Source organism: Carettochelys insculpta, chromosome 3, assembly GCF_033958435.1.
Source record: "Carettochelys insculpta isolate YL-2023 chromosome 3, ASM3395843v1, whole genome shotgun sequence".
NCBI classification, from domain to species: domain Eukaryota; kingdom Metazoa; phylum Chordata; order Testudines; family Carettochelyidae; genus Carettochelys; species Carettochelys insculpta.
The window spans coordinates 58,941,710-59,085,888 of record NC_134139.1 but is presented as its reverse complement, the minus strand read 5'-3'; the positions used below and the strand labels follow the sequence as shown (position 1 = coordinate 59,085,888).

The 144,179-nt window shown below is 42.9% G+C and overlaps 1 protein-coding gene across 2 annotated transcripts; it reads left to right on the top strand.

Annotated features, from left to right (window-relative positions):
• Positions 1 to 52,974: 52,974 nt before the first annotated feature.
• LYPLAL1 (lysophospholipase like 1) lies at positions 52,975 to 129,867 on the top strand. Of its 2 annotated transcripts, XR_012644759.1 has the most exons (6): positions 52,975 to 53,073; positions 58,143 to 58,242; positions 84,548 to 84,717; positions 102,696 to 102,811; positions 103,438 to 104,080; positions 129,851 to 129,867. XR_012644759.1 is itself a non-coding variant. In XM_074988610.1 (5 exons), the coding sequence occupies exons 1-5, from the start codon at positions 52,989 to 52,991 to the stop codon at positions 103,675 to 103,677; spliced, it is 711 nt and encodes a 236-aa protein (XP_074844711.1). In that variant the 5' UTR covers positions 52,975 to 52,988; the 3' UTR covers positions 103,678 to 104,085. The 2 variants fall into 2 exon arrangements, 1 of the variants encoding a protein (XP_074844711.1); XM_074988610.1 differs by lacking the exon at positions 129,851 to 129,867 and having other exon boundaries at positions 103,438 to 104,085.
• Positions 129,868 to 144,179: the final 14,312 nt, after the last annotated feature.

Here is a 144,179-nt window from a genome sequence, read left to right as displayed (position 1 = left end):
GAAGCCATTTAAATAGACTTCAAATGAGGATTCAGCACTGAAATCTTTTGCATCTCCAAACCATATGCCTGTCCCTAGGACTCAGGTCACAGAGATGCTCAGGCAGTGTGAGGAGCAGCACTACTTGCCAGAAATGGAGATGGCTCAGGGGAAAGCAATGTTCATCAAACATGCAAAGAAACTGGAACAGACAGTCAAGGCCAGATTTCTTGAGAAAGACTTGGTGAAAAGCTTACTTTACTTGGGCCCTGCAACTGAAAGCCATCACTCTCTGAAATTCAACAAGTTTCATCAAAATTTACAAAGCTCGTTGACTTCAGTGCAGATGATATGCAGTACACATTGTAAGGTGAGGATGACACGTTCAAGACCAGCAATGGGCAACTTTGGCTAGTGAGTGGGCTGCATGAGTGGGCCCTCTTCATCTCTGTGGGCTGCAAGATTATCATAATGAACCAATCTCCCGGATTAAGGTAGTTTTGTTAACTGCGCTTGCATACCAAGAATTTGCAGGATCTTGGATTGGATACAGAGGGAACACACAGCTCTCATGGTCAGCACCTCCCTTCACATGCCCTTGCTTTATGTGTGTGTCACTTTAGTAATACCAGTAAGAAAAAAAATACATGGAGAGAAACCAGTAGAAACTGGAAACCTGCACATGGGCAACAGTAAACAAAACATCCCATGGGCCACACGTAGAACCCCCAATGGTGCACCTGTGGCCCATGGGCCCCAGGTTGCTCATCACTGGTCAAGATACTTTTCAACTCAGACTCCTGTGGCAGTAATGTTATCAAATTGTGGGTTGTTGTTGTTGTCTTTTTTTAAATTCAAGTGAGAATGAACGCAGGCTTTCACTTCTTCTACTGCCACTGAACCCTGACACAAGTTGCTGCAAATGAGGCTTCAGCCACGTGAATTCAATCAAAACACTTTCAAGGCATCACCTTGAGAACTGTTCAGTAGATGTCTAGCTATGTTTTAAAACTTCAAAAACAAGCTCAAAAGACTTTGATGTAGATGTGGTGGTGAAGTACATGAAAGGACACTAAAATGAGTTGAATTTATTATTATATTATTTATTAGATAGATCAGTCGCTGGGTGTTTTTAGTTTGGAAGATTGTTTACTATTTTATGGGTTGAATGACTGTATGACTGAACACCCACTCTCCCAGCCACTGTCCATCCTCAAGTCTGGTAATTTCATCCAGTGTCCATCTAGTAACATGGTGGTGCCAACTCCTGGCTACAAATTTGGTATAGTACCAAGGTTAGTGATGACTGATTTGGCTAGACACCCATTTGGCTAAATACCTTATGTTTGGGTGCATATTTGCAAGAAGTCTGGAGTATTTTGCCATTTTGGGTGGAAAACTATTTGATTCCTGGTACTTCTTACTGGTAACTAAGCAGCAAAAGAAAAATCTAGAAACAGTAATGAAATTAAGGAGGAGATGTAGGCTGAATAGAAAGAGAAATGTCTTGGCAATGTGAGTTATTAATCTCTGAAATGTTCTAACTGGGAAATGATGGAAGCCCCACTGTCTCAAGCATTTAACACTAGACTGAGTACAAGATTAACACATGAGTGGATAATCAGGTCCTGAAAATGGACTGAACATGGATGACCTATAGAGCAATAGACGCACAATAGCTGCCAGGGTAATTTATGGGTGAGCCTCCAGGAAGGTGCCCTTCTGTAACATCTGACTTGTTATCTTTATATTTTAAGGGAACATCAAGATTCCCTTAGGAACTGAAGTTTGACTTGTTTGTGCATCATACATTACCAAATGTACGAGAGAGAATTTGGTGCTGTAGGACCCATCTATTGCTTAATTTCCTTCATCTTATAGTATGTGAAATGTGCCTCAGATGGCACATGACCAAGATTCATCACAGAAATTGGTCCGCTAGTTGGCCTATCCGGCCTTTGCCAGGTACTAATGTAGACAGCACCATAAAACTATCCATGCCCCTCAGCTCCTTTATGAAAACCACTTATTCCAGCTTTTGAAAACAGTGTAAACAATTACTGGAAAATCTTAGTAACACAACTTCCATGCAAAATATCTATCTATAGTTGCACATTAATGTATGCAGACAATGTCATATAAATAAATATGTATATGTTTAACGTTGCAATGGAAGTGAAACTAGGGGAAATTCAAAGCAGGCCATTTTTATTGGACCTCAGGAGGAAAAGAACAGCAAAATGTTAACAGAAAAGCCTGTTGCTTTGTGATGTCAACACCAGGTCCTTCAATGCAGAACAATCTTTTTAACTGTGCACTGGAGAGAAATGTAGAGTTATAGAAAGCATTTGGTAGCTTGGTGTAACCTAGTTTCTTCTACTCTGAAGTTTAACTGTTTATGGATAGCTGTCTGTCTGATTTGATAGCAACAGAAAGGTAGCTGTGTTAGTCTGTATTCTAACAAAACAAACCAGCAGTCACTTAGCACTTTAAAGATTAACAAAATAATTTATTAGGTGATGAGCTTTCGTGGGACAGATCAACTTCTTTAGATCAATAGCATTTCCAGAACAGACTGACAGTTATGTAGCACAGAAGTCCAAAAAAAATGAAATAAAAACTGGCAAATCAGATACATGGAACTGAAGGCGGGGATAAAGGGAGATACTAACTGTCTTGCCTGAGATCATTATGAATACTAGAGGAAGGAAAACAGTCCTTGTAATGCATGAGAACATTGCTATGCCTATTGAGACCAAGCATCAATGTATCAAATTTGAGCATGAATTCCTGTTCACACATCTCACTTTCTAATCTGCTGTTAAAGTCTCTTTGTTGTAGGACACATATTTTCAGGTCTTTAACAGAATGGCCCACTCCATTGACATGCTCACTGACAGGTTTATGTGTATTAAGATTTCTAATGTCTGCTCTGTGCCCATTCAGTCTTTCGTGAACTCTTTGCCCAGTTTGTCCAATGTACATAGCAGAGGGGCATTGCTGGTGCATGATGGCATATATAAGATTGGTTGAGTACAGGTACAGGAAATCGAGCCCCTGATCTTGTAATTAACGTGGTTAGGTCCAGTCACGGTATCTCCAGAATAAATATCTGCACAAAGTTGGTATGGGGTTGTTGCAAGCAAAAGTTTCAGGATTAGTGTTACTGTGGTATGGCCTATGGTTGCTAGTGAGAATTTTCATTTGGTTAGGAGGTTGTCTATAGGAGGTAACAGGCCTCTCATCTATGGCTTTCTGCAGTGTAGCATCATGTTCTAATATAGGTTGCATGCTTTTGATGATGCCACCCAGCCCATCAGAAGTACTGATTTCGAATGAAAAATAGCTGTGTAGCTGGGGTTCCTTCAAAAGGGTGCCTTGAGTTTGAAAGCACTCCTCTTCCCAAATTTTTTTGGAAATTTTTCATTGATTTCAGAAGATGAAGGATCAGGCCCAAAGGGAGCATTCCTAAGTACAGGAATTTCAACTGATGCTTGTGCAAGGTGCCAAGAGGAGAGAGGAGAGTGGAAGGTTCCTTCTAGCCTCTGACCCACATCTACAAACTCACACTAGGGCCAAGTATAATGTAGGCTACTTTGCATGCCTTGTGTAAAAAGTGAGAGGACATCTGGAGTATGGCATCCAGTTCTGGGCCCAGCAGTACAGAAAGGATGAGAATGCGCTGGAGAAGAACCAAGAGAGGGCAATGAAAATAACTTAAGAGGCAAAAGGCTGAGGGATCTGGGCTTATTTAGTTTGCAGAGAAGACTGAGGGCCAATTTCATAGCAGCCTTCATCTTCCTGAAGAGGGGGGTTCTTAAGAGGATGGAGAGAGGCTGTTCTCAGTAGTGACAGATGGCGGAAAAAGGAGCAATGGTCTCAAATCACAGAGGGAGAGGTGTAGGTTGGATATTAGGAAGAACTATTTCACCGGGAGGGTGGTGAAGCACTGAATGCATTACTTAGAGAGGTTGTGGAATTTCCATTCCTAGAGGTTTTTAAGTCCCAGCTTAACAAAATCCTGGCTGGGATGATTTAGTGTTAATCCTGCTTTGGGCAGGAGGCTGGACTAGATGACCTCCTGAGGTCCCTTCCAGCCCTAGGATTCTATGAGTCTAGGACAGTATAAATATTGTTGATCTGAAAATTGGCTTGCAGGCCTGACACAAAAAGTGTTAGGGAAAGTGAAGTGTTGAGAACAGGGATGGGTACTGGAGTGGTGTGTTGCAATGGTCAATAATAAGATCTGGTTTGGTTTACCACCCAGCCACTGTTTTTTTTTCTTCTTTCAAGGTAGGTGCTCCATCCCTTATACCCTGAGGCCCTGTGCCCATTCTGCCCGTTCTCCCAAGGTCCCACCCTTGCTCCATCTCTTGCCCGGGCTTTAATGATCATATGATCTGCAAAGTGGTAGCTTTAAAAAGAGTAAATGTAATTTAACGTGTGCATGTGTTTTCAGAGTAGGTGGGCATGCTGGAGACAGGGTGTTGGAACAATTCTTTTAGTGGGTATGCTGTGAAACATTGAACCAACCTGATGGAAACCAGTACACGCCAGCACTTCTTGTTCTAGCACTTAAGCCTGGAAAGTGACATCCTCTCTGTATGGAGCAGATGTGGAATAAGGCTATAGAACTGCAAGCTTTCCACACTGTTTTGCCAGTGTGCCTCAGTACACCCAAACATGGCAGATTGGATTATTCTGTCTTGGTTTCTATTTACTCCTAGGATTCTCTGCTGGAGCTGTCAGTAAGGGTTCCAAGGGGTGCCATCTACAATGGTCTTGTAATATGGGTTTCTCCACACGAGAATGGACTGAAACCATGAAACTAAAATATTCCATTTTATAGCCAGATCGACTGTAAAAAGTTTCTTGTGCTATTGATCTGGGCTTAATCCTGCAAGGTGTTCTCAATTCTCATTGACTTTCTAGAAGGCGTTCAGTCCCTGACAAGATGAGAATCTTGAGCTGGATTTTGGCCAATAATGTAAAGGGGAAAGGTTACCAGTGCTCTGAGTAGCTATTCCCTCAAGATGTGTATTATACACGTGGTTGGAAAAAAAAAAGCTAACAACAAAGAATGTGTCTTGAGTTGAAAGGAAAAGATTTGAAATAATTATACCTATTTCCATATTAAGTTGCATGACTTCATTTCAGTAAAAACTGCTCAAGATTATACTTGCAAACTCAGCATTTATATTCCATAACAAAGCAAGGGCTGAAAGAATCAGCTCCTGATATGACAGTTAAAAGTTAGTCATTCATCTAACATACAGTAAACTCTTTCATATCCAGCATTCTACCATCCAGAACTCTCAGATAACTGGCATTTTAACCATAAGTAAATTTTAGTTATGTTTTCAATAAGTACAGTATAATGGAAGTAAGTATAAATAAGTACAGCAAATACAGTATAAATTTACAGTGTATAATGCTATTGTTAGTGGCATATAAAGTATTTTGCATACATTTTAGTTTGTTTCTTAATATCTAATCTTATTTTTCTTTAGTGTTATGCATTGTTAGGTATACCTCCTATTACCCAGAATATTTGAATATCCAACAACCTCCCAGCCCAGGGGCTGCCAGATATGAAAGAGTTAACAGTATTCAGTTTAATACTAGCCAATTAGTAAGCAATTTCTTGGTCAAAGGCAGTTAATCAGCTCATGCCTCACAGGAGATTCATGTATGTTGTTCTCTTCTGACTAATCAACAGCGATACATTAACATGTATTAGGAATATTGGAGCTCGTCTCTAAAATAAAATGTTTCCCCCATTTTTTCAATGATGTAAAACTGATCAGAGGGGTTTTCATATCTGAAATGTTCCCAGTGCTACATCACCCCTGATTTACATCCTGAAGGAACAGATTTATACCAGCATTTCTGTATTTAATCCTCACTCATTTTAGAACATGAGGTGGAAGAAGATCATCCTGACTTCAGGTTTTCATATGTTTGGGAGAAACATTACCTCAAAGATTTCACATTGGGTTGGTGCTCTCCACATTTAATATGACTTCTTTTAAGGATGACTATCCCCCACTGTCTTCTTCTATGTAGGGATCCATCTTTCAAAAATTTCAGCTGGGTCCATAGAAAATATTTCCTAGTACTGGGTTTGCACACATAGGTGAGGAAATACTTTTCATGGTAGAGTGTCACACCCATATGAAGAATAACGTCAACTTCTGAGTCATCCATCTAATAATTTCTCTCAGAGGTCCTTGCAAAATGTTTCATGAATGGCTCTATGATGAGGCGTACCAGTCCCACACTGGGACCGCAAGGGGATAGCCCTGTTCACTTAGCAGTTAAGGCCCAGCCCCCTCACCTCTGCTGGCTATGCTCCAGTTGGAGGCCAGGTACAAAGGCCTGGAAAGCAGCTAAGTCTGGGCTAACTACTGAGGGAGAAGAACTGTCAGAACACCAGGAGACCAACACCAACCAGAGGGAAGCCAATGTGGACACCCCAGCCTGGTACACTGCCAAGAGGTGAGATCCAGAGAACACAGTGATAGATTGTTGGGTAGGAAATAGCCCATGGGAATTATGTAGAGAACAGTGGCTTTACCAAAAAGAGTTTGGCATGTTTCAGTAGGATCCTCACCAAGTCAGTGATGAGCAACTCCACCACTGACAGGGCCCTGGCTTAGGGCCCAGTGGAGAGGGTGGGACCAGGTCTTCTACCCCATCACCACCACCACCATTGCTGACCCCAAAGTGGTGAACCTGCACGCCATCGTTATTGACTCTGGCTACTAGGCCACACTGCCTTGTGGAAAGACGGCATTATTATTGATTCTGGCCACTAGTGTGGCCGTGGAAGAACAAGACCTTGGTATTAATTGAGGTTGCCCAGCCAGGTTTTCCGTGCAGCTAGAGCTGTAGGCTGGAGATCTGAACAAGTGAGTCATGGAGGGTTGAGCACATGACCCGCCTCTAGAGGAGGATGAGAGTGCTAACCCCATGACAAGCCCACATTGGGAAATATCTCCTGAAGAATGTGCCATCCCAGGAGAAATCCCAAATAATATCTCTCTAGACATCCCTGGAAAGAATATCTCATCTCTGATCATCTTACTTGGGTTCAATTTATGCCCACTGATATGCCCATTCATTTGATAGCCTCCTTTGCTTGGAGAATTACTGGGGAAATTCACCCTGGAAAGACAGGTGCCAAATGTCCATGGGGGCTTCCATTAGGGGAGGGCTGTTTAAATCTCCATAAAAAGCTCTTCAGGAGCACCATGGACGCACCTATCCACAGAACCAGAGCTGGACACTTGTAGGTTTCCTAAGGGCTCTCTGACAGAGGAGCATATCAAACACCTTGTCCTACAACAGATTTTTTTCCACCCCGGAAGCAGTTATTTGGCAGATGGCCCTACCCTATGGTGTGCGCCATTAGTACACAGAGAAGACCCTGGATGAAACTGCTTCCCTTGACTTCAAAAGGAGTACTTCATAATTCTTTATTCACCCCTCTGTACTGTCTCACAGCTTGTGCATAAGGTTGTGCAGGGCTGGACTCAAATATGTCATAAAAAACTAAATCCTGGACAGCTACACTGCCTCCCACATCACCTCCATAATGACAGCCTCCTTCTTATGTCATACAAAAATCTTCCATGTTGTTTGCAGGGTGCTGTGGAGAGGATGGGAGAGGTTTGCAGAAGACTCATGGTGCATGTGTACTGCAGGCCCTCTAACATTTTGTTCTAAGTTCTGTTCAAGGCCTGGTTGTGGTCCTTTTGACTGGGCGCATTGGGGTGAATATATGCGAACGTATTGTCTCTCAGTAGTTCTTTAGCATGGCTGTGGGAAAAACAATGCCTACACGGCTTATGTTATTGGTTATGCTACGTTGTTTTTATATGGAATAGCAATGACATTAAATTATATATGAGAACTTTTTCCAGTCAAAAGAGCCTACACCCGATTTTCACTATTGCCAATACCTTTGCTGCGTAGATATGTGGGGCCTGATTCTCATTACTGCTGCAGCCATTTTGTACTAGTTTATGCCAAGTAGTAATAGATTTGATGGATCCAGCCAATGACAACATTATGGCATGTTCAGAAAAATCCCCAAGGTACAAGGCTGCTGTGTGATGGCTATGATACCACACCCTGGCCAATCCCAGCATAGCAGGGCAAGCAGAGATGCTACACACCAGCAATCCTTAGTTATCTAAACAGTCTGAGATTGCTCCACTTAATCTTGGGAACCAGATCAGTGGCTGGACAATCCAAGACTGAGAAATGGTAGGATCACCTTAGATTCCTTGTTCCTGAACAGAATGAAGAGCAGCTCAGACACCGGTCCAGTGCATGGCCTGTGAATCTGCAAGCAATCTATTAAAGCTGTGCTGTGTGTCTTTGCTGGTTGAAATAAAGTGGTTTCTGCAGATGAGTTCCGATTTCAATCACAAATAGCCAGGGAGAAAATAACAAAGCTACATGTAGCATGGTTAACTAGAAGAAAAGATAAAGGGAGGGAAATGTATAAAGGTGTTCAGTTAGTAGAGTGAATCAGATCTCAGGTTTGTTGACCAGAAGAACTTCCTGTTGTTCATAGTTTTTCTCTATAGAGACTTCACTAGCATGTTACAGAATTAACATGTCGTGTTTTACAATGAGATGAAATTCTACTAGTTTTAACTAAACTTGCCTTGTGAAAAGAATAAGTGTTTGTCTTGTTAGAAGTAAGGGATTAACACTAAGTATGAATTTGACCTGCTGTGTTGTCAGGTGATTCCCTGAAGCTGTAAATTAGCCTCCTGAATTTTCTGTGTGCAAAGGAAGCAAAAATGAACTAATTCTCTGCCAAGCGATGAACTCTGGGATATTTATTCCATATTAGCAAACATTTGCAAGTCCAAGTTAATTAGGGTCCTGAACATGGCAAATGGATGAGAAGCTTCCCAAGGGAAAAACTAGTGAGCTCATAGTTCTAAACTGATGTAGTCAGTGTGCTTTAAAAAAAAAAGAAATCACACTTTCCACTATGATAAAACCAGAAGCAAGCACTAGCATAAGTAGTTCTTGACATCCATTGTACAGTGTCACTAGTGTTTTTCCCCTATATAGCAGAACAGTGGTTTATTCATAGCTCATGGGATTTTTAAAAAAATTGAAATCATTATAGGGCTTTTTTCCCTATATCAATCAGTGGCTTGTAAATATCCACAGAGATGAATAAGCCATACAAGCTGGCAAGTAGTTTTAGGGGAGTTTAAAACAACTCTGGTAGTTATAAACAGTAAACAAAACATAGTAACCAATTTAAACACAAGAAATTGTTGGATCACAGGAGCATAAATCATTAACTTAATCATTTCAGCAACAGTGACTCAAAAGCAAATTTAAGCCAACAGTTCCCCCTGTAGCAATAATGAAGTACTGTATTCCTAAACAGAAAATGCATAATTGCAATGCACAATTGCAGCTTGGAAGTCCCTGCAAGATAAAGCTGCAGGAGAGAGACCTGTAATTTGCTGTCATTCAAAGTGATTATGTAAACTATTGTGATTCCCTGCATGTATTCTTAAAAATTTGAGTGGTTTTACTGGTAGGGTATTTAGGGAAGGATTCTACATATAAATAAGTGATGAGAGCTCATTGTCAATACGGTGACAGCATTATATTTTGAGGTTGTCATGGGTTATGAGCTCAAGTTTCCTCAAGCAGTATAGCCATCAAATAGCACATAAGAGAAGACAAAACAGTGGCACAGTTTAAGACTGCAGGTCTCACTGAGTCTAACCTCCCTTTGAGAGAGGCCTACAGGAACAAATTCTAAGTATAATAGCTGGCCCTGTAGAAGGCAGTGAAGCAGCAGTGTGCATTTCACAAAACACCAAAACAACTTTCAGTTTTCTAGCCTCCTACGTCCTCTCCATCCTATCAAGGATTTGTACCATGAATGATGTGGAAAAAGTGAATAGGGAAGTGTTACTTATCTCTTCATACAGCACAGAACCAGGGGTCACCTACTGAAATTAATAGGTAGCAGGTTTTAAATGGATAAAAGGAAGAACTACTTTGCACAAGATACAGTCAACCTGTGCAACTCATTCCCAGGGAGGGTGTAAAGGCCAAAAGGATAAAAAGGTTCAAAAAAGAACTAGATAAGTTCGTAAAGGATAGGTACATCAGTGACTATTAGCAAGATGGTCTGGAAAGCAACCCCATACTCAAAATGTCCCTAAATCTTCAACTGAAGATGACGAGATTAAATACCCAGCGACAGATCACTTGAAATTGCCCTGTTGTATTCACTCTCTCTGAAGCATATGGTGTGGGCCATTAGTAGAGTTGGGATACTGAGCTTGATGGATCATCGGTCAGTCTTTGTATGTCCATTCTTATGTCCTAAGGAGCATAGGTGGCAAGTTATATAGGCCCATGGAGCTCCAGAACTAGGAATATTCCTGGCCTCAGACTAGACTCCATCAAAACTCATCACTCCCTGCCCCCCCAGCATTCATTGCCCCCCTGCAGAGTGCAGGTTCTAGGCTGTCTGGGCACCACCAAAATTTTTGCAAAACTGCTGCCCTGACTAAGGAGAGTTACAGAGCTTGAATGCTGGGGAGCACAAACTAACCTTACCTGTGCTTGGCATATTGTGACATAATGTGCAGTAATGTATAGATGGTATGAAAACTGTTGCAGGAAGTGAGGCAGGACCATTCTATCTGACTTCCTTTTCATTCTGTACAATCCCTTACAGTTTTGCTTTCTTCAGTATTGCACAACCATGGAGAGAACAATTCACCCCACTATCAATTTATGCCTCGACTACTCCACACGAGAGATACATTTCCTGGACACTACAGTACAAATCAAGCATGGTCTGATCAGTACCACACTCTACCAGAAACCCACTGATCGCTATACTTACCTACATGCTTCTAGTTTCCATCCTGCACACACAACTAGATCCATTGTTTACAGTCAAGCCCTCAGGTACAATCGCATTTGCTCTGATCCTACTGACCAAAAACTACAAGATCTCTACCAAATATTCATTAACCTGAATTATCCACCAGGAGAAATAAAAAAAACAAATTGACAGGGCCAGACAAATACCCAGAGACCAGCTACTCCAAGATAGGCCCAAAAACAGCCAATAACAGAACACCACTGGTCATTACCTACAGCCCCCAACTTAAACCATCCATGCATTATTAAAGGCCTACAACCTATCCTTAATCAGGATGCCACACTCCAGAAGGCCCTAAGTGATAGGCCTGTTCTCTCCTACAGACAACCTCCCAACCTTATGAGGATTCTCACCAACAGCCACAGTCTATACCACAGGAATACCAATCCTGGAACTTTTCCTTGCAACAAGGCCTGTTGCCAACTTTGTCCACATATCTATTCTGGAGATACCATCACTGGACCTAACCAAGTTATTCACAGAATCACGAGCACATTCTCATGTTCCTCAACTAACATCATATATGCCATCATGTGCCAACAATGCCCAGATGCTTTGTATATTGGACAGACTTCAAACTCTCTTAGACAAAGAATTAATGGGCATAAAACAGACATAAAAACACTCCTGATTCACCAACCTGTCAGCCAGCACTTTAATGGAGTGGGCCATTAAAAACTGAAAGTCTGTGTTTTACTGAAAAGGAATTTTCACAGCTGTTTGGAAAGAGAGGCTGCTGAACTCTTTTATATTCAATTTTGACATATTAACATGTGGTTTGAACTGGGATGACAATTTTCTAGCTCATTATAGGGGCTCTTTTACATAGTTTGCTTTATCTAATTCTTGAATCTCCTCTCCTCCACACCCCCTGCCTGCTCTTCGACCCCTCTGCTCTCTGATTTGCTCACCTCGATAATAATTTTTCTGATTTGTCAACCTTGACTACTATTTTCAGTTCTCTGTGCCTTAAATATTGAGTCTGTTCTGGTATGTCTATGATCTGAAGAAGTGGGTCTGTCCCACAAGAGCTCAGCACCTAATAAATTATGTTGTTAGTCTTTAAAGTGCTGCTGGACTGCATTTTTGTTTTTGTAGTATATAGACTAGCATGGCTATCTCTCTGTTACTAATCATGAAGGATAATGCTAAAGACAGAGAGATTCTTCCTTTCCTCAAGTACCTTTCATCTGAGGATCTCAAAGTTATTGGTCCATCCATCATGGTTTGCTGCTATGATCATGTGCAAAATCTAAGCTGAGCCTTGGGATTTCAAACTAATCTCAGCCAGAACAGTCCTGGCCAATATCCCATACTGGAAAAAAGGGATATTTTAAGATGAATAAACCCAGGAGTCCAGAGTAGATTCTAGTCCTCTCTTGAAGCCACGGTTGTAGTAAGACATTTTCCTCTGCTCCTATCTTTAAAAACACAACATAATGATTATGGTTTTCTTCTGAAACATGTAAACTATTGATTAGAATAAAATGAGACAATAATGCGAGCAACAAGGAAAACAAGAGTTCTTATAGTCAGGTGGAAGTTCTAACCTCCCTACAATTTATTAATCTTATCGGCCATGCCTGTATGTCAATATAAAAGATATAGATGTCCCACAACATATTACATAGGTAAAAAAACTGATTTGTAAAAAATCACTCTGAGATTCCATCTATTAATCCTTATTTCTCCAACCAAGATATCTGTGGATGAAACCTGGCCTTTATTTGAATGCTTGTGATGAAGATAAACAGTATTTCACATAGCTATTGATGAACTGTTACAATAGATTCAATATATCAGTCTGATATTTTCATTAATGAAGTCCCAACCCCTCTCTGTCTGTCCCCATCTGTTGTCCCTCGTCTTATACTTAGCGCATAAGTGGTGACAAGCTGGAGTAAGAGTACCTTGTTCCCTGGCCGATATTGCAAAATGCTAAATCTGAACATATACATAAATAACAGGTCTTTTAATTGATGTAATTTATGTACCAACTGGTCATGGATTAGAGCCCCTTGGCTTCAATGAACCAAATCTTTGTTAAAATCAATGTTAGTTCAAATCAATGATGTTGCTCCTGATTTACATCTACAAATTGACATATGACCTACAGTTAGGGCTTCTGATTTTAGATTTGGACTGGTAAACATTGATAAAACACCAGTGATGCAAATAAATGAATCAGTATTTATTCAATAAACCCACCAGAAATGCTTATTTGTGTCTAAGGGCTTGTCTATGTGAGCAGTAATGCACACTCGGGGTATGATTTCTAAAGCACACTATTGGTTTGTGCATTAACTGGTCAATGTAAACCTTGTTGGTGCAGCCTAGTGACCAATTCAAAGCAATTGCCCATTATAGTATGTATCAGGGTAATGAGTAATGCATATGACATATATGTATCTGTTACATATATTTAATATTTACAGCAAATACAAAGAGCCTTCCCCAAACCCTGATTTAAACACATCTATGTAAAATTCAAGAATATCTAAATATAACTCCCCCCCAAAAAAAAAATTTAAATAAAAAAACCCCCAAAGTAGAAGCCCGGCCTACAGTACTGCACCATCCCCCTTTCGTCTGAACCTGGCCATGTACCTTTCATGTAGGATTGAGGAGATGCTAGGCTGAGAGGGATAAACCAATTCATGTGAAAGCAGAAAGTAAATTCTAAGAACAGTGCTTTGGATATAGATATTTTCTCCTTTCTAGTTTGCCTCAGTTTTTCTTGAAAAGCATTCAAGGGACAACAGAAGCCAAGAAAACCCTGACAACACCCAAGTATGGCTGAAGCCAAAATAACAATTAAAAACACATTTAACCAAAAGTAGAAGACAGACAATTATTTCAAAGCTTAAATATTTTTCAGGTAAAACACATGCTCATAGTACCAAAATGTTGTGGCCCTTTATATGGAAAAACAATAGCAATCATCCACCGGGAGCAAAATCTATTATGTAGAGGATTATGCAGAGTCTGCAGAAAGGTGAACTGTCAGTTTACCGTCTAGCATGTAGGGCAGCCCAGGGTCTAGGACCTAACCTCACACAGTTCAATGCATATTGGACTCAGGCTGCGTCTACACGTGCACGCTACTTCGAAGTAGCGGCAGTAACTTCGAAATAGCGCCCGTCACGTCTACACGTGTTGGGCGCTATTTCGAAGTTGAAATCGACGTTAGGCGGCGAGACGTCGAAGTCGCTAACCCCATGAGCGGATGGGAATAGCGCTCTACTTCGACGTTCAACATCGAAGTAGGGACGTGTAGACGATCCGCGTCCCGCAACATCGAAATAGCGGGGTCCTCCATGGCGGCCATCAGCTGGGGGGTTGAGAGATACTCTCTCTCCAGCCCTTGCGGGGCTCTGTGGTCACCGTGGGCAGCAGCCCTTAGCCCAGGGCTTCTGGCTGCTTCTGCGGCAGCTGGGGGTCCGTGCTGCATATACAGGGTCTGCAACTAGTTGTTGGCTCTGTGTATCTTGCACTGTTTAATGAAAGTGTGTCTGGGAGGGGCCCTTTAAGGGAGCGACTTGCTGTTGAGTCCGCCCCGTGACCCTGTCTGCAGCTGTGCCTGGCTCCCTTATTTCGATGTGTGCTACTTTGCCGTGTAGACGTTCCCTCGCTGTGCCTATTTCGATGTTGGGCTGAGCAACGTCGAAGTTGAACATCGACGTTGCCAGCCCTGGAGGACGTGTAGACGTTATTCATCGAAATAGCCTATTTCGATGTCACAACATCGAAATAAGCTATTTCGAAGTTGGGTGCACGTGTAGACGTAGCCTCATTGTGTCATCAGGGGCACTTGATGCCCCACAGAAGATGGGAGTAGTCAGAGCCTCACCTCTTAGCTTCCCTTCTGTAGCAGCTGGCATTCTGAGATGGGAAGAAGCGCACATTTATCCAGGAGTTGCCATTCCTTCATGTGGGTGTGTGCTCCACACGAGATTGGATCCTGTCCTCTTAGAATAAATGGGAGGTTTGCCACAGGCTCCAGAAGCAGAATCAACTTCAAAGTTTCTAGCAACTGCCATTGGTGTAGCCTCACTTCACTCATTCACAATCACTTTTTATACATCAGTGGCTTTTGCAGCAGAACAGAGTCCTTCAAATGTTATCTTTCTGTTTGAGAGTAGAATAAAGATTCCTCTTCAAAAAACAAGTCACTTAGGTGGGCAATGGAAAAGTAACAGAGCTTTGTTTAGTTGTAAACAGACATCTTCCCTGCCTAAAAGTGTTGGGGTGGTTGTGTCAACATATACCATATGTTATGAGTCGTGCATGTCTATGTGATGAAGAAATGCTGATCATCTGAGTTCACTTCTTAACTAGAGTTTCAGCCAAAGTGGCTACAAGTTCTTTAACGTGTGTGAACAACATAAACTGTAAACAAACCTACATGAGGAACTGTGGTCCCTGAACTACAGAAACCACCCTTGAGGTCCCAGAGATTACATCAGCAAGTTAGCCCTACCATTAGTCTCCCTTGAGTGATAGTGACCTATGGGGCTGAAGATCATGTAATAAGTAAGTGATGTGAATCAGTGTCTACTTGAGGTACTGCTGAGAGCTGTAAATGAATTCCATGCATAACAAGACAGAGTTGCTATGAGACGAGATTTCAGAGTTCCAGTTAACAAGCTGGGTGGTATGAGAGAAAGAAAACACTATTCTTCACCTTGTATAAAGCAATAGCAAGTGATTTGGCACAGGCTCTGTATATTCTGTTGAAATGTAACATGGAAGCTGGTTACTTGTTAGAGTTTTACCAGCCCTGGGAACAAGAGAAAATGAGACCATTATACATGCAGTACCAAATAGTTAGGATCAAGCTTCTTAATCATGTTCAGCCTTTGTGTTATATTTTTCATTTACAGAATGCTCTACAAACACTAAGCCCATAGATTATAATTAAGAGAGGTTGAACCTCCCTAGTTCAGTACCCTTTGGGACCTGAGTAGGCCCAGACCATGGATTTTGACTGGCCAGAGAAGGTCAGTGCCCTCAGGGCTCCCCTCCCAGCCAGCAGCCTGGGCCACTCCTTCAACACCCATGTCTCCCTGGTCTGGAACGCTGGCTTTCAGTTCCTGGCCCCAGCCTTTGGACCACAAGCTTCCTGGACCCTACTCCCCAGCCCCAGACATGGGACAGCCAGCATCCCAGCTCAGCCACGGTCACCGGCTTTCCAGCCCCAGATGTGGTTTCCTTGCCCTGGCTGCTTCCTCTCACCTGCCCACCCCTGGCTGCTCCCTGGTCCCACTGCTCCTCAGCCAGATTCCTACAGCTCACTACTCCCCAGCTGGCTTCCTGCTAGTTCCCCTGCTGCCTCCACCACTCCCCACTTGCTCCCCAACCAGGCTGCCTTCTTGGCCCATGCAGCTTACCAGCCCCACCACTCCCAGTCCAGTTTCTGTATGGCTCCCCCACTGGTTTCCCAGGCCCAAGATTGCCCATCCCCACAGCTTTCTGCATGGCTTCCCACTGGCTATTTGGCCTCATTCAGGGCCCTGCCACTTCTCCTCCTCAGCTTTCCACCAGCAGCTCTGCAGCAGTTGCTAGTCCCCCTGTGGCTGTGGCTGCCTGACCAGGCTAAGACTACCTGCTTCCACAATCCAAGCTGGCCCCAACTCCCAGTTGCCAAGGCTCTCTGGTCCAGCAACATCCATGGTCCTGCCATGTATGGATGCTGTCAGATCAGAAAGTCCCATATTTCAGAGATTTAACCTGTAGTTCCAAACTTTAGATGTGCCATCACATATAGTAACTATGTCATGCACAAGCTCCAGGAAAGACAATTATTTTGAATGAGCCTTCCTAGAGCTACACCCTCACCCTAAGTACTCTTACAAATGTTCGTGAATGATGGCATTTCATTGCAAAATAACCTCTACTGTTGTTTTTCCTAGTCATAACCCCCACCATCATTCCCTTTTCTCTTTGGAGAATCCAGAGTGCGCTTCATCCACAACAAGGAGTTCTGCTTTACAAATACGTCCACTGAGGAACTTCTTGTAAGAACCTTTGCAGAAACCTGTTCTTGTCTGATGAAAACATTGTTCAGAGCAGCTAGAAACACGGCTTACAATCAGGAAAAGATGAAAAAATCCAATTGTAAATAACATACAATCAGCATCTGAGTCCAATAAAGACATGAATAATCTGTTGCAATGTATGCTGCTTTTTTTCAGGCATACCACTGGTTATCCTGTAAACTTAATTGTATAGTCACTCGCTGTGGGTCCATAGACATCACTAAAACCTACCCAAATATAGGCAACTCTCAATAACAACTCCAGGTCAGAGGGAAGCAGATAAACCAATGGCAGGATACATAGATGGAAAGGACTCCATAATTAGATATCATGAAAAATGTCTACTGTCTGCTGCCAAAATACCCAAAGTACAAAGAATTGTTCATATTTTAGGTAAATACTATATAATGAACCATACAAACTCACATTTTAAAAACTGTCTCATCTCTTTTTTCAGTTTATGGTCAAAATTATGGAAAAGAGGTGCAGTTATAAGCACAGCAAACCACAGAGCTCCACCACCTATAATGTCTGAAATCTGTGAGTGTTCAGAGTCATGAAAACATCAAACAATATAGAAAGGACCAGTGTTGATAAAACTCTGCCCTTCCTATCAGACGAAAGTAATGATGGACTTCTCCCACTTTCATCTAACCAAGGGTGTCTGTCTCCTGCTTGATAATCCAGTGGAAAAAAATCTCAAGTCCCTTGTCAAAACGCTATGCAGCTATATATAACATGGTTGCTCCAACCCTTCAAGAAACCAGGAATCACAGTAGTTCAGGATCAAGCGGATTAATAAGTCTGGCAACCCTCCTGCTGCTGCTTTGGAAATGCCTGGCATGTGCAATAAAAATTAAACTGAAAATATGATTGGGACATCTACAGTCATTGTCTTAGCAGTCTAGCATTGTCTGAGAAAAATCCCTTTTCTGAATCCCATGTGCCATGTACCAGGTGTGAATTTCAGCGTTTTTGTTGACATTTTCATCAAATATTTTTAAATATGCAACCTAGATAATTTGTTGTCCAGTCATGATTATAATTACCTACTATTTGGTTCAAGGTAGTATCCAAGGCCTGCTTGTTTGGGGCACTATACAATGTAAGGGTGATATTTGGGCCACAGAGCTTACTAAAATAAGGTGCAATATCAGGGAGTTAACCTCTATGTTGGGTCTGAGTGTCACTGACACATTTTCAAGTCACTGAGGCTACGTCTACACGGCAGCTTAAACTTAGGGGCTACGTCTACACATGAAGCCTACATCGAAATAGCTTATTTCGATGTAGCAACATCGATGAATAACGTCTACACGTCCTCCAGGGCTGGCAACGTCGATGTTCAACTTCGACGTTGCGCGGCACCACATCGAAATAGGCGCCGCGAGGGAACGTCTACACGCCAAAGTAGCACACATCAAAATAAGGGTGCCAGGCACAGCTGCAGACAGGGTCACAGGGCAGACTCAACAGCAAGCCGCTCCCTTAAAGGGCCCCTCCCAGACACAGTTGCACTAAACAACACAAGATACACAGAGTTGACAACTGGTTGCAGACCCTGTGCCTGCAGCATGGATCCCCAGCTGCCGCAGCAGCAGCCAGAAGCCCTGGGCTAAGGGCTGCTGCCCACGGTGACCATAGAGCCCCACAGGGGCTGGAGAGAGAGCATCTCTCAACCCCCCAGCTGATGGCCGCCATGGAGGACCCAGCAATTTCGACGTTGCGGGACGCGGATCGTCTACACAGTCCCTACTTCGACGTTGAACGTCGAAGTAGGGCGCTATTCCTATCCCCTCATGAGGTTAGGGACTTCGACGTCTCGCCGCCTAACATCGAAGTTAACTTCGAAATAGCGCCCGACGCGTGTAGCCGCAACAGGCGCTATTTCGAAGTTAGTGCCGCTACTTCGAAGTAGCGTGCACGTGTAGACACAGCTAGGGTGACCCTTCATCCTGTATTGGGCAGAACGTTCCTGTATTGGTAACAACAAAAAGACATCCTGACTTATTTTTAAAAGGGACTCATTGTCCCGTATTTGGGCTCCCCCTCCCTCCTCACTTCCCTGAGCCTCAGGGTAGCAAGGGGACCGCGGGCAGCTGCTGCTTCCCCAGAGCTTGGGGAGCACCCGAGTCTGCTGCTTGCCCCATGCCTCCAGGGGATCGCCAGCGGCTGCTGCTGCTTTCCCAGGGCTCCTGGGAAGCACCAGCTGCTGCCACTTCCCCGGGGCTCCCAGGGAGCGCCAGCAACTGCCACCTCCTTCCCAGCTCCCCAGGGCTTGGAGAAGCTGCCCCTTCCCCGCATATCTCCATGTCCCGCATTTGGCGCAGGAAGACACAGTCGCCCTATATAAACTTGAAATAAGATACGCAATCTGCCCTACGCAAATTGTGTATCTTATTACAAGTTTATTTCAAAATAGGCTATTTTGGCATTTGGCACTTTTTAAACAGCACCAAATGTGGAAATAATGGACTATTTCGAAGCATCCCTTACTCCTCTTGCAAGGAGAACTACAGGGATTCTGAATTAGTGCACTCATTGTTTAAAAAAAATATTTTGAAGCGACAGGTGCGTTTCACAGACATGGAGTAGCTATTTCAGGTTACCGAGATATCCCAAAATAGATTTGCCATGTAGACATAGCCTAATAGTCCTACTTACAACAGTTTCATAAATAAATTAAGATGCAGCGCTTTACCGTTTATGTGGTGATTAGTAGCATTAGCTGGTCTTTTGTTAAGCCACAGGTGGCATGGCTTTGAGCAAGCCTCCAGCTACATGGGGGAGCTGAGCACTTGCCTCGTGTGCTGATGAAAATTGGCTCGCAAGCCACTCTTGGCACCTGTGGCAGAGGCTGCTGACCCCTGTGCTATATATATGTGACTATGAGACACGATGGCATGGGAAGGATGAGGATTCATCAATAAGAATATGGTCTATATAGGCTACAGACGTGCACAATTAGATGCTTGAACTTTCTGGTACTGCCAGGTGCCTACATGCCACGGTAAAGGGCATTTGATAGCTAGATAATGAGAAAAAGGACAGTAAAACACTATCCTCATTCCAGAACACTAATTTATTAACACCATATCCTGCCTTATGTTTGCTATGCACCAAAAATCCTCTCCGTGTTACATTCTGGATTGAAACTGCTCACACATCATTTATAGCAAAAGAGAGTTGGCATGATAATCATTTGAGATATTAGTCCTGTCAGGGATTTTTCATCCCTCGGGCATTATCGCCCTCGTGGGTCAGGGGAAACAAGCCTTTGGCCATTAAACATCATTACAGGTAGAATCTAAAATCATGTAGGCTGCCATTTAGCAGCCCCCTGTAACGGTCATTCTGAGTCAGTTGGTTTCCCCGGTAACCCTGAACTCATAAACAACTCGTGACCTGGGGTTTAAAATCCAAGCACCTGATTGGGTGCAGGTGGAAAGCTTCTAGAAGTTTCCACAGCCCAGAGGACCTGTTTGAAAGCAGGCCCTCAGAACGCTCGCATGTAAATAGCCTCATGAATCATGCATGAGATCACAGGATATAAGGCGGCGCAGCACAGCGCTTGCCGGCCCTTGGCGCGGATACGACTCCGCTACCTGTACAGGGAGGTGCTGGCCCTTGAGGCGTCCACCAGCCCCTAGGCTAGCTGCCTCACAAGCAGCAAAGACTTTGCGAAGAGCTCCAGCCTGAGAAGACTTTGCGAAGGGCTCCTGGGTCAACACCAGCATCACCCAGCAGGGCCGGCCTGCTGCGGTGACAGCTGGCAGTTTTACCTCAGCACTAAAAGAGCGACAAACAGCCCTGAGGTGAATCAGGCGAGCGGCGAACTGGCCTCATCATTAGGGTGAGGTACTGCGTGCTCGCCTGTTGAAACCCAGGGTCTGCCATCTAAACAGCAAGCAGGCTCCAAGGTGAATCAGCTGGGCAGCGAACTGGCCTCACCATTAGGGTGAGGTACTGCGTACCCAGCTGTTGAAGCCCAGAGCCTGCCATCAAAGCGGCACCCTCGCTCCCGCCGCCTGCCATCCTGCGGTGACGACACAACCTACCGGACACGACCCACCTGCCTGACGAGACTGCAATCACCTGGACACGTAAATCCACCACAAGCCTGAGGCCCAGCCCAGGCTACACAGACTTTCAGAGGCCTGAAGCCCAGTCTGGGCTACACAGACTATTATAGGCCTGAGGCCCAGCCCAGGCAATAAGAACTACCATAGGCCTGAGGCCCAGCCCAGGCCACATAGACTTTCACAGGCCCGACGCCCAGCCCGGGCAATACAAATTATATTACCATAATACTTTGGGCATTGGGTCCCCGCAACGGGGGGTTCGAAGTTGTGAATTAAACCGTGCCCCTCCTAGCCAAGAGGGGCCACACCCAGGGGCTCGACCCCAAGGCCGGGCCTAACAGCCCAGGTTTCCTCTACCATCTTAGAAACTGCACACTTGTGTTAATAGTTTCACAGTTATAGTTAATTAGTTAGTCATTTAGTTATAGTAAATGGTACTAGTAGCAATAATTAATTATCTAAGTGATTAGTCATAGACTGGTAACAATAACATTGACGTATTTATATACTTAAGGAGCAGGCGGGTCATCTTGGTAGAGGCTTGACCTCCCAGTTACCCTATAAACCCTGCATCCTACCTTACCCCACCTTACCTGTCCCTATTCTCCGAGCCCCAGCCGGGGAGGTTACACTTCCCCCTCACTCGGCTGGGACAAGGACCTTGGCAGGCAAAGCCTCAAGGCCTCCAATAGGCTGGCGTAGCGAACCAGCCAGGGCATTAAGGGGGAAAGCAAATTGGCTTTCCCCTGCCCGGAGCTATATTAATATAAAACTACCTATACCTCTCTCCTTGAATTTCCCTTTAACCTTCCTTTTTGCCTCCAACCTAATAAAAACCATCATACAGGTCGCTTCATGGACTCTTTAGTGTATAGCATTGTAAGTGTCTAAGAAATACTATTGTTGCAATTCAATGCATTATCAGTAATCACTAATATATATATGGTTACTTTATAACAAAATGTCTACTGTTACAAGTGTCATTACTCCTTTCCCTGTTGTTTGTTCTGTTAATAAACTTTGTAACTGTTTGCACCTTCACAAGCCTTCCTCTTCCGGTCTCACCCTTCTCCCTTAGAGCCAGCCTCCTGCCTGCCAGGGAAAAATATACCAGCCTTTCTAACGGCGGTACAGGGCCAGTGCACCACCCCCAGGGCCTCCTGCCGGAGGTGGGTGGGGGCGGCCTGCAGAAGGCCGGGTCTCCACCATCCCCTCCTTATCCTCGTCCCAGGCCTGTTGAGGATCCAAGCGGTATACTGGTGTGGGGTCAGTGTGGCCTTGGCCCACGACTTTGCCCACACTGTCAAGTCCTGTCCTTAGGTCGATGATTCAGTCTTTTACAAAGTATCTATTCCAAATCATTATGAATCCAAAGGGTTATTTGAGTCCATGTGTGTTATTATTAAGGTTTCTCAGACATCCTCAAAGGGTCCACTTTATTCTGTAGTTTCCTTCATTTATTCTATAGCTGTTTTTCATGTTAGTGTCACAATCTGTTGTGTTTCTAATGCAAGGCAATTGTCTTCCCACTGCCTTAATATGAGCTGTGACCTTTTCACACTTGAATTCTTAATTTGAAGAGGACTGAGGGGGACTATATGGTGAAAGGCACATAGGAACTTTCACCTCTAGGTAACTCCCTCATTCAAATCTAGTCCAGGTGTTTCCTGACTCGGAGCACTGACTATTCAGAGGGCAGGGTTCTACAGCGCTTAAAGAGGTGCAGTGTTCCCTTCAAGCTGTGTATTTGTGCAGCTGCTCAGGAGGGATTCAAATGCCACCCAACTGATTAGCAGAGCACCCACAGCTTTTTTGTTTGTTCGTTTGTTTCTACTGGATGTACACATTTGCACATGCCTTGGTGCACATAACATTTATTCTGCATGTGGATTAAAAAAAAAGAGTTTTGAAGTACCAGTCCCCTTTTCACTGGGGTAATCTTCCTTGGACTGGATACACAAAATTTCCAAGTGACTCCACTACTCCAAAGGATCATGATTTATGTAGCCAACCTGGCCTTTGGTTAAAATACAGGATGTAGTCTTGGGAACTGTCAGTCAGGTCTTCAACCCCAGCACCAAATTATTTAACAATAAGGTACACAACGCAAAAAGTAGGATCATAATGCAAAATTATTCATTTGTAATTCAAGAAAAGCTTCTGAAAGGAGATTATAATTTGCAGCCCGTCAGGGCCAAAAGCTGTTTAGACCTAAAAGACCAAATTAAACCAGAGGGGAATACAGTCTATGCTTTTTTAATGGGTTAAATTTTTTGTTCAGAAATTGCACATGTAACTCTTATTCAGGTATTTTTTTTAACCTGATAAACTCTGAAAGTTATGGGTCAGATCCTGTGTGTACAAGGCACCACTGAAAGTCAAGAGAGCTGCTTGGGTTTATGCCACCTGAGAATCTGTTTTATAGCCCCCGATTTCTAAAGTGCCATGCATTTGCCGTTCCAATTGAGACCTCTAGTGTATATAAAGTTTTCATTACTTTTAGGTTACTAAAGAGATCATTTTTCAAAATCATTCTCATGGCTGTCACAATCTATTCTCAAAATTTTAGGGCCAGCTTTTGAAAAGCATTCAATATCCAGCAGTGCCCTCTCTTCTCAAATGGAAGCTGTTCGCTTTTGAAAAGCCATCCATTTCACTCAGAAAATCCGTCTTTATTGTTTCAAATTGACATGTGGACTTAATATTTACACTTGTCAGATTTCTTTTGTCATCCCCCAGTCACAGAACAAAGGGTGTTTATTTTCCAGTTCAGGTGGTTTCATGCACGGGAAACTTAACTTTGAAGAAACAATATCTATAGAAGGAAGATAATCTTAAATCTACCGACTTTAAAGTGAAGAGGAAAAAAATTAAGTTCACATGATTAACTGTCATAAGCACAATACATACCATCAGAGGTGCCAAAGCCCAGCTTGAAGGGTTTGAAATGTTTCAAGCTGTGCAAGCATGCGTTTCTTCCAAGAGGCAGAACCGATTATGATGATCACAGGCAAAACCTTTGTCAAACAGAGGATGTACAATTTTTGTAAATCATTATGTGGCAATTACTAGCGATTGAAATAAATGGGTCTGAATGTTTATTAGCTTTAGAATTAGCTCTCCCTCCGTTTCCTTACAAGTGAAGAGAAAAAAAGAAAAAGAATGAATGCTGCAGGTGGAAGAGAGGAATTTAGTCTTCTATGAGAGATGGGCAATGGAGTTCAGATAAAATGTAGTAAACTCTTTCAGATCCAGCAGCCCTGGGGCCAGGAGGTTGCCAGATATTCAAATATTCTGGATAGTAGAAAGGTATGCCTAGCAATGCATAACATTAAAGAAAAACAAGATTAAATATTAAGAAACAAACAAAAATGTATGTAGAGTTCTTTATTTACTGACAACAGTAGTATTGTACACTGTAAACTTATACTGTATTTGCTGTATTTATTTGAATTTACTTTCACTATCCTGTACTTATGGAAAATATAACTAAAATTTACTTACTGTAAGACCTAATCCTAACTCAAGCTGGGCATTCCTCTGGCTTTAAAGCATTTGACACACGTGTGTTTTTCATTTCTGTGTAAGCTGTGCTACCTGATTTTAGTCAGGCACGAATTATCACATCAAAAGTTGTTCCCAAGGAATTGCCTGATCTATTATTCTTTAATATTTATATATTCTAATTGTATCTAGAATGGGTATCAGCTGCCCATTAGCTAGGTGTGGTACAAGCATATAGGAAGAGATCAAAGCAAGAACTATGGGAAATCCAAAAAGAAGGATGTTACATAGGCTTCATAACCTAGCTTTACTGGTTAAGCTCCAGCTCTGCAAAGATTTTCAGCTGCCTAGGTTTCATTGACATCAGTGGGACTTAAACAGGTAAATACTTTTAAAGATCAGGGCCTATGGTCTTGTCTTGCACTCAAAGCCTGCACTGTTTTCAGTAAAGGAATTTTAAAAAAAAAATCAAATTAATTAAATTGGTGAACAGTCCAGTGTTGACACTCTTAAATCTATTTAACCTTGGTAAAACTACATCACCGTAGTGAAAGTTTAAATCAAGCTAAGAATAGCCATAGAGGGTTTTGCACTAAGCTAATTATGTCAGCTTCAAAACACATCTTTAGTTAAAACAAAGTGACTTTAAACAGACTCTGATGGTGCAATTTGTTCCATGCAGGCAGAGTTTGATGCCATAGAGTTCCCTGCTGATTTATTTTGGAATGCACCATACAGTCTGCCTGTATGGATCAGACTGTGTTTACTTTATGTATAAAAGTTTGGAAGTTTATCTGAATTTTAACTCTCCATACAAGAAATTATCACCACATCATGTTTTGAGGTGAGTATGGCAACACACACATGATGAACATTATTGTCAGGGTTCTCAAAAATTATCTTATTTGATGCTCCAACTTTTGACTGCCTAACTTGAACCACTTTAAAGATGACTGATTTCCACCGTGAGCTTTAAAAACCTGTCCCTGTTAAAAAGCTGTCATACTGGACACCCCAAACTTCAGGATCCCAAAACTACAAGACAGTTTGCAAAATCTTGGCCTGATTTTATTTAGGCAAGAGACACCAGATTGCCATCTAGAATAAAAAGAGGCAGATTGTCAGCTGAGGTAGATGGGCATCCCTCCACTGAAGTCAATGAAGCTGTACCAGTTTGCTCCAGCCAAGGACCTGGCCCAAAGTCTTATTTTACAAAGTAACTAGCTTTCACAGCTTTGAAATCACATTGTGCCATAATGGTGTATGAAAAGCCGCCATCCTTGTGGTTACTGTTAAATACTTGAAAGAAAAAGTAACTCATATGCTGAGGTGGAATGTCACAAACGTAAATAGCTAAATTCTGTCAGTTACTACAAGTCACACTCATTCCTTACCAAAATCTTCAGACTTCAGCCAGTATTAAAATAACTTTGCTGCATGCTCCTTCAAAGAAAAATGATTGAATTGCTGCCAAAGAGCATCTTCAGAAGCCATCCATTCAGGCAGAACCCAGCAGAGCTGCTCTGTTGCTCATGTAACAGGCAGCAATAACTTTGCTTTATTACATATACATTTAATAAAGTGTTCTGAGCAAACATCAGCATACAGTACTTGATGTAATGAAATATTATTTTAAATCTATGTAGTGGCTTACTTGATTTGAACACTTGTACTCCAAGTGTAGCATAGGCCATCTATAAGTCTTCTCCATTTCACTCTGTCTCAAGTCAAAACTTCTACCTGGCTCCAGGAGTACCCTAGTTGTTGTCTTTGGATCTCAGTAGATCTTCTCCACGTTGTCTGAGGTCTTCCTCTTTTGCATTTTCCTTGAGGGTTCCATGTAAGAGCTTTACGGACTATACTGGATGATGGTTTTCTTAGAGTGTGGCCCAGCCATCCACTTTCTTCTCTTGATTTGAAAGTGAAGTGGTTCTCGCCTTGCTCTGTGCCAAAGCTCCTCATTTGTGACAAAGTCTTGATATTTGATGTGCAGGATGTACCTCAGGCAACAGTTTATGAATGTCTGTAGCTTGTGATTTGAAAACTTTTTAGTATGCCAGATCTCACATTCATTCAAGAGCACACTCTTCACATTTGTGTTGAAGATCTGCAGTTTCATCTTTGCAGATATTATTTGTGAACTCCATATGGGATGGAGAGTTCTGAATGCAGCTGTTGCTTTCTCTGTCCTGGCATTGATATCCTTATCTGTTCCTTCGTCTCTGCCCGTACTATTCCCCAAGTAAGTGAACTGCTCCACTCTTCCAGGTCAACCCCACCTGTGTGATGGTGTTGTTCTTGGCTTGGTTGATCCTCATTGTCTTGGTCTTTCCCTTGTTAATGCTCAGTCCCATTACTGAGGCAGTTTTGTCTAGTATTGCATTCTTTTCTTCCATACTTTCATGTTGGTATGAAAGGAGGGTGACATAGCAAAATCAATGTCTTCTAGCTGTTTGAAAATGACCACTGAATGCCCCATTGATGGCCATCTGTTGTCCTGATCATAATCCATGTAATCCAGAAATCTATGTACTGTTTTCTATCTAATGATCACAAAGTAGCATTTGGGTCCTGGTTAAGGAAAAATTTCTTAATGGGATAACATAAACATACGCTTAATTTTAAGCTCTTATGTAAGGATTATTGAAGTTGGTGGGACTTAAGAGGACATTTAAGGAAGGCCTAAAGCATTGTCCAGAATCAGTATGTGATTAAATATTTTTCTGGCTCAGAATCCTAACAAATTCAGGCTCAAAGCATCTGGATGAAGTTGGTAATGTTATGTCCATTTTTCACACCACAGCAATTGGGACGTGCTTTGGGTAACACATAAAATCAGTGGCAGAGTTGGGTATAGATTACTGTGCCCACATCTTAATCACAATACAATTCTTCTTTCATTGCTTGGGATATGAAATGAGAGCAGTAACTGCAAATCAGAAGAATAGTAACCACAAAAAATTGGGTAATCTTTGCTGAAAAGGTCAGATTCGAGGGGTTTTTTTTATTATTATTTTACTGAACATTTTGTAGTGAATGGGTTACCAAACATCAAGCATCTTTATATATTACATGCACCTATGTCATTTATATATATGTTTGTCTAAACACATCTTAGTGCATGTATTAGAGAGATAGTGTACACTCCACATCCACACTTTCACTTACATTTGTAATGGAAAAGATCAGATCTAAGAGGATATCAAAGGGATTGATTAATACCAGAAAAGTAAGTAAAGTTGGATATGGAATGATGCCAGCAAATCTCATCCTTTTGTAGCTAAGGCCGATAATTTTATTTTTTCCTATCATACATCTGGTTTCTCTTTTTAACATCCAGGAATTCTTGACTATTTCTTCTATAGTCAACCAACAGGAGCATGAGGGTGCAGTGTGCTGTGACACGTTTCAGAAATATGTTTTCTTTGCTGAAAGTTGCTGAGAAACTGTGTTGGGGTAACTGAATAAACGCTAGCTATCCCACTATTTATATGGGAGTGTAATATCTACACCAATTAAAACTGAATAGATTTTAATGGCTCAGACACTGCCATGAGTCCCACTCCCAACACCCAGAAAAGAAGAATTATCTGCCTTGAAATCAACTTGAAAGTGTTTTTTTAAATGTGCAGATATGCATCAAAACAGATGGCTTGTTTATATATGATTTTAATAAGAGCAATGTTTTATATAAAATTTTGTGTGATTCATCCAACATGTAATACCACACACACACACACACACAGGTTTTAATTTTGTTAACTGCTGAAATTCTGTTCTCTTGTTGGAGTAGAGATGAGCTACCCTCTGTCCTGTCCTTACCTCTTGGCTGCCTGGCTAGGGAGGGGATTTTGAACTGCTTGTACAAAGCATAAGATGTTGTTGTACTGTTTTGTTTGCCCTTTGACAACTTCTTTACCAGAAAATTGTAGTTTCCCTTTCTACACAATTCTTCTCTCCTGCATCCAGCACTCAAATGTGACTTTAAATGTGAGGGGGATTCAGAAAAGGATAATAGAGGTTATGCCACTGGCATTCATTGAATTGTCTTTCCCTGCTCTACTTCCAATCTCACTTGTGTCCTCCCCTCTACTCCTCCCACTACTAATATTCCTCCTTCTGCAGCATGCTTCACAGATGTTTTCTTATCATGCTACTGACAGATTATTTGGTCAAGTGGCTTCTTAACACAAATGTTCTTCAGGCAAGTGCCTTCCTAATTTTCTGTTGCCATTGTTTTTCTTACACCAACAGCAGATTGCCTTGCTGTGTTACTCTTGAACTTCCAAAAAATAAGCACTTGAACGCATAAGCCAGTAAAGCCTATCATTTGAGGGTTTAAACACCTGCCAGTAATATTGTATGTGCCAGCCAGTGACCCCTCTGAAATTTCTCCTGCTTCAAAACCATAGGCCCCTATCCAGCTATCAGAGAGCTCATTTCACTGTTAGCAATATATCACCTATGACTCAGGGCAGTGCAGTAGTTGATTCTGTCCAACAGAAAGCAGTAGTCCATGTGTACATATACTTATGTGGGTGAGGTTTATTTTTTTCTTATTGTGCCTTAGCATCTTGTCTTCATTTTTAATAGAAAGGTCAGTTCTGTCACTCAAGTATATGTCTTTTATAGCTGCGTATGTGTGACAAGACACCAAGGGATTCTGAGGTGGCTGCCCTTGCACCTGCCTAGTTATTCTGCTAGCATTTTAGAATTAGTGCTAGCCAAATCGTTGGAGAATAGACAAAGGGCTCACTGGAGGCTGATTTCAGAAAGGATTACGAGTTAAGGTAACTGTGGTGGACTGCCATTGGGCTGGGACACTGCTGGGAAGCAGAACTGTGACATGGTTGTACTTACCCTGCACTGGTACAGCAGGGGCAGAGCATGTTCTGTGGGTCAAGGAGGTCATGGCTTCCAAGCTGGAGCCAGGATATAAAAGGAAGCAGCTCAGTCCAGTCTGGGCTGACTGCTGAAGGGAGCAGAGGTGTGTTGCAGGTTCCTGTGAAGAGCTGCTTTTGCTCCAGGATGCAGAAGCCAGATGGGCTACATGGCACCAACTGATTCCTAGCTGACCAACACTGCAGGTGGAGGAGAGACCTCAGAATCCCCTCAGACTGCCAGCTGAAGAAAGATGGATTGGAAATAGCCCAAGAGAACTGAACCTTGATTCACTTGTAGAACTGGGGTTTGACTCAGTGTATTTCAGAAGGATCCCCCACTGATACCCCTACCACATGCAACACCTTGGGATGGGACCCAGGGAAGTATGAGTACCTGGATCCCCCTACCTTGCCTGCCACCCACTCCTGGGTGGTAGCCTACACCCATTGACCACTAGGCTGCACTGCACTTCCCAGAAGGTGAGTCCTATTGACTCTGGCCTTTCTTCCCAACACCACAGGGCTCCTGCATGGACTCTGCCCATTAGGTAACACTGCCAGGGCTGTTGAGGAGATGCGAACACAAGATCACTTATTCCTCCCATGTTCTGTATTAATTCCCCCTCAAAACTCCCTGATGGGATGGCCCTAGCCCAGAACAAGAAGGATAGAAAATAAATAAACTTTGAATGGGGTTTGGATAGTGATCAGAGATCTGCCTCTCCAGTATAAAGTGACATAGCTCCATACTTAGGGTGTGTCTACACTTGCAATCCTCTTTTGAAAGGTATGAAAATGAGGTAAATCAAAAATGCAAATGAGGTATAACTTTGCATGTTCAGCACCTCATTTGCATATTCTAATTTCAAAAAGAGCTTCTTTCAAAAGAAGAAAGACAATGTAGATGATGCTCTTTCGAAAGTAAACCCATTTTCGAAAGAATCCTTCTTCCCTTCTACACTGGCTTTCTTCTTTCGAAAGAAGTTATTTTGAAAATAGAATATGCAAATGAGGTGCTGAATATGCAAATGTATACCTCATTTGCATTTTCGATTAACCTCATTTTCATACCTCTTTCGAAAAGGATTGCAAGTGCAGACACACCCTTAGGCTGTGGCCACACTTGGCCAAAACTTCGAAATGGCCATGCAAATGGCCATTTCAAAGATTACTAATGAGGTGCTGAATTGAATATTCAGCACCTCATTAGCATTAGGATGCTTCCGGCCGTGGCACTTCGAAAGTGCCACTTTCTAAGGCGTGCGGCTTGGTGCGGCTACATGGCAGTCCTTTTCGAAAGGACCCAGCTCCTTTTGAAATCCCCTTATTCCCCTCCACTGAGAGGAATAAGGGGATTTCGAAAGGAACAGGGTCCTTTCAAAAAGGACTCCCATGTAGCCACGCCAAGCCACGCGCTTTCGAAAGCCGCGCTTTCGCAGTGCCAAGGCCGGAAGGTCCTAATGCTAATGAGGCTCTGAATATTCAATTCAGCGCCTCATTAGAAATCTTCAAAATGGCCATTTGCATGGCCATTTCAAAGTTTTGGCCCAGTGTGCCCACAGCCCTACAGTTTGATTTCACCGGAGTTGCTCCAGTTTAAGGCAGTTGCAGATCTGGCCCAGTTCTCTTGATGCTGAGGGTGTTCAGCATGTGTCAGGACCATGTCCTTTGAGAGCTATTGTGACCTAGGGGAATGGTCAGTTATAGGCATCAGAAAATCTGTAGTCAAGTAACTTCAAGTCTGCGCTCCAGTTTCTCCTTCTGTATATGAGTAAAATGACAGTTTCATTAAAAATGAGAATGATATAAAATGATTATGGTGCATGTTAAATGGATTAAAAGCCGCCTACCAGATGGGTCTCAACATGTAATTGTAAATGTGGAGTCATCATCCAGTAGGGTTCTCCAGAGACCATTTCATTGGCCTTATCTTATCTTACCTAATATTTTTATTCATGATTTGGAAGAAATTGCAAAATAATCACTGATAAAGTTTGCACATGACTCAAAAATTAGGGGAGTGGCACAGGTCACTGAACTGAATCACACAATAAGCTAGTTGGAAAGAAACAATGTGTTTTAATATGGCTAAATATAAATGTATTCTGTGTAGGGACAAAAAATAGAGGCCACACTTATTGGATAGGGGAGCTCAATGCTGGGAAGCGGTGATTCTGAAAAAAATTGCAGGGCAGGGGGATAATCAGCTCTTTGTGAAACACTGTGGCCAAAATGGATGATGTTTTCCTGGAGAAGGGACCACTGAGTAGAGGTAGAGAGGCTATTTGGCATTGGTGTGACAGCTGCTGGAATAATGTGTCCAGTGCTGGTGTCCGCAGTTCAAGAGGGAAATTGATAAATTTGCAAGGGTTCAGAGAACAGCCATTAGAAAATCTGCCTGGTAGCGATAGTCTCAGGGAGCTCAATCTGTTTAGTTTAACAAACAGAAGGTAAAGGAGTGATGTAATTAAAGTATGGCTTATTTCACCACACAAGTTATAGCTGCCATATGTCTGAAGGTTTGGATGAACATTCCTGATGTAGCACAGGGGCTGCGTGTGACTGCAGTTACCAGTGTATCAAAATCTGGTGGAGCGGGAGGGAAGGAGCGTATTATTCTGGCTTGTATAGCATCTTGGAGTGCTCCTATGAAGTCTAGGGTTTGTGTGAACTCCAGGGTTAACTTCTGAGTATTGTTCTGGAGGACAAGGCACAGGAAGAAGATAGTAATTATGTGCACAATGATCAGTGTCTCATGCTGTGTGGTGCCATTGATTAGGCAATTGCAGAGGTAGGGAAATATTATTACGCCTTATCATTGAAGGTGTACCGCCACCATGGCCAATGCCTTTGAGAAGGCTCCTTGGATAGTGAATAGGCCAATGGTAGTACTCAGCGTTGGTAGTATTTGGGACCTACTGTGAATTCGAGGAAGCATCTGTGTGTAGGATGGATTGTGGTGTGGAAGTATCATCTTGAAACTGGAGCATTAAAAACCTTCCTCCGGGCACTGGACACAGAAAGAGTGTCTCTTGGAGACTAGAATGGCATCACAAGAAATATCACACTTCTTGAACCTGGGAGAGTTCAGCATGATGACTATTGTTGAACAGGTCATAACCCCAGGGGAGGTGGAGGCAGTTAAGAATGGGTCTAAGGGAAAAATAAAATCTTCTTTTTCTTTTTTTTTAAACAATGAAATCAGGGTTAAGGGTCCATCTCATGAAATCTCATCACCTAATACATTGTTTTCTTAGTCTTTAAAGTGCTACAGGACTGCTTCTTTGGTTTTAAGGTTGTTTTTCTCAATGTTCAGGGTGTAGGAGTCGGCACGGTGAGAGGCTCTGTAGGCTGCTGAGGATGGTGGAGAAGGAACTGAGGGGGGTCATGCCATGTGCATGAGAAATGGGTACCAACAGCACCGCAAGAGGAAGAGAGCACTTGCACAGTGCAGCCAGGCACTGCTAGGGAAAATCTCCAATTGCCAGCACAAATACGTACCAACAGGTCAAGTGGAGCATATATAGGGACAGCGCATGACAAAGAATCAATATAGTTGAACAACAGAAAACTGGAGTAGAGCAGTAAAAAATTAGTGCTAACGTATTTACCTTTCTCATGTGATTAGCTAATGTGGTTTGAATGCTTTGAAGATATAAAAGTCCAAGAGTCTTTACTAGTTTCGGAATCTCATGTAAACTGCCACTGTTGAGGGAGCTTCAACGTTTCTGAAATTAACAAGAGTGTAAATAAAGGGCTAACAAGTTTTCCAAACAGCGTATCCACTGGTTAGCTTTCAGCAGCCAGTGTCAAAGATAAAGCGTTCTGTGACTTCCATTTAGAAATAAGAGCACAGGGCCTGAACCAACCAAATTAAGAATGAAAATATTCAGTGAGCAGTATGTTGGGGTTTTGGTTTTGATTTTTTTGCTGCATACTCTTTTCAAGGCCTAAAAAATGGATCCTTTCCCACCACCCTCTTGGTAAATAAGAGGTGGATTTTCTTCTTGTCCAGTTAGATCAAAAATGCCCTTGGACTCTGGGAATTCCCCTCAGATAGAAGGTCTAATTTCAGATGTCTGCTCATTCCACTGGTGATTGTGTTACATTGGGAAAAGCTCAGACACTTGGTTGAAAGAAAAAGGAGGGAAGGGAGTGTTTTAACATGGAAGGATATCAAAAAGGTCTCCAGCCAAAAGGAAAGAGAGGGAGAGCTAAACATTTTTTTTAAATGCTGTCTTGAAAATACATTAAATGGCTAAATAATTTCAAGAGAGAGTACAGAATATTACTGGAAGGAATAACAGAAACAAAGTAGCTGACTTTGAAAAAAAACGGAAAGTACTTCTGATTGGATTTCTACTAACTGTGGGAAAGCTACTAGAAAAAAGCAGAATATGTTTAAGCAACTCTTGGAGAGAGTGCAGCTGAAATTCTTCCCAGTTAAATCTAAACAGGGAAAAGTGCAAGATAGGCCATTGTGGTTAGGTAAGGAATGAGATGCAAAGAGTTTTACAAGCAGTAAGCTGAAAGCTTTTTAAAAATATATAAACATATCTGGTGTAGAGGACTTGGAAGTACTTTGTGTAAAAATAAGCAGAAGTAAGTTAAAAGATCAAATCAAAAGAGCAAATGGAATTATTGAATGCTAAATTTCATAAAAATGTCAACTGACAACAATGGACTCGTTAGATATATTTACATTACAGAACAAGGAAAAAATAACCGTGGTCTCCTAAAAATGCACACAAAGAAATGGGGTAAAGGAACAGAAGAGCTGTAAGGGAAAAACAAGTATTATATTACAATACCCAACATGCACTGAAGTATATCACAAAACTTGCAGTGGGGCAGATCCACAGCTATCCAAATGGCAGAGAGCCAGAGTGGCTATATGCCACCTCCACAGTCTCTCTCAACATCAGTCTCCCAACTCTGGTGCAACTTAGCACGGCCTCAAAGTTGTTGTAATTTTTAACCAGCTCCAATGAGCCTGAAGGGACTGAAGGTGCATCTGTTCTCTGGCCCATGCTGTAGTCTGAGAATGGGTGTGGATGGAATAGAACTATGATGATACTTCAATGCCCAATGGGGATTCCTATTAGAGTAGCAGAATTCCAAGGTAGCCCACTGGTAGTGACATCAGCTTCCCAGTTGTTTTGCTTACCTTAGGAATTGTGCCAATGAATGAAAAAGAGAATTACAAAAGAATCATAGAATTGAGTGTTATATAACTAAGATGAATACTCATGTAGTCTGCTAACCAAGAAATAGATGTTAGCCACAATATTATTAACAACAAACCTTTATTTAGTGCACAGGACGCTAGACACTTTCTGAACTTACCATATGATCCACTCACTGCCCTGAAAAACTGAAGTACCAAGAAGAGAAACAACATACAAAGGGGATGAAGTTTAGTGTAGAAAAAACACAATGGGAGACCATAAAGTACAGTAGGGCCTCAACATGCGCGAGAGTTCGGTGTTGCAAACCCTCACCAACGTTGAATTTAGTGAACACGGGGAAGCTGCAGCTGCCAGTGCTCCCTGCCTGGAGCCCCGGCTGTCAGGGTTCCCTGCCCGGGGCCCTCGCTGATGGCACTCCCTACCTGGAGCCCTGGGGAAGGGGCGACTGCCGGCGCTCCCTGCCCCAGGGCCCAAGGAAATGGCAGCTGCTAGCACTCCTGCCCGGGACCCTGGGCAAGGAGCAGCTGTCAGCACTTGCTGCCCTGCAGCCCAGGGCTCGCAAATAATTGAATTCGCAAACCTGAAGTTCGTGAATGTGGGAACTTCACAGTATATGCACAAAGATTGGGCATGCAAAATCTATGTTCTTGGGGGATCCAATGTGCCCGCCTTTGAAATTCTGGGCCTAAAAGTCCATATTTTCAAAATATATGGTACATTTATTTTCAGTGGAAATGAGAAGATTTTTAGGATGACCAAAAAGATACCACCAATATAACGAAGAGGCTAATAACAAAACATAAGAGAAATCAGTGATTCCCAACCTTTTCAGCAGCACATCACAGTTCAATGAGACAAACAATTCCACTGCACACCCACTTTTTTCAGCAGAATCATAAATGTCACATTCACTTACATTTCCTATGTTTACTCTCTTAAGACGCTTTGCACCATAGTAGTGCATGAAACAAGCTAAACAAGGATCAAATGGGATGTTGAGTAACCGAGTAACTGCTGAAACATTCAATGACTCGTGGGGTGGGGTGGGGAAGCAGCCAGGCAGCAGGCTCCCCTTCCTAGCAGCCCACTCATGCAGGGTTGTGGCATTTAAACTCCATCCCAGCTCCAACAGGCTCTTGCCCTGCCTCCCTCCCTCCTTCCCCCCTTGCCACAGCAAGGAGGGGGAGTGGGCTCCCTGCCAGCCCATTCGGCTGGGAAGCAGCATTTCAGCTGTCTCCTGGTGCGAACAGGCTCCTGCAGGGTCAGCATTTCCAGCAAGGCTGCCTGAGCCCCAGCTGGTGCAGGATTCATCAATCTCTCCCCTCCCCACTCCACACACACACGCGCGCGTGCGCCCACACACACACAGATATGGTGGCTCTGCAAAGAGCCATTGCAAAGGGAAATTGCTGACATATCACATCAAGCTTGGACAGTTCTCAGAGCACATAGGCATGCTATGATACACTGGTTGAAAACCACTGAGATAAACTATCCTGTAAATTGAAAATCTTAACAACCATGAAACATAGGCCAACAGTTATAAACGTAAGTGTAAAGAGAGAATAGAGTGACGATATTTTTCTCTAAAAGCTGACAACACACAGGATGAGTTGCCAAATCAGGCTATAAAAACACATTGTATGACTACAAGCTACTTCTTCACTATGCTGACAACAAGCCTCACTGTTGTTTTTCAGAGCTTGCCTCTAGGGATAAGAAGGACCCTGACTCTGGTCTCTAGCCAGTCCTATGCCTCTTGCCGAGGTATTACTTACTGACCATTGTGACTTTGGCTTTTTGCAACATGATTATTTGTCCATTGAAATTAGACCGAAACCACCAGCTAGCTTCGTATATTTTGTCAGCCACAAGACAGTGGGGAGCATCGATTACTACTACTATTGTCTGGTTTGTAGGCAGTCACCCATTACCAATACCTCTTAAGTGTTGAATCAAGTTAGCATAGAAAATGCCATGTGGATCAACAGATCTGGGAAAAGAAATCCCCTTGGTTACTGTTTTTGGTTCTCTGTTCCTTAAATATTGAGTCTGTTCTGGTCTGGCTATGGTCTGAAGAAGTGGGTCTGTCCCATGAAAGCTCATCTAATAAATTATTTTGTTGGTCTTTAGAGTGCTACTTGACTGCTTTTTTGTTTTTACTGTAAACTGTGTGAAAAGAACATTGGACCCAGTCACTCTACATTGTCCACTTTTCACACCTCCCTGATCCTATTTGCTCTACCTAATTTTGAAAACTCTAGTATCTCTAACCATAATAAGCCCCCTTATTTTGAAACAGGATCTCTTAGTTGCAGTCCCATAGCTTTAAGACCCATCATGTTGATCATCTATGTTGATGAGGTCAATTGTATCTACTTTAATGAGGGAGAATGGGTTTGTGTCCAGATATTTGAATCTAATTCCTTTGTGGTCCCTAACATTTGAAAGGATCTTATGTGAGGTTTCTGTTTTTAGTGTTAATGTAAACAAAAAGTGGACATGTTAATAATATAGTAATTTGTCCCATTAAGAATCTGAATCCTAATTTCTATATTGCTTAGTTGACAAGGATAAACCATATCCACTAAACATAGAATTAGCAGTTTGCACATGTGGATTTGCAACAGAAGCTTATCGCAGGGTTTCGGGAGCAAAGGAGTTCTTGCTAGAACTTCTTTGCAACGTGTATTCGGTATTGTTCAAGTACCTTGCAGGCTACATCCAGATGTTTTATAAATGGAACCCAGCTTGCCCTGCCTTGGCTCATGTTCTGTGCTGTTTTAAACTTAACAAACTTCATCTCTCCTGGCCCCTTCTAACAAAAATAAACCTTCCCAGGTAAGCTGGTTAAAAAAAAATCATCACCATGATTTAAAATATAAGTCAACAATAAGAAACTTTGAAAAATAGAACCCTAATGTTGATGTCATTAGAAAAGTGGGGATTTTGCAGGAGGATTATGAAGATCCTTTGAAATGAAATGTAAATTATTCACTATCTGGAATGTTCAAAGTACTACAACATTCTACCCAAGAGTTTGTCTGACCTGATTGGCAGCAAAATAAATATGATGGGTGGTCTGTTTCAGGCACCTGTCCAAGTCCAATCACATTACATGTTCATAGTATCAACATTTGAAAACACTATAGCTGTTGCATCAACAAAAGTGCATGGGAATATCTCCAAAGCAGATGGCAACTAGCACATCACAAAAACATGCAGAACCCTGAGCCAATTTATATAGTTAAACAGCATCTTCCACAGTGCAAAGGAAAGAGTAATTATCATATTCGGGCTTTCAGAACTTCAGCTTCCCAACATCAGATGCACACAAGGGACAATAATAGAGCAATTGCTCTAATGGAATTGCTTTCATTAGCACCAGGCACAGTTTCCAAAGAAGTTTACTGTGCTGAGTGATGCCTTTTGAATCTGACACACTGTGCATTTCATTTTGAAAAATATAGGCTAACTAATGTGTAACAAAAAGTATAAAAATCAAGCAAAGATCTTCATATCTCAAACATTTGAGTGCTCAGAACTATCAGTTCTTCACGGGCATGTTGATCGTCACATGTTAACATACATATCTAATAAAGGCCACATTTCTAGATACTGGTGCCCAATTTACACCTTAACATACTCATGTATTTTACGCATTTATTCAAACAATACATGTGTGCAAATACCTTTTGACACCAAAGGACCTCATTGTACTCTCAGTTGCACCAATTTAAATCTTGACTTTAGTAGCCTTACACTGAATTTGCACTGATTTAGCTGAGATTTTTCAAATTGTCTGAAAACCTAGCCCTGTTTGTTCAGTCACACTGGCTGACTCACTGTCACAAAAATGTTTTATTTTTAGAATATCTTTACATAAACTAGGTTCTAGTTAAAAGTGCCAGAATGACACAGAAAGAATTGCTCCAGCTATTTATAGGAGACCTGGCTGCACAAGCCTTCCTCACATGGCTGAGTGCTTACACGAACAGAGAAATAATGGTCACATATGTGGATTCAGAAAAGTTACAACACTGAGGCCGCGTCTACACGTGCACGCTACTTCGAAGTAGCGGCGCCAACTTCGAAATAGCGCCCGTCACGGCTACACGTGTTGGGTGCTACTTCGAAGTTGAAATCGATGTTAGGTGGTGAGACGTCGAAGTTGCTAACCCCATGAGGGGATGGGAATAGCGCCCTACTTCGAAGTTGAACATCGAAGTAGGGCACGTGTAGACGATCTGCGTCCCGCAACATCGAAATAGCGGGGTCCGCCATGGCGGCCATCAGCTGAGGGGTTGAGAGACGCTCTCTCTCCAGCCCCTGCGGGGCTCTATGGTCACCATGGGCAGCAGCCCTTAGCCCAGGGCTTCTGGCTGCTGCTGCCGCAGCTGGGGATCCATGCTGCATGCACAGGGTCTGCAACCAGTTGTCAGCTCTGTGGATCTTGTGTTGTTTAGTGCAACTGTGTCTGAGAGGGGCCCTTTAAGGGAGTGGTTTGCTGTTGAGTCTGCTCTGTGACCCTGTCTGCAGAGGTTCCTGGCACCCTTATTTCGATGTGTGCTACTTTGGTGTGTAGACGTTCCCTCACAGCGCCTATTTCGATGTGGTGCTGCCCAACGTCGAAGTTGAACGTCAACATTGCCAGCCCTGGAGGACGTGTAGATGTTATTCATCGGTCCCTATATCGAAATAAGCTATTTCTATGTAGCGTGCACATGTAGATGTAGCCTGACAGTGGTTATTCTAGTTTCCCTACATTGACCTGCTAACGTTCCTCAGGTTTTTTTTTTAGCTCTCTGCTGAAGGTGGCAAGAAGAATTTTTGTTATTGCTAATTGTGATAAAAGTTTCTATGATGTGAATAAATGTCCAGTACTAACAGAGCCTGATACAGATTTTTCAAGATGCTAATAGGTAGGGCGACTAATATATAGGGTGACTATCTGTCCCATTTTCAGTGGGATGGTCCTGTATTTGGGATGCCAAAAAGGCGTCCTGACTTCCTTTATAAAAGGGAGCTCATTGTCCCATATTTGCTGTGCAGGCAGCTGCCTGCCAGAGAGCATGTACTGTATGTCAGTATGTGCTCTCTGCAACACAGGGAGACAGCAGGTTAGCTATTTTCCCCTTCCCCAAGCATCAGGGAAGTGGTGAGGGGAGCGTCACGGCTGCTCTGTCTCAGCCACTTCCCTGAGGCTCAGGGAAGGGGGAGGGGAATTGCCCCCCCAACCCCATCCCTTATGTGGCCATGGGAGATATGGTCACTCTTCTAATAGGGTGCTAATGCTATGCTAATGTTATGCTAATATTATGGCTAATGCTAATGTTATGGCTATGCCCCAAAGGCCAACAGAAGTTTAAAAATAGAAACATAAAGTTCAAGAAAATAAAATCAGTAGAGAACAACCATCTTACTATGATTGCATTTGGCATTTATTGCTGCATGTGCCTTGCACAGTACATCCAGACTTTATCTCATTATAAGCTAGCAAACCTGCAGTGTTGGGATAAAGTAAAAGTCTATTGAGAAAAATAATAAAATATGGGTTAATGAGTTTATACATTACACTGACTCTCAACATTAAATGCAAATATTATTTTAATAAAAATGTTGTGTGTAGCCCCTTTTACATTTTACAAGAAAAACATAAGCCAGAGTGTAGTTTCCTTATCTTGAATGTTTAGACTGCAATCAGACAACACAGGGAAATATTTCTCAACTAGAAATGTATATCAGTACTTTCTTTGATGAAGCAATTTGCTATATTTGTGTTCCAAAAGCACACAATATTAAGGGGATAGTTCATATTCTTTTCTAATAACTATTTGTTTCCTTTTGTCTAATGTACTATGTATCAATTTTTGTATAATACCCCATATTTTTCAGTGTTAAAAAGGTTATGGGTCAATCTAGTGAAATAATCACAACATTGTGTTGGAAATGTGAACAAGATACTCTTTTTCCCAAATGAAACACTATAAATTTAGGCCAATATAAACTTGTCAGAATTATGCCTCTAAGTTTCACACCAGGGTGTGGTGCTACACAGCTGGGGAGCTGAGCTAATAAGTGCTGAAAAATGAAAAATGCTGTTTTATGGCATCACATAAATTGGCAAAAATATACTTACACCTACGCCCCACTTTCGAGAAGTAAATGCCAAAATGTGGAAGCCATAAGAATGAGCTCCCAGTAGTATAGAAGTGGGAGGAGGGCAGTAAGCAGGGTCTATCAGGGAGTTCTTTATTTAACGTATGTTTCTTAAACTGACACAAATTTGTAAAACATTTTACCTGTTGGCTCTCAGAATGAGGAATTTAACAAAATACCGTTACGAATTTATGAAGCTGGGCATTGCTATGACAGTTTCACCCTATGTAATAAAAATGTGCTTTCTGTAGCTATACCACGGATATCCTAATAGCATCAGAAAGCACATCAAAAAAGACATACCCCAGCTTACCCTTTCCATTACGATCGGCCATCTCTGCTGTCAGCCTGCTTGATTCCAGACTGACAGTGTGGTAAGTGACAACAGAATCCAAGACTAACAGGAAAAGCACACTGAATGATAACTTAAGAACTGCTGCATCACACTGTGCTGTGCTCTCATTGGATCGGTGCTGTCATCCCCAAGCATTCAAATATGACAGTCACTTCCCAAACAATCATGAAATCAAGACAGAAACAATGAGCTGAACACAAATCTGAATTCTTTTTATTCACCTTCTGGATTTAGAGTCCTTAGGTTTTCAACTTTCTTCAAACTAGTGCAACTGAGAGTGTTAGAAACATACTTTCTTTTAAAACCAAAAGACAATAATAATGTGATCCTAGACCAGGATCTTTAATTGAAACACAAAATATTGCAGGAGTCACAATAAAATGACAAGGTTTGGTAGTGCTGGGACCAAAATCCAGGATTCTTGGCCCAAACACATGAGTTCTCACTAAATGGGTAGATTAACCAATGAATATTGTGGGCCTTACACTAAAAGGCTTGCTCAGGCAGTCCTCTTACTGAAATAAAACTCTCAAATAGAATTTTACAGAATAAGGATTTAATTTTAGCTCCAATGAATTTGCTTGCAGTGCACTTAAAATTGGTCTGAGGTAGTGAGTTAAATAAGATATCCTGTCCCTGCCTTAGTCCCCATCACAGTCTATGGGGATGTCAGAAGGAGAAGGGTATGGCCTGTACACTGCTGCATTCCACTGATATCCAGATACTGTAACATTGGGATTGGAGAAACACAAACCCCATCAGCCCCAGTTGTCCTATGTTTCTAGATTAATCTGCACCAGTGTAAAACTTGCTTTGAACTGGAGCAGAGTCCCTATATTAGGCTTTGCCCCAGTATACACCTTTGTTTATCTTGTGAAGCCAGTTTGAATTTTTTTAACGTAGGCAAGAGTAAAGGAGAAAAAGAGTGTGAGAACGTGCCAGTTTTCAGTAATGTTAGACAAGGTGAGTGAGTATTATCTTTTAGTGGACCAAATTCTGTTGGTGAGAAAGACGAGCTTTTGAGCTTACCCAGAACACCTCTTCAGGTTTTGGAAAGGAGCTCCCAGTGTCACGGCATAATGCACGGTGGAACAGATTGTTCAACACAACTAGTTAGCACATATTGTGAAAAGCCAGTCAAGGTAGAGTATGGCAATGGCCCATTAACTTGATGGCTTGTCTCTCTCACCAACAGCAGCTTGGATTTGATGTTCACACCTCATTGCAGGGAAATAGCAGAGGAGAAATAAGTTCTCACATTTGCAGCAATTTCTTTAGCAAGAGTTAGTTTTTCTTTAGGCTGAGGGTATATCTACATTTACTGGAAGATTGACACAGTCACAGCCGATCGTCCAGGGTTCAATTTAGTGTACCTGCTGGGGCTGCACTAATTTGAACGATCAAGGCTCCACTGTTGACCGTGATAGTACTTGCATTGGCAAGGAATAAGGGAAGTCGGCAGGAGACTTTATCCCATTGACCTCCCACTGTGAGCATGACAGGAAAAATTATTTAGGAGACAGCAACTCCAGCTACACAATTCACACAGCTAGAGTTGTATATCTTAAATCCATTTTTCCCTGTAGTGTGGACTTGGCTGAAGTAACGAAGGGCAGGTGCATGCTACAGAGTAAAGTAGACCAAATTTACACAACTCAAGCTAAGTAAATAATGTAGCTGAGTTAATACCTCTTAAGTCAACTCATTGTGGTGTCTACACCATACTGAGTTGTCAGGAGAAACTTTCCCACCCACTTAACTTAAGCTTCTCATTCTGTTGGAATACCTGAGTCAACAGTCAATTTACCAAGTCTCCACCAGACCCACTAAATTGACCCCTGGTGGATCGATTGTGACATCGTTGATCCGCCGGTAGAGGAGACATACCCAAAGAAAAGATCATTGATTTACACCATGACAGCTGTTTATTTACAATAGGGGAAAATGCAAACTTCAACTTTTTCATAATAAAAGATCAAAAATTTCGGAGTATTTCAGAGTGTATTCAAAAATGGGGAAAGAATTTAAATCACAAATCTCTGATTTGTGTGAGTGTGTGAATGACTTTTTCCTATCGCTGATATTAAAGCAGTTTTAAGGGGTTTTGCTAGGTGCACGTCAGTGAGAAATTTACAATCTGCTTCATTTAATTTATCCCCCACAACCCATGTGTCTGTGAAAAGTGGCCTCTTGGCCTGTCTCTGAGAAAAGAAAACCTACAATAATGTCACAAGGGAAAAGAGGAGCTCCCGCTGAGCTAAATATTAGATCACATTATTTTAGCTGGAATGACGAGTGTCCAGAAGTGGAGACTGTACTTGGAAGCTTCTGAAGCAGTGTAAAAATATGACCTGCCAGAGAATGTATTCTGGAGCACAGACCATCAGGGCAAGGTCTAGACTGAAAAATCATAATAGACAATTGCTACCAGAAGTGCAGTTGCTCTAGTGGAAAGGTTTGCTAAAACGCACTTATGCAGGTAAAGCCATAGAATCATAGAATACTAGGACTGGAAAGGACCTTGAGAGGCCATCGAGTCCAGCCCCCTGCCCCAATGGCAGGACCAAGTACTGTCTAAACCATCCCTGATAGACATCTATCTAACCTGTTCTTAAATATCTCCAGCGATGGAGATTCCATAACCTCCCTTGGCAATTTATTCCATTGTTTGACCACCCTGACAGTTAGAAAATGTTTCCTAATGTCCAGCCTAAACTTCCCTTGCTGCAGTTTAAGTCCACTGCCTCTTGTTCTATCTTCAGAGGCCAGAAAGAACAAGTTTTCTCCCTCCTCCTTATGACACCCTTTTAGACACCTGAAAACCGCTATCATGTACCCCCCTCAATCTTCTCTTTTCCAAACTAAACAAGGCCAGTTCTTTCACTCTGTCTTCATAGGTCACATTCTCTGGACCTTTAATCATTCTTGTCGCTCTTTTCTGGACCCTCTGTAATTTCTCCACATCTTTCTTGAACTGTGGTGCCCAGAACTGGACACAATAATCCAGCTGAGGCCTAACCAGCGCAGAGTAGAGCGGAAGAATGACTTCTCGTGTCTTGTTCACAACACACCTATTAATGCATCCCAGAAACATGTTTGCTTTTTTGCAACAGCATCACACTATTGACTCATATTTAGCTTGTGGTCCACTATAACCCCTAGATCCTTTTCTGCTGTAGTCATTCCTAGACAGTCTCTCCCCTTTCTGTATGTGTGAAACTGATTGTTCCTTCCTAAGTGGAGCACTTTGCATTTGTCCTTATTAAGCTTCATCCTGGTTACCTCAGGCCATTTCTCCAATTTGTCCAGATCATTTTGAATTATGACCCTATCCTCCAAAGCAGTTGCAACCCCTCCCAGCTTGGTATCATCTGCAAACTTAATAAGCGTACGTTCTATGCCAGTATCTAAATCGTTGATGAAGATATTGAACAGAACTGGTCCTAACACAGACCCCTGCGGAACCCCACTTGTTATATTTTTCCAGCAGGATTGAGACCCATTAAGAACTGTTATGCAGCCAGTTATGCACCCACCTTATAGTAGCCTCATCTAAGTTGTATTTACCTAGTTTTTTTATAAGAATATCACGTGAGACCATATCAAATGCTTTACTAAAGTGTAAGTATACCACATCTACTGCTTCTGCCCTATCCACAAGGCTCATTATCCTATCAAAGAAAACTATCAGATTGATTTGACATGATTTGTTCTTTACAAATCAATGCTGGCTGTTCCCTATCACCTTACCACCTTCCAAATGCTTGCAGATGATTTCTTTAATTACCTGCTCCATTATCTTTCCCGGCACAGAAGTTAGGCTGACTAGCCTGTAGTTTTCTGGGTTATTCCTATTCCCCTTTTTATAGATGGGCACTATATTTGCCCTTTTCCAGTCTTCTGGAATCTCTCCTGTTTCCCACGATTTTCCAAAGATGATGGCTAAAGGTTCAGATACCTCCTCTATCAACTCCATAATACCTATTGAAAAGAGAAGACTAATAAAGAAGATCCACAGTGTGAATTGCACTTCAAAGCAATCCCACCACTTTCCTTTTCTTTGAATTTGTTTTGGGAATGCAAGTTCATGGGGGGGCAGTTTATTTATATCTACTCATTGTAAATGCCATCATGGCCTTCACAAGAAGAATGAACAGTCAAAAATTGTGGCAAGGATAAGAGAAGAAAGGAAAGATAGAAAAGCCTTAGGGAGATTCTACATTTATTTCTAATGCTTTCCATTCTGGAAAAAAAAAGCATCTACTTTTATTCAACTTGTCTGAATGAACACCAAATGGTAATCATGGGACCTACAAGTGGTGGTAGTGGCAGGGCCAATGTCACAATGTATATTTTATGCTCAGTTTCCATACCAGAATCTCTGCTTTTATCAAGTCAATCTACATGCAAACATAGATCTATTCTTTAAAAAAAAAAAAAAAAAACTACATAGCACCTGTGGGCCAACTGACTCATAAAAAAAGAACATGTATGAATGCAAGCTGAGCACAAACTGTATTTTTCAATAAATAAAGCCTTTAGATTTTCATTTAGATTTCTATAGGTGAGAATAAAGAGGAAGAGAGGGAGAGGGAGTGAACTTCAGATCCCTGTGTATAATTATAGCAGGTTAGATGTTACATACCCTGGAAATAAAAAGTGCTCTACAGCATACTGTTTTCAGCTAATTTAACTTTGAAGTGCAAAACCACTTTAAGTGAGAAAAAATCCGACCAGAAAAGCTACACACGGGTCAAACTTTTGTAGATTCCTCTGACTAGAGTGAAGGGAAGTACATATATTTCAGAAAGAACCATGGATGGCTATTGATACTGAGAAGCAGAATAATGAAAGTGATTATTAATTTTGAGTTATGACCAAAACCAAATATATCCCATAGTCATTTTGACAAAACATAGCAGCAGAAATGTAGCACTTTAAAGACTAACAAAATGATTTTGGTGGTGAGCTCTCATGGGACAGACCCACTTTTTCAGATTTGAGTTTGTTTTAAGACAAAAATGTAATGCCTGAAGTGTGAATATTCAGTGAAAATTAAAAATAGTAGTGCTCTCAACAGAAAATATGCGGCTTTCAGGGTTTAGGGAGGAATTATTTTTATTGATACTGTGAAATAGAATAAAGCCTTTGAAGATGCATTATACTTCTGCAATGAGTGACTTGTAAAACAATTAACTATCAGAACCCATAATCTAAATTGCTCAGTCTTATAACATTTGCAAATTACTACTTCAATGGCTTGAATTGTCTAGGATTATTATTTTACTGTTAAAACAATTTGTTCAGATTTAGCCTTCTCTTAATAATAAAGTTATGCTTGCAAAGTCCATAATTTCCAAGACAAAATCATGAGCTACAGAATTTTTCTATCGACCTACTGCTGCCCATGCTGGGTCACCTTAGTTCTGCTTGAAAGCAGCTGAGTGCCCTGGAGAAGAGAGAAAGCATGTCATGGGGAAACCAGTTGCACTAACATCCATCTGCATCTCTTGTGTTGTCCATTTTCAGTATTTAAAAGGTATTATTGATGTCATGGAGACCCTTCAATTCACTTCAAGGAAAGGTAATGAGAGCCTTTAACTTGCTTTAATGTAAAAAAAAAGTAAATAATTTGTCGTGCCCGTCCTCTCTCCCCTGTCACTTTTTTACAATTTAAAACATACAAAAGCAATACATTGTCAAACAAAGCCCTGAGATTTCCCTTTTTTTTTTTAGTTTGTCACTGGCATCCAGCCTTACTGATTGGCATAGAGTAACCCTCTACCTTTAAGGTGACTAGATTTGCCTCTGTTCTTAGATATTCAGACAAAACCAAAATAAGAAGCAAGGACTAGCAGTGCAGGCCTTGATAAGGTCTGGATTATGGTGTTTTGATATTGCTGTACAGAAGAAAAAATATTGTGTAAATCAGACCTCAATATCCTACCTTTTCCAAGGGTAATCGCTCACTTTTATGAGCACAAGAATTTACCACAAACAGAACCATAAATTGTGAAGAAAAGCTGTAATAAATAAGCATGATTTAAAAGTGTGAATATGTTTTATGATAATGATTGATATTTCCTTGTTAACTCATTTAATATGTCAGCCTTCATCAATAATATGAATAGCAGAGATACCACGGTTATTTCTTTGTTCTCTGAGTAGAAAATAATGAGTATCTCAGATATTAACTGGTGGAAAACTTTCCTTTTTAGGATGATCACTGTATTTGCCTCTTTTCTTGGTGATCACTACTTTACTGGAATTTTGCATTTTAGTGTTGTACATTTGTGATCTTATAACACTTGGCAAACAGCTGAATTTCCTCCTCTGTCCATTAAACCGAAATCACTGGATTTACACTAAATTGGGAAAAGAGTTATTTTTTAATAATTACTTCTTCAACCAGGGAGAACATGTGGCCAGAGGTAAGCCTGATTTTCTTAGAGTGTAAAGTTTATTATACCAATCTCTCTTAGAACAATATAATGGTTCTGGATCCACATTGAAGGTATTTATACAGACTACATCTTAGATATCTGTACATGTTCTCCTTCATGTGAAAGTGATCTCCAAGGATTTGGGAGCCTAGGTGTGCTAGAAAATGGTGCTCTGAGGTGGTAAAAGAAAGCACAATTCAAGCAGAAATATGAGCACAACATGTCCTTCAGATTACACATGTACTGATGTTTCACCTACATAACTCGCAGCCATTGTTAAGGTAATAACAGACTACCTCAAGGGGTTAAGTTTTCATTACATTTTTAAGGACTAACAGGTGTGTCCCTATGGCTTGCCAAATACTTCATGATGAAATGCAAAACTAAACTAAACCCTGTGGATCACACCAGTGGGATTTATTGGCAATATTGGGATTTATTTAGTTGTCCTTACTTGAACAGTATGGACCTCAAAATCACCCTGGCAGTGGTTAATTACACAATGCCAAAATATTCTTATGGACTTGATGAAAGCATATACACTGTGCATAAATGCGGGCAAAGGACAAAATGTAACACATGAGAATGCCTGTGCCATCACAGGAGGTCCCCAAACCCTTTTGAGTAATCAAAAGCATCAAAGTAGGTATGTACAGGGATGGATTTAATAATGGGCAAGATTGGTGATATCTTTTAGGCCTGTTACTATGTTGAATCAGTCTATGCCCTTCACTCTGTGAGGTGCCGTGAAGAATTCCTAATCAAAGTCTCTACCACCTGGCCTACCTCAGTTCATTTGCCAACTGGGCCTTTATCTGTAAAATCTACACCTGGTTGCACTGAAACTTAATTATATTTCCAAAAATGTACAGCTACATGAAAGGGACAATCCTCCTTTATTGTTTGCTACATAGTTTGCCTACCAGATGGCATTTCTAACTGTAGAAAAAACAAATCAAAAGTTTATTCTATACATAGATTATGAAGACAGAGGCAAGGGTACAGCAATGAAAGCTTCTGAGCCAGTCTCAGATAAGAAGTGGCAGGCATTTTATTTGTTCTGGTAACAAGGATGGGTTCATATCAGCTGTTATGGCTTGGCTTTAGCTGCACCTTTGCTCCCTCTCCGATCTTTCTACATGCACCCTGTCGGGAGACAAGAGTGAAATCCTGGAATTCTCCCATTCACAGACCCGTTAACAGGCTCAGCTGCCTGTGTACCAATCACAATTGCAATGCAAGTCAGACTGAGTTTGACACTTCCAATTATTTCTGTTGGGACTGTGACCAGTAGAGAATACAGAGACCCAAAGCAGCCTTCTTAAAACCAAATATTGCTTGATTGTAACAAGCGGAACACAGCACGGTGGGAGAAGAGAATTTAAAAAAAAATGTTTCTCTTACTTAAAATCTGACCATTCTGAAATGAAGACTGAGGCAGGCAAAGCTTCTGGGAATCAGCTTCTCTCCTCAGCCATCTGCCCCCATCTGTGAAGTGCAGTATTTTAACCTCCCTCCACCCCTCTTTATGGAAGCCTATTTGCATGACTGAATCCTAGGAAAACCAGTCTCGCAAATCCTCCATTGGGTGGAAATAGACTATTACAGTTAATAATCCTAGGTGTTGTCACAGAGCTCTTGTGTGGGGTATTGTCCACCTTCTTGGGTCCACTTCCTGACCACCCAGATATTGAATTAGCCCAATATATAAACACTGCCCATGCAGTAAACACCTTACCCTATTCAAACCAACATATCAACCATACAGTTGTGAAGGAAATAGGAATGCCTGAATTATTTTATACGTTCAGCTGTTTACCATTGTATGGTTTACTATACATTTATAAGAGATTAATTCCAACAGGAGCGGGATGTAAGAAAGACAGCTGACAGTACTTGTCGGGAGGCCAGTATGATGATATGCAGAGGTTTATTGCTGAGTATCGATTGTTTTGTAATATGCATTTATCTCTCTCTCTCTCCCCACCCATGGGCCACACAAAACAGTGTAGCCTGGTTCAAGAGACACAGGGCATGACAGTAGATAAGAGAGGTACCCCTGCAGAAAAGGGGTGGGAGTCTGACAGAGGAAAAGACGGCATGAACGAAGGCTGTTCCCTACAGACTAAGAGACGGGGGTCCTGGGATAAACCAGCCTTACCTTAAGTTTTAGGCAACACAGATAAATGTTTAAATTGTTTAACAATCTATTTTTGTTGTTGTTATTCTTTGTTTCTGTTTAGATTAAAGAATACAGGTTGTACCTCCTGGTGAGGCACCCTTGGTGCCTGAGTGGTCCTGAATGAGAGAGTTTGCCAGACCATATGTCAGGCCTCTGGGGCCACCAGCCTGCTGGCTGCATTCCCATCCTGGCTGCTGCCTTGCTCCCTACTCCCACGTTGCTGGGGCAGGGAGGGGATTCACTCCTGGCAGAACTTCCCATCACGGGCTTGTGGGGAGTGCAACTCACTCCCCAGTTGCATTCCCAGCTCCACCGCAGGGCTGCCAGCAGGGGTAGGGGTCTCTGCTCCTTTCCTGCTGGCCCAGTTTCCCACTGTAGAGTTGGGCTTCCACCTCCCAGCCGTGGGGCACCCTGCCCCCCAGTAGGGCTCCCTACCACAAGCTCACTGGCAGGGGTTCCACTCCCAGCCCTCTCTTCCTCTTGGGCTCTTTGAGCCAGCAACATCTGTGGTCCTGCCAGTACATGGACGTTGCCAGACCAGAGAGTGATGGACTTGAGAGCTTCAACCTCTACTTTGTTTTAAGGCAACTGCAATTTGGGTCACTGAATTCACTACTCCTCAAGAGAAGAACTGAAGGGACCGAACCCAGACAGGCTTGCTGAGCAATCCAAACTGGTCCACAGGAGCCTGTACTCCAACAACCAGTTGAAGGACAGTTCTACACTAAAAAGTTAGCTCGTCCCTGCTGTGTCACACAAAGGTGTGACAAACCAATACTCAAGTGACATAATGAAGCTGGCCCAGCATGGACAGAAGATAGAATTCTTCCATTGACCTGGCAACCATCTCCACTCCCATCACTGTATGGAGTGTTTCCACTGAAGCAGGACGGCAGAATTGCTATAGGAGTTTCTAATGTTGACCTAGCCTATGAATGGATGAATCACTGGAGTCCACCCTTGTGTAGGGTGACAACATTGCCCTATGGCAAATATGGGACACTAGCCTCCAGGGATGGGGGCAGGGCTGCTCTCTCATGTTCAGGGTTCCTTGGAGATGGGGGCTGCTGCTCCAGGGTGAGGCACCAGAGATAGGGGCTCTGCAGCCTCCAATGGGGAGGCACCAGGGTTGAAGGGGAGTGGAGGATGGGGACTCTAGAACGCCTTGGTGGGCGGGGGGATGTTCCACAGCCTCTGGGGGGTGGGGACAGCAAATGAAGCAGGAGTGGTATGGAAGGCTGTGAAACAAGGCAGCCAACCTATGCAAGGGCTCCCTGACAATGGGAGCTGCCTCCCCTAAGCATAGGGCACCAGGGAACAAGGCAGCCACCTCATTGTGGAGCTCACCAGCAGCAGGGGCTGTCACCCTGGGCTGCTGGGGAGTGAGGCAGCTGCTGCTCCACAGTGGAGCTCCCCTGCAGCAGGAGCTGCTGCCACGAGGTGCAGAGCTCTGGGAAGAGGGCAGCCATCCAGTGGGGGAGCTCCCTGGCAGGAGAGGCTGCCATCCCAGGACACAGGGTGCCAGGAACAGAAGCCCTGCAAAATATGGGACAGTTTGCCAATTTTCTTACAAAAGTCAGGATGCCTGTGGGACACCTTAAACAAGGCACTGTCCTGGGAAAAATGGGAGGGATGGTCACTTTCCCCTAGTGGGAAGTGACAGCCTGTCATTTGAGTTGGTGTATTTCAAGAACATAGAGAGGAATCAAAGATGCCCAGAATTGTGATAATAGTATTAATAGATTATTACTGGCAGCTCCCATAACATTCTGCAAGTAACACACAAAATGCAGCAAGCATCCCACTTTGGAACATATTGCTGTTTATCTCTGTTTTATGTAATGGTCTGTGCTGATCTTTGAGAACTGTTTTGCAACATAAAAGTGTTTAGGGACTTAGGAACTATCAAAATATTTGGTATTTAGCAAAGTGACAACAGCAAAGTTCAGTGTGGTTCCCTTTTCATTTTTTTAAAGTACAAAGGAAAAAAAAGTGCATCGAAGAACTCAGGATTACTCCTTTCTGCAAGTTAATGAGAAAATAAGAGACTCTCTAGCTTTTAATCATCTAGGACTTGTGGTGAGAGCACTACTACTTCTTTCAGTCCCTTTGCAATTTCTTCACTTTCTACCAATGGTACAGTAAGTTCCCAAGATAGGCCCAACCCAGTTGCGCATGCCTCAGGTTAATGCTTATTGCTGCCCCTGAGAGTCAGGCTGTCATCCCTGACAGGAGCGGTATACCGGTCCTGGGAGTGGCGGAGAAGTGGGAACCAGTAGCCCTGGTCAGTTTCCTGTCTTCAAGGAGTGGAGAGAACCAGGACCCAGGCTGCCCCTGGTTCCTAGCTCTCCTCCACTGGCTGGAGCCAGTAAATTGACCAAGGCGACTACCCTGGTCAGTTTCCCAGCTCTGCGAGAGGAGAAAGAGCCGGGAGCCAGGCTGCTGCCTGGTTCGCAGGACCCTGCCACTCGCATGACCTGGGAAACTACCAGCTCATGGCTGATCAGTTTCTCGGGTCCCCCAAGCGGTGGGGAACTGGGAACCAAGCGGCAGCCGGGCTCACAGCTGCCCTGCGCTGGTGGGAACAGAGGAAACTGGCCAGTCATGAGCTGGTCAATTTCCTGGGTCCTGCAAGCAGCGGGGAGAGGGGAACCAGGATGCCCCCTGGTTCCCGACTCTTCCCCACTCTGTGAGCCAGGAAGTTGACCAGCCCTGGGGAATTAGTCAGTTTCCCCGTTCCTGCAAGTCCAGGGAAACCAGGAACCCGGCAGCAGCCTTGCTCCCAGCTCCCAGCTGCTTGCTGGACTCAGGAAATTGACCAGCTCATGCCTGGCCAGTTTCCCGGTTCCCACCAGCGCAGGGCAGCCGGGTCGGTTCCCAGCTCCCCACCGCTGGGCGGGGGGAGAGGGGGGCAGGCTCGGCCCTGCGGGCTGAGCTGTTTCTGGAGGAGGCTCGCGCCTGGCCGGTCCCCGGGGCTCCGGCGCTCCAGGCAACTGTAAGTGAAACCGCTGGGGCCCAGGCTGCCGAAGACAGACGCAGATGCAGGGTCTTGCCTGGCAGGGAGGCCCCCTGGAGGCAGCTCGTGGGAAGCGCGCTGAAAAGGGGCACCAGGCGCTGAAGCACTCTGGCTCCTTCACAGCTCCGCCAGGCTCACGCCTGCCCCACTCCGCGCAGGCTCCCAGCGACCGGACGCAGAGGGGCGGAGGCGGAGGGAGCCGGAGCTATGGCGGCCTGTGCTCAGCTGCAGCGGAGCGTTGTGTCCCCAGCGGGCAGGCACATCGCCTCGGTCATCTTACTGCACGGCTCAGGTGCAGCCTCCGGGCCTTGTGTGCCAGGCACGGGTGGGGAAGGGGGGCGCTGCGCTGGGGCCACCCCGGGGATCTGTCCTCTCTGCGGCCCTGGGCTGGGGTTAGCCCGAGGACCCTGCCTTATTCTGCTGGGGATCACGGGTTGGGCGCCTTAGGAGTCTTCTTGAGTGGTTAATGCACAGGTATGGACCATCCTGACTTTAGGGTGGAGGCTCGGGGTTTTACTGTCGTGTGACCCTTACCTTTAAAGGGCTGATTCATAGGAGAAAGGGCTCACAATCAGCCTGTTAACTCCCCCGTGCCTCCTTATTCTCTGGCTGAGTATCAGGAGGACTCTGCCAGAGTGAAGTCTTGACAAGTCCAAAACCTTAAAATTAGTTTCAGGTCTCTGTGTTTGCTCCAAATACTCCTATGAGTTTTTATGGCTTTACATCCACAATTTCCTTCCCTTTGAAAAATGTTTTCTCTCCACTGCAGCAGTCTGCATGCAAATAACAGGGAAGCTAATGCTACACATCTTGCAAACACTTAGGCCAGTGGTCGGCAACCTGCGGCTCTGCAGCTGCATGCAGCTCTTTAAGGAGTCATTTGTGGCTCCCAGCCTTGCTGCCACTGAAACAGTAGAACTAAATTTAATAGTTTTAATGGCCAGCAGGTTGCAGGAGGGATCAGGCCATTAAACCAACTGAATTTAGTTACATTATTTCAGTAGCAGCAGGGCAGGGAGCTGCAGAGAGCCCCTGAGCCTTCCAGTGAGTGTAGCTTGGCTCACCCCTGCCACCAGAACACTTTCATGTCTTCTTTCGGCTGGTGCAGGTGGCCATCCGGCGCAGGCTCCCCAGCCAGCACCATGGATGGCTAGTCCCAGGCTCTGGTTTGGGGCTGAGGGGGGTTAATCCTGGGGATGTGGGGATAGGGTTGGGGCTGAGAGGGGTTAAGGGACTGAAGCAGGTAAAGCCTGGAGATGAGGGGTGCATGTTTGGGGGTTGTAGGGGGTAGAGCCTGGGAATGGCGGGGTGGGGGTATGGAGGATTGATGTGAACATTGTTCCTTCCTGTTTAAGAGCCTGTCCCCCAGCACAGCATTTTCTGTGTCTTCATTTGCTCTCCAATCCGGGGTGAAAGTAACTGAAACTTTCACTGGTACAAATCATTATGTCTGTGCTGTTCCTATAATAGGGTTGCAAAAAGTAGGGTTTGATGTTATTTATTAAGGACTGTCTTGTATTCACATGCATTGTGGTTCTTGAAGTATTGATTTTGTAACTGAATTTGAAAAAAAAATGTCTCCTCTCGCTATTTTGGTTGCAGACCGCTGACTTAGGCCATGTCTAGCTTAAGATAAAAAGTGTGATAGCTAACATATCCTAACATGCATTTTAAGTCTAGTGTAGACAAGGGGTGAAAATACTTCCAACATACGTACATGAAGTTACGGCTCCTTCTCTGCTTGACCAGTTCAGCATCTGTTAGTGGGCATAATATTATCCTACTGCAGATGAGGCCTTAGGTATGGGAATAACTGAATTCATGCAGGGGGTTACCTTCATAAGTAAACATCGACATAAGTGCATAAACATTTCCAGGATTGGGGTGAGATTTTCAGAAGTGTCTAAATTGGTAGCAGTTGTGCGCCTATATCAGTAGGCTTTTGAAATTCTCAACTCAGGTTTTAGCAGATCAGACAGGTGAAACAGTAGAACTGCCTGGAAAAAAAATGCTGTTAATTGCACAAAGTGAAAAAAACGGGGGAAAAAAGTTTCCTGTGTTGCAAGTTATAGCCATCTTAGGTGGTTGTAACAACATTACATTAAAAAAAAGTGTCAGCTGGAAGTGTAATCTTTAAATTGACTGTGTCTTAAATGAAGGAGATGTATAATTTTTTGCTGGATGGAGTCTTTAGGAATCCATTCAGTTGTGCTGTCTGTAAACATCTGTCAGTGCTGGAATTAGATCTCTTAATTATTCTACTGATACGTTTAAAAACATGAGGCTTATATTTGGTCTGACAAAATATTCATGTGTTTTTATAATCTAGTTTGATTTCAGTTTATTAAATCAGAATTGTCAAAACTGTCTTGAGTTCACCAAACGTACCAAAGAAAGGGAGTTCGCACAATGTATTCAGCTTCTCCTGTTAACTCTCATACTTCAGTCCTGGAGTAAATAATTTCCTCTGATTTTGTAGACGTGGGGGAAGATTATGGTTAGAGGTCGATTCCACAAGTTTAAGTACCTTATAATTTTTCATTTTGGTCATAACTCTACTCATAATATTTACAGTGGAGCTGTCAGGAAAAGTAAGAGTGCTCTTCTGTCTGGTTTTGTTTAACAGTTCTGTAGGGTGTATTCCAAAGCAGGGGCACGAGCAAGCTAGTGATTGTGAGCTGGCATATTAATGCCCTCTGGGCAGCAGTTATAATTCAGAGCAACAGCTGAGTGACAGTCCCATGAATCCATTTTTTCTTAATGTTTGCCACCAGTCAATTGTAACAAGAAGATGAGTTGAATGGGAACAAGCTGAATGGGAGAGTAATGGGGAACTCCCTGGGCACTACATCCATTATTAAGGTCAGGCACCGTACTAGTTCAGCAAGAAAGGTGGTAGTCTTAAGACGCTGGAGTGAGTCCTTAAATCTATTAATTTTGTAGATGCTAAACTTTGTGTTTGTGTCTAAAAGAAACATGAAGGGTCAGATGGAGAAGTTTGGCCACTTGTGGCTGGAAAGGAAATTCAAACTTTTTAAAATTTTATTTTTAAAGGAAAAGGCAGCAAGCAGTGGCTTGATTTCAGCCACAGGCTTTGAAGTAGGTGCCTACAACACAATTGGTTGTGAATTATTCATAGTACTGTTCAGAAGACAAGATAGTGCTAAAATAATATGTAAACGTGTGAAGTCCAGCACCTTTTGATGTTACTTTTATTTAACTGAAATTAATTTCATCCGAATGAATGATAATATTGATAAGTGAGGGTCAAGGTCTCTTAAATAATGAGTATTCTACAAACTGTTTGGGTAGGCTAAGGGTTAGTCTACATTAGCATATGTTCTCTGTCAGTGGGAGAAAGCTCATTCGTCAGCATAATGAAGCCATCCCGTGTGAGACGGTAACTGTGTTGGTGGGAGCAGCAGTTCTGCTGGCGTAGCGCTGTCCGCGCTGGATCTTAGGTCAGTGTATTATGTCGTTGTAGGGGTGGATTATTCACATCCCCTGAGTGACATGAATTATATCTACAAGAAGTGTGTACAAGCACTGGTTCCCAGCTTTTTGCATGCTCCTGTTGACACTCAGAGTTCATGAAATGTCAGTAAAGAAAGGGAAGATATGATCGCATCACCAAGAAAACATGTAAAGGTCTATGGCCCTAATCCTGCCAATGCATGTTGGCATGCGCACTTACCTTTGATTTGCAGAATGAAGTCTTACGTTTCCTGGCTAAAAAAAGATAAGTGTAGGGAAAGGAACTTTATTTTCAAACTTTTAAAAATACTCCAATAGCATCTCTTAGAAAACCTACGTATTCCAAATTTAGCTACTGAAAACTAGATTTGCTTCTATACCAGCCCGTTTGCAGGAATAAATTCACAATGTGTTTGTAGTCATGTGTATAATTCGTACATAGATATTTTTAATGGCAGAGTCAAAATAAACAGTGTACAATTCTTGGGCCCAATCCTGGAAAGATTTACTGTGGAGACTAGCACTTACTACTGTGAGTTATTTGTGATTCAGCATAAATAGGGCCATTCATGATAGTACATTTCGTGCTTGGCAGTAAGCAGTGGCAGGACAGGGTCCTTTTGCCTGCCATTCATTAACTGAAGCATAATCTCAGTAGTATTTATTTACATTTTATTTTGTAAATGATATCTTGGGGCTTTCTTTGTTAAAACCTAAAGTGATAAAAAGTCTTTTCCACCTAAAAGCTTGTCTTCACTGCTGCACTAACCTTCAGTAAATATACTCGAGTTAGCCCACTCAGGGTAGCCTGGCTCCATTGAAAATGACTATACTGAGGAACAATATTTCAGCTACACATGAGATTCAAGATGCCACATCCCCCGTTGCTTTAACTGCTGGAATGCCAGTACTATTGGAGCTTCAGCCCACCTCCCTGACCAGCCACCTACCTCCAATGTAAAGAGACACATAACCACGTTAGACATTTTTGTGTGTGGATGAAAATTAGGTGCCTAAGGAGAAAAGCATGATTTACATACTGAACGCTGCAAATGTTCACTGCATACGAGACCTTAAAAGGAAGAGAAAATTAACATTTGTTTGTAAAGCATTGGATCTGCAAGGAGCCACACATGATCCTGCTTTCAGGATCAAGGACTAACCTGTTGTTGAGTGTGGGCCAGGGTCACAAAATTCAGACCTTGATCTATGCCAACACTCAAGAAAGGAACTGTTTGGATTTAGGATTTTGAGCAGCCTGTCGTAATTCCAGGAGCCAGATGTTTGGATCTCAGTTCATATTTTGATCTCGTTTTTCACTAGAAGTGCAGGGGATTTTGTATCTGAGACTTTGCTTGAAGTCTCTTTCTAATAAAACCACCATATTTAGTTATATTGTTATTATTTTTAAGTACTTTGAAGACTGTTAATTTAAACCTTTGCAATTTTTCAAAAATGAAAAGAATGAATTTTTTTTAAAATGATGACTCAAGCTGAGAAACTTTTTGGTTTGTTTTTTGCTTTTATATTTTGCTGCTTTCCTCTCTGGGTTTTTTTTTATCACTTTGCAATCAGTGACTAATAATCTAGGTTATACAAAGGACACAAGATTTTTGTGAGTAATTGGGAAATCAATGGCAGTAATGCTGTAGCAAAATGTTTAGAAAAGCAATAGTATATAGCCCTTCTAAAAGTGTGATCAGAGAGGTGTTGGGTATGTTCTAATTTCAAAGATGGTTGACGGTGGTTAGTCCTGAAAATTGCTGAGCACATTGCAGGGTCCAAGTCTGTAAATGAAGTGAATTTCAAGTATAAATATTTTTGGCATTTTATGGTTCTACCTCTAAATACATGGAATAACATTTGCTGTGTGTTTGTGATATGCAGGTGACACTGGTCCAGGAGTAAGAGCATGGATCAAACAAGTTCTGAATCAGGAGTTAACTTTCCAGCATATAAAAGTAATTTATCCAACAGCTCCTCCCAGGTATTTTTCAAAGCCTTTTTCTACTAAGACTAAATTCTCTAAATATTCTGCCAAAATCTTTGTTGTGAAAATATTTTTATACCTCTGGGTACAGGTAATGCTTTGCTTTTTTCAGTTCTTTCTGTACTTACTTTTTGGTGATATGTGGAGCTCTGCAATGCTTTGTAGGGTGATCATCTGTGCCGTTTTGGCCAGGATAGTCCTGTATTTCAGGGGCCAGGAAGGTGTTCCAATGTATTTTAACAAAAGAGCTAATTGCCCTGTGTTCAGGCCCCCTGCTGAGCAGCCCTTTTCCCTGATCAGGGGCGTGGCTGCCGCTGGATCCTGGCTTCCCACAGGGCAGCCACTATTGGAGCCAGGGAGCATCCCTGCAGGGTGGCAACCTCGTTCCTGGCACCCCAAGGCGGGGGGCAGCAGCCCTCTTCCTGGTGCCACAAGGCGTGGGGCAGCTGGGGAGGTCCCCTGCGGGGCAGCAGCCCCATTCCCAGTGCCCCAAGGCATGGGGCAGTGGGGAGCTGAAACTGCTCCCCTCACAGCCTGGGAGCAACCCCCTCCCCCTCACAGGGTGGCAGCACCCACAGGGCAGCCACCCCTGGAGCCATGGAGCATCACTGCAGGGTGGTGGCCCCATTCCTGGAGCCCAGCCGTGTGGGGCAGCCAGATGCGCTCCCCGACCCCCTTACACAGGGCAACCGCCTCTGCAACCGGCGAACTCCCTTGTGGGGCAGCAGCTGTGTTCTGGTGCCGTGGGTCAGTCGGGTGCTGAATTGCTAGGCAGCCGCAGCCAGGAAGCTGCCTCCCCAACCCCTCCACCCAGTGTGTCCTGTATTTGGCATGAAGAAGTATGGCCACATTAAAAGCCTTTCTGCATTGCTATTGAATTCTTCCTGCGAGTAATAGAGGTTTTCTTAACCATGCTAAATTATACTGTAGGCCACCTCCATACCTATAATTGTTCCCATAAACCTACGACCATAATTAACCAAGCACTTTGCTACCCGTGATATCAAACTTTGGCTCTGATGAGCGGTAGTGTTGTGTGACTAGTAGGAGTATTTACTTTGTATTAAATCTATAGTTAGAAACAGTGCAAACATAATCTTAGCTATTGGTGACAGCACTGAACATCAAAACATCTGAATTATGTGGTTGCTTTGATTTTTAGTTTTTGAATAGTTGAGCACAGTCAGTAAAATTTGAGTCCAACTTCCTCATGACAGATTCTTGCATTTGAAGCTGCATTATTACTTGTTTAGTAATACCAATTGAACCTCTCTAATCCGGAACACTCCCTCATCCTGCAAGCTCCATAATCCTGCATGGGTTGAATTAGCTGGACGACCACTAACCATTGGTATGGTCAAATTTCCCATGGTCTGTTAAAGTCTGTTTACAGCCATCAGGCCTGGCTCGCAGTGTTCTGTGCTGTTATCTATCTCTAATTTACTAACACTTCCACTGCTTACTGGTCTCTTAGAAGACATTTAGGGGTAATGTGCTAGGCAATATTGACGTCCTGTCATCTGGCAAATTCTCTCATCCAGCACCGGTCAGGTCCTAGGGGTGCCAGATGAGAGAGGTTCAACCTGTAGTAAAGTGCTACACTGTGCTTAGTGGTATACAGGATGTAGAAGGAGCTCATGGTACTTGTTCCAAGAAGCTTAACAAGCTAGAGCCAATCCTGTCAGACTTGACTACGTAAAGCTGAGTGCTTACATCCAAATAAATGACCTGGTATTCAGAGATAAGCCAAGTGTCTCTAAAAACTAGGCTGCTTATTTGACTGTCTGATGTCCTGTTTCAGGAAAGTACTTCTGTTGAATTCAGTGAGACTGAAGCACACATGCAAGTGCTTTTTTGAGTCTCAGCCTAAATGTGGATTGAGGTATTCTGTTTCAGGTATCAGTGCCTGAAAGCTTTTGTCCTAAATCAGTATATGGGAAGGGGTTTACGACATCTCGTGTAGGCTTTCAAGGAGCAGAAGTTTACAAACCTTTTCATTGAAATGGTTCCTAAGGGTTCAGATGGTACAAAACTAAGTATTATTATTGTTGTTTTTGTTGTTGTTTTATATTACAGTAGCATGGACCAGTACCGCATTATACTAGGTTCTATACAAACACAGGAGAAGACAATCAAGATTTTGTTTGGCTTGTCACATATATGTAGAAACCTTCCGTGCCCCAATGAGTTTGTTACCTAGTTCTGTGCATGCAACATTACTGACCCTTGTACATCGGTAAGAGAAACTTAAGGTTGTAGGGAAGCTTGCACAGGCCATTGATGAAAAGCTTAGTGAAATAAGTGTGTTAGTTCAGTAGGTCAGATCCACTGTGGAAATTATTATATTTGAACAATGTACTGATCCATTGACCGGTTGGTTAAGTGTGCAATGAGCACTATCCATGGCAATCAGTGGGCTCTAAAGGCTCCATTCTCTACCTGAACATTGAAAATAGAAGCAGGTTTGCTAGAATTAACTTTGTAATGTTTCTTGAACCTTCTACATGTGTCTTTCTGCAGGCAAAATGCCTCAGGCCACTTAGGGTATGTTTACACTAAGGAGAAAGTCAGTACAGCTGTGGTCTATCTTTCCAAGTTTGATTTAGTGCGCCTAATAGGAACGCACAGAATTGAACCATAAGGCTCTCCTGTCAACCTCTTGTAGTGGGACTGCATGAGAAATTTGACCTAAGGTAGGTCCATTCCAGCAATGCAGTTCTCATATTTGGAGCTATGTAACTTAGATAGAATTTCCTTCCTAGTGCAAAAACAACAAGAAGTCCTGTGGCACCTTATAGACTAACAGATATTTTGGAGCATAAGCTTTCGTGGGCAAAGACCCGCTTCATCATCCAAAATACGTTAGTCTATAAGGTGCCACAGGACTTCTGGATGTTTTTGAAGATACAGACTAACTCGGCTACCCCTCTGACAGTTCCTAGTGTAGATCATCCTGAAAGCTTTGCTCTCCCATTCTGTGGTGTCCAAAGCCACAATCTTGCTCTGTGATTTCATTTTTTGTAAATAACGACAAGCTATGCGCAACATTATAAATAGGGTCCAACCTAATTTGAGGCCCATTTTGGTCAATTTCACAGGATTTTAAGAGTATTAAATTCATAATTTCAGTAATTTAAATCTAAAATTTCAAGGTGTTATAAGGGACTTAATCCAAAATTGAGTTGGGAGGAGAGTCACCAGATTATTGTGGAAGGTGTTTCAGCATAGCTACCCTTCTGTACTGTTGCTGGTGCCAGAGCTGGGCAACTGGAGAGCATCTGCTGGCTGAGATTCAAACTCTGAAGGCAGCGCAAAAGTCAGGGTAGTAATACTGTGACCCTCTCCCCCTCCCCTGCTCAAATAACTTTCCAGCCTCCTTGCAACTTCCTTTTAGGTCAGGACCCCAATTTGAGAAACGGTGATCTCTCTCATGAAATCTGTATAAGCATATGATAAAAGTACGCAAAAGACCAGATTTCATGGTTCATGACATGTTTTTCGTGGGTGTGAATTTGCTAAGACCCTTATTATAGATGATTAGCTCTGTATTTGTTATGCTTTGCCAAGGAGCTTTTTTTTGATTCTCTCACAGATTGCGAGATATCAATAAAGATTGCATGAAAAGAAAGATACTACATTGTAATGTCAAAGGTATGAATAAACAGTTGCCCTGCTTCAGTCAAGTTTATTCTCAGTTCTTTTGCAAAGTGGACTGAGGTTAAACATGATCTGACTCAGATTGGCAGCTTTTAGCAGGATTTTTCCATCCTGTTTTCCCTTGTGTGAAAGGGGTATATCCAAAGAAAAATACCTGTAGTGGGTTTGTCTTTGGCAACTGAGAAGTACATTATGGAATATTGCTTTACTGCCCTCTTGTTCCTGATAAGCACCATTAACTGAGACAGTGAAATAAAACAGATGCACTTAAGCACTGTAATGCTTGCCACTGTTTGGAGCTATATGCAAACAAAGGAAGTTTGTAAAGATCTACTTTATTAGTTGCACTGTAAATTACAAAGACCTATACTGGGCAGGCAAAAAGTTATTTTGTTGTTTAAATCTAGTGCATGTTATACACTGTGAAAAGTTTGTAATGGTTAATCTTCCCTCTTTCCACAGAAAATAAAAATCAAGGCCAAAATGTCAAATTGGAGTGCTAAGTGTTGGAGCCTAAATACTGTACAGTAGACCCCTGAGATATGTGCACTCGAGTTGCATGTATCTCCGGTTAATGCCACTCAGAGGAGCAGGGATACTGACCAGCACTGCTGCACTGATCAGCTTCCCAGCCCCTGTCAGGGGCAACAGCCTGACAGGAGAGGTTTCCCCACTCCTGTCAGTGGTGACATCTGGGCTGCCACCCCAGCAGGAACAGAGGAAACCTCTCTTGTCGGGGCAGCAGCTAATTTGGTTGCTGCCACTGACAGGAAAGGTTTCCCCACTTCTGTCAGAGTGGCAGCTGCTCCTGTCTGTGGTGGCTGCTGAGAGTCAGGATCTCAGCACCTGCCACTGTCAGGAGTGGGGAAATCGACCAGGGCAGCTGCCCTGGTCAGTTTCCCAGCTCTGCAAGTGGAGGGGGAGCCCTGAGCCAGGGTGCCACCTGAACTTTGGCTCCCCTCCACTCACTTGAGCGGGGAAACTGACCAGGGCTGCTGCTCTCTTCAGTTTCCTGGCTCCCCTGAGTAGTGTGAAGTTTGACTTATGCAGGGGGTTGCACTCTTGCAACTGCCGCATAAGTCAGGGGGTTACTGTATATGGCCTTATTCCCTCTCCCTCCCACCTCCCATGATACGGAGTACCAGTTAAGGATTTCAGTACATTTTAAAATCCAGTCTTAAATTACCCGATAATAGATGTCCAAGTATACTAAGGCCCTGATCTTGAGATTGGTGATGGATCAAGGATTTGCAGTGGTTCTGTACAGGTTAGAAATCCTCAGTTGTGTATCAGTTTGTAATGGCTACTGACCATTTCTACTATAATTATTAAAAGCAAATAGAAGCTTCAGAATTTAGGCAGGCCTCTAAATGTCTGAATTTTTAAGATCTGACAAACAGTAGAACTTGTATAATTTTATTATGCTGTTTTGGAAATTTTTAAAAATTGTTTTATCGCAGCATTGAAATAATTGCTTCCCCCCTCCCATTTCCTGTAAGGCATACTAGAACTTAACTTGCCAACTCTTCTAGAGAAACTGCTTTAGATCAATCAGAGAACATGCTTCAGGATAAAGTCCTAACTATACACACACACATATATATTCCTCCTTCTTGATTAGCTTTTGAAATAAAAAATGACTTAATGTAGATTGAGGAATAATACGTGAAAAAAATATACTCCTGAGGAAATTATGCCTTAAAAATTCTGTGCACAATATTTTAAAGTTCTGCAAAATCCTACATATTTTTTTCAAAATAACGTCATATACCATTTTCAAATATTTGCTGACAAGCATTTTAAAGCGGATTACCAAATAATTGTAAATGGTATGATTATACTGTTGTTACTGTGTTATTTTGACAAAATAAGCAAAACTTGGCAGAATTTTGAGAATTTTTAAATTTTGGCACATAATTTCCTCAAGAGTGCCGGGATTCTGTATGGCATGAACTGATTGTGGGTAGGTCATGGCGGGGTGGGGAATGATACAGGTACATGAGGGAATCAGAATGCACAGGGGCTGGGGTAAGGTTCTGGTTTCAGGGAGAGTGGGGCTTTGCAGGGAGCATAGGTAAAGGTGATCAGGGTTGAGCGAGTAAAATCCCTGTGAGGCCACCCCCAGTGGTTTACTTCTCTCCCAGCTGCCCAGCAGACATGTCTTGAGCTGCCAGGAATGGGTGAGTGAGCCCTACTGCAGCTTCTCTTTGTTTACCCACGGAAACTGTTTTCTGCAGAAATTAAAGGGGGCAGGCATATTTCTGTTGCATTGTAGTGGTGCAGAATTCCCCCAGGAATGAATATAATTCATTCTGGATGGAAAAGTCTTTTAAAATGGGAATGAAAGTGGTCAACTGCTAAATAAATTATATCAGTTTTTATAGTTGTTTTTAGCCAGTCAGTGGAAGGAGTAAAATTCTGTTATTCTGTAGGAAGTTTAAAAATGCTGGAGGAAGGTGCTTTTTTTTTTTTTTTTTTTTTTTTTTTTTTAAAACATTCTTCTGTAATGGAAGCTGGCTGCTTAAACATCCTGGAAAATATCACTGGCATTCAGTTGCTAAAAACAAGAGTATGTTGTTGCCATTTGTCTTATTTTAAAGTGTGTGTATATATGTATGGGGATAATTCTGGCACAGGTAGAACCTCTCTAATCTGGAACTGTCTCATCCAGCAACATCTGTAATTTAGTATAATTTTAGTTAGCTGGACAACCACTTATTATGTGTGCATCCAAATTTCCCATGGTCCCACCACCAGTCCTGGCCTTCAGTGTTCTGTGCTGTTGTTTAGCTGTAATTTACCCCTAAATGCCTTCTAAGAGCCCAGTAAGCAGTGCAAGTGTTGGTAATGTGCTAGAAAATACTGACCTCCTGTCATCTGGCAAATTCTCTTGTCCTGAGAGACAGGTCATGTCCTGAGGGCACTGGACGAGAGATGTTCAACCTGTGTAAGGAACTAGTTTAACCATCTTGGAGGCTGAAGGCCTTCTCTTCCCAGAACATATTTAACGTGGACTACTTTGTACATCCTTGCCAATGTATCTGGTGGGGCATTTCACATTGAGGTACTGTGGGCCTCAACTACTTTCTGGTTTTAGGCATCAGTAGATATGTTGCTATGAGAAGATGATTAAATAAGGAGGTTATTCAAATGAAGTTGACTTAATACACCAGTTGGCCCTCATTCTTTGGTGTGTCTAATGCGACTACCACTTTGACTTCCATTTAGTGCCCTGTTACCTGCCAGCTCTGTGTTCTTGGGAACCAGAGAATGACCACCTGTCAGCCCTGTGCTCTTGGGGAGCCAGGGAGTGAAACTCATGAAAGACAATCCCCCACCCCATCTGGGGCCTCAGTTGGAACCAAAAGACAAAACACTGAAACAGTCAAGGATAGACGCACCCAAATCCCAACAACAAGGGTGATTGGATTAAGGAAACACCCCTAGCCTCATCTGCATTGAAGATAGAACAGAGAACGTCTCCAGTAGTATACAGAATGGAGAACGGCTTTTCCAAAGCAGGAACCACATTGAGTTATGAGATACCAAAAACAGAAGAGCACTGTAGGATGGGAAATCTCTGCTCCAGTGCAAATTCAGTGTTTCTCCATTTTATTTCTTGTGTGTCCTTTGCTGTTGGTCAAGTATCAGAGGAGTAGCCGTGTTAGTCTGGATCTGCAAAAGCAACGAGGTGTCCTGTGGCACCTTATAGACTAACTGAAATGTATGAGCATAAGCTTTCATGGGCAAAGACCCACTTCGTCAGATGCAGGTAGTGGAAATTTGCAGAGGCGGATATATGTAGGCAGGCCAGAGCAGGGCTGGAGATAACAAGGTTAACTCAGTCAGGGAGGGTGAGGCCTACTACCAGCAGTTGATCTGGAGAAGTGAACACCAAGAGAGGAGAAACTGCTTTTGTATTTAGCTAGCCGTTCCCAGTCTTTGTTTAATCCTGAGCTCAGGGTGTCAAATTTGCAGATGAAATGCAACTCAGCAGTTTCTCTTTGGAGTCTGGTTTTAAAATTTTTTTGCTGTAGGATAGCTACTTTTAAATCTTTTACTGTGTGTCCTGGGAGATTGAAGTGCTCTCCTACAGGCTTTTGTTCATTGCCATTTCTGATATCCAACTTCACACCATAGCAACTCTAACTCAGGAACCTACCCATACAACCAAACTTGGTGCCAGCTCTGCCCACATACCTACACCCGCAACACCATCACAGGACCTAACCAGGTCAGTCACACTATCACAGGTTCATTCAGCTGCACATCTACCAATGTAATATATGCCATCATGTGCCAGCAGTGCCCCTCTGCTATATACATTGGACAAACTGGACAGTCCCTACAGAAAAGAATAAATGCACACAAGTTGGATATCAGAAATGGCAATGTACAAAAGCCTGCAGGAGAGCACTTCAATCTCCCAGGACACGCAGTAACAGATTTAAAAGTAGCTATCCTACAGCAAAAAAATTTTAAAACCAGACTCCAAAGAGAAACTGCTGAGCTGCATTTCATCTGCAAATTTGACACCCTGAGCTCAGGATTAAACAAAGACTGTGAATGGCTAGCTAAATACAATACTCCTCTCTTGGTGTTCACACCTCCAGATCAACTGCTGGTAGTAGGCCTCACCCTCCCTGACTGAGCTAACCTCATTATCTCCAGCCTTGCTCTGGCCTGCCTATTTATACCTGCCTCTGCAAATTTCCACTATCTGCATCTGACGAAGTGGGTCTTTGCCCATGAAAGCTTATGCTCATACATTTCTGTTAGTCTATGAGGTGCCACAGGACCCCTCGTTGCCTTTGCTGTTTGTGCTGCAGATACATGAGCAGTTTAACACTCAGGATCACATATTCCCATGAAGTTCATGCATATAGGGAATGCATCTTCATCCAGCAGGAATGTGGAGGGAGGAAAATCAGACTCTAATAATTGTTCTGTCTGAGATCATCTCTCAGGTTCCTCATTCCATCATCCACACCATAGCTAGTGGCATTCTTCTTCCCACTTCACTTCAGTTTTTTCCCAGTTCAAAGGGAACTCCTGCCTGGGAATGGGTAAGAATTCTCCTATTGCAGCATTATTCATATTGATTCCCAGGAAGTCGTGGAATTTTGAGATGTTTGATACATGATTAATTTTTAAAGCTTTCTTTATTTCTTTCATTGTAAATATTAGTTTTCATTGTGATTAGCCTACTGATCCCCTGTGTCATCTGCTAAGCCCCCGTTCCTTGTTTGCACCGGTTCAGGGAAGCTTCCGTTCTGAACCTTAGGGCATGGCTTAGAAGTATCTTCCAGTGCTCCTAACACACTACTGATTATTAACAGAGTTTCTGGTATGCCCCGGCTATTTTCATTCAACGAAGTGATAGTGGGTGTACAGTCACCAATAGCAGGACACTTGGTAGAAGGCCATTTGAACTCTTATAGTAAACACTATAGTTGTGTAGACGTTTTAAAAGAAATTGATGTGCTTTGTGGACTGCTGGGTCTAACCTCCATGATTTTTTCTAGTTCTTTTTTGAATTCTCTTAAAGTCCCAGTCTTCACCACATTCTCTGGCAAGGAGCTCCACAGACCTACCATGCACTGTGTGAAGGAAAACTTGTTTTTGTTTTAAACCTGCTACCCATTTATTTCATTTTATTTCCTAGTTCTTATGTTACAGGAATAAGCACACAACTGTGCCTTGTTCACTTTTTCCACCTCAGTCAGGATTTTATATACCTCTATCATATCTCCGCTTAGTTGTCTTCTTTCTAAGCTGAAATGTCCCAGTCTTTTTAATCTTCCTTCATAATGTACGCTTTCCAAACTCATGATCATTTTTGTTGACCTTTTCTGAACCTTTTCCAATGATAATATCTCTCCTTTGAGATTAGGTGACCACATCTGTAAGCAGTATTCAAGTTGTGGACATACCGTGGATTTATATAGAGACAATAAAATATTCTTTTGGTTTTTTGCCTGCTGCTGCACATTGAGTGGATGTTTTCAGAGAACTATCCACGACTCCAAGATCTCTCTCTTGAGTAGTTATAGCTAAATTTTGTATGTATAGTTGAAATGATTTTTTCCAGTGTTCATTACTTTACATTTATCAACATTAAACTTCATTTCCTATTTTGTTGCCCAGTCACTTAGGTTTGTGAGATCTTTCTGAAGCTCTTCACAGACTGATTTGTTCTTAACTACCTTGGGGGTGGGAAGTGCGGGGAGGTGGGGGGTAGTAGTCCTGTAGCATTTCATCAGGAGTCTGATGAAGTGGGTCTTACTAACTGAAATTCATTACCTAGTAAATAAAATTGTTAGTTTTCAATGAGGGACAGGACTGCTTGGTTTTTATTTTTTGTTTTTTGTGATGCTACAAACTAACACAGCTACACCTCTGAGACTATCTTGAGAAGTTAACTTTCGTTTGCAAATTTGTCACCTCACTGTTTACTCCTTTCTCCAGATCACTTATAGCTTGAACAGTATTGGTCTCAGTATGGAGCCTTGGGGACACCACTAGTTACCACCCTCCATTCTGAAAACTTACCATTTATTCCTACCCTTTGTTTCCTGTCTCTTAACTAGTTATCAGTCCATGAGAGGACATGCTCTCGTATCCCATGACACATTTCTTAAGAACCTTGATGAAGGACCTTGTCAAATGGTGTCTGGAAATCTAAGTACACTATATCTACTGGATCCTCCTCGTACGTATGCTTATTGACTTCCTCAGAGAACTCTAAAGCTGGGTCTACAATACAAAGTTCTGTCTACAGAGGTCACTGTCGACAGAGTTTTGCCAACAGAACATGTCCACACCTAATACAGGTTCCCTCTGTCAACAGAGAGCGCCAGACTGCCCAGCCTTCTGTTGACAGAACAGCCAACCGGGAGCTCTGCAAACAGGGTTGCCACGTGAACTGGAAGCCATCTCTGTCGACAGAGCCCACCCTGCCGCCCGCGGAGCATCTATGCTATTTTTATGTCTACAGAGTCTGTCTACAGAGGCACTATGCTTCAAACTTTCAAGGCATAACTCTACCGGGAAAAAAGTTGTGTCCTGTCAACACATTCTAGACAGAATGAATTTGTAGCGTGCATGCTCCCTAGTTTTGTCGACAGAAGGTCTCGTCTGTAGACAAAACTTTGTAGTGTAGACACAGCTTAATAGATTAATAAGGCATGATTTCCCTTTACAGAAATCATGTTGACTTTCTCCCAACAAATCAAGTTTGTCTGTGTGTTTGACAATTTTATTCTTTAACATAGTTTTAACTATTAGTTAATTTTTTCAACTAATTTGCCCATTACTGACATTAGACATACCTGTCTGTAACTGCCAGGATCATCTCTAGGGTCCCTTTTAAATATTGGCAACCCATTAGCTATCTTCTAGTCATTACGTACAGAAGCTGATTTAAAGGATAGGTTACAACTCAGAATTCTTGGGTGAATGCTGTATGGTCCCAGTGACTTGTTACTGTTCAGTTTATCAGTATGCTGCAAGGTCCTTCAGAACTCTTGGGTGAATGCTGTATGGCTTATCAGTTTGTTCCAAAATTTCCTATGACGACACCTCAATCCGGGACAGTTGCTTAGGTTTGCCACCTAAAAAGGATGGTTCAGATTTGGGAATCTCCCTCACATCTTCAGCAGTGAAGACTTAAGCAAAGAATTCATTTAGTTTCTCCACAATAGCCTTATCATCTTTGAGTGTTTTAACCATCTTGATCTCCAGTGTCCCCACTGGTTGTTTGGCAGTCTTTCTGCTTCTGATATACTTAAAACACATTCTCATATTACTTTTAGAATTTTTGCCTAGCTGTTCTTCAAACTCCTTTTCTGGCTTTTCTTATATTTTTACACTTAGCTTGACAGGGTCTGTCCTCTTCTCTATTGTCCTCACTGAGATTAAAATTCCACTTTTTAAATGATGCCTTTTTATCTCTCGGTGCTTTTTTATCTGACTGTTAAGCCACAGTGGCGCTTTTTTGATACCCTTACAGTGGTTTTTCTAATTTGGGGTATACATTTAAGTTGGGCCTCATATTCGAGGAGGACATTGAAATGATAGGTATCATAGAAACTCAGGGGAATGAGGACAATCAGTGGTATGGTATCTTTGAAGAGTGATTTTACTTTTGGCACTGTACCTTTTTAATTTTTTTTAACCTTCTTATTTTTGTGTACTTCCCCTTTCTAAAATTAAATGCCATACTGTTGGTCTACAGAGGTTGATGTTAAATTTTATTACGTTAGTAATAATGTAGCCCAGTTATATTTAGCTCTAGGACCAGATCCTGTGCTCCACTTAGAACTAAATCAAGAATTGCCTCTCCCCTTGTCGGTTCCAGAACCAGGTGCTCCGAGAAGCAATCATTTAAGGCATCAAGAGCTTTAATTTCTGCATCCCGTCCTGAGGTGACGTACCCAGTCAAAATGGGGATAGTTGAAATATCCCATTATTGTTGATTTTTCTTTTTCTAGCCTCTTTAATTTCCCTTACCATTTCATGATCACTATCACTATCCTGGTCAGATGGTTGATAATGTATCCCTACTACAATATTTTTATTATTATAGCATGGAATTATTATCCATAGAGATTCCATGGAACATTTTGGTTCATTTAAGATTTTCTACTTCATTTCATTCTATATTTCCTTTCTCGCATAGTGCCACTCCCGCATCAGAATGACCTGCTCTGTTCTTTTGATATATTTTGGTATGGCTGTGTTCCATTGATGGTCCTCATTCCTCCAAGTTTCTATAATACCTATTATTTTGATGTCCTCCTCTAATATGAGGCCCTCTAGTTCACCCATCTTATTTAGACTTTTAGCATTTGTGAATAAGCACTTGAAAAATAGTTGCTATTTACTGTCAGTCATTTCCTGATGTTAGACTACTTTTATTTGTTACTCATCTGATTTTGCCCATATTTTATTATATTCAATCCTCTCATCCTTAGAGGAGAGCATAGAGACTCCCTGTTAATCAGACTCTGTCTGATCCATCTACTCCTCTGCATTTGTCAGCTTTCCCCCAGCCCCTAGTTTAAAAACTGCTCTTTGACCTTTTTAATGTTAAGTGCCAGCAATCTGGTTCCATTTTGATTTAGGTGGAGCCCATCCTTTCCGTGTAGGCCGTTCCTTTCCCAAAACCTTGCCCAGTTCCTAATTAATCTAACCCCCTCCTCCCTACACCATCGTCTCATCTATACATTGATACTCTGAAGTTCTGTCTGCCTACCCAGTCCTGCAAGTGGAAGTGGGAGCACTTCAGAGAATGTTGCCATAGAGGTCCAGGATTTCAGGCTCTCTTAGCAGCCTAAATTTGGCCTCCAGAACATCACTCCTACCCTTCTCTGTAGTATTGGTACCACTTCTTCACCAAATAAGTCTGTCTAGATGTCTGAAGAGATCTGCAACCTTGCACCCAGCAGGCAAGCGACCCTATGGTTCTTCTAGACATTGCAAACCTGGCAGTCTGTGTTTCTAATGATCGAATCCCCAGCTATTATCACCTACCTATTCTTAATAACTGGCTTTCCATCACTTGGAGAGGTATCCTCATTGTGAGAGGATACCACATCATCACCTGGAAGGAGGGCCCCAAATATGGGATGGTTTCCCTCTGCTCCATTTGAATGTTCTATTTCCCTGAGTCTTTCACTCTCCTGAACAGCACAGGGCCTGTGTGATGGATGTGGGACAGTTCTACAGCATCTTGGAAAGCCTCATCTACGTACATCTCTGTCTTCCTCAGCTTCTCCAACTCAGCCACTGTGGCCTCCGAAACCTTACGCTGTCTCTGAGGGCCAGGAGCTCCTTGCTTCGAAGGCACACACATGCCACCAGTCCATACATGCTACATCGGGTGCAATAAACAGGAGAACCGCTACGCTGCTGCTGGTCTTCTGCCTGCATTTCCGCCTACAGATAATTAAGATTTTTGATACTTTTTTTTAAAAATCAGTTTTGGTTTTACTTTAGTTTGAAAGTTTTACAGAATGCCAAGGGTATCTAGCCCCCTTAAACGTCCCCTCTAAACTTCCCCATGAAACTCCCTGGTTGCTGAGCTCCCAAGTCACTTACTAGTGGGCTTTACATACCCTTGGCTTTGTGGTTGAGGCTTGCCCAATTAATAGAGGGTTATAAATTTCAAATCCTCATTAAGACTCTCGCAGCTTCCAACTGCCGGCCTTGGCACGTGGTTTTTCAAACAAACGGTTGAACACATGGATCTCCAAATCAACAAACAAACACACACACACACAAGCTCACAACAAAGTATCTTGCACATAACCCCCAAACACACACGCTGCAGACAGTCACTTATCCCAAGAATCTGGTGATCTCTCCTCCTTCACTTGGAGAACTCCCCCATGAAACTCCATTAGCTGCTCCTCGCAGCTATGGTGAGAGACGCTACAATGGAGTTATTTGAATTTTAAACTGCTGCAACTAAAAGCAAATATTGGTCCTCTAATTCCCACTAAACCATGGATCTCTTGCCAAAAATTCCTAATGGACTTGCCCCCTTTACCAGTAAATATTTTAAGGTTAATATACCATGTTGCAGAGGACCTGTATGATGTCTGTGCAGCGCAACTTAAAGTCCCATTTATGCTTTATTTTGAGGTTTGAGTGAGACTTAAGTGGTATATAGTTCTGTGTTAAAGCACTGTATGGGTAAAAGGGTCACCGAGAGGCTGTCTAATCCACATCAACATTTTTCTTTAAAAATTTTTAAAACTTCATGGCCAACCTACGCCACAACAGCTGGTTTTTCTGCAGATAAAAGCCAGAGCTGGAGTTACGGGGTAGCAAGCAGGAAATTTGGGGACCCATGCCTTGGCCCACGATGGGAGCCAGGAAACTGACCAGCACAGGAGTCCTTCCACTCAGAGTCACATTAACCTGAGACAGGCACAGTGCGTGTATCTCAGGGTTCTACTGTACTTGTGTTTTAGCTCCATCACAGATTCGTAGCTCCCATGGGATGTGGCACCTCTGCAAACACTCAGTATAACACCTTAAAAACCTCTGGAAAGGGTACAGTTAGTACTTGCCCTTTCCAGTCTGGCTCCAGCTGGGTTTGCAGCATGTGTGATTTCATCAGCAGAGTGCTAGTCACAAAGAGATTGGAGTTGACGATACATGGTTGAACTGCACTACTGTACCAGCAGAAAAAAAGGTAGGGACATTTAAAATTTGTGATATGCTGTTTGCTCCAGTTACCCTGCTTACCTGAGGCAGCCAGCTTCTTGCTATAACGTCTTTTGTTGATTAACTGTGGCATAATCTTTTTAATTCTGTTATAGCAAGGCAAGAACAGTTTTTTGTTAAATAATCATATTGAGTTATTTTATGTGAAAAATATTTTGGCCGTGTCTACACTAGACCAAAACTTTGAAAAGGCCATGCAAAAGGCCATTTCAAAGTTTACTAATGAAGCACTGAAATACATATTCAGCGCTGTGTTAGAATGCTGGCATCCGTGGCACTTCGAAATTGACGCGGCTTATCCAGATGGGGGTCCTTTTCGAAAGGACCCTGGCAGCTTCGAAATCCCCTTATTCCTATCTGCTGTTAGGAATAAGGGGATTTTGAAGTTGCCAGGGTCCTTTTGAAAAGGGCCCCCGTCTGGACTAGCCATGCAGCGGCGAGTTGCGTCAATTTTGAAGTGCTGCGGCTGCCAGCATTCTTGTGAGGTGCTGAATATGTGTTTCAGCGCTTCATGAGTAAACTTCGAAATGGCCATTTCGAAGTTTTGGGTTGGTGTAGACGTAGCCTTTCAGAATGACAGTTTGCAGGACCAGTTTAAAGGAATATCTAAAATGGGGTAAATTAAACTTTCTCTCCATTGATTTAAACTCATTTAGACTGACTTAAATCAAGTCAATCCAAGTGTAAGAGTGTCTAAATTGGTGTAATCTACTCTCCAGAGATCTGGAAAAAGTGTAAATTACCTCTTTGCTTTCACTTCTTTTCCACATTGGTATATAAATTATACAGATTAGATTTGCACATTAGTAAAGTGCTTCTTAAACACTTACAGTATGTCTAATTTACATTTCTTCCTGCACTATCCGTGAATTCAGCCCTTAATCTATCATAACAGCTGTCTTTCTATTTAAATAAAAATGTAAATTATTACAATAAGTAGAACTTCTGTGGCACCTTATAGACTAACAGATATTTTGGAGCATAAACTTTTGTGGGCAAAGAAAAGACAAATCGGGCTTTTGCCCATGAAAGCTTATGCTCCAAAGTATCTGTTAGTCTGTATGGTGCCACAGGACTTCTTGTTGTTTTCGAAGATATAGGCTAACTCGGCTACCTCTCTGTTAAAATAAGTAGCTGTGGTACAGTCAGTCACAGATTATCACAATACATAAAAAGTTTTTTTTTTTTTAAACACATTCAGATTCCTAGATCCATAAATTCTATTGTGAATTCTTATCTTGAAATTATAGCCAAAGATTCAGTCCCTAACATGTTCCCTTGAACAAACAATTTTATAATAAGAAGTATGTACTTAAAAAAAATCCCTTAATAATCCATTCAGACAAAACAATGGAGGCGAGATGTGAAGATGTTTGGAAACATTTTAAAGATTCTATTTATGGAGTGCCTCGTGTCCCTTAGCACTGTTTATCTTTCTCCCAGTTTTTTTAGTGTTTAAAGTTAGTTCAGCTTGTATATTGTTGCATTTCTAATGGCTGTGCCGAAGGAAGAGGCAGGAAGGAGGTAGGCCATGTATTCTTTAAACAAGCCAGAGTTTTGAGGTTGGTTTGATTGTGAGGAAGGCTTTTTTTTTTTTTTTCTTTTAAAAAGTTAAGTCTTTCATGTGCTTCAAAGTACTTCATATAACTTCTGTTTAAAAAAAATCAGTGTAGAAACTAAATCCACATTTTAAAACACATTTTTCTAGTAGGCCATAAATTTGTATTCAGAGAGTTTCAAAAATAGAGATTATAGGGACAAAGGGCCTTTACTTTTAAATCCATTAAAAAACAAACCACAAAAATCTGTTGGGAGTAATGGTAAGGATTTGACTTTTAAACTCACAAAGGTCAAGACAGTCTAAAGTTATGACAATGTGGTCAGATGCTGTCCTTAACTGACCACACTGAACTTGCAGGCATGAAGCTATTTTGCTTCACAGCCTGGTTGAAGTGATGTCAGGTGAGGGTCAGTTTTGAAGTGGATTTTCAGTGCACTCTAGATTTCCTTGCTGTGATGGGTTTTTTTGTACATTTCAGGCCAGCCTCCTCATATCAATGGAACATAGGGGTCTTTTTCATACAGAGGAAAAATATTGAGCTCTCTTCTTGGAGCTGTGTAGATAGTTCCATGCCAAACATATTTGTTTACCATGGTAATGTCTGAGTTGTATTATACTGGTTAATAAAGGGATTTATTTAAGGAACAAGGTGAATGACTAAAACAGATGTGCCAGTAGGATGCAGTGTTAAAGCTGAAAAGTAAGATTCTTTTATGTGAGTTTTTTTATAGTATCACTGAAAAATTAAATTTAGTTATGAGGACATCTTTGTGACGAATGTATTCTGGCAATCCATTTAAGAGTCTGATCCAGTTCTCTTTAAACAGATCAATCTTCCATGCCCTTCATTTGGGATTTATTAAGATTGCAGTTTGAGCGTCTTAATCCCAGGTTTGATCAACTATAACGATATTAGAATTAGAATTCTATGAGAATTAGAGTTCTTTGAAGGGTTCAACAAACATGCAGACAAGGGGGATCCAGTAGATACAGCATACTTAAATTTTCAGAAACCCTTTGACAAGGTCCCTCATCAAAAGCTCTCACATAAATTAAGTTGTCCTGGGGTAAGAGGGAAGGTCCTTTCCTGGATCGAGAACTGGTTAAAAGACAGAAAACAAAGGGTAGGAATAAATGGTAAATTTTCAGAATGGAGCGGGAGAACTAATGGCGTTCCCCAATGGTCAGTCCTAGAACCAGTCCTATTCAACTGACTCATAAATGATCTGGGAAAATGGGTAAACTGTGAGGTGGCAAAGTTTGCAGATGATCCTAACTTGCTCAAGATAGTTAAGACCAAAGCGGACTGTGAAGAACTTCAAAAGGATCTGACAAAACTGAGTGATTGGGCAACAAAATGGCAAATGAAATGTAAAGTGGATAAATGTAAAGTAATGCACGTTGGAAAAAATAACCCCAACTATACATACGCTACGATGGGGGCTAATTTAGCTACAACTAATTAGGAGAGAGATCTTGGTGTCGTCCTGGATAGTTCTCTGAAAACATCTGTGCAGTGTGCAGCTGCAGTCAAAAAAGCAAACAAGATGTTTGGTTCACTCCCTCTGGGGCACCTGGTATTGGCCGCTGTCAGCAGACAGGATACTGGGCTGTATGGACCTTTGGTCTGACCAAGTATGGCTGATCTTATGTTTTTAACACACCGTGGATTTTACCACGATTTTAAACTTTTAATTTTAAATCCATCTTCAGTTGTAGCAAACATATATATGAAATATTCCATTGTTTCTTTATACTTCCATGATAGTCTGCCTGTATTAGGGTGACCATCTATCCCATTTCAGGTGAGACAGCCCTGTATTTCAGGCACCAGGAAGGCATCCCGATTTATTTTTAAAATTGAGTTAATCCCCATATTCGCAGGGGGAGCAGCTGCCACCCGGTTCCCAACATGGCTGCTGCCTGGTTCCCAGCTCTCCGTGGCTCACGGGAGCTGGGAGCTGGACCAGTGTGGCTGCCGCCTGACTCCCTGAGGCATGGGGAGCCAGGAGTCGACTTGCACAGCTGCCGCCTGGTTCCTGGCTCTCCACATCTGCGGGAGCTGGAAGAAGCACTGGTGGCTGCTGCCTCCTTCCCTGCTCCTCATGTTACCATATGTGGGACAGGGAGATATGATCACCCTAGCCTGTATCCATCTGTTGTTCCTTGTGCTGTACTTGGAGCGTGAGCCCTCTTGGTGCTGTTCATACAAACAACGTAGCTCAGTGGAGTGCTGGACTGTGACCCTGGACTGTGTGGTAAGAGCTATGTTGGAGTGGCTTGAAAATGTGTGGTTTCACAGAGTTGCCCATGTTTCTTTGTGCCGCTTTTGGCATGTGTGCCAGGAGTAGCTGACCCCTGCCCTAGACTCTTGATTGGTGTCAGCCCTGGGAGGAAAACTCTGAGTTAAAGACTGCTCACTACACTACTCTGCCCAAGGGGGTTAGACCTCCAGACTGTAAACAGATACCCGCCCCTCCTAGGAAGCTATAAGCTAGAGAGTGGTTCCTGCTTTGTCCTGCCTGCCTGTCCCCTCTCCCAGCAAGTGAGGTGGAGTGTTTCCCTCTCCATTTGACAGGGAAGGCATCAGTATAACTAAGGGTATGTTAATACTTACAGGGGATTCAACGCACCGCGATCAGTCGTCCAGAGATCTGTTTTTACTACGTGTGTGAAGATGTGGCAAAATCGATCTCTCTGGGCTCAGTCATTGACTTTGGTACTCCACAGTATTGCGTGGAGTAAGGGAGGTCGGTGTGAGCCCAAGCAGCCCCGATCTACACTAGGGAACAAAGTCAATCCTGTTATGCTGATTCTGGTTACACTAATGGCATAGCTAGAATTGTGTATTTTGGGATCGACTTTGGTCCCTAGTGTAGACCAGGCCTAAATATTTGTATATGTATATGTATTGGGGACATACTTCTAACTTTGGAAGACTAGTTATGCTAACAAACATTATAAAGGCAAGTCTAATGCAAAGTGCTGTGTTTGTGTGTTTTTGTATTTTTAAGTATGTTAGTTTCTCTTGCAAAGCTGTCTACCAGTGAATTTGTGGTAGATATTTCAGCAATAGCCATGACACACTTTTTCCATGTAAACAGCAGGGCAGTCTTTAAACTTTAAAATTCCTTTTTTCTCACAACCCATTGTAACAACTTGTATGTATTATTCCTTTGGTTTTAGGAGCTAAAGTCCCTTTACACTTCCTCTGTTGCCAATAGCAGTGCTTAGCATGAGCTTTGATGCCAAGATTTTTGAAAACAGTCCCTGCAACCAGTAATTATATCTATCTCTAAGGGTTCTAGGTTGGTGGTACTCATAGTCTCTGAATGCTTTCCATGTAAAATCAATAGCAATGATGAAGTCCCTTGTGGAAGAAGCAAAGAACCAAATTTCTAAATAGATTTCAGTTGAGCTTCTTCACTGTATTGAATACCATGTGCTGATCTTCCCTTAGTTTACTAAGCAATGATTATTTATCCTTTGAAATCCAAAGTAAGGTCCGAGAAGAGATGTGTTTAATAACAATGTTTCTTTAAAGTCTTGGTTAATTTTGAATTAAGCAAATTAAAAGCAGCAGAACTCAAATGTGCTTTCCAGAATCAGTGCCTAGATCTGGATTGTATAGACATGTTTTATTCCCATATCTCTACCTGCCTATCTGAAAGACAAGGTGGATGAGGTCATATGTTTTATTGGATCAACTTCAATAGATGAGAGACAATTTTGAGCTCCTAAGAACTCTTCTTCAGGTTGGAGAAAGATACTTCAAGAGTCGCAGCTAAATACACGCTGGAACAAATTGTTTAGCATAGGTAGTGAGCACATACTCTAAGGGCCCATTCAGGGTGGCGTGGTCCATCAACATCTCTGCAGCCTGCTAGGCCTAAAGAGGGATTAGCAGGGGCAGATTGTTGGAATAAGTAGTAAGTCTTAGTGTCTCTATTCAGTCCATGATTTTTAGTGCCTAGCAGTTATGAATTTAAGCTCCGGAGTGTTGTGTTGTGTGTTCTTTTGAATATGTGGATTGACAGGTCAGATATAGAGTGATTGCTTTGTGAAAAGTATTCACCTGGAGGTAATTTGGGGGCTTGTGTCCTTTATCATTTTCCTGTAGGGATTCATTCAAGAACAGAGTTGGGCAATAGTTTTCAATGGAGGGGCCACTACAAGTCTTTGGTAAGTGGTCAGGGGCCCTAAGTTTTTATGCTATGAATGGAGCAGGGTGTGGTTTCTGGGAGGGGGATTGGGTTCATGAGGGGGTTCTGACCTGGGGCAGGGGTGCAGAGGGTTTAGGTGCAGGAATATGTTGTGACCTGGTGCAGCGACTTGGTCTGTCCAATGGGATGAGGTGATGTGCAGGCTCTGGCTTGAGGTGCTTACCATAAGCAGTTCCTGACCGGCATCCCAGCAGGATTCTCAGAAAGGCTTCCTGTCTGCTGCCCCCTCTTCAGGACACTCAAAGCAGCTAGCTGCTGGGACATCATGTGTGTGTCTGTGTGATGTGTCCCCTGGCAGGCTCTGCCCCTGCATCTCTACCTGCCTGGTCTTTGGCCCATGGAAGTCTGTGCTGGGTGTGGGAGCAGGACACAGAGATAGTGCTGGTGCTGGGAGGGGGTCTCCCTACCCTGCTTCCAGCTCTCTGTTCTGGCAACACCTGTATAGATGCTGCACCTATGGAGTGGTCCATCCTGCAGTACTACTTCTTAGCCAGTTATTACCCATTTTGTTGATGTACTTCATTTTTTTCCCCCCTAAGTGAAGTACTTGTGACTTGTCTTTGGTGGGTTTCAGAACAATTCTATAATTTATCAACTCTATTTTGAATCTAATCCTGTCCTCTGGTGTGCTTACAATCCTCTTAATTTGGTGTCATCCACACATTTTATAAGCATATTTTCTACTACATTATCTACATCGCTACTTAAAATCTTGACTGGTACTAGGCCAAGAACAGACCCCTCTGGGACTCCATAAGATATGTCTGTGACTGGGTGGGATCACAGACGACCCCTTGGGATGTTCCCTTATGTGCTGGTCATGCCACTGACACCCATTTTCTTGCTCTCTGGGGCTCTCCCACCACTCTGTGCTGCTGAGCCAGATCCTGTGGCCTCCTACAGTCAAGGCACAGAGTTGGAGTTCCTGCCCCGGCTGCAGAGTAACGCAGACACTGTTTCACCACAGCTCTGGGTGGATTAAGTTCGAGGGCACAGCATGCAGGGAGTCAACTCCCAGAAGGGATCAAAACCCGAATAAACTTGTCTTGCTGCAAAAGATTTGCGCAGGGCAGCCTTATTAGCTAAGCCCCCTTCATCAATGAAGGAGATATTCAGTGGTAGGTCTCCCCAGGTAATAACAGTTTACAATGGGTGTGATTATAAACAACAGAGTTTTTATTAAGGAATCAATAGGATTTAAGTGATTATGAATGAGAACAAGCAGATAAAAATGAGTTACTAAATCAAAACAAAAGAGAAAGTACGTAGCTATTTCTATTCTCCTAATAATCTAGTTACTTGTGGGATCTTACCCTAAACAACTGCCTTTATATTAGGTAAAAACTTCATTCAGGTCAGGAATGACCTAATCCTGACCCTGGGTCTCTTGTAAAGTTCTCTGTGTTTCCTAGGGTGTGTCAGGTAATTTCCAAGGCAGGCTGAAGACAAAAGATGGAGGAACCACAAGGTCCACTCTCTACCCTTGCCCTGTGGGGGGAATTCCATTGTTCTCTTTGTGTAAGAGTATATACTCCAAGACTGACACGGTTACGCAAGCAGGTCACCTGTTCAAGACTTTTTTTAGACAATCACCGATTGCCTGTCTGCTGGGTTACATGTGTACAATCAAGTTCCTCAGCTGTGTATGGCCTAAAGGCCTGTTGTTGGCGGAGTACTGCTGCCTCCTCGCAAGTCTTACTCTAACAATAGGGTAGCTAGACCTATTGAGGTCCTCACACAGACAAACATTTGGAATGCAAATCTGTAGACAATACTTGTAACTTCAACCACAAAAATAATACATACACAAAAATAGGATTTACTAATCTAGCGGGCGATAATGTTAAAAATGATAGGTTACAAACCACATCTTGTCCAAAGTGTTTCTGAGTTACGCATATTTATATTCACAACGCATCTTCCATGAAGCATGAGAGGCAGGGGCTGATCCATCAACATGTCCTCCCAGTTAGACAACAAAGCATTGATTACTGTTCTCGGCGTATAGTTTTTAATCAGTTGAAATTACTGTAAGGTAATGCAAATGTACATCACATTTTATGTTTGTATGTGTGGGGAGGGAGGGGAGGCTGTGTCAAAACTTCTATTAAAGTCAAGATAAATCATGTTTGCTGCTCCCTGACCCCCTACCCCCTGTACTATGCCACTAATTTCATCAAAGGAGGAAAATAAGTGGGTTTGACATGATCTGTTCTTGACTTTTACTTATCACCTTATTATCCTCTAAGTTGCAATACAAGTTGAACCTCATTAGTCCAGCACCCTCGTGATCTAACCAGTGCTAGATGAGAGAGTTTGCTGGACTACAGGAGGTCAATATTGTCCAGCAGCATTATGAACACTACCACCGCTTACTAGGCTCTTAGAAGACATAAGGGTAAATTACTGCTAAATGACAGTAAATGAACACTGAGAACCAGGACCGGTGCCTGGAAGCAAACTTCATGGGATCCTGGGAGACTTCGCCAAACCCATGATAAGTGGATAGCTGGCTAACTAAAATCATGCCAGATTACCAATATTGCCGGACAAGAGTGTTCCGGACAAGATATGTTGCAAGCTGTTTGAATCGGGGACTGTCCTTTTAGTCCTTGTTTTATATAATGGCTAGCACAGTAGGTTTGTGGTCCATAACTACAGCCCCAGTAATACAAATAGTAATATACTGCCTCTTGTATGTTTTAAGATGCCATGATCTTTCTGGTTTAAGAAATAGACCCTTCTTCTTCACACATGTACAAACCCAAGGGTATGCATAAGGTCAGAATTTGCCCCTTTAGTAAGCATATTTGGGACTGTAGTGTCTTTCTTTTTCTAGCTTAATGGTGTTTTGTTTAAACCTTAATAGTGAGAAAATACAGATAGAAGACTGAAGGCTTCATTTTTATTTTCAGTGTGTTTCCAGCCAGACAAATTTATCAAAGGCTGTCTGTTTGTAGGCAACTTGCAATCCGATCCGAGCTTTCCTAAGTTTGTTTAGAGTGAAAAATGTATCCCTTGATTAAACATAGCAGTTAAGGGGTTTAAGGGTCTTGCTTTTGACCCATTTGAGATGAAGCACTGACAGCGCTGTAGATTTGGTTCAAAATTGTGTTATCATTGTAAGACAATTAGATCATCTTTCTGGGGATTTTAGGGGACCAATTCATCATCATCCTAAGAAGTGTCTCTTCCTTTGAACTGCAGTTTCTTTGAGTTTTGGACGATATGTAAGGTATTCATGATGCTAATCTGACACTTAAGCTATGTTTATACTAGAGTGTGATTTCTAAAGGCTCCCTTTTGAAAACGATGAACCAACAGATACCCTTTTGAAATACAGCATCCACACACAAGCAGAGGCTGGCACTTCCAATCTGCCCTTTCGAAAGTGACCCGCCTTTTTGAAAGAGAGCATCACTCTGTCCCAACTACACTTTCAAAACAAAGAGCCAGGAAACGCTGTGGATGGGGTTGCATGGCAGACAAGCCCTTCTGGGGCTGCAGCCAGTCGTCCCCTTAAAGGGCGCCCCCACAACAGCCTCAACCTGGACAGCATGAAGCCCATAGAGCTGCCATGAGCCCAGCAGACGCCAGTGCACACAAGGCAACACGGACCAGCAGCAGCAGCTTGAGCTGCTTCTCTCCGTTGCCAGCGGTGTGGTCACCCTGGTGTCCTCAGCAGTGGTGGCCACCCTCCATCACCTTCTGGGGGCCGCCCGCCCCAGCATGGCCGTGGAACCCCTGGGCCCACAGCTCCTCTAGTGCTCCCATCCCCTAGGTTCACCACCAACTCTGCAGCTACCCTACTAGCCCCAAGTGGTGGGAGTGCCTGGTCATGGGGGAATGGGATGACAACAGGTGGCTTTGGAATTTTTGGATGTGGGACCAGACATTCCTGGAGCTGCAGGGAGTATGAGGGGCCCTCTGGTGGGTGTGGAGTTCAATGACCAGCTCACCACTCTGGAGCTGGCTCTGGCTCTGGCCCCTGTGTGGTGGGGCTGGCCACGGGTCCCAACTCCTGATTGTCCCCAGGATGGGGCTCCTCGGTGGCAGTGTCCAGGATGGCAGGCAGGGAGGTGATGTCCCTGGGCCTGAGGAAGGGGCAGGATGTGGGTATTGCCCCTGACCAGCAGGCTGAGTCCCTGGCCTGGGCACATCCCTGCCACAGCTCCTTGACCTTACTCCTGACCTGGACAGGGCGGCCCTTGGAGGACGGATCATTGGCCAGCTGGGCAAAAGCATCTGCATTCCACCGCTTTGTGCTCATTTTCCAGAGGACTTCTTCTTCTTGCCAGAGGCTCAGGAGGTCCCTGAGCTCATGCTCAGCCCAGCAGAGGGCTCACTTTTTTCCAGGCTGGCTGGACCCCCCGCGAGCCCTGGATATGCTTTGAGATGGGGAGGGGGGTGAGGGAGAGCAACTGAGCTCCTTGCATGTCTAGCTGCTGGCCGTGGTAGTCTGAGAGTCACTGGGAGTCTCTCTGGGGCATGCAGAGGCAGCACATGCAATGGCAGCTCCCTGAATGCTCTCAGCTTCCTGCGATGGGGTTTCTGGGTCTTTGGGGCTTTAAGGGCAGCTGCACACATGGACCATAGAGCTCCACAGGTGCTGCACAGCACGTGTCTGCGTCCCAGCTGGCAGACCCACTCTTTCAAAAGAAGCAGGTCGCGGAGCATCTACGCACGTCTTCTTTCGGAAGAGCCTGTGGAAATGAGGGGCTTTTCCTGTCCTATTGTCAGTTAGGAAGAGTGATTTTGAAAGCTGGGATGCATTCCTTCCATTTTCCTTTTGAAAGAGCGCGCAGCATGTGTAGACGCTCTGCACTCTCTTTAGAAAGAGGGCCTGGAATTTCAAAATTACTCGCTAGAGTAGATGTGGCTTTTCAGTCTTAAAAGGAAGTGTAATTACATATTTGCTTATCTGGTCAACATGCAGGTTGAAATTAAAGATGTGGTCTTCAACCTTATTTATAAAATTATTTAGATTATTAAGATAAATACACTTCCTCACTACTCGTTTTCTATCTCGCAGGCACACAGACTGAAGATTCCGTGGGTGCCTAGAACATGTAAAAAAAAAAAACAACCCCTACCTTTCTATCACTTTCGGTGGGAATTGTGCCTTTGAATCCCTAAGGTGGCTTTGAAAAAATATCAGTCTTAATTCCACCTCATGCCCAAGACACACACAGAATAAGTGACCTCTTGCAACCCATAAAAAATAGATCAGCTTGTACTGACTCCCTGCTTCTGATTCTTTCATGAGGAAGTATGCTCAGGAATAGGAGTTACACCTGCAGATTTGTCAGCAAGGCTGGGCTATAGAAGACTTTCTATGTGAAACTATACAGCCATGATCATGTGCTGACTGAAATTTGCATTTGTATTTTGAACAGTTTTCTAAATATCCTTGCCCTTTAAGGATGGTGGCTGATGGTCAAGGAGACTTGGTGTAAACTAGTGATGAATAACATTTCAGTCAACCACATTTAGAATTGAGACAGTGAAGTGGTTTATTTTCTCCTTTTTCAGTCAGTCACCAAATTCTGTTGTTTGCCCTGGTTTTACTGCATACCTTTGTTTTCACTTATTTTTAAATCAAACTTTCTTTTCTTTTCCCTCCCAGACCATATACACCCATGAGAGGGGCCCTCTCCACTGTGTGGTTTGACAGATGGAAGATCTCCAATGAGTGTCCAGAATACACTGAAACCATAGATTCAATGTGCAGCATTCTTACACAATTGATTGATGAGGAGGTTAAAAACGGCATCGGCAAGAATAGGATAATTTTAGGTAAGTGTTCTTTTATGTTTATACCTATGAGAGAATATCTCTCTCTGGGTTCCATTGGGGTTCATTCTGAAAGTATGACAAGCAGTTTCCCGCACATACTGAGCAGCCACAGGTCTCATTGGCCTGCATTCGGAGCTGAGAGCACTCGGTGCCTTTCAGGGTCTAACCCTTGGTGGATCAGATTGGCTGTCACTGACGCACTTAAAACAGCTGTGATTTGATGAGGTGGTGTAGGGGCAAACATGCAGAATTTGGCTTACTAGGTATTCTATCCCATCAAAGTAAACCTGAATTTTGGGTTTGTTTGCTTTTTGTGCTGTTCATTTATCATTGGAATTAAAATAGCAATCCACAATGTCTAGCCTGTTTTTCTTCATCATCAACATCTTCATCAACAACAACCCTGGCTTCAGCACCCGTTGGTGTCTGATGCTTCTCTCACTATTTCCTTCAGCCTGTTTTTGCTTTGCTCATTTTATCTGGTGTCTTCATATTTAGAAGGCTTCTGAAGAAAGTAAATCTTGAGTTCTCTCAAAGGAAATGTAATTGCTTATTTCAGTAAGCGTCTGGACAATGAAAATAGTTATACATTGCAGCCCCTTTACTGCTTTAATTGCTTTGGAGTTCAGTCGTGGAAAAAAAATCTTGTGAAATGCTCAGTAGTGGTAGATCTCAGTAAAAAATGCATTTACTCATCATACTTGGCTCATTAGTCTTCAGAATACTGTACAAATATCTATTAATCTTTAAGCATGTTCAAGTGACATGCTGTGTCATGCCTATTTTGTAGATGAGGGAATGGAAACAGGGAGGCTGAGATCACGAGAGTAGCATAAATCAGAGGTGAATGACATAAGTGACAGGAGTGCCTGACTCTTTGTTCCTTGCTTACAGGACTAAATATTTCAGGTTAGGAAAAAAAATTTTAATATGGGAATTTCTGGCATTGTGGGCAATTGACTCCTTGCCATTGAGCTCCTAAGTGGTGGGGCCAGGACCATTCAGCCTGTTTTCTTGCCCCAGCCCTGTTTTGCCCTTTGAAGGTCACTGTTTATTTTCCCTTGGTTGCTCATTGTTTTGAATGGCTGGACAACACAGTCTCTTTGATCTGGCTTTCCTGTGTTGTACTTGTAGGCATGGAGACAACTGAAGAAAAACAGGTGCTTTTTTTCCTGGACGTGGGCAGAGATGTTCTACAGATACTCATTCTGCTGCTAGATTTTCCCTTTGACTTCAGGAACATAAAAGTAGTGAGATTTCAGGGTCCGAATCACACTAAATTTGGAAAGCGCACTAAGGGAGTAATAGATATTAGTTATCTCCATCCGTTGGTCTGCTTTGAAAGTTTTGTCTCCCATGTTTAAATTCTGTGTCTTTAAATTGAGAAAAAGTAAACAACTTATCTCCCAGCTTTCATCTGTTTTGACCATGTAAATTGCAGGTCTTTGAGAGAAGTTCTGTTGCTAGCTGCATGCACTGTGCCTAACGCAACAGGACCCTGATCTCAGCTGGGGCTCCTAGAAACTATGGTGGCAAATATGACAGTTAGTAATACAGCATCATAAGAAATAAGTGCAAATGCGTACATAGGGGTGGTGAAATGTGGATAGTGTCATTTATACCTCTATAAAAGGGGCTGGGGGATAGCACTGCTAAATCAAGGTGGAAGGCTATATATTCCCTCTACGTAGATGTTAAGGACTCCCCAGGGGAAGAGGCAGCAGAGGATCAGTCTTTGAGTTCCTGTAAGGAAGGAATGGTTGTAATATGGATCTAGATCAGTGTAAGGTAGCTTTACTGGGTGTGAGAAATGTGATCCAGTGTAAATTGTTAGCTGTAGCCTTCCATTGACTAGTACAGAAAGTTGATATCTCTGTAAAGGCACTTTGCAATGTGCCTGTTTGCATGTGTAACTGCTGGGCAACAGGGTATTTTCATGCTATGGCTTAATCGGCTAACCTAAAGCGTCTGTTTTACACAGTCCATCTCCATCAAGCTGTGTGGGCTATACGGAGGAGACAGAAAGCAGTTTGGTGGGAAGAGAGAAAGAGATGCAGAACCTGACATCATTATGACCATGAGAGAGTGTTTCTATTGTGAGGAGACGGAATTTGATAAGAACAGGAGATTAAAGGAATGTTCAAGGAAGGGTATAGGCAAGGGAGGTCATATGGTAGAAGAAGACAGCATCCTAGGGCAGGTGAAAAGTATCTGAGACAGGGGATGAAGGGTGATGGAAGGAGAAGAAAGAAATGGGAAATGGCATTAGATTTTATCACCACTCATCTCTGAAAATGCCAGCAACCTTCTACCTGGAGTGGGGAGATCATCTTAAGATGGAATCTGGGGGTCAACTGGCAGCTGATTGAAGGATATGGGTGGGTGGAGCGCTCTTTGCCAAGGAAGCCGAAGGAAATGGGCTTATAGTGGAGAAGGACCTTGTTACCCAGGAGACTTTTCTCAGATGTGTTCAGTGGTGCAGATACAAGGAAATGGAACTGTGTGGTGGTGAAACGTGGCAAATTAGTAGGACATTTTCCCATGTAAAAGAGAGGTGGAGTGATTAGGCAACTGAGTCAATGAAGGAGAGAGAGAGAGAGAGAGAGACTAGAAGTGGCACCTGTGCAGAACCTATATATGACCCACATGACCTGGAATTCCCCAGTTCCTTCCTTACTGCTTGTGAGGCTGTTAGTGTTATGGCTCGAGTACCTGTTGCTATGCAATATTTCCATCCATTCCTCCTGCTGGTGATACCTACGGTTTACTGTGGGTCACCTGTACCTCCATTTTATGGCCTTCCCTTTCAGGCTCTCTGCAGCCCCCCAGGGTGTTCATCAAGTGCATGGAAGTGGTGGCCACCTTTCTCCTCTGCAATAGCATCCAGGTCTATCCGTATCTGGATGACTGGTTCCTGCAGGGTCATTCCTTCCACCGGGTACAGGCTCAGGCTGGGCATTAGAAGAGGTTGAGGTCTTCACATACCTGGGTAGCATCATTGATAGTGGGGCGGGAGGAGCACCAATGCCAATGTGAGAGTGAGGATTGGGAAAGCAAAAACAGCTTTTTTTCCTCATGCAAAACATCTGTCGTCCTAAACACATTAGGCTCAGTCTAAGATCAGGTTATTTAATTCCAATTTCAAATAAATCCAGCTCTGTAGAGCAGAAACTTGGAGAATAACAAAGAGGACTGTCAAAAAACAAAACGAAACAGACATTTATCTCTAACTACTTCTGTAAAATCCGCTGGATCCACTGGTCACGCACCATCAACAACCAACACCTGTGGCAACTGACTCACCAACTTCCTGCTGAAGAAGAAATCAGGAAGAGAAGATGGTGATGGATTGTCCATACCCTCAGAAAACCAAACAACATGACAAGGGAAACTTTAAGTTGGAACCTACAAGGAAAAAGGAAAAGAGGGCACCCAAGAAACACCTGGCATAGAGACCTGAAGGCAGCACTAAAAAGGCAGGATACATTTGGTCAGAGCTGGATAAGATTGTCCAGAACAGGGAATGCTGGTGATTGGTTGTCATTCTCCTATGCTCCAAGATGTAGGAGTGGAAGAGGCTTACTGCTACTACTACTGCTACAGCCCAGACATGTTGTTCTGTAAGGAAAGCCTTTCAGAAGCTTACAAAGGAAGCACAACTTCCAGCTTAGAGAGCACAATCAAGGAATTTTTTTCATAAATTAAAAGAAAGGGTTATTTAATTGTTGTGCAGCAATAACTCAACGTAGAACTCAAAAATGAAAGCCATTTTCTTGCCAAATGTTCCCCTACCACCTTCAGATATACACAAACATTGATTTGTTATTTTTGGGGTGTTGCTGTTACTGGTTTAAAATAGCCTTAGAGGTAGAAGTATATTTATATTAAAGATACATAGGAATGTTGTAACTGGTCAAAGTCAACTTAGTTCATTAACTTACGTGTTTAACACTAAATTAGGCAGATCCTAAAGTATGCTAATTATGCTGAAATTTTAGAACACTTAGGAATAATTTTTATTCTGTTCATATCTTGGCTTTTATACTGCACCAACCAGTATAGTATAAGCATCCCAGTTTTTTTCTGAATCTGAATAAGATCCTTGGAATTAAAAATTAGCTGTCAGTTACTATTGAAGCCTGATGTAATGTTTGGTTATGATGTTCGGCTACCTAAGCAAAAGCTGACTTTTTTCCTCATTTTCCCCTTTGATTTACTACTGCTTTTCTAGTTTTACAGGTCGCTTTTTGTGTACCACAGAAATGCTGATCCAAGCAAGTTGGTCTTTGCCACCTGTAGTTACTTGGATAAGCAGCCAGTGAAAATAAGCTTTCAGTAACAGTCCTGTAGACTTGGTGATGTGCCAAAAAACACATGCATGATTCCTGACCCCTTGTACTATAACAATAACATGAGACACACAACCACTTTTTTGTTTATTACTAGACTTCTTACATAGCTACTGGAGCATGGTGGAAGTAACATGAAAGGGTTGAGTCTCTCTTATAAATATTGTCATAGTCATCCCTCTCAGTATGCGTGAAAATGGGATGGAGGAGGAAATATCTTGGCACTTGACATCCCAGAGAAAGAAGGCATTGTAAGTACTGAGATGAAAAATCATCAGTAAGTTGTTAAAACAGGCTTCACCTACAGCCCTTGCTTTTATATCTACAGCATTCAAGTCCTCTCCTCTTGCATCTTTTTTAATTATCTTTTCTATTATCTAAGGTGAAGTATGCTGTCTTTCACATAAAGACACTTAGTATAGAGGTTTCCAAAGGTAAATTTAGGGTTGTATGCCACGGCCCATTCCTGTAGCGTCTGACTGCTTAGAGGATGAAGTAGGATTTTCTATGTACATGGGTGTATACCTAAGAAATGAGTAACTCAAACCAGCATTATCAGGCCTTCTTCTATGTAAGTTCACTTATTTTGTTGCTGTAATATAAATGCTCTTTTGTTGATTTAAGTTCTCCTTTCACTTACATTTTGAAGTGAAAGCTTTTGTAATCTAGCTTTTGTATTGGTCACTGGTCATACTCCCATCTTTTCTTGTTTGCCTCTTTCTTCATTGCACCTGTATGAGTAGGAGAAATACCAAATGGATGCACCAGCAATGGATGGATGAGGCCAATCATGTCTGTCATTCCAAATCATACACTACAGCTTCTTTGTCTTGGCTGATTGTTGTATTTTTACAGCACTTAAAGCTTTGCTAGTTGTCGTACAGTGCACACGGAAAGACTTAGGTCTTGAAAGATTTGCATTTAAATTAGATATGAATGGTACAAGGACAAGGCTTAAACAGTAGGGAAGGATTGGAGTGAGGAGGGACAAGGATTATAGTAATAATATCTGCCACTCTGCAGCTCAGCTATGTTCGTGTCTTTATAGTGCAGTTACGTTTTTTAATAATGTATTTATTACTGATCACATACAATGTGCATCATAATCCATCCCTGACAGGTATTTGTCCAAACTGTTCTTTAAAACTTTTAATGATAGGGATTTTGTTACATCCCTTGGAAGTCTTTTCCAGAGCTTAACTCCTCTTTATAGTTAGAATTTTTTTCCTAATAGCTAACTAAAATTACCCTTGCTATAGATAAAGTCAGTTACTTCTTGTCCTCTTTTCAGTGAACCTAGGAAATGCATGATGACACTCCTCTTTCAAAGAGCCCTTAACGTATGGAAGACTGAGACAAGGTCCCCGCCCAGTGTATTTTTCTCTTGCCCAATTTTTTTTTAACTTTTCCCCATAGGTCAAGTTTTCTAAAACTTTGATCATTTTTGTTGCTCTCCTCTGGATTCTTTGCAGTTTGTCCACATCTTTCCTGAAGTATGGTGCTCATAATTGGAGGTGGTACTCCAGTTGAGGCCTCACCAGTGCTGAGTAGAGAGAATAATTGCTTCCTTTATCTTGCATATAACGCTCCAGTTAATACATCCCCAGATGTTGTTAGTCTTCTTCACAACTGCATCCCATTGTTGATTCATATTAAAATTTGTGGTCCACTGTGATTCAGATCCTGTTATCCAGTCATTCCCCACTTTGTAGTTATACATTTGATGTTTTTCCCCTTGCTAACTATAGTACCTTGCACTTATCATTGTAGAATTTAATCTTGTTGAATTGGGACCAATATTCAAATTTGTAAATATCGTTTTGAGGAAGTAACAGGTGGATGATTTCATAATGGTTGGGTACCACCAACCAGATGGTGATACAGCTCTGAATCTGATCCAGCATTTGGATTACCAGTTTGCCATATATATGTCAATGTCCTTTTATTGGAATATTTCCATAAATTCATGCAATCATTGATGCTAGGAAAAGACCACCCAGGTCATCTTGCAGTTGGCATGCAGTATTATTCTGTGTAGTCATATTTTAGAATTAGTGTCGGCTTTAAAAATGGGAAGGAGGAAGGAAGGGGAAATTGCACAAATGTCAACTTTATGATACATCTTCTATTTCCAAAAGAGTTCAACCAGGAAAGTAGTTCAACTATTTGCTTGATTTTAGTGCCCACTGGGTGCTCAGATTCATAGAGATTTCCATGAAGACAGTTTCTGCTGCATATTAACTCTGATCCTTCAAATGTAGCCCAGTTGAAATGGAACCATTCATGTTTATAAATGTCTTTGAACTTAGAGCCAAAATGAGAGTGACACTATGATATAGACACATTAGATAGGCGTAAACAAAATATGGCCCATGGACCAGACCTGGCTAACCACTGTCCTGTGGCCCAGCAGGAGCCTTGGACAGGCTCCCTGCCTGCCAGCAAGCTGAGGAAGGGGAGCATGTGTGTCCCTGCTTGCTGTGAGCCCCTGTATGGAGGGAGGAGCTTCATTCACTTCCTCTGGTACCATCTCACAGCTCCCGTTGGCCAGAAACTGGCCAATGGGAGCTGTCTGGGCTGTGCTTGCACCACAGAAAGCACACAGAGGGTCCTCCCTCATGGGGTACACAGTGGTCAGACAGGCAGATGCTGGCCCCCGCAGCAGGCAGGCAGGGAGCCTGTCTTTAAGGCCCTACTGGGAGCTGCCTGAGGTAAAGGTGGAGGGATAGCTCAGTGGTTTGAGCACTGGCCTGCTAAACCCAGGGTTGTGAGCTCAGTCCTTGAGGGGGCCATTTAGGGATCTGGGGCAAATAAATTGGGGAGGGGGAAGAAAAGGAAAAAAAAACTTCTTAGGGATGGTTCTAGGTCATGCTGTGAGTATGGGGGACTGGACTTGATGACCTGTTCAGGTCCCTTCCAACTCTATGAGAGAGGTATATCTCTGTGTATATATATGGACCAGACCCTATACCTTGCATGCCATCTCTCTGATATTTCAATCTCTGCCCCAGGTCACGAATGGAAGCTCCTGCACCAACACCTCTCCTAGAATCTTCACCAAATCCCCTGACTGAGGGGTGAACTCCCTTCTTCACTAGGTTACAGCCCAAACCCCTATACCCCCACGCCAAGTCATGACCCCTTCTGCTACCCTGCACCCCTTCCTACACCTCTCCTGCAGGTCAAAATCTTTTCCTGCACCCATACACCCTCCCAGACCTGCTTCCCAATCCCCTTCCCCAGGCCACAAACCCTCCCTTCATCCAAACTCCCTCCCAGACCTCACACCCTCTCCTGAATCTCAGTCCACTGCTCTGAGTACCTTCTGCACCTAACTTCCATCCTAGACCTCACATCTCCTCCATTGATATCATAAAAAATTGCTGCCTTTGACCATTACCAAATTCTTGAACAGCCCCCCACACAACCTCCCTTCAAAAATTATTGTCCACCTGTGTACAAAGTGGTGGTTCAAGCATGACATTGTGTTAGTCACTATTGGGTGACCATTTCTGAAAGACAAGCCAGAATAAGGGGTCACACTTTTCAGGAGAGAGCTAAAAAGAGCAAAGCGGTTTGGAGCCATCAAGGAGAGAGGGAGTTGCACAGTCAATGAAGTTGCATGCAAGAAAGTACAAGGTGTGAGTGAGAGAGGGATTTTTTTAAAAAAATGTGGGGTTGTGAGGGAGTCATGGAGACTTCATAGGGAGCAAAGTTGGCAAAAGGGTTTAGAAACATAGAAATAAACGGAGCTTTTAATCTAATATGTGAAGACCTCAAGAACCTGGCTTGGCAATAGTGTTCCACTGTTCAAAATTCCCATTAGCAGAAATCCTACTTGTTATAGTTGCAGGCCATTTGTACACTAGGTCTACACTAGAAACTTTTGCCATTATCATAAAGTGCTATGGTGGCAGGTGGTGGTATATTTTTTTTCTTAGTACAATAAACCCTTGAGGTACACGCAGTCAAGTTGTGTGTGTCCCAGGTTAACCTGACTGCGGCCCCTGACAGGAGTGGGGAAACTGCCCCTGTGGGGGAGGCAGCCTGACTCTTGGCATCCCTGACAGGGGCACTTTTCTGCTCCTGTCGGGGCGTCAGTCGCTGCTGTCAAGGGTGGGAGCTGCCAGTCAGCCTGCCGCCCCGGACAGGAGTGGATTTTCCTTTTTCAGATTTTCCCACGAATCAGACTGTTGCTCCTGACAGGAGTGGTTTGCCGGTCTCTGGAGTGTGGGGAGCTGGGGGCCAGTGGCAGCTTGGCTCGTGGCTCCCCTCCACTTCCGGAGCTGGAGAACTAAGCAGGGCAGCTGCCCTGGTTAGTTTCCTGGCTCTAAGGAGCAGAGGGGAACCAGGAGCTAGGCTGCCTGTGGTTCCTGGCTCCCGTCCACTGGCTGGAGCCAGGAAACTGAACAAGGCTGCTGCCCTGTTCAGTTTCCCCTCTCTGCAAACAGTCGGGAGCCAGGAGCCAGGCTGCTGCCCAATTCCCATCTCTCCACCGCTTGTGGGACCCAGGAAACTGCCCCCTGGTTCTTGGCGCTCTGCTACTCTGGGAATCAGGAAATTAACCAGTCCTACTGGGCTGGTCAGTTTCCTGGCTCCTGCAAGCCCAAGTTTCCCATCTCCTCTCGACTTGCACGAAAATTCAAGTTACACAGGAGTTGTAGAAACAGAATCCTCACGTAACTTGAGGTTTTACAGTAATCTTTGATGCCAATAAGAGCTCAAGTAGAAATGCAGTTGTACTGTGGGAAGATTTTGTTTGTTTTTCCAGTATAGTTTATTTCATTTGGGGAGCTGGTAGAAACCATACCAGCAAAAGCACATTTAATTAACTGTTCCAAAGCTGACCCTGAGTTCTACCAGCTGATCAGTGAGGACAAATCCCTATACCCAGGCACAATCCTGTTGAAATAAATGTTTGCAGAGGTCTGTCTGTCAGGTTTGGTCCTAGCAGTAAGATCTTATTTTTTTCTGTTTGACAGATATCTTCCCAGCACCAAATCCATGCTGTCCTCTTCATAAAGGCATTCAGAAATAAGGGTTTAAACCATAGTTTTAATCACATGATATTAATTTTAAAGCTGAATTGATATTTTCTTACTAGTCTTAACTCTTCCACCAGTGAAATTTAAAAATTGCAGTCTTACATCAAGTGAAATGTGGCAAAATTTCTTTGTTTCAACATGAAACAATACATACAGCAAAAAGTGTCACTTTTACAGTGAAAACACACAGAATGTGTGCCACTTAGTTGTTCTCTGGAAACACGTCATGTTGCTTGAGTTTTTTGTCAGGAGAGAAACCTGGACAGCAGATTCATTTGTGTTCGCAATTTATAAAAAAGCTAGAATGTCTAGCTACTGAAAGAGACTGTGTTTATCTTTAAGGGCATTAAGAAATTGTTGAGCAGAAGAAAGAACTGTAGTGTATCTCAATTATACATTTCAGTATTGCTAGGGGTTAGGGTGATAGTTACGTAGAAGTGCTTTAGAGATAAACAAAGAAACAGGTTTTGTCTTGGAGAAGTTACAAAAGGCAGTAATGGTCATGGAGTTATTTATATGGAATAGATATGGAAAATGTGCTAGCTCATTAACATTCATCCACAGATGTAATATGCATTTGTGCTCCCTATTAGTTCTGGGACACAGTAATTGTTCACCTGAACAATAATAGGCTAGTGTTATATTGTCTTTCAAAAACACTTTCTCTCCTGCCCCACCCACTCTTGCAGTTTATCTAGTGGCTATATGCTCATTACATGCTTTTGTACTTTGTGGCTACGTCTACACGTGCCCCAAACTTCGAAATGGCCATGCAAATGGCCATTTCGAAGTTTACTAATGAAGCGCTGAAATGCATATTCAGCGCTTCATTAGCATGCGGGCGGCAGCGGCGCTTTGAAATTGACGCGCCTTGCCGCCGCGCGGCGCGTCCAGACGGGGCTCCTTTTCGAAAGGGCCCCGCCTACTTCGAAGTCCCCTTATTCCCACGAGCTGGTATTCCCATGAGCTGGGAATAAGGGGACTTCGAAGTAGGCGGGGCCCTTTCGAAAAGGAGCCCCGTCTGGACGCGCCGCGCGGCGGCAAGGCGCGTCAATTTCAAAGCGCCGCTGCCGCCCGCATGCTAATGAAGCGCTGAATGTGCATTTCAGCGCTTCATTAGTAAACTTCGAAATGGCCATTTGCATGGCCATTTCGAAGTTTGGGGCACGTGTAGACACAGCCTGTATGTGCTTGATACAGCAGTTAGGAATAAGGGGATTTCAAAGTTGCCGGGGTCCTTTCGAAAAGGAGCCCCGTCTGGACGAGCCACAGCAATTTCCAAGTGCCGCGGCTGCCGGCATTCTAATGAGGCTCTGAATATGTATTTCACCTCTTCATTAGTAAACTTTGAAATGGCCGTTTGCATGGCCATTTTGAAGTTTTGGGCTAGTGTAGACATGGCCACAATGTTACTTCTTCATTGGTATGAAACCTGATTAAATTACTTCATTTTGGTTTTGCTGTATATGTTGCTGTTCTGCATAAAAAATACTGTTTGGTGTTCCTTGGTCTCCAAAACATTAAGAAACATTGATGTACAGTATGTATCATGGGACTTTTAAGCAAAACTTCTAATTTTAGATAATTCCCCACATGCATGGCACCCAAACGTCCAGATACTTTCTTTTTAACCAGTGTACCATGTCAGTCTTGCTTTGGAGAAGCTTTGATGAATTGGGGCCTAATAGGTGTTTGCCTAATTTTAAGCAGATGAGTCAGCCCTTTCACATCAATATGATTATTGGCATGCTTAAAGTTAGAATGCAGAGTTAAGTACTTTACTGAATCAGAACCACAGGGGAGTGTGTTGCTTTTTGATGACTGTCCTTGATATGCAGCAGAATCCACTACAAAGCTAGCATTTACCGAGGGTTACAAAGCACTAACCACAGATCTCTCAAATTGTAATGAGAAGTGAGTATCTGTGATGCTTGCAGATATTTTCTGTTTAGAACCTATTTGCAAATTCTGGTAATTAAGGAGCAATCTCTCCACTACTTGGGAGTGGAGTGGTCTTGAATAAATTAGCTTTCTGAAAGTCTTAAGATTAAAACAGCTGAATTTGCGCTGTTGATTTTGATGGTTACTCAGAATAGAATCTGGTTAATAATGTTGTAAGTCTTGCTTTCCTTACACTGCATATAATTATTAGGTATGTTTGCTAGCATCCTGTAAGTTGTTGGTTATGAGATCTTATTTTTTATAACAACTGTGTATATTTTATTTTTGTTTCATTTTAATATTTCAGATCTTTTACAAATAATTGAGTGCACATGTGTTTTATGTATTATGTCAAACTTAGACCTACACTGAAATATTATCCTTTTGGAATCACAACATTTTGCCTTCAAGTATAAATATCCATTGAAATCACTGTCTGCAAAGCATTTACTATATAGTATTTACCCAGACGCTACTGTGGTATTGAGTGATAAAGTGCAGGTTTTCCCATGGAAAACTGAATTCAAAGAACTAGCCCTTTGTATTAAATTTTCTCATCGTAGTACGAGCCACATGAAAGCACCATTACCTAATATTCTTATACACAGAAGGTGATTGCATTGTCAAAGACTGCGGGTGAGTAATTGCAGATAGTCTTGCCAGAGTGTGACTAACCGGGTGCAAAGTTTTAGATTAAATCATTTACAAACTAGTAATGAGTTTTCAATGCACACATTTGTCTACATTCTAAAACATAAGTGCTTACCTTTACACATGGGCAGTGTGCACCTGTGTGTACAGTGTGTGTGTTTGTTTGGATGGGTGGAAGGATGGAAACTCAACAGCCTTTTGGAGTGCAATGCACTATGTTTTTGAGTTTGGAGGATGGGGTGCCTGAGTGGCATGAGGAAGTGGATGAGAAAGTGATTGGTTTCACTAGAGAGAATAAAGCACACTTCAGCGAAGACAGATTGTTGTTTCACAGAAGTGAGTTCTGAGTAGTTGTAACAGCTAAATGTTCTGAGGGCATCTCTGTCTCTCCCTCGTCATGCAGCTATATTTAATGTTGAGGGATTTTCTGTGGTGATCTTTTGAGTTTTCTGTTTTCCCCTTTGAACACCAGCATTTTGGATGCATCTACACTACACGGTAACTTCGAAGTTGCTTATTTCGAAGTCCAACTTCGAAATAACAGACTTTGAGGTTGCACGTCTACACACACCAAGCCCCCAGCCCTTATTTTGAAATAGCATCCCAGTACTTTGAAGGGAAGCGTGCTCCTATTTCAAAATGAGAGTCCAGGAAATGGCATGGACAGGGTTGCATGGCTAACAAGCCCTTCTGGGACAGCAGCCAGCCGCTCCCTTAAAGGGCACCTCCCCACACACCCAACTCTACATGTGCTCAGGGCTGCCAGGCTGCACACAGCAGGGCAGACCGCGTGCTAAGGAGCAGAGTTAGCCAGGAACAAAATGCCTTGCCAGCAGCTCCCCCAGGGGGATCTCCAGCAGCTGTCTTCCAGCAGCACGGCAGGGCCAGTTGCATGGGCCACATGCTGCAGGCTCTGGGCTGGGCCCTGCTGCATCGCCCCCAACCCCCTGGTAATGCAGCGTTAATGTTTCGGCACAATGGACATAATACAAATGGCAATCTGGGCCCCAGACCACAGCAGGGGCACTTATGTGAACAGGAAAGGGTACCACTTGGTAGTCCTTCAGGCCCTGGTCAATGCAAGGGGCCACTTCATGGACATCTATGTGGGATGGTTGAACAAGGCCCATGATGCCTGGGTTGTTTCAAAACTCATGGCTGTGACGCTGGTTGGAGGATGGCACTTATGTCCCCTGCTGACTCTCCCATTGGAGGACATCATGATGCCCCACTGTATCATGGCTGATGCCACATACCCACTGCACCTGTGGCTCATGAGGCCCTACAAGGGACGTACCACCCCCTCCCAAGACCCTTTTGACATCTGCCTCAACTATGCCAGGGGCACCATTGAATAGGCATGGGGGGAGGGGCTTAAGGGGAGGTTTCAGAGCCTCCCAAATGTGCCCATGGTGATTGTGGCCTGCTGTGCTCCCCACAGCATTGTGGAGAGCAGACAGGAGCCCTTTATGCAGGGCTGGGCTGCGGACCTGGGGCCCGGGTACGAGCAGCCACCTGCTGCCCTGTGCCACCAGGCTTGAAGGGATGGGGTGAGGGTCTGGGAGGCCCTGCATAAGGCCTTTGTGGGGGGCCTTCAGTGACCCTCCTAGCCACCCTCTCCACCATACCCCCTTTGCTCCCCTCACCACTGCCCCCCACTCCCCACAATGGACTAGGCACTCAGGATTAGGGCTAGAATGTAATGTTTACTGGGGTTTGTGGGAATAAACCTGTTTTTACAGAACAAAACAACGAATGAACCCATTTACAAGGGGGAAACTAAGTATAGGAAGGATGCGTGGGGCTGGGGTGGGGGACCGAACTTGGAGGAGGGGTCCGGGTCAGGGAGAGCTCAATCATCCACTGGGATGGAGGGTCAGAAGCTACGGCAGCCATGGGTGCTTCTACCACCCTGGCTCAGGGGCCCCCTTCAAAGCTGGGATGGGGCTTGGATCATGGAGAGGTAGAGGTGAGGTGGAGGTGCTGCAGACTTAGCGCCTCCAGGATGTGCTGGGGAGGGGCAGCTGCTGGGGCCACTGCTGGTGTGCCCGCACTGGCCATGAGCCAACAGCCCAGTTCCACGCGGGTGGCCAGGGACAGGTCCAGTGGGAGGTGGGCCATTGCCAGGGGGCTGCTGCAGGGGGAGATACTGTGAGGGGGCTGCTGCAGGGCTGGCTGGCGAGGGAGCGGGAGGTTGGGCGAGGCAGAAGGCCATAGCCTGGGGGAGGGTTTCTAGGCTGTCAGACACCCACACTTACACCTCCCACTCCCTCGCCAGCCAGTCTCAGAACACAGTGGTCCCCTCCCACATGACCACCCAGTTGGCAGCCGTCTCCTCGTTCCTCCATCATCGCCATCGTCTGGCCTGATGGTGGCCCTGGTGGGATGCAGACTGGGATGAGGAGGCAGATTCCTGGCCCTCCGCAGCTGCAGGCTGGTCCAAGATGGGGCTGGAGCAGCTCCCAGGGGGCAGTCCTGTGGAAAGAGGAGGAGACAGCGATGGCCCGTGAGTGCTGTGTCCTGGCTCTCGGATCAGGGATCCCTGCTCCGCTGGCTCCCACCCCACTCCCCTGCTGTCTGAGGGCCCGGAGGGCACTGTAGGATCCGAGGTGCAGAGGGGTTCCTGCATGGAGAGGGTTGGGATGGGTTTGGCGACCCCTGTCCTTTCCCGGGAGTGTGGACTGTGGAGTTGTTTGGGCGGGGGGGGAGGGGTGTCCCCGGGCCCTATGACATCCCAAATGCTCTATACCTACTGGCTGTTACCTGCAGGACCGTAGGCAATGCATGACTGGAAGAGGCTTGTCTGGTTGTCCCAGGTGGAGGGCGATGACGAGGGTCCCATCACTGGACCCCTCATCATTGCCCTCAGCCTCTGTGCCCTGGTCCCTCGGCTTGCCAGTGGGTTCCGGGGGGTCAGGGGGCTCCTGGCTTGATGACACTGCTGGCTGGGGGTGTATGGCTCAGCTCTGGTGTCAAGAGGGGGCCATGCAGCAAGGACCTTGTGGTCCCCCTGCTTCTGTTATGCTCTCAGCTTCCTACCTGGGTTTGCAGGGTAGTTGGTTCCTGATGCATGTCCAGCAGTGACCATAGATCCCAGCCTCGGCTGGCCAGTGTGTCTCTGGGCTCCTGTGGGGTCACCACCATGGCGGGCCCAGTAATTTGAAGTAGCGGTTGTGGAGTGTCTACACACGGGAGTGGAGTAAGGACATTGAAGTTGGTCTCCCTTACTTGGAAGTTAATTTTGAAGGAACACAAATCATGTGTAGATGCTCCACAGTCTACTTCGAAATAGCCCCAGCTTTGCAATTAACTTAGAAGTTCATTGCTCGTGTAGACACAGCTTTTGAGTGATAAACAGATGCAGTAGCTCCTGTGCCCAAACATAAATTTCCTGCCGCAGGAGATCAAACAATAGTTTCATGGGGTTTCCCTGAGAGGGTTTAGCTGCAGTGAGACAAAATAAGTTTTAAGTTGCATTCTGGTCTCCGTCGCTATCCCCTCCACATGGATCTATCTCATGGCACGTTGGCTATTCTCTTTCTCCCTGCTAGGTCCTCACACTTGATGTAACAGTAGCCCATTGTCATCTGTCTCTGTTCCTGCTTTTAGCTGCAATGATTGTCCTGTTGAAGATCTTTCTCTGTGAAGCGACATACGCTGACAGAGAGTGGTTATGGACTGATACTTTATTAGAACAGTACTTTTACACAGTCTGCCAAATAACAAACTGGTACTAACAATAGATATGAAATTCTGCATTCTGGGCTTTATAAAAACACAAGAGGCACTGAATACTCATTAGAGAAAAAAGAACAACACGTGAAGTGCAGTATGATTTTGACTGTGGCGTTTTAAAGGCAAAACAGCATGTTTGTTCCATAGATTTTTGTGCCCTGTTCCCTGGGGTACAGTTTCATAAGACGTGGCCAAGCCCGCAGTACCTACATTAGATAGTGCAGAGTTAAGTTTGTGCCCTTCAGTGTATTTGCAGAAGTTTCATGCTGGCAGCTTTGTGTAAATGTTGTTCAGGGCAGAAGTAGACTAGAACTAAGTCAGCCCAGTGGGCATTGTATTGTATTGTATTGTTGGTAGTCCGTCATGTCCAACGAATACATCTTGAGCTTGCACAGGCTCATTGGTTGTGGACTCACATGTGGCTGAGGAGTCCAAGCTTTGAACAGCATGGGCGTTCACAGTGGGGGGCAAGGGAAATGTCCTGGCTCTGTTGGTGCGGCTGCTGCTGTCGCTTTTTTCCCCTCACGACCATCAGTGAGGCGTACGTGTCGCTGCTCTTCAAAGTTGTCATACGCGTGTCGTATGAGAGCACGCCAGCCTGTTCGGTCTTTTGCATTCTTTTTCTTCTAATGAGTATTCAGTGCCTCTTTTGTGTTTTTATAAAGCCCAGAATGCAGAATTTCAAATCTGTTTTTAGCACCTGTTAGTTATTTGGCGGACTGTGTAAAAGTAGTGTTCTAATTAAGTATCAGTCATAACCACTCTGTCAGCTTACGTCGATGCGTTGAGAGAGATTTTCAACAGGACAATCATTGCAGCTAAGTGCTTCGCTTCTAATGTCATCTATCAGCTGGATACAATAATAAAACACTTTCTGCATTGTGTACATGGAACGTAACATGATGGTCACAGAGTCTGTTTCCTAATAACGAAGTATCTCTCATCTTTTTAAAAAAAAAGTTGGCAGCCTAGTTTATTAGTCGGAAAAGGTAGACCAATGGTTGAATGGGTAGAGAGAGAAATCAATTTTCTTACCCTTCAAAGGGGTTGTGGAGCACATGTGTGAGAAGTGTTCCAGCTCACCCAGCTGCACCACCAATGCTACATCTCTCCTGTGGAAAAAGAGATGAACTCCAGTTTGCCTGACAGGGTGGTCCAGCGGTGTGAATATTAATTATGTACAATGTTAGTGATATGCTGGTATCCTTCATGAGTGCTAGTCTGGCAAAGTATGATATAAGCCACCTGGTCCACTGGATTGACAGCCCTTCACATGGCATGGAATTGTGCTTTGTGTGTACGACACACATCTACAAAGCCCAAACCAATTTTTGGAGATTATTAAATGAGAGGATTATGGAATAAAAGCATTCTGGCTTACTGGTTGTTTTTTTCTTAACTCTGCAGCTTTGTAACTGAATCTTAGTTTGGTCTAAGAGGGGTGGGTGGGTGGGTGTGTGTGGGTGTGTGTGTGTGTAAACTCTTTTGTATCCAGCGTTCTACTACCCAGAAGTCTCAAATAACAGAACTTTTAACCATAAGTTAATTTTAGTTACATTTTCCATAAGGACAGTATAGTGACAGTAAATACAAATAAATGCAGTATAAGTTTACAATGTACAAGACCACTGCTGGTAAATAATGTACTCTGCATACATTTTTGTTTGTAAATATCTAATTTTGTTTTTCTTTAGTGTTATGCATTGCTAGGTATACCTCTCTATTATCCGGAATAGTTGAATATCTGGCAACCTCCCAGTCTCAGGGCTGCTGGGTATGAAAGAGTTTACTGTCTATATATATATATAAATAAATAGAAAAACTTTATATACAGATTGAACTTCTCTCATCTGGCAACGTTCACAGTCCAGCATTGGTGTGCCCAAGTTTCCCGTGGTGCCATAAAATTTGTTGACAGTCACCAGTCCTGGCTCTCAGTGTTCTGTGCTGTTCAGCTCTCATTTACACCTGAATGTTTTCTAAGAGGTCAAGGAACAGTGGAAATGTTGATAATGCTTCCATACAATATTGACCTCCCATGGTTTGGTAAATTATCTCATTCAGCAACAGACAGGCCCTGAAAGTGCTGGACTAGAGAGGATCAACCTGTGTATATATGTGTATATCTAGCAGATAAATATGAAAGTCAGGTATTTTTCCAAAATCTAAAATGTTCTAGAAATAATCAAGCCAGGTGTTAGATTAGTAAGATATTTCTAAATCCCAGTCTCTCCCTCTCTTTTGGTCACATTTTTAGGAGGTTTTTCAATGGGAGGTGGCATGGCTATGCATTTAGCATACAGGTATCATCAAGATGTGGCTGGAGTCTTCGCTCTTTCTAGTTTTCTCAATAAGACCTCTTCTGTTTACCAGGTAAGTGAATACTATTTTTTTTTACATTCATTTCCATCTAAAAAATCATTCAGTTTCCATCTAAAAAACAGAAAACTGATCATTAGACAAAGACGCTTAAAGCACAGCATTTTCTGGGGAGTAGATGGATTAATTCCAAGTAGCCACTGAGCCCCAGAGAATTTCCTGAACCGCAAACATTGGTAAGTAAAATATCAAGGTATAAAAGTTTGAAAAATACTTTTATCTTTACATACTGATTATTTGCTTGCTTTGCAGTCCAACTGCTATAAGCCTGTGCAAAACATGTCTAACTTGCCATGCACGCTTGGCAATCAAATTGTCTGGTGGCACTCCATTCAGATTAGTGACATGGCACCTGTAATTACTGTGCCTTATTCTTTGAGAAAGTCTGGCAGATTATAAGGGTTATGGGTTCCACTCTGCTGTAGTCAGGTCAATATGAATCTTTCTATGCATATTATATTGAGCAGAACCAAATGCTGCATGTAGACTTTTGCAGCTGTAAATGGGTCTTGTTTAGCATATTGGAATTCTATGTGCAAACTTTTCCTATAACTGTTCAACATTAGCATTTTGTGAAATCCACATTTGAATTTTTGTTCTCCCATTTTCTCCACTTCTAGGCTTTACAGAAAAATGAAGGTGTCCTTCCTGAACTATTTCAGTGTCATGGAACAGCTGATGAGTTAGTTCTGTGCTCGTGGGGTGAAGAGACCAACAAGATGTTAAAATCATTGGGAGTAGCAACAACTTTTCATAGCTTTCCAAATCTTAATCATGAGTTACACAAAACTGAACTGGAAAAATTGAGATCATGGATTGTAAAGAAGTTGCCGGAGGAGGCAGCAACATCAAATGACTAAACAAAAGTAACATTTAGTTAGAGCGAAAAGTTGTCTACATGACCTGTCAATGCACAGCGGACTAGTGTGTGGTAAATACAGTAAACCCTCCATTTTACAGACCCAATTTAGAGGACTTCAGGAGCAACAGCCATCCGCCAGCCCCCCCATCCTTTGTTCCCGAAGTCCACTTAATCAGCGTCTGTAAAGTCCTAAATCCTGCCCTCCCCCCCCCCTCAAAAGTAAGGCGACTTACCAGAGCCGCTGGAGCTGCCGCTGCTGCAGCTAGAGGGGTCGACACTTCTAGCATACACACGCCACTCGAGGTGCACCAGCTCCTCCATACCACAACAGTGGAGTCACCCCAGCTGCAGGTCCAGCAGCTCCAGCAGTTGCAATTCCAGCACCAGTGGTGGCAGCTGTGGTGAGTCGCAGGCTTTTTTTTTTTTTTGGGGGGGGTGGGTGGGTGCGGACTGGGGGTGGGGGAGACTGGTGGGGTTGGTGGGCAGTAAACCCTGGCATTTAATGGACTTTTGGGTTTAACAGACAACCCCCTCCCTCCATCCCATTAGTCTGTTAAATTGAGAGTTGGCTGTGTACAGCCCAGCTTGCAACTCACCAAGTGGCCTTGAGGATCCTGCTGCCTCACTAGTTCCTGTAGCCAGACAGACTCCTTCTGCTCTACTCCATCCTGCCTGCCCCTCTTAGGTGCCTCAGAGCACACAGCACAAAGAAACAGCACAATGTTGGAACGTTTTAAGGGCACACTGTCTGCTGGTGCCTCACAAACACAGATGTGCTATGTCAGCGTGACCCTGGACTGAAGAATACAGATAAGAGGGCTAATGGCCTAGCTGGTGGCCTCGGGGCTTTAAGCTGCCCTTGGCTGGTGTTGATAATTGATCCGCCCACACTTTTGTTCCAGGAGGGCAACTTTACTGCCCGTGTGAAAGTTTGCCCAGTTTCTATACATTTAGTTATCTCTGTCTTACAAGTGTAACTGCCTTGTAAGCGCTGGTGTCACAAAGACGAACCAGCACAATTGGTACCTTGAGATAAGGAAGAACCTACATGCCCCAAGGGGTATAAAGAGGGCCTGGCAGCCTACTCTGAGCTCCAATTTCCTGTGCCTGCCAGTCAGGTAAGGTTATTGCCTCCTGAGGATTTAGGGGGCACTCTCCTCGTCTGTTCTTCCCAAGCGATTCAGTGAACAACGTTGGCTACGCCGGAGTTGAAGGACGCAGGGGTGAGAATTATACCTGCAATGTTTTTTTTGGGCACATTTAATAGTAAGAACTCTTTAGTCTGAGGCGTCTGGTCCTCAAATGGGTAACTTTCTCTAATTGACATGTCATTTGTATCATCCTACTAGTAGTTAAGTAAATAGAGCAATAACAATGTAACCATTAAGATTTTTATCTAACTTTTCTTGCCACTGTAACCATTAAGACTTTTTATATCATTCTGTAACCATTAAGATTTTCATTTCTGCTTTGTAATAAATAGTAACCATGTTTAATAAGGACAAATGCAAAGTGCTCCACTTGGGAAGGAACAATCAGTTTCACACATCCAGAATGGGGAGAGACTGTCTAGGAACGACTACAGCAGAAAGGGATCTAGGGGTTATAGTGGACCACAAGCTAAATATGAGTCAACAGTGTGATGCTGTTGCAAAAAATGCAAATATGATTCTGGGATGCATTAACAGGTGTGTTGTGAACCAGACACGAGAAGTCATTCTTCCGCTCTACTCTGTGCTGGTTGGGCCTCAGCTGGAGTATTGTGTCCAGTTCTGGGCACCGCAGTTCAAAAAAGATGTGGAGAAACTAGAGAGAGTCCAGAAAAGAGCGACAAGAATGATTAAAGGTCTAGAGAATGTGAAAAAAGGTTGAAAGAATTGGGTTTGTTTAGTTTGGAAAAGAGAAGATTGAGGGGAGACATGATAGCGGTTTTCAGGTATCTAAAAGGGTGTCATAAGGAGGAAGGAGAAAACTGCTTCTTGGCCTCTGAGGATAGAACAAGAGGCAACGGGCTTAAACTGCAGCAAGGGAGGTTTAGGTTGGACATTAGGAAAAAGTTCCTAACTGTCAGGGTGGTCAAACAGTGGAATAAATTGCCAAGGGAGGTTGTGGAATCTCCATCACAGGAGATATTTAAGAACAGGTTAGATAGATGTCCATCAGGGATGGTTTAGATAGTACTTAGTCTTGCCATTGGGGCAGGGGGCTGGACTCGATGGCCTCTCAAGGTTCCTTCCAGTCCTAGTGTTCTATGATTCTACATGTAAGCTTCAGCCTGACTCCTTCTAGTTGCTGTAGCTTGGCCAAACACAAACAAAGAACCTTAGCTGGTTTGGCTATATTAGCCTGGTCAGTGGTAAGGTGCAGTAAAAGCTGGGTGCTGAGTCATGCTGCCTCCACGGAGCAGACTCTTGGGGCACCCGTCAGCCTCACTGGCTGCCCACTGCGAAGGGACAGTCTGTCCTAGCAGTCAAAGTCTCGGGTGGAATAAGCTGTCTGCACCAACCTCGGGGGCACCCGTCAGCCACACTGGCTGCCCACTGCGAAGAGGCAGTCTGTCGTAGCAGTTAGTCTCGGGCGAATCTCGGGGGCATCCGTCAGCCATCTTGGCTGCCTGCTGCGAAGGGATGAGCTGTTCTAGCAGCTTAAGACTCGGATGTAAAATAGGCTCACAGACCACTCATTACCCGGCCATTGGCTGACAGTTCCCCCATGCACTTTTGTCTGCCCCCAAAGAGGGGATTAAAGAGCACAGGGAATGGTTAGTGGATGGCAGTGCAGACCACATGGTTCTTGCATGCAACTTACTTACAGCCTAGCCAGGATGATGTAAAATTACGGATATGATCTGCTTTTGCTGCTGCTGTTTGTCCAGTATGCAAAATATGAAAGCCACAACATTCTGTGGAAAATAGTGTATTACAGCCATTTTTAAAACTTTAGTAGATATTGTTGCATGATTTTCCAGATGATCGTGTTTTTGTTCCAAGATGGAAAAATCCGTAATAAATTTTTAAAGGGGGGGCCGGGGAACTTTGTGGACTGTAAATGGAGCAGTATGTAATGTAAGGCATGTTACAATTCCTGCCTAAGTTTATGCACAGAATAGTCCCATTGGCTTCAAAAGGATTTACAGTATTTAAACGCACCTTATACAGGAAGGTCACAACATTCGCGAATTTAACAATCGCAAATTCAGTTATTTGCGAGCAGCTGGGGGAGTCGGTTTTACCTTCCTGTGCTGGCCTCGGCAGGCAGAGTGAGCTTCTGAACAGCTGTTCTCCCAGACTGCCGGCAGCAGTTACCGCTGCAGGGACCCACGTGGGGTCGTGTTGGGGGGAGGGGGGGGAGTGGGAGCAGGTGTGCACACACACACACACTGGGCCAGAGATCCCACACACCCCAGGGCTGGGAGCAGAGTGAAGCAGGTGGGGCTGAGGCTGGGGCATGGGGCTGCGATACCTGTGGTGGAAGTCAGCCAGGAATATATAGATTGGGGTACCCAGCCCCACCTCCAGCTGGGGCACAGCCCAGCTACTCACCAGCTTCCCACAGCCCTGCTTCTGGGCTCCACCTCCCTCCGCTGCTGCCCAGGGCCACCTGGGAGCCTGCCGAGTTCCACTCCCTGGCCCCCCACGCCTGCAGGGAGAGAGCGATGCTGGGTGGCACTGGGAGCAGCTCTGGGAGGTGGGAACCTCTGGATTGGGGACTTGCAGTGGGCTCAGGGAGTGTCCTTCTGAGCCCCAGGAGGTTCAGTATTTGTGAAAATTAAACATCTGTGAGGGTTCTTAACACCAAATCCTTGCGAATGTTGTGACCCTGCTGTATAGGGTTGTACTCCATTTAACAAAAAGTACTGGTTTGCGTTAATTATATTTAAGGAAGTTATAAATAGCTTTCTTTGGTTTCAGCACAGATACTTCTGTACTATCATTATGGAGATATTTAGGGATCTCTTTTGGAATAGCTGTTAAAGCCATATTTTGAATTTTTTATTTTGTTTTTGTTTTGGCGCTTTTTTAGGTACTGGGGCATAATAAAGTGAAGGGTGTCATGATGATTCTTAAATATACCCTGTTTGCGGTGGTAGATGGGATCATTCTTTGGGAAGAGTTTCTGTAAAGACTCATATTGTTGTCAATCAGTGTATTTTGGAGTTTGCAGGATTGTTTTGAACTGAAAGATGAGGACAGTTGAGCCTCAGTGTACACTGAAAAGAGCTGTAAATAACAATGATTGTAATAATAAGCAAACCTCATGTCCCTGTTATGTTGAATGATTCAATCCTGTGTCAGTGTTTGATAAATCTGTTGTCATTGTATTTTTTTCCTTTTCCCCAATTCTCCCTCCTCAAATTCTATAACTTTATTGGCATGACAGGGTATTTTTGTTGCCAAAACCAATACATCCAAGTCTCTCTCTTTCTTAATCTCCTCCTTCCCTCTTTGTTGAAGAGCAGGTTTAAGACACTGGAGTATGCTCTGCCACAGTAATCACTGCCAATATTGGCTATGACTTCAGGGAGGTCAGCCAACTCCATGGGGCTGAGAGGTTTCTTTCTACCCTTGTTTGTTGAGCCTTAAGCCAGCTTTTACCTATCTTGAGGAATAAGTAAAGGAAAAAAAGTGTAAGTATTAAAGTACAAGGCATGTAATTGGCAGTAGCAAGTAACAACTTCCTGCCGCTAAAAATATTTTGCGTTATTTCATTGCATTGGCATTAGCAAGTCAGCAGTCTGTTCTGAAAAAACAGGAGTTTAAATGGCACACAGACTTTACTATTTGGAATAGTAACTGAAAAGCTTTTTTCTTTGCTGTCCTATGTTTCCTAATTATCACAGATTAAGTTGAAACAGGTGTGCACTAAGGCAGCTGAGCTAACACTGGGTTAGCAGAACCATAATTACAACCCGTGACAAGTAGTCTCTTAAAAGTATAGTGACGATGCATCAGTTTTGTTTTTCTACCATTTTTTGCTCTTACCACACTTGCTGTCATGGGAATTTGTTAAGCGGTAACACTGGGTGGTAACTCTTTCTGGTGACAGGTGCAATGAGATGAAGAGAGATGACAGGCTCTTTTCATCCTGACATTATAGCTTTTTAATGACATCTGAGAGCAACCCAAAGAAATTGGAACAAATATTATGATGAGAATAGGAGTAGGAGTGGGGAACCTATGACCTGTGGGGCAGATCCAGATCACTGTTTAATTTTATATAGCCCACGACAAGTCTCAGCAACCCCAATGGGAGTGGAACAGTAAGCGCCAGCTTGCCACACTAGGGAAAAGCCCCACACCTCTGTGCTCCCCCAGCTGGGTGAGTCGAATGTTTTATATTTCTATCTTGTTTTTAAAAAAACCACAAACCAGCCTGAATTAAGTTGCTTTTCACATGTGTTTATGTCGCCTGAAATTTTTTTTTCCTGTGGCTTAGTGGCCTCTCATGAAAGAAAGGTCTGAGTTACACTTCTGAGTTACAAAATGAAACTTGATTCTTGTGACCATCCTTTCTGTGTAATACCAGTGGACTACTCTGTTTCTCTTTGTTAAACACTGTAGTGGATCTGAAGTTCTGTTTAGTCCCATTATACAGATTAGAGACCAGCTGTGAAGGTCAGAACAAGATCTGGATTTTGGAAGATGTTTGGATGTAGATTTTTTTTTGCCCATTTCTACTCCTTAACTGTCATCACACCCATGAGGTAGGTAAGCTAACTCATGAATAGATATTATTAACACAGAACCTGGAAATGATTTTATATTAATCAGTCTTCACTGTACAGAAAGATCATGAATCATCCACAACTCTGAAAAATAATTAATCTTCAGAAAACAAGTTTTCTGGGAAGAATTTCCTGAAGTTTACAGATGGTTAAACTGGGATGTAAGTAACCTGTTCAAGGATATTGACTTACAATGTAGTTGGTCTCCTGGACACTCTCTAGTTGAGTTTGGGGAATGAATGAGAATGAGCAAGACTGCCATGTTGATAGTGGTTGCAGCCAGAGGAGATGGTGGAGGTAATATCAGACTGTTTAACTGAGGGAGTTTGTTGCCCCTTAGTTACTGGGGTTAGCAACTAAAGGGTGATTTTAGACACCAGGTACTGTTTGCTGACACTACTACAGTAGTAACCATATTACTTTTTGCCAGCTGCCATGGCTGTGATCTTTCCTTTCAGTTGTGGACCTTGCCAACACTACTCATGCTTTTCTTACACCCTGATTAGACGAATGCAGCATGCTCTGTTGTGTGGCTACTTGTTAAAACCATTCAGAGACTGAAGCTAGTGAGACTCACTTGCTGAGAGGACATCTCCTATGAAACCAGAGTCTGGCATCTCCTCTGGCTTCCTATAGGTTTCTGGGTAGAATTTAAGGATTTGCCTCTCTGAGACACGAGGGTAAACTTCTCAAGTTTCTTTTAGAATAATTAATACTGTAGGATTGATGTTGTAATACAGTGTGTCAGGATACTTAGAGCTTTGTACAGGAGACTTGTATATTTAACAAAAATTAATGAAACACAATAAGGGAAACCATGTCCCGCAGTTCCAGTTCCCAGTCCTTGACTTCCAAATATTCATGCACTACTTCCTTTCACCTGAATGTGTTCAGATGTCAATGGGCCAAGTGCAATTTGAAGGCAATTGAGACGTGGCAGACAAGTACTTGGGGAAACTAGATGTTTTTTTATTACTCTGTATGGGTGTGCTTCTGTCAGGTTCCCCCACCCCCCAGATGCATTCTCCTTATGGAGGAGGAAAGAAAATAATGATCCACTAGCATAGGGTGTAAGAAAGGATAAAATGCAGAACCATCAGCTTGCAAGGGCAGATGTAACCTCATTAGCTCATAATAATAGTAGTATCTTACGGTCTAAAGAAGAAAATGACACAGTTAGCCAGCATGCAACATATGTTCTCAGCATCCTTCCAGTTACCCGTTTTCTTTTAGGCTGGAAGGCCATTTGGCAAATAGGAGACATGACTAAATGGATTTAACGCTTCAAATTCCTGATACCTTCTGGAGCTTGCTGCTATTTTTGTAAGGTTCATAATTCAGTGAGTAAAAGCAAATTAGTTTAAAGTAAGCTTATTTTCCTGAGCTTAGTTATCTGCGTTATGTACAAATAAAGCACAAGTAAATTTGTTTTGTAATCTTCTTCCATTATAAATGTGTATTTAAAAGACTTAGTGTTAGTCTATTGACATATTCTACAAACTTCAGTCCTTCCTGACTGACATGCTACTGCAGACACTTGGCGCTAGAGTGCAGTCGCAGTTAAACCTGACTGATCAACCTGCGAAACAAAAAGTGACTGGTAATATAATCTCAATGTTAGAATAAGATATTCTGCAGTTAAATTAATCTTGCCTCCTGTTAAACCACAACGCTCAAGGCTTGGTGGTAAACCATTTTTAAGACCAGTTAACAACTCTCTACGGATGAAGGGATCCAAGTGGGTGAATAAACTGCCACGTACAAAGGTAAGATCCAGATGCAAAGCATGGAAATGGGGACCTGTTGAAATTATGTTAGCCAGAAAATACTGAGATGTGGATGGAGGAAGGTAATAGGTACCTGTTTTCTGGTCAAAAGCATTTTCTGAGAAAGCAGAGGGGAACACCGGGAGAGATTTCAGAAGATGTCCTGTCTGAAGACAAATTGAACCTTCCCTTTTCTATGTTAGTTCCCGCTATATTTAAAATGAACTTGGATTACCCAACATTAAGATGGCCAGTTGGGACTTCCCATGCGGGCTGGAGAGGACACCCCAGAAGTGCCATTTCATGCAGTTTCTGGGCTATTTGTTCCCCAAAAGTATCTGGTGGTCCTGTTGTCAGGTAGCAGATTCCTTAACCTCTGCACAGATGCCCATTCTGTATGGGGATATACATATCTCATAGAGCTGGAAGGGACCTTGAGAGGTCATTGAATCCAGTCTCCTACCCTCTCAGCAGGGCCAAACACCATCTCTGACCTTTTTTTTTTTTTCTTTAATCTATTTGCCCCAGACCCCTAAATGGCCTCCTCAAGGACTGAGCTTACAACACTATGTTTACGAGACCAATGCTCAAACCACAGCGCTATCCTTGCTACTACTCACCCTATTTCTCCATGTCTGCCCATTCATAGCACAACTCTTAAAGGAAGTGTGCATCCAGTAGGCCCCCCCATTAGTGCAAGACAGAAGGAAAAGCAGTGCCAGAGTCAATATGCTATGCTTTCCCTGACTGAGGGGGTGAGCACCTGGAGTAGCCCAGCCAACGGCACAACAATGCAGATTTTTCAGATAGCTTCCAGAGGAGAGGCATTATCTTGTGGGATACTTGCATTTATAAATGATTATAGCGAAGATCATGGTATATTGATAGTTCAAAGATATGCTCTGATTTGGCAGTTGGTTTTTTTGATGATGGCCATGTCAGACACCAAAGCCCAGTGATGCAAAACCAGCACTCACTTGCTAAATTAAAAAAAAAAAAATCCCTTTGCTAGTTACTTTGTAGGAGAAGAAGAGTAGATATAGCTAAAACACAGACTTTTAAAATAAAGTTTTGAGTCCCTTATCTTACACCCTACCTACTCCTCAGGTGTTGTTAACTGTTGGCTGGATTGGAACAAGAAGTGTCTGCTTCCCTTTTGAAGCACAACTCTGAGCTTGCCTCAGGCAGAATTTTAAAGGGAGGAGGCAGTGTGAGGGGAGAGATGATTAAAAATAAACTAGGGAAAGTGACAGCAGGGAATTTTAAAAGGGCCAAAATGAATTATGTGCTCAAATCCCACTGAAATGGGATAGGATTTGGAAACTTAACAGTCATAGATGCCTTTGAAATCCCAGCCTACACTGGTTGCTGGCTTTTATTGCTTATTTGTTTGTGAGAAAACAAGATGGAGAATAAAGCATCTGTGTTGGGGCAAAAGTGGCTTCTGTAAAGGCAGTCAGGGTCCTGGGAACAGGCATGGAAGAGTAACTTGAAATAGGCCAGATAACCTGGCATTAAAAATAATAATTTAAAATGCTTTGACTAGCATTAAAACAGGTGAATGTATTTGACCTTTTCACTGATTAGTGTGTGTGAAGGGAGGAATGATAGGGGCTGTATTTTGTGGTTGCGGGGTGTATTGCATAAGCTCTTTCAAACTGCTTTAAAAAAAGATGCAAAGATAAAGAGACATAACCCACCGTAAGACACGACAATTGATTACTTGCTGGTAAACTTGTTAGTACGGTTGAAGGCGCTTCGGAAAGTGTGTGCTAGTACCAGTTACTACACATTCTATTTTATATGGGATTTCACCACAGAATCTGACTGCTGTCCAATGATGCATTCAGCCTCTACACATCTATCACTTCATGCTTATTCTCTTGTGCTTGCCCAAGAGGAAGAAGCATGTGCAGTAGAGTAACTTGTTTTGGTAGTGTGTATATTTTGGAGTTTTTAAATATAACTTTGCTTTTTTGCTGTGTGTTTGTTGGAGGAGGAGAGTTCCTTCCCCTCGCTCCACAGAAGGTGGTGAGATTTGTAATCGTCCTCAGTTCTTGGGGCATGTTCTACAGTGTTAACCCAGCCCATGAGAAGATCTTGTCTCCTGAACAGTTGAGCGTTGCTCACTGCAGAGAGTTCCATGGTGTCAGACCCGGTCTTTCTCTACCAAAGTTAGTAGGAGGCTTTTTCCATTGACTTGTAGGGAGGCAGGCTCAAACCTGAACTCAGTGGGATTGGCAAGATTCAGAAATGTTCTCTTCCAGGCTATACAGTGGGGCCCACAGCATTCTACAGCCATAACTCTAGCTCAGAGAGCTGGCAGTGGCTCTTTGGTTCCCCACAGGCTGGTGGAGGGGTGGTGCAGTGGATGGGGGAAACGATTGGAGGTCTCATGTAGATGCAGGCCAATCATGCTAAGCAAACTGAAAAAGCTGCTGTCCACAGCCATATTTGGTGACAATATGTAGCCTTGCTCTGTTATCTGTTCAGCACAGACCACCTCTCGGCATAGGCTCCTGACATCCACCTCTTTTCATCTGTGCTTTGCAGCTCCAATGGTTCTCCTTTTGTTATGAAACATTATGGGTGTGTATACACTGCAGTAAAACACATGTGACTAGCCTGTGTCACTGACTTGGGCTCATGAGGCTTGGGCTGAAGGGCTATAAAAGTTCAGTGTAGACGTTCAGGCCCAGGCTCCGGCCCAAGCCTGAACATCTCAAATGCAATTTTATAGCCCTGCGGCCTGAGCTCACTGAGATGGGTCAGCCATGGGTGTTGTATTGCAATGTGCATACTCTACAATGCCAATAAGGATAAGCCTGTCATATCTGTTCAGTAACAATGCAGGTGGGGTTCCACTACCTACTTTAGATAATTCAGTGGGAGCTGACCTGATCGAAAGAAAAGGAAGAAGCTGTCAGTATCTTTTAATATTGTGCTGACACACAGTTCTTTGGAAGCAATGCATTGTCTGATTCCATTTTTCCTTGTAGCTTAGTGTGACTCACAACCAGAAGTCAGGACTGTCTTGATGAAAAGCAAAGACTGATAATACCATGATTACAAATGCCAAAACACATTTGTATGCAGAAATCTAACCCAAAAACCAGACAGTTTGCAGAGGTATGAGTAAGTGCATCATTAAGTCATCTTTGGCTCTTAATCAAATATGTTTTTAGGAGGATGCTTCTGTAAGGAAAAATGTACACATCTAAAACACTGAAGGTGATTTTCTTGGAAGAACAGCACCTTCCTCACTAAGGAAATACAGTTTCTGAAGGTGTCTGATTAATAACAGACCACATGGAATCACTAAGCAAAATCCATAAGGTGTGCTTTTGTTTTTCTAGCACAATTCAATCACGGATTTATTTGTATATGTGAAAGTACTTGATAGGTTGTGGCATGTGGATTTCTGAATTATGTAAGTGCCTTTAATTTTCTCATCTGAATTTAGGTGTTCAGTCCATACTGGCAGTAGCTGTCTGTGTGATTGTTAGAGACAGTTATGGTAGAAGCACAAGAGAACTGGACGTATACTTTAGATGTAGCAGGCTTCCAAGTTTATAAATGTTCATAGTCTCCCTGACCCCAAGAACCCTTTATTTGCCAAAAGAGAGATTAAGTAAAATCTACTTGTAAGAGATTTGGTAGCACTTCTTATTACATTTAACATGCACATTATTAAGGAGCCTGCATATTGTATAAATTCCCATTTTGAAGCACTGTCAGTACTCTTGTTAAGCCACTGTAAAACTACCAGTATGCATTTGTTCATACTTTGGAAAATATTGTTTTCATTAGAATAAACTTATGTAAACATCAGCAATATTCCTAGCAAAGAAATTACTCCTCACGTGAGCACAAATAAATTTGTGTTGCTGAGTAACAGTAGCATTTAATGTAACTTTGTTTCATGTCAAGTGCACATATGGATCCGTAAATGTTTTTCCCATGTGGCTTCATTGAAATCCTCTACAAAGATTGGTTGAATTACATTTCAGGCTCTCAGGCTGGCTGCCCTTATTGCATGAGGCTTTTAAATGTGACAAGTAGAATTGGCTGAAAAAATTTTAATCAAAATAAATTGTAATGAAAAATAACTTTGTTGACGGAGTGGAAATTTTGCCAGAGAATATATGCTTCTATTACAATTTTAGTTTTTCAAAGAAAAAATACTATTTTGTCCTTTTGAAAATGAAAACTCTTTCTCCATGCCTTCCTTCACTCCCTATTGTTTCTCCTCCTTTCTGATTTCCTTTTTTCCATTTTATCACTAGCAGTGGAGAAACCAGGAGGGGAATTATTTTTCTTACATCAAATATACATAAAAGTCAGTTTTTACAAAAATGTATACAGAAAATACTCCTTGTTTTTCAACCAGCTCTGACAAGTTGTTTTCCCTTGGGAGGAAGGAATGGGGTGGGTGGGGACAGACATGACATTTAGAAGGCTTTAACTGTACACTTTTATAGGGTAAAGCAATATCAGACATCATTACATGTGAAACAGACGTAACAGTCCGTGATCCTGCAAGCACGCATTCTGGCACTTAACCTTATTATTGTGAGTAGTCTTATTGAAATCAGTAAAACTACTCCTACTCCGAGTGAGGACTGGGATGAAAGATGGTCCATCTTTTTTTACATCCCATGTGGTGGGAAGTAGAAAAAAGGTAAGGCCGTGTAAGAGTTTCAATGCCATTGTGACAAATATGACAATATTGTGGACAACCCTTAAGAAAATACCTTAGAATTTGCTAAATCAAGTGTTTGAGGCATCCATTATGTTAAATTAAAAAAAAAAAAGTACTCTTGTGGGATTGTATAGAACTTATTAGGAAGGAAGGCAGGATTAATGCAATCTGGAAAGGACTAGTTGCTTCAAAGGCTTTTTGGAATAGTATTTGAGAAGGGGATTTCCTAGGAAATACTTAGAGTAAGAGGAATGCAAATGACCACCTCTGAATCCATTCTTTTAAAGCTGAGCCCTGAGCAGAGAAACATTGTCTGACTGGTTATCTATTTGTGGTCTCTTCAAAGATCCAAACTAGATAAATGAGTGATTCAGTGTCATAATGGTTTTTGTTGTGGGCATTTCAAGCTACGTGAAAACCCCATGTGGGATTTTGAAGGATTGCTTACTGGCCAGAGCTCATGTAGGTGGGCATCAATGTGATCTCCGTTAAGCTTATTATCACGTCCATGTGTTAATTTTTTTTTGTATATGTTCTCTGTAATGTTATTACCAAAGAATAAAATGGACTAGCTTACAAAGATCTATGTGGTAATTTATGAGGCAATTGTACTGTCTGTCTTCTCTGAACAGAAGGCAAAAGAAGCTTGCTTAAGCAGTTTTACTTTGGCTGGGCATATCTCCAGTCAGTCAGGGAACTATGCAGCCTAGACATAACCTATGTCAGATGGGAAAATGATGCATCTCCACCTATCTGAATTTTTGAGAGCCCCGTGAACAGCTCTTAGTTTTAATACAAGTCTTGAAATATTTGATGTGTATCTTAAAGCCCACATGCCTAAAGTCACATGAATATGCAAGACCCACAGCTTTATTTAAAAAAAAAAGCCATGATTGTAAAGAAAAGTTTAAGAATATGACCTGAGTTCAGACTTAATAGCTCAAACACCAGAAGGCAATTTAAAAAAATCCAAAATGTAATCTTTTTTTTAAAAAAAGCTGATTTTTAAAGCCAGTCTTCTTATTTTGGGGGGCTGACTTTTGATTTTTGAAAACTAGATTGCAAAAATTCTTTCATTTTTAACATTCCACAAGTGGATGAGATTCTGATACTCTAACTTACATGGAGTAGCACTTTAATTCACAGTGGTTCCACTGACTTCAGACTGCTGGGGAACTCAGGTACTGTTTTAGTCTGCCTGAAGCTACGTTTGCACTACTAGATAAATTTGAATTTAAAGCAGTTAGCTCGATATTACTGTGTGACTGTCTTCACTTTAAATACCATTAGCTCAATTTAGGGAATGCTAATCTTGAGATTACAATAGAATCATTATCTGAGGGGTGTAACGTGAAGCTCGAATTCAAAAGTTCAGTTAAAGGGCAGAATTTATCAGCCTCCAGAGGTGTCTTGTATGTACCCGACAATGACCCTCACCGCTCCGCTCTGGCTGCTGATCTCCAGGTGCTCCAGAATTTGGTAACAGGAAGACTGTGAATTTCAAATTGGGACCAGGAAGCCTGTGGCTGTGGACTCATGTTTGTATGAGAGCCCAAGCAACGTCTTTCTTTCTTTGCTATTAGCACTGTGAGCGCAGCTACCCATTACAATAGCCGCAACAGAGTTTGTGGTTCTATATTGACACTTGGAATTCTTCTCTGCACTGCCTAGTGCCAGATGCTGCCTTGCTGCACCACATGGCAGTAAGGCTGTGTTGGGGGTCATGCTCGCATAAGAGGCCGGGAAACTTCTCAGACATTTACATTGGTGTGCAAACCCCTCTTCTTCCCCCACAGGCGCCACACAGTCGGGGTCTTTCCTGCAATCAGCCACATCACGTAGGTAGCCCCGACCCAATAAAAAGATGTTCGTTTGGTGCTGGCCAGGCAGCACCATGTCCTAGCTTATGCACATTTAGGGCTCCAAGGGTGGGAAAGAATTTTGGGGGCTTGCAGCTGCCAGGGGGAACTCTCCCTTGGTTGGCTAAGATAGTCAGTGGGACTACTTCAACTGCCCCCCCGATCCCCCCCCCACCATGGGACCAATGGGGCTTGCTGCCACTGCGGGGAGGTCTCCCCAGTGGCTAAGATAGCTGGGGGGACTATTTCAACTACTTAAGCATTTCAACCAGCTCTGCAGCCCACAGCTCCACCACCACCAAAAGTATTTTTGGGAGCTTGCTGCCCATTGCAGACACCTGCTGGTTTGATATTGCTGTTATAAAATTTTTTTCCTAACATTTCCTGTCTGTTTTCATGCTTTGACTCCCCCCCAATCCCCGCCCAAAAAGAAACTGGGGGAGGGCAAGTCGAGATTCCTTTTTCCATTATAATCTCAGTGTGTGATATTTCACTGCGATCCCCCCGTGTAATGAAGAGAGAGGACAAAAATCTTTCTTCCTAGACCTTTCTATCCTCTTTCTTCTGACTTTGAGAATATAGCCTGTCCCTGTGTTATTTTCAGGGATCGGATGAAGTCACAGGAGTGGGGGAACACTCAGTGGATGGCCAGATGAGAACAAAGCCTGCGCGCGGGGGCCTTATTGTGCATTGGAAAGCCAAAGACCCTCCCCTCAGCAACTCTTTTTTCAAAACCTTGCCAATCTTCTCATTCTTCAAGTTTTCGGGGTCCCTGTCTGATTTTCAGGGATTAGATGCAGTCATGGGAGTGGGGACAGTCAGTGGATGGTCAGCTGAGAATTCAGCTACAGAAGAAAGACATTTCTGTAAATTTTTTTGCCACCTCTGTGGATGCCCTACTTTTCCTTCCTTCTTTCCTTCCAATGGGAAAAATGGACATTTGCTTAACACAGCAGGGGAATGAGGAAAATGCAGTGTGGGAAGATGGTGTCAAAGACCAGAGTATACCCAGAATACTATGGAGGGTGAGGGAACTGTGGGATAGGTTCCCACAATGCACTGCTGCAACAGTCATGTTTGCAAATTGAGTGTGGCAGCAGTAAGTCAACTTTGTGAGGAGCATGTGGAGAAGTGAGGATGGTCAAAATCTCATTTATAAATTCCAGAATTACAAAATTGATATTAAGAAATTCGAATTTATCTTGTTGTGTAGGTGCAGCCTAAGAGTGTCAGAATTTCTTCCAGTGCTTGTAATTTAAGTCCAGCGCTTTTAAAGAAATAACACATTGATCTTCACAGCAGAATGACTATTCAGCTTCAAGAGAACTGTGCACCAGGTATTGTAACTAGATGAAATCAAAAGGTCAGGCAGGCTATGTGAGCTTACAATGTTTTTTTGGATAAGAGAATCTCCTATTCATGCGTTTGGAAACAGTTTGGGCCAAATGTCTTAAACTTAATGCATAAAGAGAGGAAGCCAGTGAAGAGTGATTAGAAGAGTAACTTGATCCAAGCAGCAGATATTTTTTCCCAGCTTTTTGGAAGGTCTCGACAATGAGGTCAGAAAGAGGTTGAAGTAGTCAAAATGAGAGATGGCCAAAGGCATGGACGGGGTGGTAGGAATGGAGGAGGAAGGATAAATCTTAGAAGTCTTCCAGGAAAACACTTGGGGCCAGATTTATTGGGTAAACTCCAGCTACTTTGTACTTCTTTAGTGAGAAGGACTCTGCTTAATCAGCCTGTTAAGATGGGTTTTACACCTTTATCTTGTCAGTGACACAAAGCAAATGCAGTTTAGCAATAAATCTGGTTCTTGGTTCCCCTTATTTTATGTTTTTTTCTTATGATTTAGAATAATAAAAGGTATACAGTCTAACATTCTGTCTATCATGGTGATCAATATTTTTTCAGTTTCCTTGTAAGTCATGTATTTGTCTGTATCCCCCGTTGTCTCTTGTCGATAGGCAGCAAGCTCTTTGGGGGTCTCTTTGTTTCGGGCTTATGCAGGACCTTGCACAATAGGCTCTATCCATGACCAGGCACCTAGGCATTACAGTAATCAATTAGCAGATCATGTACATAGTTCAGTCAGCTTTGACTTGTACCAGCTGCCACCCATCACATTGTACTTCAGTTCCTCCATATCTCTTTAAAAGCTGTGTCTGCCAATGTAAGCTGAAGTGCAGCTGTGGCACCAGTGAAACAAATCAGCTCTGGAGCCTGTACTGAAAGAGAGAGACCGTCTCACCTTATAAGAGGAATGCCCTGCCCAGTAACCCCTCCCTTCTGTTAAGGGATGAGGTCTAGCATTAATATTTCTGGTGACCAGGCCTGCAACAGTGTTTGACGACCAGGGCGTGACAGAGGGGGAGGGAGAGGTAATCTCTCAGGGAAGCCATTAAATGTGATAAAAAGGACAAAATAAACATAGGTTGGCTTTTGAAAACTTAGCTAAAAGCAGTCTCATGCACTTTTTATTTTTCACTCACTTGGCTTAAAAAATAAATTTAATTTTCCCGCACATTCTCTCACCCTTCCCCCCAACCTTCCTAAAAAATAAGTTTTTGACAGGAGAAATTAGCTTTGAGGCAGAGAGTTTTTATTTCAAGTTTCTTACTAAAACAAATTTTTATGGCAGTTATAAACCCCTGAGAACTCCAGTTCATAATGGAAATGTTGGCAGACCCTGAACAGCGCTGTTGTAATGCAGTATGAAGCTTTAAGTTTTTCCACTTTTTAGATGTAGAATAAAACTAAATTACAACACTTTCCCTCAGGCACTTAATCCCCTCCCCCACACAATACACACAGCCCTTAGTAACTTTTACTGGATGTATCTAGTGGTTTCAGATCTGTGTTTCCATTTGACTTTTTTATATAGAATAGGCAGTTAGTCACATTCAGTCAATAGATCTTCCAAAGGATATGCTTATCCAGAGCACTGTTAGACCTAGTGAAAGCTAAAACCACTGATCTGTAAGAGGGGTACTAAACCTGGGAGAAATCTGCAGATCTACACCAAGTAAGTCTAGTGCTCACTCCATTGTGTGACCTGTAAAATCCGTAAAAAGCCAAAGACTACGGTTGCATTGTACTCAAGAATTTAAGCATTCTTCCAAACTCCATAGCACACTTCTTCCACATTTCCACGCTAGCTAACATGGAGAATGGAATGGCACTTTCACAAGAGACCAACCACACTTTGGCTATGTCTACGCTGTACACATCTGTCGACAGAAGTTACTGTCGCCAGGGTAATCTTGACAGAACCTCTGTCAACAGATTGCCAAATGATTGACAAATCATTACCACTAAAATTGCATAGAGAATGGCTATCAGCAACTTACATATTCAGCACTGGTATCTTCAATCCACCCTAATACAAAAAAATACTGTCAACAGGGAAATCTCGGCAGATTGCATCTACCCATAACTTGTTCGTCGACAGAAAAGTGCCAGATTGCACTGCCCTCTGGTGCCAAAAAGCGGAATGGCAGCTCCACAAAGAGGGCTGCCCAGCAACCAGAAGTCCTCTCTGTCGACAGACATGGCTGCACTGCACTTTTATCGATAGTACCATGTCCAGAGATTGCAATGAAGGGTCCTGCGGCACCTTATAGACTAACAGAAGAGTTTTGAGCATGAGCTTTCGTGTGCACAGGCTCACTTCATCAGATGCTGGCCATGGAAATCTGCAGGGCCAGATATAAAAAAGATGTCCGGAGATTGTTATGCCTCAAATTTTAGAGGGATAATACTGTCGGGCTGTGTCTACACTGCAGAGTTTTGCTGACAGAAGGGGCATTCAAGAAGGCTTTTTACAAATACATTGGTAACAAGAGGAAGACCAAGGAGAGGGTAGGGCCATTGGTCAGTGAGGAGGGAGAAGCAGTAACAGGGAATTTGGAAATGGCAGAGATGTTTAATGATTTCTTTGTTTCAGTCTTCACTGAGAAATCTGAAGGAATGCCTGACATAGAGAATGCTAGTGAAAAAGGGGTAGGTTTAGAAGTTGAAATAAGAAAAGAACAAATTAAAATTGACATAGAAAAATTAGATGTCTGCAAATCACCAGGGCCTGATGAAATGCATCCTAGAATCCTCAAGGAGCTGATAGAAGAGGTATTTGAGCCTTTAGCAATAATTTTTGGAAAATCATGGGAGACGGGAGAGATTCCAGAAGACTGGAAAAGGGCAAATATAGTACCCATTTATAAAAAGGGGAACAAGAACAACCCGGGAAACTACAGGCCAGTCAGCTTAACTTCTGTGCCAGGAAAGATAATGGAGCAGGTCATTAAAGAAATATCTGCAAGCAATTAGAAGGTGGTAAGGTAATAGGGAAGAGCCAGCATGGTTTAGTTAAAAACAGATCATGTCAAACCAATCTAATAGCTTTCTTCGATAGAAAAACGAGCCTTGTGGATATGGGAGAAGCAGTGGATGTGGTATACCTAGACTTCAGTAAGGTATTTGACACGGTCTCACATAATATACTTATCGATAAACTACGCAAATACAACTTAGATGGGGCTACTATAAGGTGGGTGAACAACTGGCTGGATGACCGTACCCGGAAAGTAGTTATTAATGGTTTTCAGTCCTGCTGGAAAAGTATAACTAGTGGGGTTCCGCAGGGGTCTGTTTTAGGACTGGTTCTGTTCAATATCTTCACTAACGATTTAGATATTGACATAGAAAGTACACTTATTAAGTTTGCAGATGATACCAAGCTGGGAGGGGTTGCAACTTCTTTGGAGGATACGGTCATAATTCAAAAGGATCTGGATAAACTGGAGAAATGGGCTGAGGTAAACAGGATGAAGTTTAATAAGGACAAATGCAAAGTGCTCCACTTAGGAAGGAACAATCAGTGTCACACATACAGAATGGGAAAGGACTGCCTAGGAATGAGTAGAGCACAAAGGGATCTAAGGGTTATAGTGGACCACAAGCTAAACATGAGTCAACAGTGTGATGCTGTTGCAAAAAAAGCAAACATGATTCTAGGATGCATTAACAGGTGTGTTGTGAACAAGACACAAGAAGTCATTCTTCTGCTCTACTCTGTGCTGGTTAGGCCTCAGCTGGAGTATTGTGTCCAGTTCTGGGCACCGCAGTTCAGGAAAGATGTGGAGAAATTGGAGAGGGTCCAGAGGAGAGCGACGAGAATGATCAAAGGTCTGGAGAACATGACCTATGAAGAAAGGCTGAAAGAATTGGGCTTGTTTAGTTTGGAAAAGAGAAGATTGAGGGGGGACATGATAGCAGTTTTCAGGTATCTAAAAGGGTGTCATAAGGCAGAGGGAGGGAACTTGTTCTTCCTTGCCTCTGAGGATAGAACAAGAGGCAATGGACTGAAATTGCAGCAGGGGAGGTTCAGGTTGGACATTAGGAAAAAGTTCCTAACTGTCCGGGTGATCAAACACTGGAACGAATTGCCAAGGGAGGTGGTAGAATCTCCATCACTGGAGGTATTTAAGAAGAGGTTAGATAGATGGCTTTCAGGGATGGTCTAGAAAATGCTTAGACCTGCTATGAGGGCAGGGGGCTGGACTCGATGGCCTCTTGAGGTCCCTTCCAGTCCTACTCTTCTATGATTCTATTCAAGTGCTCATCCCAGATCTGACACAGCCATTCGCTTTGTTTAAATCCTTACTCTGCCTTGTTTGCCGTTTGTAAAGTCCTCTACAGTTGAAAACTTTTATTATTTTTACAACCTGGTCCACATGTGAGGTTTTTGTTCTAACTTGGGTAAAAGAGGTGGGTGATTTTGTTTTCCTAACTGTTAAAATTGTGTCGTTGGGAGCAGATTCTGTTACCTGTACCTTTAGTAAGTAACAGGTTCCTCCATGGGCTCGTCTACACTAGCCCCCTCCTTCGAAAGGGGCAAGTAAATGAGCCTGAGTGGTGAATAGCAATGAGGTGCTGCACTGCATGTGCAGCACCTTATTAGCATAATTCTCGCCATGTAAACTTCAGAATTGCTAAGTTCAGAGCACCGGCAAGCAGTGTAGCCACAGGCACTTCGAAGTACCCATGCAGCTCTGAAGTTCCCTTACTGCCAAAACATGGATGGAGGATAGTTTCAGAGAAAGTAGCTATTCTTCGTGATTAAGGGTAGCAGAACCTGGGCTTTCCAAGACATACCTAAATGTACTGACATCTTCAATAAATGATAGGCCCAGAGTGTCCTTGCTTTGGACAATTGTTTTAAAAAACCCTATAACTTCTCATTAGAATCTTTCAAAACTCTAGACATTTGGCTAGCCCAGACACCAGATCTAATAATCTCATTCTTACCATGATGATAAGAGATCTTGTTTTTCATTTGCCAAAACTATTACTCACTGGGGCATACGATATTTCACAGCTAATGTGTGTAAGATGTTCGAAGCCAATATTTCAGGGCCTTCGTGTATCTGCACAAAGGAAACAGGAGTGTACTCACCTGCATGTAGGCAACCACCATATAATTTGTCCTATTATATGTAGTTCTGGGTGGAATTTCATCCTTAAGCAGAGAACCAGTGCAAGTCCTATGCACCCCTTAATTTTCACTCCAACCCTGAAAGTAGGGCTTCATTAGGATTTAAAAGGCTCATGGGCTTGTGCTGATCCTTGGCATAGCAGTAAATTCCATCCTCTGTGCTTGCAAATAGTTACGTTTGCATTTTTTACAGGCACAGTTCTACTGAAAATGTGCTCCTTCGGCTTGTGCACTGTTATCGATTTCTTTGTAAACAGTGGAAATCAATGTCTATCTGAGGTATGCATATGACTCCCATTACAAAAGCATCTGAGTACTTTACATTTTTTTAATGTATTTATCCTCAATTTCCAGATTTGAGGCACAGAGATTAAGTGAGAGATATGCCTAAAATCATACAGTAACTTTGGCAAAGCAGAGAATAGAACCTGGCCTCCTGAGTTGGAGGTTACTATCTTCACTGCATGTAATGACCTTGTCTGGCCTCCTGCTGACTGAGGCAGAGGAGGCTGCGCAGAAGCCCCGGTGGGCGGGCCCGGAGCCAGAACACCAGTGGCCCGCCCCTCAGAGGGTGGGGCCTAGAGCTGGAAGGGCCAAGGGCGGGGCTCGGGACCCATTAAAGCCTGGGCCTTCAGGCAGGGAGGGAGCACCCTCGCGAGTTCCCCGGCGCCAGGGGTGGAGGGCCCGCTCCCGCTTGACTGGTCCAGAGGATCAAGCCCCCAGCGGCCCAGACCAGCCAGGCCAGCCACGGACCTGGATGCCCCAGGGGGCCTACCCGGACTTGCCAGACCTGCCAGGACTCTCACGCTGGTGGAGACCCCCCGCCTTGGGGAAAACCCCGGGCCCAGCCAGACCGACGAGGGCGAGCGACCACAAGGCCTCAGGAGCCGCCTGCCCCGGAGCTCCAGCAGACCCCTGCAGCCCCCAGGCCCAGGACCGCCTCAGGCCCACCGTGCTACTGCCGCCGCACTACCCCAATGATGTGGACATGACCAACTGGCCAGAGCCCCCAAAGGTAGACTATCTGGAGGGGGCCGACCCCACGGGACCCCCTGATCTGATGGACTGGGACCTTCCCCCGGTGGAGGTAGAGGTAGGAAGTGGCCCGGGGAACGACGCTCCTGAACCCATGGCGGTGTGTTGCGGCCTGGATCCCCACCGCCGTGGTCGTGCGTGAGCGACCCTAGGGCCCCGGGCCGTGTCGCAGTGGTGTGGAAGGGCCTGCGACCCCCTACCCCCTCCCTCATGGGGCAAGCCCTTGCTGGGCCTGTGCTCCAAAGCCTTGTGCTGCTGCCCTGCCCCAGATTGAGGGCTGGGCCTGTGCTCCAAACCCTTGTGTTGCTGCCCCGCCCCAAACTGAGGGCTGGGCCTGTGTTGTGCCACTTGTTGTTGTTGCTGCACCGCCCTGAGCCAAGGGCTGGGCTTCCCAGGGCCGCCGGTGTGACTGCAGTCCCCTCCGGGGCTACAGGCACGGCCCCAGCTCCAGATGCCTACACTGCACAATTAGCAAGTTTTTAAAAAAAAAAAAAATAGGGGCCTTTTCTAAAAGAACCCAGGGAGCGTCTCCACACACAATGCACTCTTTAGGTCTGAAATTGAAAGAACACAGCATGTTTTCTGGCAGCCCTCTTCTTTTCCCAGATAAAGCAGAGCGCTTTTTGCTGAAAAATTATTTTGGGAAAAAACTTGTGTAGATGCCCTGTGGGCCCTTTTTTCAAAAGAGTGTGCCTCAGGATGCCAGATTTTTCAATCTGTGGTCCATTCGAAAGAGCGGGGCTGTATGGATGCTCTCTATGAAAAGACTGGACCGATTTTTTGATATGCTTTTTTGTATGTGGCTGTGCTCTTTCAAAAGAAGTTTTTTTTTTTGAAGAGATCTTCCGGGAAAAACTTCTTTTGAAAAATCACTGTAGTGTAGATGCAGCTCATGAGAATGTTTGTTTATTTTACTAGAATTACAGTAAACTTAGAAAATTTTAAAACAGCTGAAAAACAAATGTTTCAAGTCACCAAATTGGGTCCCAGTTATCCAAGTAGTGGTTTATTTTCCTTCATAATATGGAAAATGCAATTAAGACTCTCCTATTGAAACTCTTTTATTTTCAGAGAAACCCTATGAGAATGTTTAAAAACAAAACTTAAAAAACCTGAAACCCAACAGTTAAAAACAGAAGTCTAGCAGTAAAACACTTTTTTTTCAGAAGCCTAGGAAGAGAATCAATGGAGAGAGCTCTATTTTCAAAGCAAAGCAAAAGGAAAGCTATTCAAAGTATTTTTCTTAATGTTCATCTAAAATTTCAAAGTTAGTCAAGTTTTCCAAATCAGAATGATGTATTGCTTCATGTTTCCCAAGTTTTCAATCACTCATTGTATGTACCTTTGGGTTATAAAATGAAATGTTCTGCATTAAGTATCAGTTGGGTATAGGAGACAAATTCTAAAGCCTAGATGTGTTCTGAAGTGTAAGAAGGAGAATAAAATACAAGTGCTTTTTATTTTTAAGTATCCTTCTCTTTACTTGAACTAAAACACAATTGCAGATGAAAGGGAATATGCAAAACCAGATCATTAATATTATTTATTATTTGTATTCGGTTAGCGCCAAGAGTACCCAGTCATGATCAAGTTCCATTGTGCTGAACACTGTAGAAACACACACAAAAGGGAGTTTTCCTGTGCTAAGAAACTTATAATCTAAATAGTGAAACCAAATAGGGAAAAGAGTTGCTGTTATCCCTGTATCAGAGATGGGAAACAGAGACAAAGATTTAGTGACTTGCCAAAGGCCACACAGGAAGTTTAATAGCAGATTAGTGCCTTAAACTTTGTCCTTTTCAGCACGTTATCACCCTGTTATCTCAGTGATTTTTTAAAAAAAATGTTTACTGTTTGCTCCAATCCAGCTTCAGTTCTGGATTGCCTTGTACTGTGTTCATCACCACTAAAATCCGGTTAAATTCTCATGAACATACTCAGATCCCAGCGGTGATACTTTGAAAGATCAACTTTTGACTTTAAACTATGTGTTTTTGATTTGGCAATATGAGACACGATAAATAATATGGAACCCCTGCTATGCTGTTTCTACAAGCTCTCTTCTGGCAATAGCTGCATGCTGAGCTTTTTGTTTTTGAAGATTTCTAGGTTTACATTACAGAAGGCCCAAGCTGTGATAAAGGTGTAAAACACATGAGCGCTGGAAAGAAACCGAACTTTATTTCCTGGCATCAGGCACATGGGTCAGGATGCAGTATCCACTCATACCCATGGCCTCTCTTGTGTTACGTTAGATGCAGAAAGTTGGAAATCTTTAAAATCTTGGCATGGGGGTGTGGAAGGAAGAAGTTAATATTTGCCTTTCAGATAGGTTCACAAATTTCTCCCTAAAACAGTAGTACCTACTTTGATATTAAGCCAGCCAGGAGCAGATAAAGCTGAACAGTTTCTTTGTTTTCTTTGTTTTCTCTGTTTTCTCTTCTTGGTTTACACAAAGTTACAGTGTGAACAACTTCAATGCCTTTGACTGTTTTCTTTTACATTTTATAGTGCTTGTATGATCTCAGTGAGGGAGCACATTTATTGTGCATGTCATTCAGTTTAGATCCTACTGTAGTACATGATTACAGCAACTTAGAGGAAAAAACTGGAAAATAAGTCCCTGATGTAAAACTGGTAACTGAGCCAAAACAGTAGTGCCAGTTATGATTTCAGTGCCTACACACATTGATTTATGAATTTACTGCAAATATATTTAATAATGTATTGGGACAATTGAGTATATTAATTAGTTTTCTCTAAAAGCCCCATTTAACATTCTTTTGGAGCAATTTTTTTCTTGACCTTTTAATATTTTAAGGAGAGGTGTTATAGATGGTAATTTTAGGAGGAACATTCAGTGTTCCATTTAATCGTTGAGGCATTTGCTACATCTTCTCAGCCTCACCATAATATTTGTATTTTGTTTCCTAGTTGTAGAAATTCAAGTTTCTAGAACCATAATGGGGAAGCCCTCCTGATTGGAAGGTAGAGGGGAACATGCAGGAGCCAGATTACTATTTTTATATATCTCCTGCCCAGTTCCTAGACCACAAGATTAGGTTGCAGTTCTGATCCCTCTTAGGTTCCTGCTCATCTAGATTTCACTTCATGAATCAGAAAAGACATACCCATGACCCTAAAAATAATATTTAAATTTCCCCTCTCCCCAAGGTAAGACATTCCTCAATTAGCTATTGCAGCCTGCAAAGCTAGAAGATTCACCCAGTTATTCCTCTGATAGATGAGCTTCTGGACAGAGAGAAAGTAGTTATACCCACAGTCATCTTGCTGGGTCTTGGTTCTGTTGGTCACCCTCAACTTTCAATCCCAAAAGGCCCCATGGCATAAAATACCCATATGGAATGGTTGGAGATGCTAGAGAGACAGTGTGGGATGAGATGGCTGCAGCATGCAGACAACCCCCAAATATTCCTCTGGGTTCTAGGCAGGGCCAGAGAGAGTGTTTTCTGAGGATTACAGCAGGGGACTTTTCCTCAGGACAGTGTGTCAATGTTTTGGAGCCCATGGGAATGAGCCTCCCAGCCTGGGACCACAGCTTGGGAGTAGCAAGGCCCCCACTAGCACTCTAATATAGGTTTGTAGATGGTGTTTTGAAGTTGCAGCTTAAGCTTGGGTGGTGAGATGCTTTGGAGCACTGTCTATGCAGCTGTTTTTAGAATGCTACTGAGAGTCCCCTTATGTCCAGTCTAACTCCTTCAGGGCTCAGAAGTTCTGTGTAGAAAAAGTGTCTATTTCTCTCGCTCACTCTTTGGCACCTCAGTCACGTTCTTTAGCTGTTCATTGTCACTGATTTTGACATTAGTTAAGTGGATAGTACTGTACTCATTACACAAGGGTGTTGTGGGGCACAGTTACTTTTGTTGTACATATACTTTGAGCAGTTTGGATGAAATGTACTATGGAAGATCAGATTAATAATACTGCATTTTGCTCATAACCACAAGGACAGGTATTTCAGTCCTATCCTAGTTCTATTTTTTTAAATCTATTTTTGTAACTTCCATATAGATCACCTAAGGCACATTTACTCATTACAATGAGGTAATTTTCCTGGATAATTGAGAAAATTAAGTAATTGCCTGGAAAGGTAAACATTTTTTAACATCCATGAAGCAAGCCTTCAAGTTTGTTTGATACCGATACTACTGAAATTAAACAGTGGTTTGCACCAACATGAAATCCATCTTGTATCTAACCCATGATATCATGTGGACCTGCCAACATGTGTAAGCAAATGTGGAGCTATTTCAAAAAGCGTTATTCATGATGGGAAACTTCATTGTGATATCACTTTTTCCCCGGACAGCAAAAGGAAATATATAAACGTGGGGTGCCTATGTGATTGATGTGTATTTGTTGGGAATCCCTTGACAGCTTAAGATAGTGTTGGGCAGACTAAATTTCTTATGGAATTAGTAGGATAGAGGGAGGTTGTTGCCTTTCTGTTGAAAGTTCCCCTGAGCAGGACATGAGCACAGTTTAACTGTGATTATATTTATTGCTAGTGAAATGATGCCACCACCCTGTACCAGAAACTTTAGAAGACCCTTTTTGTTCTGTGTTCTTACAGTGCCTAGCACAATGGTGTCCTGGTCCATGCCTGGAGCTCCTGGCACTATGGTAATGCAACAAAATTAATTTATACGATTCCCTTTAATAGACCAGAATAAAATAATTTCCCATAGGGAGGTTTCTATCTCCATGAGGTTAGTGTTTGATGTCTGCCTTAAAGTATAAGGCCAAAAAAAAAGGAGTCCTGTAGCACTTTAAAGACTAACCAATATAATCTCTTCCACTTCTTCAGATCTGAAAAAAATCAGAGTATAAAGTATAAGAATTTACATTGCAGACTTTTTATATCATTTTGGTTGCTGTCGTTATCCACAATAAATAATCCTTTGTTTTTTAATCATTCTAAAATTCAGTGATACCTCTTCACACACAAACTACTTGTCTTAACTTCTTAACTTGTCTTAACTGCTACTTGTCTTAACTTCATGTCTTAAGTCGTCCAGCTTATCCTCTTCCATGCTGTTGAGTCATTCTGCCATACCTTAGCTCTGCCAACAATATCAGTCTGTATCACCCACCCATCCAGTTGTCCAAAAATACTTTCATATTTTCTCTAATTCTTCACTTTAAACATCCACAAAACCACTGTGGGATCCTCCTTTAAATGCTGTCTTAATACGTATTGCTTACAACATATTTGACAGTAGCTAGGTAGCTGGTGTGTTAAGACTTCTGCTTGTTATTTATAATCATAATCTGACCAGCTCATTGCTACTTCATGTTTCCTGCTTCTAGTTCTTATATCCACTTATTGTTTCTTGTCATATGTGTAGTGCAAGCCCTTCGGGGTTGGAGCTGTTTTTTTGTTATCTGTAGCCTTGAAACAGTACTACTATTATTTATTTGCATTGTGGTAATAAAAATGAAGTCACGAAGGCAATAAAGGAAGGCAATGACAGTAGTCCAAGTATGAGATGACCAAGACCCCAGTCAAATTCATGATGACAAGTGCAAAAAGGAAAGACATATTTAAAATATTTTGCCAGAAGTTAGTAAAAACTTGAATGTAGAGGAAAAGAAGTTGAAAGAAGAGATTATTAAGAGCACCACAGAGGAAATTTGGGATCAAATGAGAGGAACTGTTTTTTCAACATGTTGAGTGCAAAGATTTCCAAAATGAAATGTTGCAAAGACAGGGATGATAGGGCAGAAAAGTACATTTGGCTGAATTGAAGTCCTGGGAGTACAAGTCACCCACAAACAGAGAACAAGGAGAAAAACTGGAGAGGGACAGAAACAAATCGCGGTGCAGTAACCACAGTGCAAGAGGAGCTGAGGATGCTGACAAACTAGGTATCTGATTGTTCACTAAAATGCTCATGATACTTTGTAGGACTTAGCTCCCTTACCTTTGCTTTATTGTGGCACATGTCTAACTAATTGGTATTGACTGGTTTCTTGTTGTTTTGGAAACAGTTGGTTTTCCTATTCTGACTGAAAAATTGCCGATTTACATCAAGAATGGATGTAAGGATTTTCTTTTGGAAAAATCTGAACCTGTGGGGTCAGCAAACCATGTGTGAATCCCTTTGCTGGATGGGTGGCAGAATCCTCATGTAATTTTTCTGTAATATCAGCAACATGCCATAGACAAAATAAACTTGTGTTGCCCTTGGAAACAGTTGATTTACACACACAGTTTTCTTACCCCACCAGGGTTTTATCTTTCAATTGCACACTGTCCTTTCTTGAAAATATTAATTAATTTGCCCTTGTTCTTTATAGTATTCCTATATGTGTTTGGTGTGATCAGGAAAAAAAATGTAACTCTGCTTCAGGAAATGAGCACATTATTATTTCATATCTGTTAAGTTATTGTAACTTTGTTCTCGAAATCATTAGCACACTCAACATTATTCTGAATTAAAATAGAACAGCAAAAGGAAATTATCTTGTCCATTTGCTAATGACTCCTGTTTTTAAAGCATTTTAAAGTAAGTAGTGCAAAACACACAATAGCATCCATTGTCAGAGTTCTTGTCGAGCTAAAGATCAATTGACCAAAATAAAATCCACACGAGAGTACTAGAAAGGGTCACTGTACAGCTAACGCACATGTTCCAGCTTTGTATCCTGGGAAACTGAAAAGTATACATGCCCACATTTGCTAAAATGTAGCTATATAATCTCGTAGGCCTGTAGGGTAAATAAACAAAGAATGACAAATAAGATTGATTTTATATTCAGTTGGGGTCAAATTGCATGTCAGATAAGAAATCTACCACTGTTTCAATTTCATATGGCAGCTAGATTTCTCAGTTTAAAAACTACCATGTACATGCTGACCTACATTTAGATAAATGACGACTTCAACTGGAAAAACCGACAGCCTACCCAGCCCTGGCTATTATCCTAGTAACATGATAGTGTGTTGTATACCAAAGCCTGCATCAACACCCCGGGCACCAGGTTATGCATCAGACTGCAATCATCATGTATGCCTCTGAATTTTTACTGCATTCTTTCTCCCTGCACTGGAACTGGGTTTAATTTGAAGTGAAGGCAATACAAGTTAAACCTCTCTCGTCTGGCACCCTCGGTACCTGATCTGTGCCAAATGAGAGAATTTGCCGGACCATGGGACGTCAATATTGTCTAGCACCTTGCCAACACGTCCAGCACTTATTGGCTCTTAGAAGGAATTTAGGGGTAAATTAGAGCTAAGTAACAGCACAGAACACTGAGACCCAGGACTCATGACTGTCAAAAAAACTTTATGGGACCATGGGAAACTTGGCAACACCCATGAAAAGCAGTTGTCTGGCTAACTAAAATCTTGCTGGATTTCGGATGTTGCCAGACGAGAGAGTGCCAGACTAGAGAGGGTCAACTCGTACTTCTGAATAGTGTTAGATGGACAGCTTCAGACAGTAAGTCCTCTAGTTAGCTACTGAAGAGTTGTGGCAACAGCACTGTAGGCTTCCACACATTCTAAGACATAGTCTACTTTTACAAATTATGCCACTTTAGCTATGTTGGTATGAGAGTGTATATAGAAGTATAGCTTTTACTATATGAAAAGAAGAAATAAGCTACGATGATATGAACACACACATACTGACATGCATCTGACGAAGTGGGTTTTTACCAATGAAATGTTATGCTCCAGGACTTCTTGTTGTTTTTGCAGATACAGACTAACATAGCTATCCCTCCGATACTTGACACACATACTGATACAGTATGAGCTTTCGTGGGTAACACCCAGAGTTTTACCAATGAAGGCTGCCCATAACCTAATAAATTTGTATCTCTAAGGTACCATGGGACGTTTATGAAGCTACAGACTAACATGGCTACCCTTCTGACACAAATATACAAAAGTATTAAAATCCTCCTCCTGCTCACCCATGCATCCCAGCCTGGTAAAGTACCCTCGGAGCCAGAAGTGCTAATTTTGAAGGTATGTTCAAGAGCAGTTGCCCTAATCAACTCACAGGATCCACCTTCCTCTTTTCCTGATTGTCTTCATCCCTACTGTTCATCCTAGTCATGGGTAACTTTGGTCTGCTGGATGTTAGACATGGTATCCTGGTGTTATGCCCTGTAATTTTCCCTCTCATCTCCCCTCTTCAGGGACCTATCTCATGATCAACTCTTCCTTTAAGTGGTTGAGAATCTTCTGTGTCTGGGAGCATTGGTGTAGGCCCCTCAGGACATGAAAGGAAAGAGGGTTCTATTCCCACCACTTCCTAGTTTCAAAAGCAAAAGAGGTCTTCAGAGACATTCTGGGCCTGAATCACCGCAGCAAATCTGAGACAGTTGAAGTTTTGCATGTCTTCTCTCACCTCCATCATCCCCTCGCTGAATCGAGGAGAGTGGTAACTTGCTCTCAACTTATTCCCATATTTCAGGGTCTCAGATATTTCATCCATTTTATAATGGGTGGACACCATTTTCAATTTCTGGTGTTATTCTTTGGCCTCTCATTGAGCCTAACGGTTTTGACAAAATGCATGGCATCACTGGATGCTTACCTGAGATGTCAAGGGGCATAGGTCTCAATGGCCAGTTGATCAATTGCAGATCCTGGGAACAAGTGCAGAAAAGCCTTAATCTGGAGCATTCTACCTGCTGTGATCTGAGCCTCTTAATGGATGAGGAAAAAATCCACCTTTCTAGCGGTCCAGCCAATCATTCATTGGGGCAGATCTCCACTCCAGACAAGCCAGAGCCTTTCTTCCAGAAGTGCATTTCCAGTCCATGCTGGACCTGATCTCCCACATGAAGAGCCCCAATAACTCACCGAAGTTTGACTGTTGCAGCAGTGCATCGTGGATACCTATTCCACAGTTGCTTCACCCCATTCCATTTTTTTTTTCACCAGTGCATTATGGGAAAAAATGCCCTGCAAGTAGTTGAGTGTGTGATGTCATCTTCCTAGACTGCATTGCTTTCATTTCCCACTGCTGTTGAAAACAAATGGCCATTTTTCAGAAGTCTCTTTTCCTGATGAGAGATTTTGTGTTGTTCACATTACAGAAAGAGGGTTTTTTTAATGGAAAATCAACTTTACAGAAAGAGGCAACTTTCATAAGAGTTTTTTTCAAGACACTTCAAATTGACATTAAATACAAGTGAAGATAGAGAGAGGCTGAAGGAACCAGGTTTGAACTTAGAGAGAGAAACATCCATTTTTCAGAAGTCTGTTCCCTTGGTGAAAGGACACCAAACAGTTTGGCTTCAGAAGCTGAAGCCCACGATACCCAAATAGAACAAAATGGGTCTGTGTAATCAGTGAAAGCATTCATATTATTCTCAAGGAAAGGAAAAGTATGGAATCCCAGAAGGCACTGGTGCCTAGTGGTTAGTGTGACTCAAAAGAAGAAGATAAGGAAAGACAGAGGGCATTGGTTCCTAGTAATTAGCATCTCTTCCCCCTGTGAAAATACACCAAACAAGATCCAAGCAGCCAGGGAAGACTTCATGTTATTTGCAAGGAAAGAAGATGTAGTGGTAGAGTATCTAGCTGAAGGAGCCAGGCTTGAAGTAGAGAGAGAAAAAAACTGCTGAGTCATCACCACAGAACTGAAGAGTGCTTGAGGGAGGCCATGGCACTGAGGTCTCTACAACATGAGGCCAGGAGACCATTAGTATTAGCTTGAGACTCATTAGCTGCATCTACGCAGCCCCTCCCTTTTGGAAAGGGCATGCCAATGCAGCTGATAGAAAATGCAAATGAAGTGCAGATTTACAAATCTTGCATCTCATTTGCATACTCTTGTGCAATCGTGTTTCCAGACGTGCTGTTTTCAGGGGGAAAAAAAAGCCGTATAGACGAGGTTCCTTCAAAACCAAACCCCATTTTCAAAAGATCCCTTCTTCCTGAAACAAAATAGGAAGAAATGATCTCTGAAAACCGGGTTTGTTTTCAAAGGAACCCTGTCTACACAGCTTTTTTCTTTCTGAAAACAGCACTTCCAGAACAGCGATTGGCCACCATCATGCAAATACGGCACATGATATGCCAATTAATGCCTCGTTTGCATGCTCTTTCTGAAAGGAAGAGGCCATGTAGATGCAGCTATTCTGAATCCCTGAGATTAAACAGAAGAGAAGGGAAGAATCCCAGAGGGCATTGGTGTCTAGTGCCGACTGGAAGGAGCCAACTCCCTGTCAGGAGTAGTAGTGACTTGAGAAGAGAAGGAAAAGTTAAGTAAGAATTAGAAGATAGAAAAGTTGAGGACCATATGAAGGTGTTCCCTTGCCTCTCCTGGTGAAGAAGTCCTAGCCCTAGAAACTGCTTGCAAGCAAGAGGAAAGGGGAGAGAGAGCCCACAAGCTCCATTCCATCATAGGAAATCCTCCCCCAAGCCACACGACTTGTGAAGGGATAATACGCCTTATGTCCTCCATCACATTCTGCTTCCATGCCAATGAGAGTAAGCCCTCTCAAGCAGTGAAGCTCTGCACAGGGCAGAACATGGCATTGTCTGCAGGCGTGGTCCACACTGCCCAGCCTCCATGTGGTGTGGCGGTACAGGAGCCTGCCATGTGGTGGGGGGGGACAAAGGAGGCTAGCACACCAGATGCATGGCACCATGGGTGGGAGGCAGCCCCATAAAATGCAAAGCGGAAAAAATAACTTTCTCATAGGAAGGAGCCTTCACCCTGCACAGGGCAGGACATGCCACACTCTGGAAGCATGGTCTGCGCCACCTAGCCTCCTCATGGTGTGGTGTGACAGGGACTAGCCACATGGTGTGGTGGAAAAGGGGGCTAGCTCACCAGCTGCATAGCACCTGTTGTCGGGGGACTGCCTCATAGCAATGTGAAACACTGAAAACAAGCTGAGCAACGTTTTGAAATGGTTCAGTCAGCTGGGTGATACCAGAACTCTTTTGGTAACAAGTTTGTTGTTGTTCTTTTAAAAAGCAAGCTACATTCCTTCCTATGAAATCCTCCCCCCGAGACACACACACTCCATATGTCCCCCTAGTGACATTTGCTGCCATCCCATTGATTCTTGAACCAGGCTATGTGACTGGCTCTATGGCAAAAGTAGGGAACTCCCAAAACTGACAAAGGAGGTGAAACACATTCGGTAACAAGGATATGTTTTAAAGGCACCCTTCTTTAAAAAGGGACAGAATGAAGCACAGTGCCAGTAGTGATTGCTTAAAAAGGTAATTGCTGCATGGCAGCTTAGGGAAAGCAGGGAAGGGAAGGAGGGATAGCCCAGTAAGATGTGAAGCGGAGGAAACAAGTTGAACAGCCTGTTGAAATGATTCAGTCAGCTGGGTGCTCTCAGAACACATTAAACAAGTTTCTGGGCCTCTCCTGCTAAATCCTCAGAAACAGGGAGGAGGTCAGAGGTGAAATTCACCCAAAACTGCAACAAGACCTATGTGTTCTTTTATTTTATTATTACAGGTTGAACCTCTCGAGTCCAGCGCCCATGGGAGCTGACTGGTGCTGAAAGAGAGAATTTGCCGACCGATGGGAGGCCAATTTTGTCTAGCACATTACCAACACTTCCACTACTTACTGGGCTCTTAGTGTTCTGTGCTGTTATTTAGCTATAATTTACCCCTAAATGTCTTCTGAGAGCCAGGACTGGTGGCTGTAAAGAAACTTTATGGGACCACTGGAAACTTGGCCACACCCATGGTAAGTGGACATCTGGCTAACTAAAATCATGCCAGCTTACAGATGTTGCCAGACAAGTGTGTGTCAGACTAGTGAGGTTCAGCCTGTAATATTCTTTACTTTGTTCATTATCATAGCACTAGTAGTAGTAGACATGTTTTATGATGTTGCAGTCTAAACAGATCTTGTAAACTCAAAAGATGTGGGGATGTTATGCAAGAAGTTATGTAGTTAAAGGTGCATCTTGTTTTCAGATTTGCCTGCTATGCAATGAGCCTGTGGCATGCCCCCACTAGATTGTTTTGCCCTGTGTGAAGAGGTACATTTTAAAGGTAACCTGCAAACAATTTTTTAAAAATTGAGAATGTATAAATTGATGCTTCTTTATAATGTTATAATTTATGATGTGGTTTTGCTGTGTGGCATTTCCTTCTTTTTTTTTTTTTCTTTAAGAGTGCAGAATTATGAAGAAAACAAAGCCTCTGCTTCCTTGGCATTCTTGGGAGACCAATGGAAGTAACAGGGAAGGTCACTGCAGGTATTTTACACCACAGTTGAAAAAGGCAAATGTGTTTGTATCTTTAACAAAATCTCCTTAATAGAAAATACTTATTAGCCGTTGACAATAAATGTATTCTAGATGATCAGGCTCCTTTCCCTGTTCTAAAACATTTTTTTTATTTAAGATTTCACTGTGGCATTAGTTTTCTAGTTACTGAGATGTGTTCAAGCAGGGGGAAGAAGGGATGGGAAAATTAAAAAAAAAAAAAAATCTTTCCCAAGTATATAGAGCTTAAAGAAGCAAAAATAAAAGGGCACAAGACCATGTTCCCCACACTTTTGCACGTCAGCTTTGAGGGACTTGCAAGAGGAGGATGAAGGTATAGCAGAGCAGGACAAAGAGAGGCTTAAAATATTTATTTTATAATAACTGGGCAGAAAGAGCACTGCTTTATGTATCCTTTCCTTTTGGTGCCCCTACAAGGCTGACCCACAGATTGACTCAAAATTTTTGTAAAACCTGTGTTGCTGTGTCAAGAAACCAGACAGAAAAATCACTGTTTTCAACAAGCTGGTCTTATTCTTTTCACAGTTATCGAAAGCATATTAACAAGTCATTTATTACGATACACGAGGATACTTATTTAGTCTAGCAAGAGTACATTACTTATTATAAGAGATGTGTAAGAATTAACCAATCTTCACTGGAAATGTTCTAGTTAATTTATAAGCTGATCATTTTATAACAAACAGTATATGACTCATTTCAAAGCCAGAATACCAACACCAAATCTTGAGGAAAAATTATCCATCATTTTCTAGGGAACTGAAGCGAAGTTTGTTCACTTTAACTAAGGGGTCCCTTTAAACTTAATAATCTCTGGACCTGAAACCTGTGGCCTTCAAAAAGGTAGCAACATTAATTCAGAGAACCAGATACAAATTTTTGGTATCACTGAGGCAGTGTAAATGGAACAGGCTGTCTTTCTAAAACTACAGTTACACAACAGTGATCTGTCTACAGAAGTTACTGTCAGAGGAGATGTTCTGACAAAACTTCTGTTGACAGATCATGTCTACATATAAAATGGATCGATCTTTTGATCCACTCTGACAACAAAAGGGCCCCTACACCATCTACACACCTTTTTTGTCAGCAGTTTCTATTGACAAAACACATTTTGTGTGTGCACGCTCCAAGTTTTGTCTGAAAACCTTGGTTTTGTCTACAAAAGTTGCTAGTGTAACCATAGCCTAAATGTCAAGCAGATAATTCTCCTTCCAGAATTCCTCTACAGAGCTCCTTTACTGGTGTATGGTCTCTTTAGCACCTTGCACTTGGGGTGTAAGTTAGAGCAGACCTTTAGCTGCTCTGATGCTTTCACTGGGCCAGTATAAAATCAGTGAGTGAGAAATTGGCTCCTTGATTACTCTCAATCTGCAGCAATCAGGACTTAAGATGGAAACAAGGGATGAGCTTCCGCTCTAAGTGTCTATTGGCTGATCGGCAGGCTTATTTCTGCTGGAGTCCCCTTTACACTTGTCAGTTCCTGCAGTATGTAGGAATGGACTTGTAGCTCTTTAAGTAAATTGGGAAATCGTAATAATTAATCTGGGAGCCCCGCTGCAGAAGCCATCCAAAGCTTCATATATTCATATATGGTTAGTAAACACAATCATTCGGTAGCCAACTGATGGTCTACATGAGCAAGCCAAGTTCTCTTTGGACTAGTGTCAGCACCACAAAATGATCATACTGGATGAGATCAACGGTGCATCTACCCCGGCATCCTGCCTTCCAATAGGGCTGGTTGCTGAAGACTGAATGAACAGAACAGGTAACCATCAAATGGGCTTAAACTGCAGCAAGGGAGCTTTAGGATAGACATTAGGAAAAAGTTCTTAACTGTCAGGGTGGTCAAACACTGGAATAAAATGCCTAGGGAGGTTGTGGAATATCCATCTCTGGAGATATTTAGCAACAGGTTAGATAAATGTCTGTCAGGGATGGTCTAGACAGTACTTGGTCCTGCCATGAGGGCAGGGGGCTGGATTCAATGACCTCTCAAGGTCCCTTCCAGTGCTAGTATTCTGTGATTCTATGCTTCTATGAAATGATCTAACCCCTGTCACCCATTGCCAGCTTCTTGCAGACAGTGTAGAGTCACCATTTGTGCCCATCCTGGCTAATAGACAGTGATGGATATTTCCTCCATAAATTTATGCAGCTCTTTCTTGAAACTTTGATCGGCTTGTCCTTCACAACATCGTTTGGAACTCCTTGCCAGAAGTTGACTATGTGTTGTGCAAAGAAATATTTCCTTTTGTTTCTTTTAAACCTGTTGCCTGTGGTTTATACTAATTCATCTGAGGTGGTGGCAGTTTTGCTAGGAGCCAAGGATTGAATGGATTTAAAGACCAACATCTAAACCAGTGCTCCACAACTGGTGTGCCATGGTACACTGGTGTGCTGTGAAGCAGCGCTTAGTGTGCGTCAGAGCCACACACTGGAAATGCCATCCATTGCTCTGTGCATGCACCTCACTGCTTGGTGTAATAAGCAGGGGGCAGTGGCTGCTCTGGGTAACAGTAGTGGTAGCACTGGTCAGTCTTTGGCGTCAGGTTAGAGCCGGGGGGCACTGGGGTACCTGGCTCTGGGGGAGCGGGAGGGGATTGGGTTGTAGTGGGGAGCTGGGGGCAGCTGGACCTGGAGAAGGGGAGAGGGATTAGGTTAGAGCATAGTGCTGGGGGTGCCTGGGTCTGGAGGGAGAGGTGGGGGTTTGGGTTATAGCAGGGAGCTGGGGCTGCCTGACTCTGGGGAAGGAGATTGGGTTATATGTATCGGTTATGCCATGAAATCGTAACGAGTGCCGAAGTGTTCCACAAGATGATAAAGACTGCTGAGCACTTGTCTAAGTGATGTATTCGACTCTTCCAAGCGAGTGCTGAAGCATTCTGGAGGGGCATCTTTGCCTGTGGTATCTGGTGTCCCTGTGAAAATACTTTTTATTGATTCAATCGAAGTTTACTGAGTCTGAATAAACTTCAGGCAAGTCAGTAAAGTGGACTTTCACTCTCCATTGTTCTGGTGTGTGCTCTGTCAGGGGTGAGATTCCAGCTTTCCAAGAACGGTGCGAGTGTACGTGCCCTCGCAGTCCCACAGAGCACAAGCCTGCACTTCCTCAACACACACTATGCAGCTTGGCTTGTTTGTGAATCAGACTTTTTACTAACAATTACTACAGACTAAGGGCTGAGAGTGTGCCCAGCTTAACACAAAGAGATGAAGTAGTCCTGTGGTGCATTTAGTTATGTACCTCCTCCTGATTTTTTCAGTGTATTGCATCTTTTGATTTCTGGTGTTGGGAGAGTCAAGAAGCCATTTGAGAAGCAGAGTTACAGCAGCTTGTTATAGAGGGGAGACACACATGGTGTTCTCTCTCATGGCGATGTTACTTTTATGTTCTTTTTTTCTTGATGTTTTTTCTAATAAATAAATAATTCCTATTGAGAGGATACAGTATGAAGACTTTCATGGATATAAAAGCCTAATGGGTCCCTGAACTCTTTATTAACTGATCTGAGAAAAAAATTTTAAATAGCACCTAAGTCCCATTTTCCAAATTTTCTTAGACCTAGATCATTCAAGATACTAGGTATGTTCCCAGGCTGCTGCGGCTACATTATATTTTAAACTATATTGTACATTCATACTTCTGAATGCTCAAAATAATAGTCAAAAAGTACCATCAGGTCCAGTGGCCTTTGGTCTGGTATACAATGGATCTCTCTTTTCAGGTTGTTGTCTTCAAAAGGTATTCCCATCATATCAAAGTACTACTTAGTAAATCCAATTCTTAGGTTTTTGTTCCAAAAACATCATTCAAAGTCCTTCTACCTTCCAGAGATTGCATTAATCTTTCTTTCCCACTGAAGAAATTCCATACAGTTACACAATAGTACACAAACATTTGTATTTTGGACACCATGAACTCCAAAGGTGTTAAACTTAATTCAGTAAAGGTTAACTTAGGATATTGCAGGAAATAGTTTGTCATGAAAGAAACATCTGCAAGCCATATCTGTCTTGGCTGTGCTGGTTCTATAAGGATGGCTACTCATTATTCTGTTTCAATTTGTTAGAAACTTGAGCAGTAAAGGCATTGGGGATAAGCATATGGTAATATCTGAGGCCAAGAAATGAATCAGGCACCTCCTGTTGAATTGTAGCCTTGCCCACCCCTTGAGCAGAAGAGTCTGCACTCCCCCTTGGACAGTGTGATAGAGGTCTAGCGTGGGATGATCCCATATCTCATTTTTCAATCCCTACTCATAGTCAGTGTGGAAATGTCTGCTCAGGGAGTTTGCCGCTGTGTTTTGTAGTCTTGGTACATAAACAGCTCAGTTCTACATGCAGTGTGATAGATGCCAGTTCCATGGGTTTGTGGATTTGGCACCATGACTCTCACTGTCAATTGACGTAATAACTTGCTGCTCAGTGCCAGCTTATTTTTATTTTGTGACCTGTGACATTGGATATGAAGTCCTGGCAAGCGTAACAAACACCTCTAATATGTTGATATGGAGGATCGCCTCCAGAGTCCATTTGTCCTAAGTGGTGGTGTTCTGAAATTGTGTGCCCCATACTGATGGAGGCACCTCTAACAATGATCCATGTGGGAGGCAGCCACAAGAACAGAACTCCCATGCACAATTTAAAGACTTGAGAACCCTACAAGATAGGGTATGTGTGAACCAGGCAAGCCTTTGGTATGGTTTGTGGGCTCTGTCGTATTGTTGAAATGAGGCCAGACTTTATGGCAAAAGCTGTATGGTAGCTGGAGTTTGCCACACTATGTGTACCAGGAAAACCAGAGCATCATTGATGGATGGGCAAAGCAGTTTTGCCTGAGGGGAATGTATCAAGAATGTCGAAGAGGGAATGTTGAGGTTCCTGTATTTCCTCCAATGGAATTTATAAAGTCTGCACTATTTTGGACAGCAGAATGTCATATAAGAAATACTGGAGATACTGAAAACTCAAGTAATAGAAATGGGATTAAATTTTGTAGTGCAAAGCCTTGCACGTGGGGACTGTCCACAAAAATTTTTGCTGTAGGCTGGTGTTACATCCATCTACAGCAATGCAGGAGGAGGAGGACATGGGTGTACTGGTCAGTCGCATTATGACAATGGGCTACCAATGTAACATGGCCATGAGAGAGCCTGATGTAATCCTATGATGAAACAGGCAAGGTATTTCTAGTAGAGATACACAGTGTTATGGCCATTATACAAGGCACTGGTGAGACCACGTGTGAAATACTATGTGGACTTCTAGTCTTTCATGTTCAGGAAGATTAATTGAAAATGGAACAGGTGCAGAGAAGGGCTCCTGGGATGATCAGAAGAATGGAGAATGCACCTTATGGGAAGAGACTTAGGGAGCTTCTCTGTTTAGCCTAACAAAACAGAAGCTGAAGCATGACTGTTTTATCTAAATGCCTGAGAAAGATAAATACCAGGAAGGAGAGGAGTTACTTAAGTTTTGGTACAAGAAGAAGTGAATATAACCAAGCCATCAACAAGTTTAGGCTTGAAAAATAGATGAAAGTTGGTACTGTCAGAGGATTGAAGGTCTGGAACAACCTTCCAAGAGGGGGTGGGGTCAAAAATCCAACTTTTTTCAAGACTAAGTGATAAATTTATAGAGAAGATAATATGAGCTTGCCCACAGTGGCATATGGCTCATATGAACTGCTATTAGAAAATACAGGTTGAACCTCTCTAATCTGGGACTTTCTTGTCCAGCAACATGTTTTCAGTTAGCCAGATGACCATTCATCCTGGGTGTGGCCAAGTTTCCCTCAGACCCATAAAGTTTGTTTATAGTCACCAGTCCTGGCACTCAGTGTTCAGTGCTGTTATTTAGCTGTAGTTTACCCCTAAAGGTCTTCTAAGAACCCAGTAAGGAGGTGAAATGTTGCTAATGCTGCTGGACAATACTGACCTCCCGTAGTCCAGCAAATGCTCTCATCCTGCACCCATCAGGTCCCAAGGGTGCCAGACGAGGGAGGTTCAACCTATCTGTCCAGTAGCTGAAGATGGGACACTGGCTGGGAAGGAGTCTGTTTTATCGCAGAGAATTCTTCCTTGGGTACCTAGATGGTGGGTCTCACCCACGTGCCCAGGGTCTAACTGATCACCGTGCTTGGAGTCAGGAAGAAATTTTCCACCAGGTGAGGTTGCTGGAGCCCCTCTGTTTGTTTTGTTTTCCTCAACAGTGTGAGGCACAGCTCACTTGCTCATTTCAACTAGACTCTAGTAAATGGTAGATTATCTTTAACTTGAAGCATTAAAAATGAAAATTTGAGGACCTCAGTAAGTCAGCCAAAGATTGTGGGCCTATTACAGGCATGGATGGGTGAGGGTCTGTGAACTGCACTATGCAGGAACTCAGACTAGATGATGATTATTGTCTTTTCTGGGCTTGAAGTCTGAGTTCTGCAGTGCCTTAAAGTCATTGTCATAAGATGACTGCCTCATCTAGTGAGGAGGAGGAGGATTTTTGGGAAGGAGGTATTCCTTCTTCCGCAGCTGGTTCTTGCTGCTCTGCAAGAAGCTTCTGTAGAGCAAGACCCAACAGCTGTAGTTGTTACTCCTGGCATGTCCTCAGACAAGATGAGACCATGTAGAACTAAACTCCATAAGGTGCTCATGAGTTTCAGGAAGTCCACT

What these genes read in the sequence shown, in the direction of transcription:
- LYPLAL1 (XM_074988610.1), top strand. Translation starts at nt 52,989, where the DNA reads ATGGCGGCCTGTGCTCAGCTGCAGCGGAGCGTTGTGTCCCCAGCGGGC. An exon ending in TATCCAACAGCTCCTCCCAG is followed by an intron (nt 58,243 to 84,547) that starts GTATTTTTCAAA and finishes TTTCCCTCCCAG; the next exon opens with ACCATATACACCCATGAGAG. An exon ending in AGACCTCTTCTGTTTACCAG is followed by an intron (nt 102,812 to 103,437) that starts GTAAGTGAATAC and finishes CTCCACTTCTAG; the next exon opens with GCTTTACAGAAAAATGAAGG.